The sequence below is a fragment of the Zonotrichia leucophrys genome, chromosome Z, assembly GCF_028769735.1.
Source record: "Zonotrichia leucophrys gambelii isolate GWCS_2022_RI chromosome Z, RI_Zleu_2.0, whole genome shotgun sequence".
Taxonomy (NCBI): domain Eukaryota; kingdom Metazoa; phylum Chordata; class Aves; order Passeriformes; family Passerellidae; genus Zonotrichia; species Zonotrichia leucophrys.
This window is the reverse complement of record NC_088200.1, coordinates 32,188,183-32,328,734: the sequence shown is the minus strand read 5'-3', so window position 1 is coordinate 32,328,734 and position 140,552 is coordinate 32,188,183. Positions and strand designations below refer to the sequence as shown.

The window sequence follows — 140,552 nt, the reverse complement described above, 5'->3', positions numbered from 1 at the left end:
TATTTTCAGATAACAAAGGCAAGTCAAGGATAGTAAAACTTTGCTACTGTATCTAATGTAAATATAACACAAGAATTGTGCTGTTTCAGGGAATAATTCAAATGTATGTAATGTCTCAGAGCAAGTGACCTAATGAAAGTCTGGACATTAAATCAGACTGGACACTCAGGCTTAGTAATTTTGGCAAATTTCTATTTATGTTATGTGAAGATGAGACTACAGCTCAAAATAAGTAAACTCAATGGAAGCAGCAGGGCTCTGAAATCTCTTCTACTTGCCATCCGAATTTGGCCTTGTGAAACAGCCTTTATGGTCCAGTTTGTATCTCTTCTCCTCAGCTCTTCCTAATAACCATTCACTAGCTACCTTTTAAAGATCTTGTAGCCCTATAAACTAATATTTTACATCAATTTCAGTTATTCTGTCATGTTTGTTACCTGGTTGGAAGAGGTTTTTGAAGTAATCATTACTCGACTTTGGAATTAATGTGTTATTGAAATGAACAGAAATGGATCAGATCCTGTTAAGAACTATTATCTGGACTGTTTCACTGCTGGTTAAATACCCATTTGAAAGATTTGTTTTAATAACCATATTTTCATTATTTCTTTAAATGAAAGCTTAGATCTCATGGGAAATTATGCTGTTTCCATGTAAGTGTCATTATGGCATACCACCATGACTTAATTTACTTTTGGTACATGGTAAGTACAGCATAATTCATTTTTGCATGAAAAAGCAGTTTGGATTGAATCAAATGACCAGTGGGGATTCCACGGGGGAAAGCTGAGCTCTTTTTGACCTTGTTGTTCTAAGTAACTGCCCTGAAATCAAGACTTTCTTGATGAGAATACATATTGCCAAATGCTTTTGTTGTACTTGTCCTTAATCAGTCACCAATCTTCTTTCATTAAGCTCATCAACCTACAGAATTGATGTTTTTTAAATTCATGGGTAAAATTTTCAACACGCGGAGCAAAACCTGTAATTGTTCTTGATGAACACCGTGTATTTCTGAGAATCTGGCTGTGCATTGTGACATACAAGGAGAGTAATGGGGACTTTTCTTTCTTGTTTGCCTAACTTTGAGATATTACATTATTCTTTCAAAAATGTAGAAATACTTTGAGGACCAATGATGGTGTTGCCTGGTGTTATTCCAATGACATTCACTTGAAGCATGGAGAATTTTAAGGAAAACTAGAACTGAATAAACTAGAGAATTTCAGAAAAATAGAATATGAAAATGAAATAAAATTTTAAAAAACTCAACCCCAGCCAAACAACCAAAACCCTCCAAACCAACAACAACAGAAAACCCCACCCAATCCAAAACAAACAAACCCAAATCATACATATCATTCATGTGAAAGCAAATGAAAGATTCTCTCTATGCCCCCCCTCCACATTATATTAGTGTGAAATGGTGGCCTCTCCGAAAATACTCTCCAATACTTTCCAGAATTTCCAGTTTTGTTGCTTCATTATATGCACAAGTCTCCAAACTTTACTCAGTTGAAGATTGATTGTATTTTATCCCTTTACCTATGTAGAAAGGTTGTTAATCATTATTGTGGTGTACTGATTTACTGGTGTAGGCTTCTGGATTTACCTTGGTAGTTGGCTATTGGGATGTGGAGAAATTCCTAATGAGAAAAGTGTCCTTCTGTTTGTGGTGGCAGGTGCATTCCTTGGAAACTGAGAAACATATGGATGAAGGCTCTGCCTGGCAACTTCTTTCTCTTCTAATTCCTCCTCCTCCTTTCTTCTTTGCAGATGATGGAAACAAAAGAACCCTTTCTAATAATTCTTCATTGAGCTTTGTATGATAATGAATTAAATATCCCTGTAAGAATCAAGAAACTCATACACAAGTATGTGTGTGAGTTCAGAAGAGGTAGGGTTTAGGGAGACATACTCACTAAGACCAGAGTTTCTGACTATGTATTTCAAAGGAGAAAAAAGAAAAAGCAAAGCATCTTAAGCTTGAATAGTCTTCCTTAGATTGGGAAAAGAACATAGCATATGGGAGGACCTGAAGTGATTCAGAAACATATAGCACATGCTTTTCTTCAAATTTGTTTTTAAAATCCTGAATGAGGCTGTTGTGCTGTCAGTAAAGAGCTAAAGATCTGAGAATGTATGACTATTCTCCTAAAAATATAGGACTGCATTACTGTGTAGAGGCAAAGAATCAAGTCCTTGGTTCCAATATTATTTTATGGACTTGCATTTTCTTTGTTTTGTCTTTTGTCTTTTTAACTTTGCCCTTTTGTTTCTTTGCTTTATGTTCTTCACAGTTTATGGCATATATTTTTAATTGGCCTATTCTCATCTTCTGTTTTTTATCATGTATTCTTGCATTATCCTTCCATTAAATGTTTTGTACTTATTTCTCTGGTTTTGTTTCTCACTCATTTCTCTGTTTTCCATACTTACATTTGTTTTTTCTATGTGATCAAAGAACAGTTTTGTATTTTGTTCTTTTAAATAACAAGGGAAACTATAGTTTTGAGGTTAGCACATCACACCTCCAAGTATGAGTAAAATTCAAAGCTTACCCTACACAAGCTAAAACTTATGATGAGAGAGAAAGATTTATTATACAAATGAACTTTAAAAATTACATTAAAAATTCATAAATAAACCTAGACTATACTACATTACAGGCTTATTGGACCAGAATCCTAGTCCTGTCTTTGTTCACCACAGGTAACCACAGAGGAGTGGAGATATCCAGTGAAATATATGCTATGTATATGTAGGATCTATATAATATAGGTTAATATTTGCCTATATATTATTTCTTTACCTTGTCTCTGGGGAGAGCTACAGTTAAGGGAGGAAAAAACAGTTCAAACAACAGCTACATATGTAATCAGTGGGTTACTCTTAACACAGTCTCACGTAAGTGAGGCTCAGCAGATGCCTGCTGAGAGTCCAGCTCTCAGTGTTCAGTGTTTTCCATGTTCCCCAGATGGTGGTACTGGGAATTTACTTATTAATTTAGATGGCACAAATGTGAAAGGATAGCTGCTGGAACTCAGCTGAGAATTCATTGTGATCCTGACAAGTTGAAGATACCATCTTAAAAAAAGTTGTGAAATCTTGTAAGGAAATGTTTAAGTTACTGAACTTTGGTAGAAGTTATTCATCATGGGGTAGGTAAAGCCCATGATGAATAACTTCATGGCAGGAAAAAGAGCAAATTCATATTTTGCCTGTAACCTTTTTCTATTTTACCTTCCCTTTCTATTTATAGAACACCTGCTATCGACATTTGAAAGAGAATATAGTGTTCTAAACATTGCTCATCTGTTTTGTTTATAAATATTTTCAGTTATTTTGAGGAAATGCCAAATGAAATCTTTACCAAAACATCAATTAAAAGGATGCTGCAAGTATAGATAAGCAACATGAAGAGTATGACAAATGCCCCTGGTGGGTTTGTTGTTGTTGTTGTTGTTATAGTTTTGCTTGTACACTTGCAATAGATATAAAAAGTTTGATTCCCTGAATCCACTTATTGGTTTTAGATTCCCTGAATGCACTTACTGGTTTTAGAGAGATTGGTTAAATTCATCAGCTTTCTGTGTAGCAACAGCACATGATTCCTGCAGATGTACTTCCCATTTGCTGTCTTCAGTAAGGAAATCTAAGGTGAACTTCATAGAACCTCTGGTTTGTTGGTTTATTCCAGGAGAGTGGCTTCATCTGCAGCTTTCGTAAGTTGTCTCAAACATAACCTTGTATTCTTACCTTTAATGCAGTCTGTGGTGTTTTCTGTGTCAATACAGCCTAATTACTTCACATGATGGGTAAAAAAGATACTGTTTTTGACTAGTGGTCTCTCAAAATAGCCCTTGTCACAGCAGGACAAGCATACAGTTTGTACAGTAGCAGCATCTTGGTAGCTCTTCCAGTTCTCAGGAACAATTACTTCAGGGAAGACATAAATCCAAGACCATTTGAATCTTTGTAAGATTTTTGCTTTGGCCTATAATCTTCTTTGAAATTAACAAGCAAACCATATAATGTGTGCTTTTTGCAGAAATACTATTTAATAAACAGAGTAATTAAGTCTTAGTTGTAAAATACTTTGCTTTAATTGTAGGCAGAAAGTGTTCAGATTCACAAATGAGAAGGTGTCAAATAGTAACCAACAGAACTGGCTGTTGAGAACAGCAGTGCATTAACGCAGGAAATGATAAAGCACAAGTTAGTTTATTTGGCAATGACATATATAAGTAAACCAACCTTTAGATTTGTGAAACACAAAAGTCCATGTCAATAATACTGGGACAGACTCACCAGGGAAGTGGTCACAGCATCAGGCCTGACAGTTCAAGAAGTGCTTCAACAATGCTGCCAGGCACAGGTGTGACTCTTGGGGTTTCCTGTGCAGGGCCAGGAGCTGGACTCAGTTATCCTGATGGATCCCTTCCACCTCAGCACATTGTATGGTTCTATAAATACTGGGCCACAAAGGAGCTCCATATCCTTGGATGTAGAGTTTTATAAGATCTGTATCTTGACTTCACATCTGAGCATGAATGTAGGTGGTGGGAAGCTCTAAGTACTCCTATATTCTGTACTTCTGTATTCTAGTTGCAATTAACTGTACTGTGTTAACATTATGGTCCTGGGATTCTCAGGCTTTTTTAAAGCAGTTTATATTTATTTTTAGCAGGAATTTTTGAATTAGTTTACCTGTCTGTCTTGGAATGAGATCTATACATTCTCCTAATACAACTTGACTTACTTCAGTGAACTTGGACCACAGAGGAATGTAGTCTATTATTTATGTACTTTTTTCAGTTTAATTATTAATGGAATATTACACAAGTGGTTCTATGAATTGATTAACCTTAAAAACCATAGAATCGTAGAATATCCTGAGCTGAAAGGAGCCCACAGGATCTCATAATGATCACTGAGTCCAACTCCTGACCCTACACAAAACAACCCTAAAAAACACACCTTGTGTGATAATGCCTGAGAGGCTTGCCAAATGCCTCTTAAGTTCTGGCACATTTGTTGATGTGACCATTTCCCTGAGGAGCCTGTTCTACTGCTTAAAGATCCCCTGGATGAAGAATCTTTTCCTGATATCTAACCTAAACCTCTCCTGATACAGCTTGATGACATTCCCTCAGGTCCTTTCACAGCTTCCCAGAGATAAGAGATCAGTGCCCCTCCTCTTCCCCTCAGGAGGAAGTTGTGACTGCAATGGTGTCTCCCCTCAGTCTCCTCCAGGCTGAACAGACCAAGTGTCCTCAGCCACTCCTCATCCTGCTTCCCCTCAGTGCCCTTCACCCCTCCATGCCCTCGCTGGACACTCTCCAGTGCTGTCCTTCTCACACTGCAGCACCCAAAGTGCCCCCAGCGCTGCAGGTGAGGCTGCCCCGGTGCAGAGCAGAGCAGAGCAGGACAATCCCTCCCTTGCCCGGCTGCTGATGCTGTCCCTGATGCCCCACAGGGCACGGGTGGCCCTCCTGGCTGCCAGGGCACTGCTGGCTCATGTTGAGCTTGCCCAGGGCTCCTTTCCATGGCACTGCTGTCCAGCCTCTCATTCCCAGGCTGTCTGTACATCCACGGTTGTCCCATCCCAAGTGCAGAACCTGGTCCATGTCCTTGGTAAACTTCATATGGTTTGTGTTTGCCCAGCCAACATCACATCATCAAACTGAGCCTTAAGCTCAGCTATGAAAATGAGATTCAGAAATCTTGCAATTTATGCACTTTGATTCTAAATTATTACTTTATCTGCATAATATATGAAAGTAGATAATATAAAATCAGTATCCTATCTGTTACTTGCTGACTTGTTGAGAGAATTTGTTGATAAGAGCATATGAATTATATGGCATAGGACTTATATGAATAGCATATGAATTAATAGGAGGAAATTTATTCTTGACAGTTACGCATTAAACAATTGGAGACTGTTATTTGGCCGAGTAAAAGAATACAGCTTCCAATAACATTCTGTTTTATAGATGATGGGATTTTCTATTTGAAGGTTAACATTTATAAGGATTTCTTTTTATATAATTATGTATTAGTAGCACATAATCCAATCCCTAGACCTTTATACTTTAATTGCCTATGTGGTTATTGCTCTTGAGTTTCATTGTGCATTCTTAATGTGAATAAAATATTTCTTACAAACCATTACTTTAAAAGAATCAAATTTCTCTGATATACAGCGCTCATACCATTCAGAGTCTACCACAGGTATATTCCTGTAAGACCTGTGCCTAAAACATACTGGACTAGCATGTGAAATGCTCTATACAGAGACTATATCTCTCAGAGATATTAGATAGTCTCAGAGAGGACTCTGGAGAACACAAGACAGTTTAAATTAGATCATTGGTACTCACAAAGGATGCTAAAAACCACTAAGCATTACAGTAAAACTTTGAGATTGTTAGATTGATTGTGAAGTTGTCAGCGGTCCCTGATCTTAAACCTGCAGAAGTGTTTCTGTTGTTTACCACAGGCGAGTTTGTTTTGAACCTTTAACTGGGAGAATAGTTAAGAAAATTGCTCAGGAAATGCTCGTGGGTGAGGATGGTTCCAAGAATGGATTTAAGCACCAAGCTACAATCTGTTAATTTGATGTATGTGACTATGAGCTGTTTTCATATGTTTTCGCGTTCTGTCCAAATTCTTCAGTCTTCTCTGTAGGAGTCATTAGCATAATTAGAATCCTTTTACCTTCCTTTTGAAGAGGAAGCATGAAACAAACAAACAAAAAAAAGGATGATTTTGACTTTTCAAAGCTTGTAAGTAAATCCCACATACTCTTTGCAGGTCAGAACCAATTCCCTGCATGAGAACAAATTCCCCTAGTTCATTCATCTTCCAAGTTGTCTCTTGCCATTCAATCAATCTTTCTTCCTAAGTACAATCATAGATAAAACTTTATTTTATACTCTTGGGAAAATACCTTGGGTTTATCATCTTACAACAAGTCTTCATCACTTCTACTGTCTACTATTATTACATGCAAATCCTGTATATGGGATACAAAAAGAAATGCTAGACTGGAATTCCCCCCTGCTTAGATAAACTTGAATTTGAGTGATGTATTTTGTGGCTTTGCTGGTTTTGCTAAATTTCTCAAAAGCATGGGCATAAGCTGGGTGGCTTCAGAAATGTTGGCACTAATTAAGGGCAAAACTAATGATGCTCTGTATGGTTATTCAGATTTATGGGACTAAAGAGATAGTACATATTTTTCATGTTGTATTTCTGCTGAAACTTACAAAATGAATCTATTTTTTAAAAAAATATTTCTGCAATTAAGGAATGTTTGCTGTAAATTTGTATATTGAAAATCTTATTATTCATCATCCTTTAAGTAGTCCTTTTCTCAGCTGATAGAAAACTAGATGGTCATTGATACTGTGAGATTAGGGAGCATTCTAGGAAGTTCTATAGCCAGCATCATACTAGAAGGTGCTTATGCTGATGTAGCAGTAACTGCTTCAGGTCATCATTTAAAACATTTTTAGAAATCTAAAATCTTCTGAATATATTAATATTTAACTTTAGAAATGTGTCTTAATGATTGAGTTTGGAGCAGATCTTCCAAAATATCTGAGTAAGAGCAAATCCAGAAGTCAGTGACTTTTAACACAAAAGGAAGCATTAAAATATAGTTCTATTAAAAGAAATCTCTGAAGAAATTAAGAATTTAAAATTAGCAAAAAAAAGAGAGTAAATCTTAATGTTTTATCTATCAATATGTATACTGAAAATACCAGCATGTTAACACATGAACTAATCACATAGGCTAACTGCTACTGGTTATTATTGAAGTACAACAATATATTGGTGCATTAATGAACACATAGTCTTACAATAAATAATTTAAAAATTGTTCTGTATAGGTTATAGTGTATTGGTGAGTCTTATAAGTTAAATATCTACTTTTCTGTAAGTTCAGTATGTGGGGTTTTTTGGTGTTTTTTTTGTTGGTGGTGGGGGGGTTGTTTGTTTGGTTTTGGAATTTTTTTCTTTTGTTGTGTTTTTTTTCTTGTTTTCTCTTATTTTTTTCATTTTAAAATACCACATCTAAGACAGAAATCAAGCACATTGTCTCTGTACAACAAATAGGTCAGAGTTAAGAATTACGCTAGGTAAAAGTACAGCAGTAATGTAATAAGACAAAAATCTTGGTAAAACCCTAGATCTGGTTTTGAAAGACAGATTTACACTATTTCCATTACTCAATCAAATAAGAAGCAATTTGAGAATAAATTTCCCACATTTTTATATGCTTGAACTGAATCTGCAGGACAATTGTAATTGCCAAACATGCTTGAAACCAAAATGCTACCAAACTATTTAAAAAATGAAATTATCAACAAATCTTCATATACAATATTTTTTGACGGCATTCTATCTCTAATTACCTCTTCTTCTTAGCTAATTACTTTCTCTATACCATTTTTATTGTGGAATTATGATTGAGATTTGGCTCGTCCATGTTCCCAGGTGTGCAAAATTTTACAGAATCAAACAACACACTAAAAATGACTTTTTAATAAAAAGTCATTAACTCAAGACGCTTGCCTAATTTTCTAAGGCTATTTCCTGCACACGAATATGTGTATACATATTTGTGGTATTGACTCCTATATCACTGTTAATTGAACAGCTTTTTAATACACATTGCCTCTCATTTAGGATAACCTCAAACTACAGCTGACTTTATATCTTTCAACAAGATAATGTGTTATTTAGCCAAATATTTATGGAAGAACAATCTTACTAGAAATTTCATAATTATCTGTTTTGATTTTGTACATACCCTTTGTTTAAACTGAGTGTAACCGGCCAAAGATTTTACAATGTATGTTCTTTTTGCTATCTTCACTGTTTTAGATCCCCTGCTGAGTTGTAAATCCAGTGAAGAAAAGTATTGGAAATTTTTTAAAAGGTGTTTTACAGATATTGAGCTCTTGACGGAAAGTCTGTAGAGTAATCATTCAGTCTGTTTGACCTGTGTATAATAAAATGAATTTTCTTAGATACTTAAAATATTTTCACACAGTTTGATTTAATGGTAATAATGGTATCACAAAACTTGTGTTACACTTTTGCAAAGTATGATTATTACTTCCCTATAATAAACATTTCTAACATGGGAATATAAAAATGTAGACACCTTCCATTTGGTAAACACAGATAATCAGTTACAGACTGCTGGCAAAAAAAGCTAACAGCTACGGCTTCAAATAACCTTAAAATATTGAATATTTGGTTCAAGTATGATGATTAGTCTTATTTTAAGAGCAATGTATTTTTTGCTCTGAGTCTGGCTCTTACACTATTGTTCTGAATGGTTCATTGATTTGATTTAGTCCTTTTTCCTATCCAGTATTTGTGGATGGGAAAACTTCTTAGCTTCCAGATTTCCTCAGGTAGCAGGAGTAGAATTTGAGTTCCATCCTGATGCAGAACTAGGACATAGAACAGTAGGAGACTCAATAAAGGATCAGGGACTACATTTGAAGGAGAGCAACATCTACCAACTTCTTATTAAGAAATATTAGGCTAATTTAAGTTTTGATATGTTTACTATTATTATTATTATTATTATTATTATTATTATTATTATTATTATTATTATTATTGCTTGTGAAGCAGGTAAAATATGATTGAGTGCTATATCATGACTATATATTGTATTAAATTTGATGCTTTGTCTTTTTTCTCCATCAGTTTTAAAATATGTTGATTTCCTGACGCTCCTATGTGTGCCTTTAGTTTGATAAGTATTCATCCTGCAGAAGATTAAAAAAATACATTGTTTTCAAAACTCTCCTACTTGCCTTCTAGTAAAGTTCACACACGCAAGTACTATTTTTGCATATTCAAATCAAGTATGGCTATTGTAGTCGCAGTCTCTCTATCTTATTTGCAGGTAAAATGTACATGTTCAATCTGGAAGTTACTTAAGAGGGTAGCTCCAAGCAATTTCAACTTACTTTTCAAAGGAATTAACAAAAAATATACTAAATCAAAAATTGAATGCTTTTTTTACTAATGCTTTTAGAACATTATAATTTAAAGTAATTTTCAAATAGGCATTTAAATGTGTACTTTTACACAATTGTCATATATGAGAGTGTGACTATTTCTCTAAGAGACTTGGGTTTTATGATCATCTTTTAATCATCCAGAATCGTGGGATTTTTAATAAAGCAAATAAAGCTATGTAATACAGAAAATAGAAAATATTTGGGCACCAGTCGATGGGAACTTCACACACTTTTTCAGAGTGTAGCTGAGAAAAGGCAGAAAAGATATGTGACAGCTTTTGAGTACTTGACACTCTAAGTCCACAGAGCTGCTATGTTATGAATATGGTAATAATTCCTCAGATAAAATCTGCTTCACAGGCTTTTCACAGTTGATCACTTTGGGGCAACCACTCCTGCATGCATGTAGAGATGTGTTGTGAAGAGATATGGAAATGGAGGAGATAGAAAAGACTCTTAAGGGTGTTTCAAAACCTGTTTTGAAATCATAGTCCCCTTGCAGGGGTGTGCATTAGACATACAGAGGCTTTGGGTTCAGCACATAAAGCTTTCAAGGAACAAAACCTTTCTGAAAAATTTGCCTCTTTACCCTCACAAAAAATCCGTGGCAGAAATTTTTTGCAGGATGTAGGTCTGCTGATACATCCTAGCATTGTCACATCTATCTCCATTTCTTTCTTAGCCTCTAAAAACTTTTAATAAAAATCTATAAATATCTTCAGAGAGCAAAGATTTACTGCTCTATCTCCCTCAGACACCAATGGCTGAAGTTTTATTGTACCATGATTTCCATGGTTACAAAAGTTGAAGTTAATTTAAAATAATTTTAATGCCAAAAAAGGTTTCAAAGGGAGCCATGACCTTACTGTTTCTTGAAGAATGCATCCGCCTTTGATACACATGAGATTAAGGTGGCATACATGGACTTTAAGGCCCAGGTCACTTGGGGAGGTCTAAATAATCCCACCTACAATTTTATTTTTTGCCATCATAAACACAGCTCTAAAGGCATTTCTTAGGTGGTTTTTTTAATGGTTGAATGAAGTTGTTTCTTTCCAAGCACTTTTTACTTACAAGAAGGGATTAATGTTAATTTAAGAAATTCTTTAGATGACTGCAATACTTAGAGGTGTTCTCTGTAAGAGACTTTTGCCACCTATTCATAAATCTTACAGACTTAAATACATTCTTCTTTTTTTCATACCAATAAACTGTACCTTTGTCAAGGCAAACTCCCAAGTTTGACATGCAAAAGAAAAAGCTAAAATTTAGAATTTACGTACAGGCACTTTAAGGCAATGAATGAAATCCTTTCAGTTGTCACATAAGTCATAAGTTTAGTCAAAGACAGTGATAAGGACAGTAGAACAGCATTTTATTCTGGTAAGGGCGGTAGAACAACAGCACTGCTGTGGAGAAATAGATAAAGGATGTAACTCAGGCAAACAGAACCCATTCAAAATGCAAGCAGGATGCCAGCTCAGCTCTGCGAGGCTGACAAAGAGTAAGTTGTACAAAAGCAATTATATTGTGCTTACTCAGAAGTGGGCATTGACAAACAGCCCCCTGAAAAAGACACAAGGCGTTGAAGACAGATCCCAAAGAACCATAGAAGGACTTCTGATGAGGGGTGCAACTATGTGAATAAAGTGATACAGATACATCAGGTAAGCAGGGATAGCTTATTTGTAATTTGTAATCAATGTGTATTGTAAACAGCCTTCGCCTGACACTTGGCACACGCAGTTAGAGGAAGGAACTTCTGAGTGACTAGGCTGCAGTAAAGAATCCCTGCTTTCTAATATTCAAAACTGTGTCAGAAAGTTTCTATCTGGCTGATTTCAGTATCAACAGACAAACCTTTAGTTTCAAGAAATGAGGCATTATTCCTTGTCATCTATATTTTTTAACTTAAATGAATAGTTTATATGTCATGTTCTAATACTGGCTACCTTTGTGTCTTGATCAATTTTCCCAGTACCCAAAAGAGTGTGTAAAAAGTGCTGTGTCTCACCTTGCAAATCTGCAATAATGCTTCTTATTTAGGATATTGTTTTGCTTCCTAGAAGGGAAATCCAGAATATGGTGCATGGTTTTAAAATGTACTGTACACTGTACAGAGAGACAGAGAAATCACTTAGTAGTAGAAGCAATAGCAATATTATATAGCAATATAGCAATATGTTTTAATCTCTTCCAGAACAGGATGGGGAAGTCTATATTCTACCTGACATGGTGTGATAAGTATGTGTTACATACACACTTTTGATCCAAAGAAGGGTGTGAAATCTAAGACAGCTGAAATCATTTTCACAGGTCTAAATTATGTAAGCCAAGTGGATGGTCACATGAATGGTGCTTGAAAACACCAAAAAGTCTGTCTCAAAACATTCATATGAGCTAAAATAGTCTATTTGTAATTTTGATCAAGTGATTTTTAACTGATTTCTGTAAATGTTTCAAAACTTCTTTTGGCAGTAGATGGCTTTATTTTTAGAAAGGATAAGGGAAATCAGGTCAAAGCTACAAAAGAAAACTGGAAACACTGTTAAGATTTTGCAATTGAGAACTCCAGATAATGTAATAATGAATTAATTGCTGATTAAAGTAGATGTCTCAAAGTTCAGTGGGAAAGAGAAGCTTCTCATTTTCCCTCTAAACCTTTTCTTTTGCTGTCTTCCATTAGGTTTATTGGTTGTGCCTCTTTATGTCTGTACTGCTCTGTGAATGCCTCAATCCTCATTTTTTTCTCTTTGAAAAGCTAATGAAAAAAATGTGATCTTTTTTTTCCCCCTGCTGTACCCACTCCTAGCACAAGCATCTTTTGATGGATGATAAAAGGGGCCTTCTTTTCCCTATCGATCCTCTTGCAGCAAGTCATTCTCTTCACAGCCTGGGCAAAGCTAACATAGTCCACACATTCCTTTAAATAGCTCATGAGAACAGTGGGCTGGGGCTCTCTTTCTGATACATGAGTACAGGACAAGCCACCTTAATCTCCCTCCCTGAATTCCATACTGGCTCCCTCCTTATCATCACATCATATTTAAGCTCCTTTTCCTGACAGTGAAAATTAAATTACTCTTTTTCACAATTTTCTCTCTTATTTCTTGTTGTCTTACTTTTTCAACTCACTCTCCCTCTATGAATTAATTGATCACCATATTCACTTTGCACAATACGTGTACTATTTTGAGTCTATGTATCAGCAGTTTTTGAACTTTGAAAAGCTCCTGGTCACTAAATTCTCATGTCCACCCTATGCATTAGACTCAGCATGTACAGACATCTCTGGTCAACTCACAGCATGGTATGTTAATGGTATTTCTGAAGCGCCTTCTTTCAAGATGTGCATTTGCAGTCCAAAATCTTAAAACAGGGTTGTACATACCTGGCATGTAAGAAATGCTTAGAAAAAACAGCACTAGTAGTTAAAGTGAAGATTAACTTTTAGTTAAAACTCATAGAATGATAGAATGGAATGGTTTGAGCTGGAAGGAACCTTAAAGATCATCTTGTTCCAACCCCCTGCCATGGGCAGGGACACCTTCCATTGGACCAAGTTGCTCAAAGCTCCGTCCAACCTAGTCTTGAACACTTCCAGGGATGGGGCATCCCCAGTTTCTTTGGGCAATGTGATCCTGCGCCTCACCACCTCTAGAGTACTCTTTCCCCATTTAAAACCATTATCCCTTGTCCTGTCACAACAGGCCCTACTTAACAGTTTGTCACCATTCTTTTTTAGATGGTCCTACTGAAAAGCCCCAGTAAGATGTCCCTGGAGTTTCCTCTTCTCCAGGCTGAACAGCCCAGCTATCTCAGTCTTTCCTCATAGGAGAGATGCTCCATCCCTCTGATCGTCTTGGTGCCCTCCTCTGGACTCCCTCCAGCAGGTCCCTGTCCCTCCTGTGCTGTGCCCCCAGAGCTGATGCAGCCCTGCAGGTGGGGTCTCAGCAGAGCAGAGCAGAGCAGAGGGGCAGAATCCCCTCCCTGCCCTGCTGCCCACCCTGCTCTGGATGCAGCCCAGGACACGTGTGGCTCTCTGGGCTGGCAGTGCCCATGGCTGGGGCATGTCCAGCCTCTCAGCCACCAGCACCCCCCAGCCCTTCTGGGCAGGGCTGCTCTTGATTCCACTCATCTCACAATATTTTTCCTTATGACAATTTAAAATCTGCAGGGTTTTAATTTGATATACTCTGGTTTTGATAGTACTATAATTATACCTTCTGCTAACACACACCAACTATAAAAAGACCTAGTAAGCACATTCATATATACTAGTGCATTAATTAAATATGAAGACATTTTAAATAGACAGTGGTTTTAGCTGCATATATTTAATTTTTAAAGGATTTCACAGAAAGTAGCCTCATCACGTTGTTGCTTTTGGAACACTGGAAAGTTTTGTGTAAGATGTAAAAAAATAGTTGTTTAGGAGCTGAGTTAATAAAGGATCATGATTTAAAAAAGCTTAAGGAATCCATATACTCAGATCTTCTAGTTTTTCAACACAGATGACAACAGTAGTCTGATGACTTGGGGAAACAGTCTCTAGAATGTGAAAGGCATATCCAAGAGCCGCATTTGTCTCTCTTTCCCTTCTCTCATATATTCCTGACTAAAGCATTTAACTTACAGAATAAATTTCAGTGAAACTGAAACTTAGAAACTCCATCTTCTGTACTTAATAAAGAACTTAAATTCAGATAGTATTATTGCAGCTGAAAGGAACCCTGAAAGATCATAAAGTCTGACAAATACAGAACCTTTCTTTCATTTGACAATGAAAGAAAGTGGTGTTTCTCCCTGACATTCCTATATGTTTATCTAGTGCTTAGAGCATTTGCTGTGGACAAGGAAAGATTGAAGGAGGACAAGTTTGACCCATTTTCCTGAAGCACTCTGACCACTAAACTGCAGAAAAAGATTATTGTTATCTGTGATTAACACAGGCATTATTATTCATCACAGACAATGCTATTCTAAGGGCAGTTAGGTGTCAAGGATCTTTGGAAAGTATAAACATAATTTATTTTATATTACTGTTCATTCCTCTGAGTAAACAAAAAATATTTGGGTGAGTGCAGACACTCAATATCCACTTTTAAAACAGTCACTCAGAGCCTATTCTGGCAGACCATGGGCAGTTTGCCTTGTCACCTGACCATGCTGCCTGCCATCTGTGTGATTCCTAATGCCAAGTGGTACAGCACACAGCCAGCTATGCTGGCTCCAGTCCACATGAGGATTCCTGCACCAAAAGGTGGGAAAAGCAGAGCAATTTCAGGTACAGCATGGCTGCTGCAGCAGCACATAAAATGGCCTAGTGAGAGAGTAGATCTGTCTGTCATGGTAGGTTAAAAAGAAGAGGCTGGTGGACAATGCTCATTTCTGAATCAGGACTTCATCCTTATCACTTTGGAAGACTCTCTTCTAGGACTTGATATTTTCTCTTTTAAGTCCTTGATTTTGTACTTTTACTGTGACTTGTTTACTGTGCAGTCATTCAACCCACTGCTTTGCCTTTCAGGAAGAAAATTACCCACAGTTTTTGTTGCATTTTGAAGATTTAAAAAAATTTAGCACTATTACTACATTTTAATTAATTTTACTACATTTTAATTAATACTCCCCGATAATGTTACCTGTCCATTTTTAATGTTTAAAACCCAAATAATTTCAATAAAATTAAAAATATAATTTTTGTATTAATTCTATGTAACAACTGTAATGTTTTTCTGACATAATGCTGATTATGGTAGTGTTTTTCAAAGAGACAGTCCAGAGTCTTTACTGAAGTCCTTTTAAATAAAAAAGTATGACTGCTATGATCTCATTTCTGATTACTGATGATGCCAACTGACAATGGAAACATTTCTTGAATTTGTGTAATAATTCTTGAATTGCTTTACTTGTATTTGTAAAAAAACTGAGAAGTGAAATAAACTCAACTTTCTTTTCAGTTGGTGCAAAAGCCAGAAACCCTGTTTTCTAAATAACATTGTGATTTATATTTTACTGCCTGAAGCAATTTGCTCTCTGCTCTATTTAAGGGTTTAGACATTCTCTCCTTTTCTTGATGAGGGTACTTAGCTAAGCAGTATGTGGAAGCTAGTAGGAATCTTCCAGAAATGTCCTTCCAGCCAGTGGGTCACAGGCATTCCTGAAAGGTTTTTAATGTTAAACTTCTTGTAAAGCAGTAAATGCTACCCCCGGGGTAGGGGTGTGTTGTGGGTTTTTTTTTAAAGTAGATAAAGAATTTAGTTAGTATCTAACTAAATCATGCATATATAGTTAGTATCTAACTAGTCATGCATATATAATTTGGCTGCCCTTTGATTTAAATTATGGTAATAAGATAATTTCGTTATTGTTGCCAAAAAATTTGTTAACCTGTTATATTAACTCTGTAATATTTGTATTTATATATTCCCCGGTGTTTGTAAGAGTGCCTTTAACTTGAGAAGCCCCAAGTGATTTGCACATTGAACATTCTACTAGATTCTGCATGAAAATAAAGATTAAAAATAATGACAATCAGACCTGCAAATTACTCTGAAAATAAAACAATTCAGGAATACCAGGGAAAGAGAAAGGTATCTTCATTTATGCTATTGTTACCATTATACTAGATTCCTCTCTTAAGCAGAATTAGAGATAAAATAGTAGTACGGCTTGACAGTTTAATACCATTATGTAATTTTTGTAGTTTAGAATTTAAATCATAACCTACATGACAAATAAAAATTAATTTGTGAGGCTTGATTCCCAGGTGAGTGTAAAGAAAACTATCAGATGATTTTGTAGGTCTTGAAATTGCTGTTCATGTGAAATTGGAGTATATGCATTGGAAAAATCTGTGACCATAGAGCTGTTTTATGAATGTATATGTTCTTTTAATTCCCAAGTTTTAAAAAAGATAAAAGGTGGAATCCAATTCTATAAGATGGAACCAGAGAGGGTCATAATTTGACTGTAACATTAACTTCTTACACACATTCTCTGCTTGATAAAATGTAAAAGAAAATTAGCATATTCTTCCTCCCCTGAAATTTAATTCAAATTATTTTAGAACTAGTTTAACTTCTGACAGCTGAAATGCATACATTAGCCATGTAGAGCCATCTGCAAGGCAAACACATTCTTACCTCATACGTTTCTAATTGGAACGTGTTGTCTTGCAGGCATCATTTGATGCCATGCTCTGACTGGTAATGAATTCTGGAATCATGCATCTCCCCAAGGATTTATACTGTATGGATTAAGGACAGTTTTTTGAGAATTTCAGTTATTTTCACACTTCAGTTGTAAGTGTAAACAGAATTTCTTGGGTAGCAGCCTGATTATATGAAGAGTTACTATCCCTGAAACCAGGGGTTACTTTAGGTAGATAGGTATTATATAGGATTTTTTTAAGTATTACACTTCCATTTTAATTTATCAGGATGGTCAGCTAAGTTTTTCGGTCAATATCTGATATCCTTCACTTTATACAGGTAATACTGTAAAGCTACATGAGACTTCTTGTCTCTACAGTCTGAATTTCATTCTCAGGCTCAGAAACAGTGGAATATTTTACATGATTAGCATTTTAATGCTATTTTTTTGAATGACAGAGTAAAAAGGATTTGAAATAATTAATTTTTAATGTTTTCATCAGTATCAAATGACTTATCATAATCCTTTTATTGGTGGCATTTACAGTCTCTGCTTCATTGTCTTGTTTGAGGATAAAATATTGCATATGGAGCATTTTTAAGTTATTGCTGATTACATTTTAATGATTTAATGGAAATGTGGAAATACTTCAGCTAAATGTTGAAAATGTTTGATGAAACATGAAATAGATTATTCATAAGTGAAATGGTATCTACTGAAAAGTCAGAATATAATTAGTGCATTTTTCTCATCCTAAAACCAAAGTACAAATTTAAATAAGCCATCACTAATACAGTAACATAATGATTTTTATCGCTTGTATATCATCAATCTAGAAATCCTGGGAGCAAATTTATTTAATTTGTAAATTAGTATTGAGATTTCAAGGGCATGAAGCTGAAGGAGTCTTTCATTACATTGTAAAGTAGAGTGGACAATAAAAAATGTGGCTGAGGGATGGCAGCATTACTGTTGAGTAATACAGAGTAATATTCTGTAGTATTGAGTTCCAGAATATTTTTTAAACTCAAAAACTAGTTAGCTAAGTGCACACAGGACAGTGACTGCTGCTACAATATTACAGGAAGTGCTAACAGGTAGATTTTAAATTTCGAACAGTCCTGTGGGGCCTTTTCAGTAGCATTTCCATATACCACGAACAATCCTGAATGAAGTAGCATATTTCCTGACCAAGGACCAATGTGTAAAGAGCCCTTAAGAAGATCAGGTCTAGGCAGCCTGAGCCAAGACCTTGAGGGGTTTCATCTCCTCAGACACAACGAGCAGACAGGCTCATAAGCCACTCTTCTGCTCCTACCAGCCTCAAACAGAACTGAGGGAACAGTCAGTTGTTTTCTAGGCAGTGGTCAGTAAAATAATCTTGTGTTATTAGTACTGATCTTGAGTTTTCTAAGCCAGGCTGAAGGGCATTTATCCTGGCACTGCTACCCAGTACTGACATCCACTACCTCCCTGGAAGCAGCTGCTTTGCTGTCCTTTGCTTATCTGCTATTTTACACATTCATGGTTGTTTTCTTGCAAGAACCAACCATACTCTGGCTCCTGGCATCTTTTTTACAGGGACACAGAAGTTTCTTTGAAAACATCCTGAGGTTTTATTTATATCTAGTACCACAAGGTGTTTTGTTCCTCTTCGTCCTGCATATATATTTTCCTTCCATTTATATATGCCACAACTTTCATTAAAAGCTGTGGAATAAGTCAGGTTAAGATTCCCACCTGGCTGTAAGTTCAGAATTTTGAGAGAGTGGTATGTCATGCCTTAGCAAAACAAACTGATTGAAATAGAAGAGCAGCCCCAGAGGACAGAAAGCAATGAAAAATAACAGTACACAATCTTGCCTTCTTTGGATAGATTCCAGCAGTCATAGGTGAACCTATATACCTTAAGAAACCTGGGATTATTGGGGAATCTTTTAACGGAGCAGAAAAGGAAAATCAGTGTGTGTTGTCAGATGCCCTGTATTGCTCCTGAGGACTTGTTATAGGACACCTGCTCGGTTGAGGACCCCAAAGTGCCAGGGGAGACTAAAAAGTGCCCTGGACAGCACTCAAAGGACAAGGAAATCCATTTGGTCTCCTACATAACTCTGCTCAGATGAGAATCTTTCCTTGAGAAGCAAGCCCTGAGTTTTTTTTCCTCCAGTGTCAGTCTGATGACTTGTCCAGAAGCGTTCCTCTGATCAAATTTGTCGGCTTAGTCAGGACATTTTCTGCAGTGTTCATCAGAGATGAAGTTTGTCATGTAGGATTTGTCTGCAAAATAATTTTAGTAAAACCTCCTGGAAAAAATGTGGGATTATACATACCCTTGGTCTTCTCTTAGGAACTTTTTTTAACAATAAAAAACCTGTAAAAATTATGATCAAGTGAAAAGTTGAATGTCCTCAATTATACATTATTACATTTTATGATTAAACTTCCACAGTGTAATGGTCTAGAGTACTTTCAAATAGGTCTACGTTTTAGTGCCTCATCAGAAATGTAGAAACATTTCAACCAAAGAAGATGTTTGGTACAAAATTAAATAATTATTATATAAGTTATTTTTAACTATGTAATTTTACTAAGCTATTATAGACAGTATTTTTTTTTCCAGTGTTATATCACAGCAACAAAGATTTAAGACTCTGGAGGTTCAGTTTAGTTTCAGTCATAGAGTAATCAAATATAAATAAACATAAAATTTGAACTTGCTTTCATGAGAAATTCTGAAAACTCCAGAAATGCTATCAAAATACGTTTTACAGTAATACAAAAAGTTTGTAAGACACAAATCCAGTTGCAGGTGTATATGAGAAACCGTACTCTACAGTGATGACTCTCATTGATTCTGCTGGGGTCCAGATCACTGCTGAAATCCATCATAAACACATTTATTTAAGGCTTTAGATCCCAATATTTGAAATCCTAAAGAATCCATTTTGAAGAAATGTGATCTTCAATTCTGCATCAGGTCACTTTAAAAGGAAGGTGTCATATTGGGAATGACAAATTGAGGCAGACAAAATAGGAGGTACTGTTTGAAATCTGAATTCAAACCCTTTCCTGTAAAAAATTAGATTTTAGACTTGAACATTTAAATAATAAGTTTAGATATAAAGTTGGCATATCAATTTCTGACACTAGGATTACTAATATGGAAATAATATAACTAAACCTTCTGTGATTCTTTCCTTAGTGCTCTTATAAGTACTGCAGAGAACTGCAACAACCACAGATTTCAATCAGTAAAAAGAAAAATAACTTTTGAAAGATTGAACTGGTTACCAAAGAGAGACTGGTCGTATTGAATCAAGATAACACTGAAAGAAGAGAAAATTGTAATTAATTCTAGATGGATATGTACAGAAAAGTACAGAAATGAATAACAACGTGGGCCAAGTTTTTCTAGCATTATACTGTTTTTGTTTTTAAGGGAAAACATGATGTTCTCCTCAGACATTTCTGTTTTATTTACCCCTTATTCAGAATTCCTTTATTCTAGTCCTCAACCAGTCAATTCTTGTGTGATGACTTCACAGAATTACCCATATGAGAGAGACTTCATTCTCTTAATAATTTCCGTGGTCCTTTGCTGGCATCTCACTAATAATCTGTATTCCCTTTGTACAGGGCAGCCCTGAGCTGGACAGAGCCCCCACAGAGATGGACCCACCAGTGCTGAGCCAAGTGGCAGGACCATCTTCTGCGACACCATTAGCCTTCTTGACACAAGGATGCACTGCTGGCTCATATTCAATTTGAAGTCTACCAGAACTCTCAGGTTTTCTGGGAGTGCAGAGCTGCTTTCCAGCTGGGTTACCTCCTGCATGTACCAAGGCATGGGGGAGCTGTTCCCAGGTGCAGGACTGCTCTTGTTGAACAGCATGATGTTCTGGTCAGTCCATTTCTCCAGCCAGTCTAAGTTCCACTGGACAGCAGCACAACCCTCCGGTGTACTATCCACTTCTTCCTATTTTGTCCTCTGCAGCTTGCCGAGGGTATGCTCTGGCCCAGAATCCAGGTCACTATTGAAGATGATGAACAGGATAGGATGCAGGTTTGTTCTCTGGGATACACCACTAGCTACCTGCCTTCAGGTAGACTTTGTGCCACTAATCACAGCACTATGAGCTTGCTCTTCAAGCCAGTTTTAAATCCACCTCACAGTTTGTTAAGGATACTATTACTGACAGAAGCCTTGGCCTGAACTAAGGTGCAAATGGGACCATATGGATTTTATTTAACAATAAATGGATTTTATTTAACAATAAAATGAGAGGGAGAGGGAGAGGGAGAGGGAGAGGGAGAGGGAGAGGGAGAGGGAGAGAGAGAGAGCAAGAAGAAACAAGAGAGAGCAGAAGATAGTCACCACCCATAGATCCAGAGGTGTCCTTTTAATCCTTCTTAACCCAGGGTTCTTGGTGGTAGGGTTCTGAGGTAATTCAAAGCTTTTCACTATTTATACATTTTTGTAAGCAAAGGAACTAATGGTCATTGGTTACATAGTTCTCTTATTCTATTGGCTAAAGGATTCCCTCACTTCTAGTGCTAATACTGAGTCTCATGCTCAGTCTTCCTCTGGGTTGTGAGTTGGTGGCTGCAATCTCTGCCTGCCAGAATTACCTTTTACCCAGCCTGAGCTGACTTCAGCACAGTTGGTGAGTTGACTTTCCTCTTGGCCCATAGATTCAGCCATTATCACTGATACATTCTTCTCCCCAGCTTTGTTTACTACCCCCTAGGCCTGAGATAACACTCAGACAACATCTTTATCTTGTCTCATGTATTCCTCATGGTGTCTTAATTCACAGTTCAAGTTTCAGGTATGCACAGAGGCATGGTGGTTGCAGATGCCAGTTGTCCCATAACCTGCTGATCAGGATCTTTGTTTGGCCAGCGATAAGCACACGAGCAGCAGATTCTTTACACACTTTGTCACTGTGAATTTTTGTCTGATTACCCAGGATGTGCTAGCTAGATCTTCCAGGCTTGGAGTTGGGCCGTTCTGTCACTCCATTCTGTGCTTATCTCATGGAAAAGTCTTTCTGTGGTAACTGTGTTTGAGACAGAAAACGGTGATCTTTAAGTCCTTATACTAGTACTGTCTGCCTTAGAACTTTCTGGTAATAAAAGGCATCTCTAAGGATAGCTTGGTGTCTTGGTCCATATCCAGAGCAATCCAAAGCATCTTTCCTCATAGCCTCTGCCTGGGTATGGGGCTGAACACCAGCAGATGCTCTTGATATCCTATCTTTCTTTTCTGCTCATCTGTGACCTAGAATTCCCCAGAGGAGAGTGTGCATCTCATAGTTATAATGTTGTCAGGATAGCAAAGAACAAAAGATCCTGAAAACACACCCAAAAAGCAACACTACACACCCTGAAGACAGTTACTTGTCAGATGACAGCTACAATAGATAATCTTACTCCCAGACTTTCATGTTATCAGCAATAATTTTCTCTAAAAACGACAAAACACACTGGTTCTTCCTTCTTTTCCATCTCAGTATCACTAAGTGAAGCAGTTGACATGTGATAAAAACACGAGGTGTATATGCAGAATACTGGGAGAAGCTTCACTGGGATCTGAGTTTCTGTAGGCAGGCACAAGCCATGAAAGGCTCTGTTGTGCTTCACAGCAGCTGCTCCCTGAGCAGCTATGTTTTGGGATTTTTTTTTAGAATTGTCTTATGAGAGAAGCAAGATGACTGGACCTTTGGCATGTAGGGGAGCTACAAACATACCCACTGGTTGACAAAAAACTCACACACTTCTGAGTAGGCATGAAGGTCCTTTTCCAGTAAATGTGATATCTAAGTCTTGTCCTGGGTTTCTGCTGTCTTCAACTGCTAAATGGTCTTGACTAACAGAGCCAGTACGGAGAATTCTTCATTATCAGCATATGTTAAGAACCAGACCATGCCCCCAGATGATTTCTGACAAAAGATGCCTGGAAAGTAATGAAACAAATAAAAGGCTGCTAATATAAAAAAACTTAATCCCAGTAGTGAAAAAATCAGCAAAACTTTGCTGCTCCCCAAACAGAAACAAAAGGGATGTCATAGAATACAATGAATAAAAAAAAATAATTCCACCAAGCAAAATCTAGTGAAATGACTGCAAAATATTAAGAACAACCCAAATTTTATTGTAAACATTTTAATACTACGATAGTTACAAATACACACTTGCTTATCAGGATCAATTGAACCAGAAAATAGCCTACAAAGGGCCTGCTCTTGCTCGAAGAGATATTGACAGGATTTTACAGCAGACTTCAAGGAAAACCAAATTTAAGCTTTTAAATGGTTTCTGCATTTTTACAGAAGTATGTATCTCAAAAAATCCCGATATATGACAAAAAATGTGCATCTCCACTCTATACCTCTTCGGTGTTTTCCTCCTATGGAGGATTGATCTCTCAGAGTTGGAGTAGCCTTCATAATGTACATTTTAAATAATTTAAGAATAATCTTCCTGTGGAATTAATAACAATCCATATAAAATGAAACAATATTGCTCAAGAAACTGTTTAGGCCTTGAAGAAAGGTAGAGTTAAACAATTAGAAATGTCCTGCAAAACTGTGAGTCCTACTAACTTTAGAAAAATGTCTCTCTCAGTCATCAATTCTTGTTGAAAATGTACAAAAGAAGCCAATATTAAATTGTATTTTTACTCTTCTTTGTTGCCCTTTTTCAAATAAAACCATGGTAACATGCTATTAAAAATGATGTAACTTTTTCTTATATAACTAGTTAGCTTCTATATTACATTTATTATGTCTTACTATATTTTTGAATATTTACTGAAGGATATTGCTTTACCAGACAGCCTTGTTAAAATTTTAAATAATATTATTACTGGAATTTTAGACTATATCACTTAAAGTAATTTTTCATGACATTTTTTTATTTTAGGTTTTTTGAGATCAAAATGTAGAAGCAATTTTTTTTTTTTAACAGGGAGTTGGTCTCTCCCTTTTCTGACATATGAGCTGTAATTTCAGAAATTTAGAGAGGCAAACAAAAATTGCAGTTAGAATGGCAGTCCTGGCATATATGAGAGAACTGTTTAAATTTGTGGATAATATTTTAGCATACACACCCACACATCTGCATGTAGCCAAATAGGAGCGTATGACTTATACCCCCTAGTTTTTAAAATACTTCCACCAAATGTTTTATTCCAGCCTTAAAGCTTTAGCAAGATTATGCTTAATGTCATTAATAATAGAGCCAGTCACTTTTAGGAAGAGACAAAGTAACTGGATCTGGATTATTCTTATTACAAAAATGTATTTTTGGCAGAGCCACAAGTATGTGGTGATGGGGAATTTCAGTTCTTACATCTCTTTAAATTTGCATATATTTAAAAAGACAACAGATTATTTAGTCTAATCAGTGTAGTTTTTGTAATTTTTAGTTCTGCTCATGTGTTCTTGAAAAGATTGTTTTATGCAGCCTGTTAGAAATGAAATATTTGTAGTTGATTTACTGCTGATTTTCAGATTAAGTGAAAGTTTCTTTTCCTGATCTCTTCATAGCCTGTAAGAGGCTGACCATACTGGAGCTGCTCCAGTAAAGGAATATAAGATCATTCTTAATAAAACTCTGATTTCATTCCATCACATTTGGCAGATGGCATCTTCCACAACATATTTCTCCTTGTTCTCTGCTAGAACAGGGGAGTACACCACCTACTGAAAAACCACAGGTCTCCCACACAAATTCTGATACTAGAGGGACAATATACCTACACTCACATGCTTTTCTAGATGAAAGTACAGTGTACTTTGAAGAGTCATGCCACTAGAAATAAAAACTTCCTTGTACCTCCCTGAAAAGTAAAGCCCTAAACTACTGTGTGCCATTCTTCAGAACCTGATTCCCACATTCATTTCTAGTACCTTGTACTATAATTTAATAGATGCTCTTCCACTTAAAAATACTGTGTAAATAGCAAGTCTGGAATTATTGTTAAACTGGTTGCAGTTTAGTACTGTAACTCATCAATTTTTATTTAGAGTAACTACAAAGTGCTTCAGAATAGTTTCACAAGAAAGGTGCAAATAAATACTGTGCCCTCTTATGTCCGGTCCCATGAGACATAAAGTCCTGGAGAGCCCACATTTAAAAGTATCCTCAATTTTTACAGCAATTTAATAATGATACTGATTTCTTATACTGGAGAATGCTTCTGTCTCCAGTGTTTATTTGGGTCAGTGTCTAACAGCATCATAGCCAACAGGCCTGCTGCTTGCCCGCCATTAGTCTTGCTGGATCCAAACACACTTATCTGAATGGGTAAAAAAGGTATGGTGCTACAGTGGGAATCTGCACAAAAATGGTCCTCTTACTGTGCAGAACTTGTGGTTATTAGCTGATTCCTTTTGATTAATATTTGCAGAAAAGATGAACTGGCAGCACACTGCAGTGTAATTTTTCTTTTTGGTTAATAGGCTCAAAATATCACAGTGGAATGCTGACAGGTCTATCAGTTGTCAAAATTTTCCAGGATTTGGATCATGGCACTGAAATAGCTCTGATGAATGTCTGCACAATGCATGGTACAGCACTTCTCCTGCTCCCAAAGGATCTGAGTAAAAATGGAAGCATCTTTATTGCTTTTATGTATGAGGAATTGATGCATCAATGAGTGAGTGAAGTGTGTCAACACAGAGTGAAACCCCTAAATGACTCTATAGATTACATTCTTTTGTAGTACACAGACTTCCCCTAAAACTGGGAGTACTTCTACAGAGTAATCACTTTATAAATTAGGGGTAAATACTTTCCCCATCAAAATTTCCAAAAGGCAAAACTCCCACTGAATGAAGTATGATGTGGATTTCACATTACATTTGTAACCAAACTCAAGTACTTTGTCACATATAGGAGAAGTAACAAACAGCTGTACAGCATGCTTGATGCAGTCTATTCCAATTCTGAATGATAAAAATGCAGTATCAAATATTTTAACCTTTTTTCAATATTTTTCTATTCACAATTTTTCTGTTCCCATGACTCTCATTTTCCTTAACTGTTATTTCTACAGCCTAAAGAGGGAAAAAGAAATAACAAAGGAAACAGAAAACAATAAATCCTATTATCCAGTTGACTGAATAAATGTATATGACCACCAAGTCCATATCAAACCGCCATCCACGGCTATCATCCTCGAAGTCCATGAAGTCCATCCTGTGAGCAGCATGTGGGAAATGCCTCCTGGTCACAGTATTTGAGCGCCTTCGGAAACCTGCTGAAAAACAGACAAGGAGATAAAAATCTTTTTAAAAAGAACCAGATTGACTAGCAAAAAAAGTTAACACTCCTTCCTCCAGTTATCAAAAAGACAAATAGAAGCAGGAAATCTCACACCTCACTGCTAAGTTTCATCACTTTGTTGGACAAGAAGCTATCTTTGGAATTGATTTTGAAGGATTTAAGAAGTAACACTGTGTTCCTTAAAAAGTAACTCTGTGTTCCACGTCTAGAAAATAATATGTTTGTTTGTTTGTATATGGATTTCTCTACCATAATAAAGCAATGATATCTGCTTAAGTTATCCAGATTTATGAGCACCTCTCTTTTGGTGCCTTCTTTCACTGAGTTTGACTTAGTGATGTAGAAGTGAAAGGCTCCATATACTGTAATGAATCTCTTCAGTAATTGGTTAAAATGGGTTCCCTAAGATGGGTTCTACTCATCTGAATTCTTTGGTAACCAAAAATATCCAGATCTGTACCCACATAGTTCAACAGTTGATACACATTTGAATTCCTTTTTACTAGAATCTGAGATTATCTTTCAAAGATAAAATAAATAAATCCTCTAAATGAATTGTGCTTGCTTTAATATAATGCTCATTATGTTTAATATCATGCATGCCAGGTGAAAATTCAATTTTTAAATCACTGTTTCTACGCTGATAACACCTCAAAAATATATAGGCAGGTGCAAACAAGTCAAGTGGAAGTAAAAATCCTGTGTCTCCAAGACGGCCTGAGCGTGGGGTCCTGCCAAAAGGTCTGTCCTCTTCATTGTCCCCCAGACTTCTCCAAGAAGCGAGAGAGGTGCTGTGGGAGCAGACCTCTTCCTATGTCAGGACATGAGTTTGGAGAAGAGTCTGTGCAGCTGTGTCAAACAGTAGGCTGTGGCACAAAAAAGAGCCTGGGAGCTGGGTTGCAAAGGCAGAAAATCTGTCCGATTCTGATAAAGGACTGTTGTACTCTGGACTTTTCCTCTGTTTTCATGGAATGAGAAATTTTAATGATGCATTCTGTATTCTTTAATAATTTCTGACAGAAAAATACCTTTTGTATTTCCAGCTAGAGTGTAAACCACATTTCTTAACCATCTGCAGATAAAAGCTGAGAGCTGTAGACCTCCTCAAAAACTGAACAGCAACATAGAGTAGGGGTTTGAATTATGAAACAGAAGACCTGAGGGAGCACCAAACATCTTTTAATGTATTTTTCTACTACTTAAAAAAAATCCTATCATACATGATTTCAATCCCCAAACAATATAGTCCCCAAATAATTAATGTATGGGCATGTATTTGTGCAAAAAATAGATTTTATTTAACTTTCTTGTATATGCCTGTGTTGCTACACTCTGAACAAGAACTTCTACTGAAGTCACATGAATATGCATGCACAGTGCTGGCAGAGTCTGGCAGACTGTTAGTAGGAACCTGTTACTAGATAACAAAAACAATGTTTTGTGCAAATCACACTTTTATATGCACCAAAGTGTGCAAACCAAAAAGGTTTTCAGTAAGCATCAGTAGGCACATCTGTTGCACTTTGCAACCTTCTATAAAGTACTAGCAAAGCACTAAATAGAACTACAAAAAAATGAAAATATCCTCTCAATTTTATAAGTTGACCTACTTTTTAAAACTAGAAAATAGAAGGTACAAGATAGAAAATTTTACTCTAAAAATGTTCCCAAATGAATAATATGGAAGCTACAATAACCATTTACATTAAAAGTGCTCGCATAAAATGAAATTATGTATGAACAAGTGTTCTGAGGTTATCAGATATACCAAAGTACATAATTTTGGCACAGTCTCTTCTTTCTGCATGGATGAGAAGAGCTATTGAAAGACTGTGAGAAAAAATGTAATATAGACTGAGACCTTCCCATATGTGCCCTTGCAGCACCTGGCAGCTTAGTGAGCTACATCTTTGGAAGTTGTTTCCAGAACAATGTGTTAAAACAGCACTGCACGTGTCTCTGCATGCTTGTGAACCAGATCTCACACTGACTCCATTTACTGTACTTTATGTCCCTTGGTGGAGCAGTTTTGGAGTAAATAAATTGTTTTCCTTTCAGGTAAAACTAGAAACAGAAGATGAGCTCTTAGAGCTCAGAAGTGTTCCAGTAATGTGCTTCAACCACTAATGGGAATTTAGCCCTTGGGACTACAAGTTGCTTCACATGCAAACGTGGACATCTGACCTCACAGCATCAATTTTTGTGTTATATCTGATATAATTGCTAATGCAAGAATGCCTCTGAGAGACAGGGAATAATCTTTTCTACAACATCTTTATGCCATTCATAATTTTACAGATCTCTAGTATCTGTTTTCTCTAATATGCTTTCCAAACAAAAGAACTTTTGGATTTTCTTTGTATGGAAAAAGCTTCAAAACTTCAGACTATCCTTTCCACATTATGCTTCACCCTCCTTTATTTTTCTCTGAGATGATGTAATCTAAAATTATGTGCAAAATTTGAGTTGTGGGATCACCACAAATCCAGACAATGACAAAACATTTTGTTATTATTCCCACTTACCTTTTTATTGTGGCTGTGCATGAAATGTTTTCAAAAAATTAATCCCAGTATTATCCAAATGTCTTTTTTTAAATGGCAATAGCTGATTTACAGCACACTACAGTGAATATTATGCATTATGGAGATGACTAATGCCTCTGTGTACACCTGACTGTCCTCATAGTGAAAGTGTTTTCCTTGCAATCTGAACACTTTATATGCCTTAATTCTCATCCACTTGCCACGGAACACTGTGAACAGGTGGTCTGTCCTCTTGGTGGTCTCCTTAGAGGTATGATAAGGCTGACTGAAGATCCTCCCCAAAGCCTACCCTCTCCCTGACTGAAGAAGCCAGTTCTTTCAGCCTCTCCCTCTGGGTCAGGTTCTCCAGGCCTCTGAGCATCCCAGCCAAACCTGGGTCGCTCTGCCAAACCTGCTCCAGTCTACTGCTGTCGTCCCTGTACAAGGGAGGAAGGCAAACCTGCAGGATTTTAGATGTGGTGTGTTGGGCAGTAGGGGATAAGAGCTTCGTCCACAGTTTTTCATATATCCTACTCCTGTTCACAAAGCCCAGGATGCTGCTGCCTTTCTTCACTGCCAGGGCATACTTCCAGCTCACCCACAGCTTGCTCTCCACCAGGATGCCCAGGCTTTTTCCAGAGATCTGTCCTCAGGCTTTCAGTGCACAACCTGTCTCTGCCAAGGGCTCTTCCTTCCCAGGTGCCGGTCTCAGCATTTGTCCTTTTTGAATTTCAGAGTCCTTCCAGAACATTTCTACAGCTTGTCAATGTATCTCTGAATGGTAGCCCTGTGTTGAGTCTATCAATCTGTCCTTAACTTTGCTGTTCTCTGCAGGCCTGATGAAAATGTGTTCTGTTGCTATCTCCAGGTCACGGATCAAAAGAACTGTTAGTTGTCAAGTTCAAATTTACTGTCTTTAGTGAAGTGAATAATTTAATATCACTATAAATTCTACCAGCTGTATATGTATCACTTTACACAGACCACTGTGTCATTCTGACAAGGTCTCAGTTTGAGTTGCTATGTGCTCTTTTACACTGTATTTTCCACCTCCTACTTGGGTCGGTTTTTCTTTTTGAGGTGCCTGGCAAAAGGGTCTTTGTCTGATGCAGCACCTGCATTTCTCCAACTTCTTATCCTGTCTGAATAGCAGCCCCACCACTGAGTCTTCCAATTTGTTGTCATCTGCAGACTTGATGAGAGCATGGAGGAAAAGAACAAAAATTTCCAAGTATTCTATAATTTTTCAAGTATACAGGTGTTTTTATGTTGCTTTCATGCTTTGACAAACAAGGTATCATCCCAAACTTCTTGCATAAATGCCAGCTTTCTCCCATAAGCACATCAAGAGGCATTATATTCTGATTAGGCTAACATAATAGCTAAATTGCAAGATTTTCTAGTTAAGATGAGCTGTGAGGTTTGTATTTCCAAGAAAGAAAAATCATATTTTGCTAGAAAGGTTTATGAGAGAGCAGCACTTATTCCGTGTGAATGACTGCAAGCATGTCCCATTAACTTCTCATCTCATGCCCCAAGCTTTCAGTCTCAAGCTCTCCATTGAAATTCAAGTTCCCAAAATATCCAGTTCCTTCCCCAAACTAAGGCCCTTTAATGAAACCACCATCCTTCTCAGATCCAGAGATCCACTTCTTCTGCATGAAAAGCTTGAACCTTACCACACTCTTGCCTCATTATTTCATCTCCACACACCTGTTGTCTCAGAAGTCTTTTTATCTAGAGAGAGTCATATCAAATTACAAACTTTTCTTTCTCCAGGATGCACAACAGAACCTTCAGCTTTCCTATGTTAAAACTTCTACTATCATCTTCCAAGGCCTTTTCCACAGCAAAATCATATTTCCAAACCTCCCTCACTATCCTGCTCTTACTTTCCTCTCACTTTCTCTCTGCTTTCCTTGCATATTTCACTCCTCTTGCCCTTCTAATATTATCTGTGGTCTCTTGCTGGCTGCCAGCACCTTATACCCATGACTTACATGACAGCTTAAACATCTCTCCTTTTCTTTTCCATCCCCAAAATCCACGTCCTACTTTTTGACAGCTGTTGGGCTCTAAAAACCTGGATGTAAAATGTACTTAAGGTACATTTGTACCTTAGTACCAAATGTACTTTCCTTTCCTGAAACCATTTTTACTTTCACTATGTTGTCTGTCTTACCAGTTATAGACTTTTGCTGGGCTTTTGGTTTAAGTGTTAAATTCTATTGCAGTCTCAGAGAGGGAAGTTGTGTTTAAGCAGTAATTTGTGCCTGCTTAAAATGTTATTTATTGAACTCACTGTGCATATGATATACTGATGGCCTCTGCACATGAATAAATCAGTTGCATGCAGGCAATTTAGTGAGAAACACACAGATATTGCTTTTTAAAGGTGTCAAAGACCCCTATCTGAAAGAGTCTAGATAAGCAATCAGTTACTGTGAAAATCTGAATATGCCATGCCCTGAAGCCTTTCATATGGGACACAAGACTTGATTCCATAAGGGACACTCCTTTCCATAAGGCAGAGCTGGGAACCACTGTTACAGCTAGATGTCTGCTTTGTGACTTTCATAAGGCATTTAATACAAAAAGAAGAACAACATGCTACAGACAAAACTATGTAGAAATCCCAAACTGTGGAAGTGTCACTGATGTACATGTCATTTGTCAAAACAAAAGGCTTGCAAAAACGTCAGTCCTACAGAATAAAGCACCAGACAAACAATGCTTCTTGCTGTCGGGTATTAGCAAAACTACTGGGATTTATATCTAAGAATAATCTTCCCTCTCTTAAAACTTTATAAATCCTTTGTGGATCTGAGAAGAGAATACAACAAAATGAACCAGAAATATACAAAATGGAAAGGATAAAAAACTCCAACCAAAACAATGAATAGAGGTTCCAATGGCAATAACAGTTCTTAAAAATATTTATTTCATACAGCTCTAACTTCCCATATTATTTTCAAAATGATAAGTTTTCAAAATTTTAAGTACAATTTTTTTGGTAGCTAATCTCAGAGTTTTTCTTCAGAGGTGTGTAAATAAAATGAATGCAGAATTTAAAGTTATTGATTACAAATCAATACATAAAAGCCATACTTGAATTCGGCATTTCTTTGGATCATTCATGGCCAATACCTTAAATTAACATCTCTCAGGCCTTTAGGACAGTGACAATTTTTCATTTGGACTTCTTCCTCTGTGAAATACTGTAAATTGCATTCCATCACAATTACAATTATTTTCACTTGACAAATTTGGTGGTTTTACTCTAGAGTGGAAATAAATATAAGATCTTCTTCCATTCAAATACAGCTTGTCAGATTTCAGTGAGAATTATTTATAAGTGAAGTTTTTCCCACATTCCTACTATTAGTTTGAATTCTAAGAAAAAAATGCAGCATCACTTTACCAGTTAACAGTGATGTTCAGAATACTAAGCAAATAAAGAGATAAAAAGTTAGAAGACAGTTACCTCTTGCTATTTTATAGATAAAAAATTCAGCTTTTACAAACTAAAATATGAACCCATGAAGTTAGCTTATATATTGTGAAAAATAAGCAGATTGTGAGAAAAGAAAATGAGTAAGTTTGAAAATTAATGCCAAAAGCCATAAAGCCACATTAAATGCATGCATACACATTTTACATTGGCTATCCTGCATAACTAAATATCTCACTCTTTATTAAATAAGAAATCTATTTACCAATTTTATGAAAATTATTCAATAGCTACTGTGTCCAGTCCCTCTCAGAAACTCAAAGAAAAAGTAGAACTCATAATTTCTCTCTTGGGCTGTTTATTTTCCTGAAAATAACGGAATCAAGAAACGAGAGGACTGTGGGAGGGCATAATGACCTTAGAAAACATGCTCAGCCTGTGATTATTATCACAGAAAACATAATCATCTGTGATTATTCTATAATTATCAATACTCACAAATAGAAGCCACTTGGCTAGCTCAACTGCTAGGATACGTACTAAAATGGGAGTAATTAATTCACATATCTCAGTGTAAAAGTCACTTGACTTTGGGAGACTTGAAGAAATTTTGGAAGATATTCAGGATGCAGATCTTTTTTTTTTTTTAAGTAACTAGGTGAATTACCCGTTTGTTTTTTCTTTCTTCCCCCAAATCATAACACAAAAAGTACCAAACAGTCAGAATATTATGTAACAGTTGAGGAATGATATCAAGGAATGAAGCTGCATGGTCTCATGCATGTCACAGAGATCCAAATGCATAGGTTGCGCACATTCTAGACCATAAAATGTGTTACTTTGATTTTAAAGGTAAGACTTGTACATGTATATTGATGACATACAAATTACAGTTATGGTAATTTTAATACATTTGCCTTCAGGAGAGGGAGTTGTAATGACTTTTGTTCACATTTGTTTGTAAATAAATTGTATCTTAACAGTGAATTTAACTTGTGGACAATTTCTCTTTTTTCCAAGACCATGCAGACAATAAAAACCAGGGAATTTCAAACAGCAACTTAAGGTTGTTTCTGCTTCTGTGGTTATGTGCATCAATAATCTATATGAAAAAATAATTTAAAAAAGTATTCTGAATATTCTAATTCAATGAGATTTCATCTTATTTTTAATCTACTTTCTGCTTCTCTACCATTCTATCTAATCTCTTACTCATCATCAACATCATTCATCTCTCTCCTGCTGTTCCTACATTTTACCACTGAATGTTTCTGTACATCATGTTGTATTTGTATTTGTCATCTTCCCAGATGACCAAATACTGTATTTCAGCTGCCAGCAACTCTTCCTAAGTTATCATCACAAAAGCCTTCCCCTGTTTGTGTCATATTGCTGTAATGGCATTGGCTACCTCTAGCTTCATTCTTCCCTCTCTAAGTACTTACATCCCTTTAGGCTCTGTTTGTACAGACTGCTACCTCACAATATATAGAGAGGCAAACACTATCGATATTGATAGGTAGACTTATTATATAATAAGAGATGACTGAATAAGTACAGAATAGCATTAAAAAAATATGTCATATTGTTTCTTGTCTTTGATGCAAATGCTACTTGACATGATGCTTAATTCTCTCTAGATTCTTATTTTGTAACCTGCATGATTGCTGTATTTTTTTCTAAGCGTAATATTTAATACTAATGATGATTTAACAAAATACTTTGCAGAGTTTTGTAACTACTGTTAAAATCGTTTCAGTGCTTAAGGCTTTAATGTTTTAATCCAGTGTCATTGATAACAGTAGATAATAGTAATGCAAATACTCTCTTTAAAATAAATTAATGAATTGTCCCTACTTCTCCTAAGACAGGGGCAGTGTGATGGCAAAAATCAGAAGGAATACCGGTAATAGGCATGCCTCACCACACCCCTCTGTAAGACATGGCTCTGTGCATTTGCACAAAACATTCAGTTCATCTGCAAATCTGGCAACACAAGTCCCATAATTTCTCTGGAGAAACTGGTGAATTACCTTTCTTGGACCCATGCATCTGTCTTTAAAAAAGGCATGTTCAGTTTTAGCTATTGTCAATACTCAAAATTTCTATTTCCCATCTGAGCAAATAAAAGAAATGTTCCTCCGGATAATGAAAAAATTCAAAGTACAAGATTGTATCTTTAGAAAGCTGGCACAGTTTTTCTGAACTGAAAGTTTTCTGATGATGACAGTACTTAACCAGTTTTTAGGAAGTTAGCCAAGACTTCACAGAATGAGCTGTCTAAAAAGCCTTCATAGTTGTTCAACATAAAATTAAAAATAAATTTTCACAAAGCAGATTTATTAAAAAGTTAACTAGAAAGAAGTCATTTGAAATAAAAAAAAAAATGCTTATGAACTGTTAAAAATTCCTTTCTTTAGTCCTTTTTTAGTTGTGCAATGGTTTTTATCTCTGATTTTTCCTGATGCAATTTCAAGCATTCAATTTTATCTACTCAGTAAGTACATTCACCAAAGCTCCTGAATCTGCTCTGTTGTTTGCAAATCTCTGGCTTCTTTAAGAAGGTATGGCTAGTCTGGCTCTAGACTAATTAAAATATTATCACATTTTAGTGTTTATTATTCTCATTCATCACCTTGAGTTCTTTCATGCTTCTTCTTTTGTCCTTCATCAAATCAAAATGTCAGCTTTTGTTTTCACATTAAAGGATCTCCACAACTCTGTATTGCCTAAAAAATGTTGCCTATCTTTTTACAATTATGTTGTGCAAGCACCACATTCTTCCAAAAATCTTGTCAGGTTTCTGTCCAATAAATACTCCACGATCAAAGTGAATTTTTGCTTATGTCCAGCTTTGGAATGGGTACAGAGTTATCTGTCACTGGTACAGGTGTATGAAGTAGTAATCACAGCATATTAGGCAGGAAAAACACTGTATGTGGCTGTCCTTCTTTCTTCCCTATCCGCTCATTGACAGCGATGAAGGCAACTGATACATCTACCATCTATTAGCAACCAAAAATTATTATGTAGCAAACAGAGTTTCTGTGAGGTATCAAATAAACGGACTGAACACCAGGCAAACTTAACTTTTAATTTAAGATGTATTTAGACCAGCAGAGTTGAAACTCTCTAATGGTTACATGAGTACAAACTGCTCTCTAGGTCATGCATTTCAGCGCTGGGGAAGAATACACAACATAAAATTTATTAAACATAATAGTTAACAGCTACAGCTAACAGTAACAGTATAGCTAACAGCTAATTAAGAATATAATATAATCATTTTTTCCCTATTCCCTATTCTTCTTGGGTAGCTGGCAAGGATTATTCTCCACTTCCACTAAAACACATAAAAAATACTTGCTATTTCCTGTCACTGGTGAAGAAAAAAGGCATCTTTCCTTTCACTTATTCATAGAGACCAATCTGAACCTGAACTAATCACAGCAGAACTTTACACAAAACATAAATATTAAAATCAAGAGATATTTTATGCTCTAAACAAATTCTGTAATGAAAGACTACCACTTAAAAAAATTAGTAATTTAAAGTTTATCCAACGTGATTAAACAAAGATTATATATTGTTTTCAGTAGTCTCTAGAAAGCAAATAGTAAATATTTATGTGATCTTATTTAATAAATAAATAAAATAGAACCCTTCTATGATGGCTTAAATAAAATCATAATGAAAGGCACTATTTTATCAAACTGCAGAACATCTTATAAAAAAGGCATACTGAGTAGTCTAAAGGTCTTCCTACCCTATCATTCTTTTCCTGACAAGTCAGACTATGAGGAAATGGTCAGGATTGAAAAAAAGTAAGCACAAGGCAAGCATATTGCAACACTTTTCCCTCTCAGTCCCAGGGACTTGCATTTCCATGATCTCTGCAGACAAATGTGGTACCTTTGAGTTTAACAGGAACAAGAATCTGTCATTATTTGAACCCATGCTTTGGGGTAATGATAATTTTATTTAATGTCTCTTAGTTCTTTTGCAAAGTTCCAGTTCTTTTATTATGAGACAGTGAATAACAGCAGCATACATACACTTCTGTCATGCCTTTCATGATCTTAATTACCGCAATCATCCCCCCTCTTTTAGTAATCTGTTTCTTTGTGTGAAGTATTCTAGTCTATTTACATAATCCTCATCAGGAAACAATTTAAAACTGACTTTCTCTTTTATCTTTTCTGTACCCTTCCTGCTAGCTACCTTGTTTTGTGATGAAAAGAAAACAATGTAAACATTGCTGAAGAACACTAGGTTCCAAGACAGTCTCCTGCCACTGATTGCACTTGGTTTTAATTTTTATTATCCCAAATATTTCATACTGTAAGCAAATCTTACATCTTCATATCTTGTAAAAAATACACTGGATAATACAAGCTGTAATTTAGACCCATACAGGATCCATATGATATATCTTCAGTGAGAAAAAATAATAATATATTTGTATTCTTTGTTTGGCTGGCTGTTAATGCTTCAAAGGACTTTCCCTCTTATCCTGAACACAGCTATATTTTATCAAGCATCTTTAGAAAAGGACCTTAAAAGTTTTTAGGAATTGTAAGCTGCAGAGTGAAAACCCTGACACCCCTACAAGTTAATTTGGGTGTCTCTGGTGCAGCTGTGGGCCATGGCTCCATAGGAGGTCCAAGATGCTCTTACCTTGTCTCACTGACCAGCATGAACACTTGGCTGCCTAAGCAGAACTAAAGATGCCAATCTAACATCCATTCAGGGACATGTCAAATGGGGAAAGGCTACAGTATACCTTTTTGCCATGGCCATTCTAGCACAACCCTTGGTGTTGCATAATTACAGCTACCCATATTCCTGCCACACCAGGAATATTGGTAGCCTACAGTACCATGGTTAAATGGAAACAAGCAATCCTGATGACACGTACAAATTAGACAGAATTTGATTCCCTCCAGTGCATTGATGAACCAGTAGAGACAAATCAGCAACCATAATTTCTGAGTAGTAAATTACTTTCCTACACAGGCTAGTGCTGGAGGCACTCTTTAGGACTGGAACATCCTTTTCAATGAGAATGTGGCTCTGAAGGAGTCTCTAAAGAACAGCCTCTGCAAAACAGATTAAAATATAAACAAGGCTGATACCATTATTATATTGATACCATATTTTGTTCTAGCACTGTTGGCAAAGTAACAGGGAATGAAGTGGCAGCCATGAAGCTGAAATTTAAAACTTCTCTGTAGCAAAGACCTTTTAATTTTAAAACTTCCCTTCCATTTTCTTTTCCTTTCAGATTGACTTCTACTTGGCAAGATGCAGAAGGAGAAGCATAAAGGCTATTTAGTGCATAGCCACTCCATGGGACCCAAGGGGGACTCTGGAATCAAGAAATCAATTTACCAGCAGGAGCTGACAGAACTTGTGGGCAAGGAAAACGGGTACAAGAGTTAGGGCCCAAGTGCTGACAAATCAGTAAAATGACAAAGTGGCCATCAGTGGAGCTGACCTAAGACACTCAACCAGCAGGTTTGGATTCTGTCTTTTCTGTATTAGTGTACTATAAGCCTAGCAGACACTGAGACAACACTTTCCAGTGAAGTGTGTCTTTTTTAGGCAGAAAATTCACTTTATGTGAAGACTGCAGATCGCAAATGCATTTTGTGACAAATAGACGTATGCAAATTAACTTTTTGTGATTTGACAAGCCCTACTGAGGAATCTTGTGAAGACAGGCAGAGAGAGCTGGGCCCATTTAGTCTAGAGAGGAGAAGGCTGAGAGGGAAGATCAATAACATATATAAATATCCCAAAAGTGGGTTTCAAGAGGATGCTGCCCGACTGTTCAGTGCTTTCCAGAGACTGGGAAAAGAGCAATGGCCATGAACTAAAACACAAGAAGTTCCACCTCAACATGAGGAAGAACTTTGTGTTGAAGGTGGCAGAACACTGAAACAGGCTGCCCAGGGAGGTACAGCCTCCCTCTCCACAGATATTCAAAACCCAGCTGGATGAGTTCCTGAGTCATGCGCTCTAGGTGACCCTGATGGGATGGATTAGAAGAACTTGAGAAGAATAGTCCAAAATAAGGATTATTCTGGGAGCCTTCTGCCAGCATTGCTCTTTATAGCTAAAATGAAACGCTGCACCTTCTATTTTCAGTAACACCTGTCTTGTTTCTTCTCAGTAGATCACAGTTATCTGAACTTGAAAACTAGTATCACTTTATTTGGTTATTTTAAACAAGGAAGATTTAACTTAAAACTTGTACATTTTTTGTTTCCAACATCCTGCCTTTTTTGCCTATCAAATTGAAATCACGATAAGAAGAATCTTGAATCAAGAAAGTAAATTTTAGTATTGTACCCCTATTTTAAAGACAGAGATACAAAGAAATTTACCTACTGATTAAAAGCTTTCTCTAAAGGAAATGGTTCACCATTTTCTCTAGAGAATGATTACATAAAAGGTCATAGCAGATGTGACCTACTGAAGTGATGGTAATGGTTTTAGTAGGCTTGGAAAACACTCTATTGCAATCCTGATGCAGAAGTCAATATTTTTATTAAGTACCTAAAGACATGAGATTAGGAAAGAATCTGCACAGATTTCATTGTATACAACACTGGAGGAATGTTTTCTAGATTAAACATTTGAAAAGATAGAAACAAACATTCTATTTTTAACTAGACTTTCCATTTAATTGCCAAGTTTTATATAAAACATCAGCAACATTAACAGATGGAGGGGATTCCTATTAGACTAGGAATAATTATGATTCCAAATACTAACCAAAGGCTGTAACTCAGAGGTTCTATAATCCCCCTCTGCAGCTCTGAGCACCTACTTCTACTTTTCTTGAGTCATCTCTACAACCTTATTCCACAGGCAGGCAGCCAGCATCTATCTACAATGCAATCATCATTACCCTGACTACTTTATCCTTTATCTCTGCAATGTATTTCTACCTCAGATTTATGCAAAAGCTTTAGAAATAACACTTTTAGGCACAGTGTACTAAATGTCTCAGTCATTTTTAATTTCTGCACTTGATTACACCAAAGTCAATGTCAAATTAAGTATCATATTTGCAATTTAAATTATTCTAATCTCTTATTTTAGCTCACATTTCTGTATCAAATTACTGTTGGGGACCTACCCTTTGTTGGTGAACTTTCTGTGACTGTACAGCTCTTACAGAATGCAATTCCACTTTAATGGCATACAAAGGCCACACTTAAGTTATTCAATTATGATATATGATAATAAGATCCAATTGAGTGTGCTTGCTATTTAACTTTTCTGTTCAAACTACACTATTTATCTGTTATAAAATCTATTTAAGAAAATTATTAATTGAGATGTTATTTCTATTGTGAAATTGCAATTTTTTGAAGTTGTCAGTACTCAAAAGAATAACTAATATAGTATCTTTTTTTATCTCATATGAAACAGAAGATATTTTATGGAATTTAAAATTAGTTTTTTAACTTTTCCATGTATTAAAAATCTGAATCGGAAAAGAAGAATTGCTTTCCTTCATGAACAGCATTTTCATTTCATCATTAACTTATCCTTGACCAAACACCATATAGACAGCAATACCATAAGCAATGTTTATGAAACAAGTTGAACAAGGGAATTCTGTTGATTACTTCATTGGAAAAACATACAGTGCAATACAAGGGCAAACTAATCTGGAGCAATTTTCATCGGTGTAAAGCTCAAAAGTGCTGCAGTGCTGAGGTTTCTTTCTTTTTGTATAAGAACTGAAAAGTTAGGGTTGTTTGTATTATTAAAGATAATTCTACATTCCCTGTGGAAAATCTCATATGAAAGAAAACTCACATGTAGATTACCAAATATAATTGGCTACGTGAATAAGTTCAGGAAAAAAAGTAAGGACAAAGAAGTGCTTGATTTTATCTAGCAGTCCTGCAATGTTCATTAAGTCAAAATTAGTAAACCTGATAAATTTTGTATATAATCTAAACTTCCTAACAGTAACATTTGTCTTCTCATATCCCAATCTAGTTCTGAGGTCTGATTTTATTTAGCATATCTAATGAGTGATTTACTGGCTAAGGTATACTATTTTTACATCTGTGGTATTAAAATGATATTGTGGAAGAGGTTTTGTCACAATGAAAGCTGGAATAATATGAAAAGAGCTTCCAGATACTCCATGAACACTGGACCTGCTGGATATGAAAGTGAAAGAGCATATGCATTCCTAACATGGCTAGAGAATTTCTTCTTTGCCAATGCAGTATTGTACTGCAGTATTTGACAGTGCACTCCTATACAGAGGTGGTTATTTTCATGTTCAAATTTGCAAAATTTCATTGCTTTCTGAGCACTGTAATGACATCCCTTTTCACTCCAGTCACTCTACTCATGTACCCACCCTATTCCTCTTCCCATTCTTTATATTTGATTTCTGAAATTATAACATCTTATTAGGCTATTAGGTTTTAATTAAAAGAAAATTAATCTAAGTACCCTCTTTATCCCTTCAGATCTCAGTGGTATCAGGGTTTCCCTTTGCAATGAAATCTAATATGGTGTCAGAAGACTTTTGCTGCCACTATTCTCAGCATTTTATGCCTGTTAAGTTTGAGCAGTGTCCTGAGCCAGCGAACAAAACCAGTTATGGAAACCAAATATAGAACTTTAGGTGTTGCCAAGTACAATTTAGATATAAGCCCAAATAAACAGTCCAGGAAGAAAATACTATATACTTGCATTTTGAAAGCACACAAACCTGCGGTAGTTTTTATTGAAATAAAAAGTCAGAAGAGAGACAAGGCAGCAATCCTCTTATTGAGAAATGCAAAGACAAAGTTTCAGACAGCTTTGTGGGTTGTGTGTCTCATTAACTAGATTTAACCATGTTCCCATTTAGTGTGGGACCTTTAGGCTATACTTTGGAGACACATAATTCCAGCTCTCAAAATTATCTTTGGCAAATTTTTAGGTGTAACAATACTGAAACTTTATGATGTCTCCAGATCTTTCTTTTATTTCTACTTATTTATGCTTTGTACAATTCTTAGCATTGAGAAAGATATTTATGAAAGGCATAATTTGTGTAAGACTACAAAACATAAAGGAACTATGTCACATGCATAATATACATTAAAATATACCAATAAGCCCAGCATTAACACTCCTACTCTATTAACTCCTGTTAGAGAAAGTAAATACTCGTCCTCATTGTCCTGCCAACAGTTTTTTCTCTGAGTAATACCAAAGATAATCTATGAGTTCTCAAATTTCTCAAGCCTGCTATTTTTTATGGCCAAGAACATTTCTTGATATTATCAGTATCAAATTATGACATTACTTGACATGATTTTATAAGTGGAGTTCCAGAATTTATCAAATGTCACCTTTACAAAGGTCTGGGTAGACTTATACAAGGAATATAAAATGCAACTCCTTTTTTTTTCCACATACTTTTAGACGCCATCTGCTCCTGCAAACAGGAAAAGCATATCTGCTAGCTAGCATTATGAAAAATGTATACAAGTAACTACAAGTAAATTTACATGAGGCCTGCTGAAGAAAGGCCATTAGACTGAAAGCAGGGAAATATGGGTAAACAGTGAATCCTGCATTTAGATGGTCTAACTTAAATTTGTTCAGTTCATGATCAGTTAATCCTGAAAATGTTTAGTGTTAAAGTAGCAACAAAAGCCTAAGTTTTCTTCATGCAATAAAGAGAAAATGAAATTAAAACACCCATATCCATTACTGTATTTTGTATGCATAATATATGGAATAATATATATCATTCAAAATTTTTATTTGACTTCTTTTATAAAAGTCTGATTCTTCTGATTTTTTTTAGACATTTTTATTTACCACACTCAGAACTAGCAACTTTTGTCCTAGAGTAATTTTTTTTATTCTACTATGCAGACAGACATTTTTCTAAGAAAGAAGCTATATAAAAACTATCCTGACAATGTGTACAGAATTAAAGATTCAAAAATAAATTAAAAGGTACAACCACAATTGTCTTTTTACAGTTTGCAGTTTATCTTCAGATTCAGAGCAGTGTTTATGAATCACCCATGAGAATTACACTCATCTCTACTTCAAGAATCACCTGTCTGTTTGCCGATGGCACGTATTAATCAGAGTCTTATTTTCAAATATTACACTTGAGTTTGAATGACATTTAGGCAAAAATTAAAAATCTTACCTTCAAAAACTCTGAATGCTTTCTTGCAGCTTGGTAGAGGCCATTTAGCAGAATTGGATTTTTGAAAATTTTCCTTTAAATTCAAATATTCCACAGGGAAAAAAGATCTGGTAGAGTTATTCAGATCTACAATAATTAAGGGGAAAGAATACATAGATCAATGCTCTAAATAAAGCATAATAATAATTTGCATAAATTTACACAAAATAAAAAATGCCATATCTACTGTGTAATTCTTCTGATTATAACACCTATTTTTTAAAAATCACATTTATGCAACCATTTCCATACACAGCGAGAGCAAGTTGTAAACATGCTGCTTCTTTGGAAAAAAAAATTAGAAAAGATTATGTCATTATGATAATTTCTGGCAAAATTATGCATTTAAGAAATCAAGCTATTTAACTTACAAAACTATTATGATCTCTCTTAATAAAAATTATATCCATAAAAATGACTGTGGTATTAATTCTCAGCTTTTTGTTTAACATCACCATTCAGTAATAGTCAGTAATGCAAAGAAAGGGGAAGAACCTGAAATTATTTTTAGATTTTAAAAAGTACTTTGGATTAACAGGAAGTTAATAATGTTAATTAATTAATCCTGTTAATTAATTATTTTATAAGTTTTTAAAAAAACATTTGTAGGATGATTCATGATACATTGCAGGAGTTTGCATTATGCACTAATCTCAAGAAATCAACATCTTCTCAGTGTATAATTTGGGGAAATACCTACATGGTTGCAACTTAAAACTGCCAAACTAAGATATTCATAGCAATGCAATGGAAAACTAAAAACAACAGTATTTTCCTAACATAGAATTGATCAACTGATAACAAACAGGGTTGCTAAGCTAGTAGTTAACAAGAAAAACTTCAACCCCCTGCTCATCAATTTGTGCCTCCAAACCAAGATGGCTCCAGATAAATATTAATAGTAGCTGGTACCATAATTCTTTCTGTACCTTCAAAGTAAGAAAAGACATTCACAGGATTTTTGAGAAGGCTTTTTTTATTACTTCATGTGGTCCAATCTAATGGAACATGCTTTTCCAATAATAAATATTTTATGAAAGAATAAAATCTTTTTCTCTGGCAAATTTAAGAAAGCTAAGACATTAACAGATTTGAAGTAAAAACCCCAGGCTAGTTTGATTCTAAAAATTATACTTTATTTCACCATGTCACAATGCAGGTGGCATGGAGCTACACAATACATGAAGAGCACAGAATCTTCAAATCCTCCCTCTCGTTATGTGAAAATAGAGCTACTGCACATATAAACTGCTGTCACTGAAGGAAAAAGGGCCTTTTCTCTCCAAAATGTAAAATGAACAAATTGTGTATTTTTCACTACTGTATTTAAATTTTTATGAAAGAGCTTTATATGCTACTGAACATATTTGGATTAAGTACTATTGAGATTCAGTCTTTTCATGAGATTCTGCTTGCTTCTCACAGCACAGAGAACATTTTATTTTCCTGCTACAGACCACAGAAATCAACACAGTTCTTTCAATTTTATTCAAATTTAAATACTGAAACCTCTGGTGAGGCATCTAATTCCTGTTTCTCAGAAAAAACAGTGGTGACAAGTCTTACTGGCTTCTAGAAGCCTGCTTGGCTGGGCTTTCAATGAAAGATCCCCTCAGGCTGGCCAGGTCACCTGTCCCTCTACAGGTACATGACCCTCTTTCCCTGCCATGTGCCTGGACCTCCCTTGCACAACCACTACCCTCAATCTGTATTTCTCCAAAGCGGGGGATTTATTGCACATGTGTGTCAGATCTGGCCCTTCTTGCAAACAACATAAATTAAATTTTTATTAATGGAAGTGCAGAAGATCACTCCCTGTAAGTGAAGCATTTAAAAGATGCTTCTTTTAAGTTAAGTTACTTGATGGAATCAGCTCAAGAGCTGTTTTCTTAGGTGTATCCTGGGCACATTGTCATCTGATCAGATGTGAGTTTATTGTGATGGGAGAAGGGCTTCTAAGAAAGCCTTTAAGAAAGATGGGAACACATAGTAAACACCATAGAACAACCTATCTGGACTGGAACTCATGCTTAAGGGATCCTGTAAAAAAGGCTCAGCTGACCAAGGCAACTGGCCAGAGGAATTGCCTTTGTGAGTCAAATATGGCTTTGTAGCTCTCAGTTAAACACTGATTTTCTCCATAATTGATGGATAATTGATCTCTTAGCCCTTTTTTGACACGTTACATGCATCCTTCTGTTGCAGTTATGTTCAGTCGGCAAAACTGTACAAGCTAAAGAGTGAACTTCTGAGTATATCCTTAAATTCTTTTTTTTTGACAAATCTTTGTAAAATATATGCACTCACACATATTTTACAAAAGGAAAGCTGCAGAGAGCATCGAAAATAAATTAATGAGGGACATAAAACATCCCAGCTGCAGCATTAGAGAAGTATGTAAAGACTACAAGCAACTTTGCTTTGTTACCTGCACAAACCTATAGTAGCAGTGACTTAAGCATAAGTTTTTAAAGGCTTAATAACTCTTCTGAGTGGAAAAAAATACCAAATTACTATGCTTTACATTGCTCTGGCACCATTCATCTTCTTAATGTGCTGGTTTTACTAATTCCTCTGAGGATACAATATCATCATCAACACCCCTTAGTTAATTTAAAAGTTGTTAGGTATGTTATACACTGGAATATTTCAAAATATTTTTCTTAGTATATACAATAAAACAAAGCTAAATTACTGTACCTATTTTTAAATATCTTGCTAAGTCAAGCACATATTGCTATATACTGAATGGCAATATACAAATAGCTGCAGATTTCTCTCATCTGAAGTAGTTAATACAAAACATATTATATACTGTTATGGCCCACTATTTATAGTAGACTATATTTACAAATCTATGATACCTTATGTTCTCCTTAGGCACATAATTCTTCTTCCTCAAAAGAGCTACATACGTATTTAATATTTTAAGAGTGGGTAAGGTTGAATGGGATGTCTTGAGAACAGCTAGTCCAACCTGCTCTGGCAGGGTCAGCTGCACAGGGGCCCAGAACCAGCTGGGTTTTGACGGGTGTTCAGCAGCCTCTCTGACCAGACTGCTTGACATTCTCACACGAAAAAAAAGCTCTTTCTTGTGTTCAGATGGGATCTGTTCTGTTTGAATTCATACCGAATGCCTTTTGTGCTGGCAGTGAGCACCACTCAAAAGAATCTGGCTCCTTCCTCTTCACTCCCTCCCACCAGGCATTTTTACACATTGTATGTTAGATACTCAAAGGCTACAAATAATCCTAGTAATATTTCACTTAGAAAACTGTAACATGTTGAAAAGTTTTGCAAATACATTTTAGAAAGCATCTTTATTCTACTTTTGTGCTCTCCCAGTGGTAATTTTCTGCAGCAAATCTGCTAAATTGTTTTTTTAAAATTTAAATAGCCCTAGAAAAACCTAACTATCTATCAGTGAAACACACTTCATCTGTACATCAAATTGAAGGGAGCATCAAACATTAGGAAAATGAAATGAGAACAGCTTGAAATCTCTATACAGCAGACAGGCAGGGGTTGAGAGTGCTCAGGCTGCAGCTTTCCACCCATTTTCTCTGCTGCAGTGCATCAGTGCAGATATAGCCAGTCTCTAACCCTGGCAACCAGCAGCTGCTCAGCGAATCACCTTGAGGCAATAGGTTCACCTGAAAAATGCTTCCTTCCCATCCAAATGAGTTCTTTATCCCAGTCAGTTCCTCAAACTGACCTGCCATCAAATCATACAAAGTTAGGTCTGTTCAAAAGCAGAGTCTGTGGACAACCAGAAATAGAAGTGGGCAGCTCTGCTGATCAATGTGAAACCATACTTCAGTCTGCATCCCTAACCTGCCATCATCACAGCACTCACAACAGCTTAGCAAGATCTCAGCTCTGCAAGATCTCTGTAGCGTCTAAAATGAAACAAACACTCCTGCATGGCTGAGTCATTTCCATTACTTTGTGAACTGTCTATGCACAGTTTTAAGTGCTGTAAATGACCTGACTCCAGATACATGGTGCAATTTTATCAATGGCACTTGAATCCACCATATAAGCTTTGGACATAAAAGACTGACTCACGCTGTTCCAGATATTCTAGCTGCAGAACTACTTACCCTCTTCTATTTCTATACCCAATCTGACACCAAACACCCTACCCACCATATTTTCCAACTGTTAAGAGTTAGGAACACTAGAGATGAGGGTATAGGAGGCTAGGACAGGAGAATTTAAGAAGATGATCAAGGGTTGAAGAAGATGATCTCCAAGCCTTTAATTGTCTCTAAATTTAATGTCGTAAATGAAAAGAGCATTCTTTTGTGTGCGCCATGAAGTGAGCAATTTTGAAAATACTTTTCCATTAGGATAGTTTGAGAAATATTTATTATGTTTTGAGCTTGTTATTATTCAGGAAGAAGAAACAAAAGAATTCTACTAGAAAAGAAAGCAATCAGAATCTCATTTCTAAAATAAAAAGTTTAAAAGTACATGTCCTGAATAGCTACTTGACATTGAAGAGAACCTGCATGGAATGTTATTAGGAGATGTTAAATGGAAAGAAAATCTCACAGTGGATTAACATTACCAAAATTTGCTCTGAATGCATACAGGAAGGAAAAGTACAAATAATTTTTTTTTGTAAAAAATAAAAAAGTGCAAAATCTTTCATTTCTATACCTGTTTGGAAAAAAACTCTGGCAATTGTAGTGCGACACAGTGGACATGGAGTGCTGGTTGGATTGTCTTTGGCAAGCATCCTTAAACAAGGTTCACAAAAGATATGGTGGCATGGATAGCACATGTAAGGGTTGAAATAAACATCCAGACACACAGCACAGAGATAGCTTTCTTTATCTCCTCTGAGTTCCTGCTCATCATCTGTATGCAGGTTATCATTTGCAGGCTGCAAGAAGAAAAAGAGAACATATTTTCACATTCAGCTCATAACTATTTTTGATAAACCAATTGTCCAGAAGATCATTTTCAGTAATGGTTAAGAAGATTAATATCACACACGTGATATTCTTAAATTTAATACAGGTTAATACTTTTAAAAAGATGATGAAACATAAAACAGGAATATCAGAAAAAGTCCTCTGTGGGAAAGACGAAAAATCACAAGGCAGTAAAAGAAGGAAGTAACAAAACCAAAACGGCTAAGTAAAACTCTATTATGATCAGATTTCTTCTTTTAAAATTAATTTTTACAGTTTATATGTATCTGCATTACAAAAAGGCAGAAACATAGAATGGTATGGCTTGAATGGGACCTTAAAGATCATCTAGTTCCTACCTTCCTGCCATGTGCTAGATACCTTTCTTGAGACTAGGCTGATCAGAGTTCCACCCAACCGGGCCTTGGCACATCTGTAACTTCTCTGGTCAATCTGTAACTTCTCTGGTCAAACTGTTACAGTGCCTCACCACCCTCAAAATAAATTTTTTTTACTTAGTATCAAATCTGAACTTACCCTACTGCAGACTGAAGTCATGTCTCCTTGTTCTATCACTGCATATCCTTGTAAATATTCTCTCTCCATCCTTTACGCTCCCTTCAGGCACTAAATGGCCACAATTACATCACCCTTGAGCCTTCTCTTTTCCAACCAAATACTGAACAAACAAAACCACACTTTGAACAAACCAAATACTCAGTCTCCATTCCTCTAATTATTTTGGCAGCCTCGTCGGAACCTGCTCCAGCAGTTCCATGTCCTTCCTTGCTGTGCTCCCAGAGCTGATGCAGTCCTGCAGGTGGGGTCTCAGCAGAGCAGAGCAGAGGGGCAGAATCCCCTCCCTGCCCTGCTGCCCACCCTGCTCTGGATGCAGCCCAGGACACGTGTGGCTCTCTGGGCTGGCAGTGCCCATGGCTGGGGCATGTCCAGCCTCTCAGCCACCAGCACTCCCCAGCCCTTCTGAGCAGGGCTGCTCTTGATTCCTTCATGCCTCAGCTTGATATCATGACTTGCTCCAACCAGTGCACATTTCACTTGGTCTTACTAAACCTCAAGAGATTGCTGTGCACCCACTTTTTGAGTTTGTGCATGCTCCTCTGGATGGCATCCCATCCTTCAGGCGTGAAAATACCTTTGCTGTGCCAAGAAAGGCAAAAAAAAAACCTCTAAAAATAAACTGTGAATGGTTCTGCCTTTGAAAATTAATTTGTGAATGTTTATGTTTGTAATTGAATAATTACTTAATGTTCCAGCAAGAATGAGTTCAAAACAAGCCACAACTTTATTACTACAAAGCTCAGTATAAACCTTAGAGTAGAAAGTATAGGAACTCTTATCTTCTTTGGTAACTGCTTGCTTTTGTCAGCACATGTGCTCCAAATTTCCTTGCACTGCTATATTTGTAGGAAGACATAGCTGGACTTCCCAAATGGTGCTCATCCTATGTGAATGTAACAACTGGGGTGCATTGCCATGTTCTGGCTTTGCTCCTGTAAAATGACTAAACCTTCCCAAGTAATCTGAAGATCTGTTATTTATGGCACCTGGGTTTTTGGCTATCAGGATTTAGGAATTCTGCACTCTTCAATTTAGTGCTCCCACTGAGATTCTCCAAACCATGTGCCACTCAACTCGTTTCCCCTCCCCTCTGTGGAGGGCTGGAGAGGAGAATGGGAGGCACAAAAGGTGAAGATCACTGACTGAGATAAGAACAAAAACTGGGAATGGCAGTGAGATAAGAATATGAACAGTAACAGTAACAATACTAAAGGCATATATATGTAAGTATAAGGAAAACCACAGTTATTGTTCACTGTGGAAACCCCTGACATAAATACCCCACTGCTCCCTCTGGCTCAGAACCAGTGCCACCTGACTGCCCCCTCCAGCTTGGAACCGATGTTATCCAACCCTCCCTCCAGCTCAGAACCTGCACCACACTTACTCAACTGGAAGGAAGCCCTTCTCTTTGGAAGAGACTCTCTTTCCCCGACCCCAGCAATGACACAAGGTAGAATAGAATAATCCTTGAAGAGCTTAGCCATGCCCTCTCCTGACTACTGCAAAAGTTAACTCTATGGAATGAGGATATTGGGTTAAAGAAGCAACCAATCTTTTATTCATTATGGGAGACACTCAGAAGACATTTACTATGCTCTGCCTCTTCTATGCATCTTCTTTGTTTCTGTTTCTGGTTTTCTCTTTCACAGATCACAGAACCCAATATACTGCAATAACCAAGAGATCCACCATGATAAGCCAAGATAGGAGCGTATCAAGACACTGCTGAGCGTCAAAACTCTTCTCTCATCCCCCTTACTCCAAAGTCCCAATCCTTGCCTCCCCTGTGCAGCTGTGGTGAGAAGTGATAGAGAAGCTTTGGTGGCTGCCCGGAGTCCAGCCAGGGTCAATCCAACACACTATGCATTACAGAGGCCTGCTCCATTTGGACACTCATAGGCCATGACAGACCACTACTGCCTGACACTGGTACCAAAAGTTAATGACAATTGTTAATATTGGGGTTATGTAGATATGGAAATCTATAGATGTTTCAGAGAAGATTACATTTATGGCTTATTACACTTATGGCTTATACTTATGGTTTGGATTGCTGTGTTTCTCATTATTCCCAAAGACTATCTCTCTCTACAGGAATTACTGAACTCTGCAAATAGTGAGTAAATCCTTAACAGTATGCAATACAATACTGTGGATCGCATTAAAAATACAGAAAAATTCAGCCAGGATTTATCTGTTCTGGACAAACATTGTCCTGTCGTTCTACTTTAGCCTTTGCATTGCACTTTCCAGGATATTATGTGGCAAGAGCGCTTGTAAATTCTGAGCTGCTGTGCCAAAACCACATTGCACTGTGTCCAATCACAACATCTTGTACAACCATTATTGTCAGTAAATGTTTCTCTTACCTTAGAACTTAGTCTAAGAACTGTCAACAACAGTTTCTATTACCTTAGAACTTACTGCTCCAGCTTGATTTTCTCCACTTGACAGGGCTGAAGAAAACTTCGGTGTGTACTGAAATTTACAACAGGAGCAACTAGGATGTACTGATAAGCAGGAAGCACAAGTCTGGCTGCACTAACAGCCGCAGAAACTAGATACAGACAGGAACAGCTTGACACCATTACTTCCAGCTCCATGCTGTAGGAAAGGTTCTTAAGACAACATTAAATACTAGAGTATTACAACTATCAGTAAAACTGTTTAACTCAGACTGTCTCTACACTTACAGCACAGAAAACCCACACCAGAACAGAATGGCAAAGGGTAAAAGAATTTATTACAGCTAAGTAATTTTAGAATGAAGGAAGCTTCATTATACCATTTCTTTGGGAAAAAAAGTGGCAAATAATTTCGCAGAGAAAGTGAGGAAAGTAATCTCAGGTAATTACATGACTGATGACTTCCGCAGAAAGCAGGAAACACTAATACATTGTGAAAGCCCCCTCCAATGCTGCCACATTGGGAGGTCAGAATTAAGTGTTTGAACTCAATCTTAAATGTCTTTTCCAACCTAAGTGACCCTATGATCCTATGCAATGTCAAAAACATAATTAAAATCTAGAACAAAAACAATATACAGAAAGCTTTTGCTAACTGGTTTTGATGAGAAGTGTTTGGAAAGAAAATACACCTTGTGTCTAGAGAAGCTGACTGCAAGATAAATGTATTTAAAATGGCAATTAGGTAACTAAGAAGCTAGAGGCAAAACTTCTGAGGACTCACAAGTAACAGCTGGTTCTGAGACAGATTTGCAATAATGGTAAGATGCATGGACAGAGGTATCTAGAACCAATTGCAACTATCAAAAGTTGCAATTTGATCAAAAGATCAAAATTATTCTAATGTGCAAACAAGATATAATTAGGGGTAATTTTCTTAGTGGAAGAGATGTCTTTTCTACAGCTTTGTGCCCCTTTTCAAAAGATCTATATAGGCACATGGCATTATTCAGAACTGCAAAGCTAAAACCCGAGTAACTTCCTTGTGCAAGAACCTAATGCACAAAAATTTAAAAAGTCGTTATTTTTTTAGTTTGCAATTAAGTGGTGCCTATATATATTACTAGAGCCAGGGCTTTAGTGTATGCAAACTTAACAAGCGTAAACCAGGTTGGTTTTCTTACAGGATTATAGTACGAACAAAATTAAGAAAGTACATGTAAACATCAAGGACAGTGAAAGACTGTCAAATAATAACAGAAAAGGCTGGAAAGCAAAACTACTGCTCCTGAGAAATAAAGGAAAGGTAAGAGCCTTTCATCTTCCCACACTGATTGGGAGCTGCTAATGTGGCCTTGATAGTAATCCCTATATAGGGGGACATCTACAGTGGGACATCTGAAAGATATTAGTGAAAGAGAGGAATCAACTTCTGCTTGAGAAGCCTATAAAGCATGTTAAGGAACAAGGAGTCCGATACAGCAGTGGTTGAGAAGGGGCATGAAGCTATGAAATATGGATATTGGAGCTTGTGAGAAGTCTCTGCTACTGGACTACAGGAAAGTAGTTGATTCAGTTTCACATTCAGAAAGAATACATGCATCACTGGATATCTAATGCAACACATTATCTAATGTGCGGTTTACCTGCAATCATATGAAAGACACAGACCAAGTGGTCATACACACAAGAAAAGATTTTGTATGAAAGCTATCAGTAAAAGGAAGTTTAGAGTAAAACCTGGAAGCATGATCAAACAGTGGCAAAACCAAATAAGGCACATATGTCAATTGACAAAGTTGCCCTATTGTGAAAAAAACCCCAACCTACAAAACCATTCATTTTCAAATGACCTACTCAGAATGCCTTGTTATCTCAAAAATGTCCACAGTTGAAAGGAATGATGACTGAGGGAAAATCAGTTATATATTTCACATTATTATCTTGCAAAGAAAACTGCCTCTAGAATGATTTTTAGCTCTAAACCAGACTTGAACTCTTCAATTATAATGCAGAATTGGAATCATACACCTCAGGTCTGAAAAAGTGAGAAAGAATGAATATTGATACTGTTTAATACAAAAACAGAAGAAAAGAAATAAATGCTTCTTGGTTGTTGCTGGACAAAAATATCAGTAGCTTCACATTGTCCCATAACAGCTTTAGAATCTCTTAGACAATTGCAAACAGAACTGGTACAAGACTTATTACATCAGGTACATTGCTTCCTGAAAATGTCTTAAAATTGATGGGTATATTGGACACAGGGACTGAAATGACTGTCGTTGTTATGAGAAAATTTTTAAATTCAAACGGAATTTAACTAGACTTATTTCTGTAGAATAAATTAGTGACTTCTAATGGCATTTCAAAAGTAAACTCAGAAAAAAAATAAATCTAATATTAAAATGCAGAAAAATCCTAATCAAAAATGTTGCTAGCTATATTAGCAGAATTTCTTCCACATCAGGCTATAAGGTATGCCAGGGTTTGTATGCCTTTGAACACTGTTTCAGTTGACAGGTATAATGAATACAAAAGGACATATTTTCTGGTGTCTGGCAGAACTAAGCTTGAAACATAAAAATCATAATAGGGTAGAGAGATCAATGCCCATGGCCTAAACATCTTTACAAATCAATAACTGAGTCTAAATTCCCCACACTTTAAATTTCTCACCATACAACATTCCAGAAAAGCTCAAAGGCAAGCCAAAAACTTCAAAGCAGAGCCAAGCTGCCCAAGCAGCTCCGAGGAGCCATCTATTGCAATGTTCTCCATTCAGAATCACAGAACCACAGGATGAGTCAGGTAGGGAGGGACCACAGTGGTTCATTTCAACCAACTCCAGCAGGGAGTAGGATTGTGTCCAGACAGTTTTTGGGTGTCTCCAGTGAAGGAGACTCACAACCTCTCCGGATAATCTGCTCCAGTGCTTGCTCCCCTGCACAGTGAAGAAATTCCTCCTCATGCTCAGGTGAAATTTCTTGTGCATCAGTTCCTGGCCATAGCTCTTTTTCCCATTACTTAGCACCTCATAGAAGAGCCTGGATCCATCCCATTGACACCCTCCTGTCAGACACCAGTGTACATTGATAAGGCTCCCTCTCAGTCATCTCTTTGAGGCTGAACAGGACCAGTTCCCCAGCCCTTCCTTACAAGAGAGATGCTCCAGCTCTTCAATCATCTTTGTAACCCTCTACTGGACTCACTCCAGGAGCTCCATGTCTCTGCTGTCCTGAGGAGCCCAGAACCGGACACAGCACTCCAGGTGAGGCCTCACCAGGGCTGAGAAAAGGGGCTGGATCACCTTTCATGACCTGCTGGCAATGTTTCCCTAATGCACCCAGAACAGTCTTGGGCACTGCACTGCTGGCTCATTCAGACTCTCTCAGCTGCATTTGGGATTGATAAATTACTCTAGGGGAAAAAACGGGAAGATATTTTGTTCATTATTTTTCTAGAGAAATTTCTTTCTAGAGCTGAGAAGCTAACAGTGGTATTTTTTAATTTATGTTTTATTTTGGTTGTATTTTAGTTGTAGGTGGTTTTTTTTTGTGAGTGCAGAGGTTGTTTGGGTTTTTTGGTTTGGTTGTTTGTTTTTTATTCAGCCTCATTTAGAAGTTGCCTTAGGCACAGGCACTGGAGTTGTTCATCAAGGACAAGTACAGGTTGGATGGAGTAGTGGGTGATCCAGTCTAGTGAGTGGCACCTCTGTCCATGGAAAAGGGCTGGAAGTAGATTCCAATGCAAAGCATGCTATGATCTTGAGTGCATTGTAGACCAAGGCTTCTAAGACAACTACTGAGAAGACACATATACTAGAGCACTTTAAGAAAGAAAAGAATTATAGAATGCCTGAGACATAGCAAGTTAACCAATTTGGTTCAATGAGAAATTTTTACTTTGTCAGGAGACAAAGACTTATTTTGTTGAAGAAGTGGGAAAAGACCTCAGAAAAAACAAACAAAGGGGAAGAAAATTATCTAGTAACTTTTCTTTTCATTTGTGTCCATACCTCATCCAAAAAAAATGACTATTTTAATTTATTGCTGATTCATATTGTTTTAATCAAGTTGAAACAGGCCACACAAAAGTGAATGTATCTTGTGCTAGGCACTGTACATAAGTATTATGCACTTATCCCCTTTCTTTCCAAGCATCTTATATTATATACTTCAGTTTCTTATTATGACAGATTTGAAATTTTTAAAGCATTTTTTATTATGCAATTTGGTTAATCTCTGCAGTTCCTTCTATGGAGTACCAGCCTTTAGGCTTTTGAAATACACATCTAAACTGGCAGCTCTACATATTATTACGCTTTTAGAAATTTCTCTAAGAAGAATTGTATTTAAGGAACATCTCTAAACACAGCTTTTATGAAAATATCTTGAAGATCCCTGCAACTAATTTATAGGTTTATAATAAGGTTTTATTCCTATTAAAATAATTCAATTATAAAGAATAATTGAGAGATGGGCCACTGGAATAAATATTACTCAAAATTCTTGTACCACAATCATATAAACACCTTAATATTTATAATCACCCTTAGCTAGTATATAAGAAATTAGTACCATGTTACAAGCTTATCTTTGTTTTCATTTTGCATTTCATAAAACACATACATAGTTTATATAGCATGTAAAAAGACAATGTCAGCTTTATAGTTAAGTAGCCCATGAAGCTTGCCACCAGAAATAAACATCCAGGCACAGCTGTTAGTGTCACTAGATCTAAGAATAAAGCAAATATTAACAATTATTAATCTTTATTGTAACCATTATTTCAAACAAAGAGAAGGAAAATTCATTCCCAGAGGCCTGCAGAAATTTCTGTGAATCTCACAGAACCTTGATACTATGCCTCAATCATAGATAAAAGGATCTGTTGGCCTTGTGGCATGAATTGCAGAGAAAACTTTTTTTTAACAACTTCTTTTCTTTTTTTAAAGATGTTGTATGTTTTACAAATACATTAGAGCTGGAAGGTCAAATTAGAGTCCTAAAGAAGTAAAAAATTGATTGGCTTTTGTTAGTTAGAGCAAAACAGTTGCTATCTACACTTGAAGTCCAACTCTCTAGTACAGTGAGTGCAACTCTCCTCTAGTACAAACTTGTAGCTGTTCTGGTTCCTGGTAAAAAGATATAGTCCTGTCAGTTTACATACAAATGAGATGAAGAATCAGAAAATATTTTGGCTTTAGATTAATTTTTTACCTGCAGAACCAGATTTTGTTTTCTTTTTTTTTCAATTTTAGCAAAAAGATTTAGAGCACTGAAATAACAGACAAGGGCTTATTTTTTAATTATTTCTCTAGGATTTGTGTGAAAGTATACATTATTGCTTTTAGGGAAAATGCTCATAACAAAATGTCTGTAAAAGCATATCTTGAACAGTGCTGCTACATTTTGGCATCTTTGCATAAGTATAGTACTGGAAAGAATGCATTTGAAATGCTTCTGGTCATTTAGTATAAATTAAAGGCAAATTACAGCAATGCACGACATGATCTGAGGTAACAGCATACAACCAACACTTAATGAAGAATACCAACTCTTACCATTTACATATGTCTCTCCCCCAGCACTATACAGCAGAAAGTGGAGTAGGCAACATTGAAGAGAGCTGGTCAGATGTGGAGGTCGGCTGCTGTTCTGAACAATGTTTATTAACTGTTTATAACTCAACGCCATTCCATTTGTGGAACACTGTTTTCCAAAATAAGAAAAATGTACAGATTTTTAGTTTCTTACCAGTCTTACTGCTCCTGGCATTTGCCTGCTCCAAGGTAAGGTTCTTTATATTCATAAAGTCTACAGCAAGTACAAAGATTTGTCTGCTAGCAATTAGCAGAAGATCAACATAATGAGAATTACACAGTTTTTGGCTGCTACTTACTATTTGGGACAGAAAGATGAGTTTGCTGAACTGAACTCTCAGTAAAAACTTTTTCAAAAATGTCTTCAAATGATTTTCAAACTAATTCCTCAGTTTTATTATGTAGCCATTACCATCCTTTCAGTCATCAGTTGTGGGGGTTACATGATCACTCCGGTTTTATTAATACAATAATAACATGTTTCAAACATAGGTTGGAAAAAGTCCAAAGGACTGGGGTAGAAGTCACAAAATTCTTCCCTTTTATTCATCAGATAGAAGAGATTTTAGTTAGGATTCATAACAACTGCGACCAAAGGAAGTATTCAACCCATATAAATTGACTCTCTTATTTTTATTCACCAGGATGTGCATTATGGTACAACCACCTCTGACCCTTCTTTTGGACACCTGTGGAAGGTGATATCCTTCTTTCTGGGGGTGGGCGACCATTGTGTGCCTTAGATTGAGCTCACCGTTCACCCCAAAATCATGAGTTCTGAATCTGCAAGCATCTTCTGTTTCCACAACTGAGGTATAGCTTGTGAGATATCACATTAAAAAAAAGATTCACTTAGTGAGATGAATTGCTTTAAAATAAGTTGCCCTAAAATTAGGAACCTAAAGCTATATTTAGACAATTAAAGGACTGTCCCAGTTTTCAAAGAGTTTCCTTATCTGGCTGGAGCAATTGGGTGATCATCTTCCTTCGAACAATCAGGCCACCTATTTAAAGTGTGTTGACTAAGTTTTTAAAAATCAATTTAAATACTGATTACTTAAATAGACTCCATCACTAAACAGTGTTTAGAGTACAGCATTCAACTGTTCTGAAGGAAAATTAAGATAAACAAAGGGTTTAAAAAAATTATATATATGAGAAACTTAGGTAAAGGTTATCAGATTGCATCACTGTTGCTTTTTTTAATATCTACTAACACGACTGTGGAATAATCTTAGATTCATTAGAATCAAGTAATTTAATTCACTTCTTACGCAGTTCAATATGACTTGGAAAAATTAATATACAGTTTTCCCTTAAAATGCAAACAAACAAATCCCCAAAATATACAAGTATCTCTTTCTACTTAGGAAAAAAATAATGAAAATTATATTAGATTTTCCATTAATACAAATTTAAAAGAAGTAAAAGCCTGTTTGATTTCTTACAGAAGCTGTATTGCCTTTCTGGAGATTTTCTCAATGTTGTAAAAAACATTTTCAAAAGTAAAAAATTATTTAAGGTTAAGAGCCATCAACAAGACCTTTATCTCCATTTTCATAACATAATTATCTGACTCAGTAAAACTTATAGTTTGTAATCCTTCTGTAGTAGATATTGCAATGCTAAATTAAAACAATAAAAAACCAAAATACAAAAGTGTTTCAGATGTTCTCATGCAGCAATAGAAAAAAATTATGTCCCCTTTGTTTCTTCTTTTCAAGCTAACCTTGGAGACTGACACTGAAATTTTATCCTGAGCTATGGAAGAAAATAATCCAGGTGGACCTGCAGTAACAAAGTACACCCCAAATGTTGTATATATTGTTTTTTTCTGACAAATAATATCTAGATGTTCAGTTTGATTAATCCTTGTCTCCTCAACTCTTAATCTTTATGATACTTCATCAGAAATATTATTGTAAACTGTGGCTCTGTATCGGCAGCAATAAGCAATACATTCTTTCCTTATTATTTTATTTGGTCATATTCAAAGTCATCCAAATAGTGCAAAAGCTTATTTCCCTCAAATGTAACTGTTAGATGCCACAATATGAAAGTGCTAAACATTGATGGATTCAAAGGGGTCAGCTGTCAGTATTCTGGCACCTGTATAAATTCACTTTCCAGATACTTAAATTAAGCTGCTGTTATCTTTTCTGTCTGATAAACAGAGCAGAAAATATTGCTAATTTTTTATTTCATAGAACAAGTGAACAATTTTGTATGCATGCATCTTTCTGTAATTATTAGTAATTTCATATACACCTCTATAAACACTTCATCTCATGAAGAGCAAATTACATTTCCTGAACACCTATTGAACCACTGTCACTTTATTTTATGCAAGACATAAATTTTCTCTGTTGTAGAAGCAAGATATTGCACCCTATTTCATTTTCAGATGTTATTTACAAAGACAGTGAGGCCATTTTAAATTCTAGGGCGCCATCCTTTCTCATGAGCCTTCCTACAAAAGCCTTGAGGGGTCTGAACAATTGACCTCTAAAGATTTCAATGTTTTCTCTTTGCAACAGTTTAATAATGCAGATTTTTCTTCTAATGAAGGATCCCACAAAGTCTTTCAGAAACTGATTATGAAAATCCACTCTCCCAGACCAAAAAAAATTGGAGTCTGTAAAGCTTTTCTTTGGAATTGCAGGATGCTGAAACAGAAAACCAAACTGAACATCTACTATTTCACATTTCTCTGCCTGGATTAAAAAATTTAGGATACAACTACAAATGTTGTTGCAATACACCAACAGAAAACTGAATCTAAGTAGCTGCTACTTACCTTTCAACAACATTACCACAAAATATGATTTGCTTTAGATGAAGGCAAAATTCTTGTTTGAGGGCTAAAACTTTTCAAAAAGTAGACCAGAAAAAAACCCATAAGTATAATCACTTTCATAACCATCATCATAAGCATGGTCATCTTCTCATGTCTAAAATGAATAGTTTTGTATTTAACTTAGCACTGGCAAACCTTATCTAAAAAGCTTAACAGCTCATGCAAAAACTTGCTATTTACATTCATTAAAATTCTCAAAATACATGGATTTACTAAAGTGAATGCTCTGCCCTAATACTTCACATATTTGACCGAACTTAGATATATGACATAATGAATACTTGGATCTGGCTATGATAGCCAACATGCAAAATAATTAATCATCGAAATACAAGGCATCTCAAAAATTTCACTGCTGACATCCTAAAAATACTTGCAAGACTGACACCAAGAAGATATAAAAGAGTTTGGAAATTTGTAGAAATACAAAGAAACTAGAACACACAACTTACAATGTTTTCATGTGAAGAACAGTTCAAAATATATACAAGAAAAAAAAGACCAGGAAAAGTTATTTCAGACTTATTGTTCTACATGGTGTAAAATAAACTGCAATTTATTTTTGTGGCAAAGTACTGTACTATAGTTTGATACTAGATTATCTATCCCTTTTCTGAAAAATCCAAGAGATGCCCACTGCCATTAACATCTTAAGTAAAGATTGTTTCATTTTTAATTATCCATAGTGACATTAGGCAAAGACATTACATACTTTGCATCTAGTATAACAGTGAGGGGAAAAATGGAGTTACTATAAAAATAATCCTAGTAGACTGAGGTAGAGGACAGAGCTCACCCAACAGACTCCCTCAAATTTCTATGACTCTCTAGTAAGGTCTTAGAAACTTTTTGATGTTAGCTAATAATTTTCATCTCCTTAATGTGGGCAGCATGCTATGTCCTAGTTTAGCAGGACAGAGAAAGTATTTTCTAATGAGGAAACGTAATAGTCAAAGACAAAAGACCCAATACAGTGAAGCACACAAAGCAAACCAATGCCCTTTAATTTGATTGTGCTGGGTTGGTTGCCTCCTTAATTTAAGTTTGTAGCTGACAAACTGTGAGCATTTTTAGATGTATTATTTATGTCAGTTCTTCAGGCAAAAGCAGGGCACGATTGGAGCAGCAAAGCTCACTTTTACACTGTTCAAAAGCCTGCCAATCTTACAAAGAATAAAACTTGTTAATCTACAAACTTTTCGTTTTATGACTTTCACAGTGCACTCCACGCAAGGGTAGCCCTTAATTTTGGATCTTAAAGGACACAAGCTAAAGCCTTTAAGCAGAAGATGTAACATAAAGCCTTTATGAAGGTTACAACCAGCACAAATTCTTAGAGTGCATGACAAATTCCAATCTTCTAGCACCTAACATTCTGCTGCTAAAAAGAAGTTTTAGTACTCAGATAAACCTTCAAAAGTAATAAAATTTAACTGACAGAGACAACCTGAAAGAAAAACTCAGCGATGCGAGCTCTGTCCTGCTTAAGCATAACTTCTTAGTTATGAAGTCCATCAACGTCAACTTTAGTCATTTAACCATGATCATTTAGTGGATACATGATGCATGAAACAGACTAAGGAACTGGAGGGGCTGCTGGGAAGACAATGCAGAGAAAAGCTGGAAGGTGTGTCAAAAAACTAACCAAATGCAGAAATAAAAAAATTTCCTCATACATAGTATAAAGATATATGGCATAGATGTCCGTCTGTGCTTTGTATTTGTGGCCAAAATAGTGCTGGTAGCACACCTGTGTTTTGGCTATTGCTTCATTCCTTGGAATGCTTCCTTTCCTGTTACAAACAGGCTGAGACTGGGCTTGAGGTTGGGAGTTGATAGAGTCAAGACAGGTGACCCATACCACCGAGTGTGATGTTCAGAGAGTTGAGGAGGAAGGGGTGAATGTTTGTGGTTGTATTTCTCTGTGCAAGCATTAATTACATGTGCTGAATCCCTGATTCCTAGGAAGCAGACGGACATCTAACTGCTGATAAAAACAGTGAATAGACTCTTTTTGCTCTGCTTGCACACAGAGCTTTTACCTTGCCTGGTAAATTCTCACTATCTTGATCTGTGAGTGTTGTCACCTTCCTTCCATGTGCCCCCACAAGAACGGACTCCCTATTTGCCTTTGCAAGAGAGATGAGTGAGCAAGGGGCTGGCTGGCTGGGTGTTTGGCTGCTGGCTGGGGTCAGCATATAGCTGCTCTGAAGGAACTGAACAGATATAAGTGTTTAATTATTCTTCCAAGGACTGTATCTTGACAGGAATAAAGAGGCATACATAAATAATTTTATCAAAAAACAAACAAAAAAATTTCTCCCAAACCAACAAACAAAACAAAACAAACAAACTAGTCACTTGTTCCATAATGATGGATGATAATTGCACAATAAAAATAAGAAACCATTATAGTACTATGTTAAATGATGTACACAAGTTTTTAATAGTTCTTCAGCCTTCAATCACATTTCATTCACATTGCTCCTTGGATTACTGTATGTAAACTTTGAGATTCAACAGTTATTTTTTCAATGCCAGAAGAGACCAATTCATATTAAGTGCTTTAAAACATTATGTAAAAAGTTCTTGTCAAAAGCCCAAACCAATTCCATAATATAATAAAACCCAGTGAAATCTTACTTCTATGATTTTTATAAAATCCATTATCATAAGCCCCTCAAACTAAGAGGGAAGAGATCAATGACAGATAACATTGGAAAGGAGATTGTGAACTTGTCCCTAGGTCTGCATTATATACCTGCTCTCACTAGATCAATCTATGTTCTTCCTGGCACCAAATCTATTCACTAAGATACTCCTGAGATTGCAAAGATAACACAGCAACACAGAATCTGATAAATTAATGCCAAAATATGATGCCTGCCTTGTCTCTGGGTGTTGTAGATTTTCAATGATTGGTGACTTTCTGAAGCCTAAATGTGGTACAAACAAAAATTTAAATCAAATAGTGCAAACAATACATCACTGCCTTGGTAGTAATGACACTTTGAAAAGAAAGGACCACAGACATCGTCCTTGACAAAGATTATGACTTTGTTCTCATTTTTCCCAGGAAGAGCATTTAATTTTCTGTGCTTACAACAAAAGCACATAATCTGACAATCTAGATGATAAAGTTCTCTAGGTCTGTATTTCAAAAGGACAATCTTGCAGAAGTTTAAAATGTATACACACTAACATCAAACAGATGATAGCACCTCATTTTTTTCTTTACACTCATTTACAGAGCAAATACCATAATTTAGCTCTCTACTTGTATCAAACAAAGTTACTCTATAGTGGAAAAATATTTTATAATGGAAAAAGTTACTTTATAATGGAAAAAATAATCTCAAATATTATTTTATAAAATGTGTAGCTGTACACATAGTAAAAATCGTCATATGGCTATCTGATATAGCTCCTTGTTCTAGAGCTGCAATTCTTTCAAGAATTCAAAGGTTAACAAGATTCTTAGAAGAACTATGACTCATTTCAGTTAAAAATTACAACAATTTTTACAAGGCATAAAAATCCAAGAAAACTCTTTACAGAACACAAGCTCTCCAAGTTTGAATATAGCTGTTTTAACTTCAGTTTTCAGTACAGCAGAACAAATGTATGTTACCATCAGAAACTATCCTTATAGGGAGCTACTGTCTGTGCTGTTAGACAGTTAAGTGTGAATTTGTTTTACCCAATTGACAAAGGTTATTTGCCAATTAAAGCTTTAAATAAAATTGCTTATTCCAAAGATATTTGCAATAGTAACCCAGCAAACAATTAATCTCTTGGAACTTGAAATCTATTGCCTGAATCAGAGACTTTTAAACACTTCTGATAATATTTATTTTTAGGTTTTGATTATACTGGTTTTGAGCATCCTGATTTACGAATATCTAAATTAGATATTCATTTAAAACTTTCAAATACAGATAACAGCTCAGTGAAAGCATATACTGTAATTTATAGCATAATCAATGAAAAACTATTTTACCTGTAAAATGAAACTAAATTAATAATTCAGACTGCTCCATATTACCAAAATCAATGTAGTATCATTCCTGCATCTGAGAAAAATACTACATAAAATTACGATCTCCAAGACTGGAGATGGTTTGTGGTTTGCACCAGGGATATACCTATATACATACATATATACAAATGAAAATTCTTTCAATTGGGTAAGATGATCATTCAATCAATGTCTGGGCTTTTCATCATTTTCGTCTCTTGAAATACCCCAGGATTCCTAGTGCTTCGATGAAGTACCTACACTGTACTCAACAGTCTCAAAGAAAATACTGCCTGGAAAATGCGGCATGCTTACTTTTGCATCAGTTCAAACTAAAATTTAAATTGGCATACCCTGGTCTTAAAGCCTCACCACAGCATGTCATTGGTTTCACACCAGTCTCTGAAAACTTTCTCCAGCTGTAATCTCACTGAGCTAACTAGTGGTCTTCAGAGCAGAGCCACTCAGTTGATCAGAGGGCTGGAGCACCTCTCCTTTGAGGAGAGTCTCAGAAAGCTGGAGTTGTTCAGCCTGGAGATGAGAAGGTTCCAGGGAGACCTCATGGCACCTTCCAGAACCTGAGGGGACCCTACAAGAAAGATGGGGAGGGACTTTTTACAAGAGCATACTGTGACAGGATGAGGAGGAATGGCTATAAAACAAAAGAGGGTCGATTTAAACCAGATATTTGGCAGAAATTGTTTACTGTGGGGAAGTGAGGCACAGGTTGCCCAGAAAAGCTGTAGCTGACCCATCCCTGGAAGTGTTCAAGGCCAAGTTGGATAGGGTTCTGAGCAACCTGGTCTAATGGAAAGTGCCCTGCCAATGGCAGTGAAACAGATGGCTTTTAAGGTCTTTTCTAAACCAAACCATTCTGATTCTATGATTTCCAGAACATACTGTCTTTTTCAGAGAATATTTTTAATTTTCCAAAATTCTGATATGACACTAAAAATTTTCTACAGAGATAAAATTAAAATGCAACTGACTCTTCAAGCCTTGAAGTTCTCTGAAAAATGGCTGGGCAATTTTTCTGCTATCAAATGTTAAAAATACAGTCAGTTCTGTAATTTCAATTCAGTTTTAAAAAAGCTTGTAGAGAGTAGTTAATTCTATAGTTCTACAGTTAATATGCTTATGATGTACAATCATGTCCACTCAAACCAAATTTAGTACAAAGCAAGGAGCCAAAAACAAGAGTGAAAAACTGTCTTTCCTAGAATAAACTGAGGACTAAGTTCAGTCTTAGGGTTCAGACTTTGGTTACCCAACACTATCAGCATAAAGGTCACTCAGGCACAACTGCTAGGTAGGATGCTCCTTTTCATTGCTCTTGCATCATTAAGTAGAAATTAAAATTTATGCCCTCTAACTATTTTAGTATCTTAGGAAACACTGGATTCACCAGATCCATGGTTTGTATTGTACTTTTGCTGTGTTACCATACCCATTTTTAAACCCAAAAATAACCTCATTGCCTTGTGAAAAGAGGGCAATTGCATCACTAGATGAGCAGGCTGTTCTTAGTGCCTAAGAAGTGCTCTCTAAAGTGTTAACTGTTAAATACTTTTCACTACAGAAGTGGAACACACAGCTGGAACTAGGGGTTCAGAAGTGTTCTTTTGTAAATGAAAAAATAAATACCTGTATTAATATCTTTTATAAATTCCCTTCATAAATGGTACTGCGCAGGTGCTTAAACTGATCTTAATTAAATTGGAAACAACACGGTTTTGCACAAGACTGGTTCTCCCTATCCCAGCTCTCCCCCCATCCCTACTCACCACCTCCCAGATATTTTACGTTTTCTTATATAACATAGGAGGAAATTTACTTTCATAGTTTTTTTAAATTTTGAAATAATATTTTAGACTCTGTTGCAGAAAAAGTAGTCCTTCCCAACACTACCCCCACCCAGTAATCCCTAATAGTTCCGCAGCAGTATAGAAATGCTATAGAGGCAAAATACAAACTTCCTGACCATGCAGCAAAGCAATGTATCATGGTATATGCCATATGATTTAAGCATAGATTGTTAAATACATTAAATATGTGAAGTTAGAAAAATCTCAAAAGCAGATACAAAAGTCCACCTTCAAAATTTAGAGAGACAGAAGCTGGATCACTTTCACATTCACATTATAAAGGGTTTCAATACACAATGGTAATACTCTAGCCCTCAACTTAATTCTGTTCACAGCAAATCAGTCCTGGATAATGTCTCACACACTTCCACTGAGAATAATTACATTTTTATAGCCATCATAAGAAACATCCAGCAAGTGAAGATGATTAGCTGATGGGAAATAGTATGACTACAAACAACCACGACTTTAACACAAGAATATTTCCTATCAAGATTGTTAGACTATGGAACAAAAATCAAAAGTGTAAGCCATATTTTCATGTTCTAGCTTAGCTGATCTACCAGCTAGCATTTGTTTACTTCCAATCACACCATTCCAGCTATAGTACTATGCTGGCTGCAGCAAACTAGTAAACCCAACAGGATCTGATGTGGCAGAAGAAGCAATAGAGAAATATTTAATTTTAGGTTTTTTCCTCTCTGAACCCAGACAACATGGGTCAGATGAGACAAGAGAGGCAGCCAGTTCCGGCCGGAATTGTATGTGGGTTCCTTTTCATCCACTTTAACTTGAAACTAACACCTACGTTGCCTACTCACACTATCATTTAAACTAAAAAAGCCATCAGATACTGGCGTGTTTCAGCTCTGTCATGTGCTTCTGATTGTGTTGGTATTTTGAACAAAGAACTGTGCAAGTTTCCCAGAATATAATTCATAAAACTAAATTGCAACAGCGTATCAGCAGGACAGTGAGTCATATACCTTTCATTGATGTTCATGCTTGACAAAAACAAAGCATAATTCCTGGAAATTTCTGGTTCAGTCACAAACACCCTGTGCCCGTCCACCATTCTGACAGCTTCATGTTGTTCCGACAGTCTAAAAAAAACACTAGTAGGAGCCCCATAGAATGGAACATGATGTAGCATAATACAATAACATACCTTTTATTTTTTCTTGTGCCAAAAATCTAGCTTGGTTAGCAAGTTGTCAAAAGGACTACTCTGTAAAGTAACAGGGACTTTGAACTCTTAGTGAGCTTCCAAAACAATGCGTCATGGAAGATGCATCTTACACCAACAGGCTCCAAATCAGTAAAGATGAGCTACTGGCATTGATAAGAAGTTTGCACTTAAGCACAGATTTTTGGTGGAACAAAATTTAAACAAAGCACTGCTTTGTTTCTGAATAAATTTGACACTAACCACAAAAATTTTTATAAACATAAATATTCTACACTAAATTAGGGGGGTTGTGTCCTTAGAAAAATTCCCTAGATCAGGCGAAAAAACAGGCGAAGTTCTTGTACAACTATGGAATGGTTTCACTTTGGTTTTTACTAGTATGTCTTAACTTCTTTCTTTAAAAGTAAAAAGATAGAGCTAAATGAAAAAAAGACACTCTCCATCCTGTGTTCCATATACACCCACAGGTTTCTGTCTATTTCTTCAGCTTCAACATAAGTGCAAATTGATGGGCACCACCCTGTTTTCTACTTAGATTTCACTGGTGCAAGTAGTCATAGCCTCCAGTGAGTTTGCTCTCTTTCACTCCATTCCCCTTTTATTTTTTTATAGTCTAGCTTCACAACAAAGCACAGTAGAAGCAGGGAAGGTACATGCATTTGCACTCAAGCTCCACTACCTTTTGCTGTTCCTCTGCCTTCAGCTGCAGTTCCATGTATCATAGCAGGAAAGCTAAAGAAAGAGACAGGAGACAGCGAAAGAAAAAAACCTGAATTTATTTCTTAGGCTAAGTAGTCTCACCCTTGGATTCTAAAGGTACAGTCTGCCAGTGAACTTCCAATCAGTTCTGCCTGTGCCAGGTCTTTTCCCTCTCCATACATAAAGGAACTGCTTACAAACTAGAATGGGACACAAAGGAGAGCAGACAGTGATGTGAGGGACATTTGGGTCATAATTCACTAGCTGAGGGGTTTTGCTGCAGAGTTTCTATACCTATGGCACTAAAATGCAACAGTTCACATTCCATACACCATGTATATGCTTGGAAAATACTGACAAAGTTTCTTATGGTATCCATTTTGAGGTATAAGAATTTTCTTCCACTATTCACAAAATCCCATTTTCGGCCTGTTTTTCCGGAAGAATTATTTGAACAATTGAATGCTACATACGATAAATGATAATAAAAAGCACACTGCATACAAAAGTACAGCAAGTCTGTTCCCACAGCACATGCACAACCATATTTGAAAAATGACAAAAGATTGATGGAAGACAAGTGGAAAAATACCCAAAGGTATTTTAAAGTTCAAATAAGAAATTGAAGATAAAGTGCTGAGAAAACACATGAGAATTCAAAAAAGCAGCTGCAGTGGTCTGAAGTCTTTTGATATGGTGTCATGTATAGCATATGGAAGGACAAGAAAGGCAAACTGCTGCCAAGAACGCAGGTAGAATATTAGGCAGAGAAACTTAGGACAGATAAACAGATACTGTGAATCTCATTTAATCAGATCACTGGATGTATTGAGATTCAAAATGCCAAATGAAATCTGTCAAGAATTGACATGAGAAGCAAGGGAACAATGTATTTCTGTAGATGTAACTGATGAAATAGTGATATAGATAAAGAGAAACAGAGAATCATATAATGTTGTGCTAGAGACAATAAGATGTTCACTGCTGCTTCCCCTAACAGGTTTTACATTAGTTCAATCTAGAGAAAAAACAGAGAACAACTGGGAGCACATCTTAGCACTGTGGCTGAGCAACTAAATTCTACTGTATCTTTCCATTATAAAGTAAGATTATATTATACTAATAGTGGCTCAAGGTAAGCCAACGATATCCTCAAAACATTCTGTCCCCACTGTGTTGGGTCACATACTGTGCTTTCCACATTTATCCCAAAAATTCAGTACTGTGCACACATTTGAATTAAAACAGTTTCCATGCACTAATCAATGTTACATTCATGCTTAAGGTAAAGGGAATTGGGTTACTTTTAGAACAAAAGGAATCCAAAACACATATATTCCCATGGTGGTAAATACCGTTCTAAATGTGGATTCTATAGATTAACAGATTTCAATCCAGAAAGATTAATCTAGTAGTAATTCTAATACATTATTTATATCCTCATTAAACAGCTTTTAGAAACCAGATCAGTCTGTTGTGCTGTGCTGCAAATGGAAAGAGCAGCATATTGTCACAGCAACTGCAAAAATGTTCTGCCTTTCAGTTTAGAGGTTCCCTGATGAAGAGAATTGATTATCTATCAGAATTCTCTCTGTTCAGCAGTTTTTTTAATGCATAAACCCAAAATTCAGTTTGCCAATACACCAAAAACAGTACTCCTCTTTACCATAACATAATTGACACAATCAATTCTGTCTGGATTTTGGACTCACCTCAAAAGGACTACTCAATAACACAAGCCATGTCATTATGCAGCCAAGAGGAACTACCGGGTGTGCTCATGTCTACCCTTAAAAAAATCTCTTCCCATTATTTTTCTACAGCCTAGTCTGTCCTGTAGAAAGTGATATGGAACACCAAACCCACTAAATGGGTTTTTCTGGAAAAATGCAAATTATAAAAACCATATGCAATTGCCCACAAGCAATGCTGTCTTTTTCACTTTGCTATTCTAGAATCCTATTTTCCAATACTGTCAATAAAACAAACAAGAAATTCTCTAAACCACATATTTGATATGCATCAGAGTAGAGGAATAAAAGCAAATTAATCTAACTGAAGAAGAGCAGGTCCCATGCAGGAGGACATGTTCCTTCTGGATGTGCCAGTGCTGACTGGTCTGCTGCACTGCGGCTTGATGTCTACAGATTTTTGCCTTATGACTCGTATCTTTCCCTATTACAAAGCTCCTGTACAGCATTTTACATAGAGCATTTAGGAGTCTACCACGTAAATTGAATTTCCTAAAATTTCCTAAATATTAGCAGTTATCTGAATAAAACTTACCAAATGATAAATTGTAGCTAGAATGAAAAAAGAGGTCAGAAAACATTGAGGAAATACACAAAAAGGAAGATTGTAAATTTTTTTCCATACAAATGATCAGCCCACAGTTTATAGTTTTTATACAGAAAAATGACTGGCACACAGTTTTTACCTTCCAAGAATCAAAAGTGTAATGTTTCATGCTATTCATGCATGTTTGTTGGTTTTTTAACAAACATTTTGCTACAACCAATTGGAGCAGAGTCAGAATGCTCCACAGTCATCTATTCTTTCCAATTCAGGGAGCCTACTCAATGTAACACTCCACAGTGCCTGGTTGCATTCATTATTTAATGTATTTTAGTTCCTTCACCATGTGCAACCTTTTTGATGTTTTAATGAATGTTATTTCCTCTGTTTCTTAATAATTAAATAATTTCCATTACTTATTTTCTTAATCTGTAAATTGCTTGGCTTCAAAACTAGTATGACAAGAAAAACAGTGGGATAAGCAAACAGATGGAGATTTTTTTCTAGTAAAGAGCATTTCAGAGTTGCACCATAATTCTAGCTCTCCTCTTCCTGAGACATACTAATTTTAATCTGAAAATGGAAACTGAGATATTCTAGATTACATCTACTTTTGATTTTCTAATTTGACTTTTTAAAAAGTCCCTAAAATTCTTGTTTCTTACACATTTTTGTTGTGTTTGTGTGTGTGTGTGTGTGTTTGCTTTTGGTTTTGTTTGGTAAATTTTTTTTGGTTAGTCATTTCACCAATTTCTATACATCTTTTACCAAAACATCATTTAAAATTTTTGCATTTATGGAAGAAAGTGAAAATCATCTCTCTTCACCAGTTGCTTCCTCTCAGTTTCCCTTAGGTAAAATCCCATTTTAGTTCCCAAGCTGCTAGCTAATTATTTTCAATTTGTTTCAAAATCTGTATTAGCAGTGCACTTTAGCAAAAAGTCTAAATCCAAAGCAAAACTCAAAATAGCTTTTAAAAGCTATTGAACAAAATACAAATGAAAGAAATAATGCCATTATATTAGAGAGAAGCATCAAATTATTGATTTAGTTGAGTGTTCATAATGTCAAATATTTATTTGATTGTACATAATTCTACTAATCATACAAGATTGATTAGTCTAAGTACTGCAATCTCTCCTCACGCTCTACACAGAAGAAAATCAGATATACATGACATGAAAATAAGACATCTTCAACTTTTTGACCTACAAATATTCGGATTTGATTAACATTTTGTCAAAGTTGAAGATTGTTTTTATAAAGACTATAGGGAGAAAACCTCATCCAATGAATAAGTTTCTTCAGACTAGTAGTATTTTCAAAAAGGTAAGATCTTTAATGAATCAGGACATTTACTTTCCTCATTTTCAATATGTGCAAATGTTTTCTTGCTCATACTCCAATCTCTGCCCTTTAGAAACAATGCATCCTATGTCCTAATGCTCAAATGAAGGGTAAAATAGAAACTGGATTACAAATACTAATAAAGGGAAGTGACAAATTTCTAGCATTCTCAGATAAAGCACATATACTCTTGAATGCAAATTAAAAGAGAAACAAACCCCCCATACATTCTATCCCACATAACTCTAAGTTGTAATAAATGTGAAGCATGTTTAGCTAAATCATCTATAAAGGAAATCATTCCCTTCCGATGTGTAATCATTATAATTTAGGTGTTGATATAGAACATTGGCAAATCACAAATCATTATAATTTAGGTGTTTATATAAAGCATTAGATGATCATGTGATATCAGAAAAAGCAGTGTTTCAAATAAAATCTTGGCAACGTCTAGCTTTAGAAAATAACATCACAGCTTTACAGACATAAGGGTGTTACATCATAGCATAGGAAACTTTTGTTTTATCTAAATTTTTGGCACAAACTTGTTTTTTGGACGTTACAAAGACATTCTCATGCCCAAAAGACTGCCAGCTTCTTTAGCTGTAAAAGTAGGTGCTATCTGTCCTTATTTCTGAATTATTTCCTTAATTCTGAAATGCTGTTACCATACAATACCTCTTCAGTATTTTGCAGTACTATATATTACTTTCACTAATTTGTTACTTTAACTTTGCCATTTCCTACTAGAATCACTGATTGCTTATCAACTGCAGAAACAGTTGGTATGAAATCTGACCTGTTCTATTAGCATGATGTCTTTTGGATGTGTACAATGACTTTTACTCAGTGATTGCCTGCATAATGAAAGAAATGTGAAGAAAAAAAAATATTTTTAGATAGCATTATTTTCTACCATAAGAGATGATGATGAAAAGAAAAATGCTTTGGAGTTGAATACCATTAAAGTTAATGAGACGTTGTGGATTAATAACATTCATAGACACATTGACTGCTATAAAGCATGAAGAAATGGCTGTGGTTTCCTTATCCCCGGAAGTGTTCAGGGCCAAGCTGGATGTGATTTGAGCAAAGTGGTCCACTGGAAGGAAGACAGAGGGGCAGAGGGATGAAAATGAGATTATTTTTAAGATCGCTTCTGATCAAAACCATCCTATAATTCTGATTCTGTGAAATAGTAGCAAGCTTTAATTCTCTCAGATCTTAGGAATTTTTTTCTTTAAAAAAATTAAAAAAAAAATTGGAGAACCAAGTCCTGCACTTGAATTTCCATACAAGCCACCTTTAATTTACTTCAGTTATATGTATTCAGAGAGTTTAATACCCTGAAAACTAATCAGAAATACAAAACCTACTCAAACTCTTAGTCACTGAGAATGAGTCAGTAGCAATTCATAGAAAGGAAGAACTAGGAGCACAAAATTTGGGTTTTTTTTTGTAAAATTCTTTTCTTACTGTGTATTTGATGTTGTTCTTCTGGTTATACACAGTAAAAATCGTGATATGAAAGCACTCTTGTATTATTGTTCCTAGTATTGTTGAACTTTGATTTTCATCTGCCACAAAGCATCTTATGTAACTGTAATTTATTGTGCTCTTCACTCTATCTATGTAATAAGAATTCCTGCTGAAATTATAGGATTCACCTAACTGCACAATACTGCAACCTACCTCTGTGAACAGGTCATTATCTTTCTCAGCTGAGAGACTGCAAATTTCATAAATTCTTATGATCTAAGTTGTCTGTACGCTTCTAGAGAAACTAAAATAATAGATTCTAGACCTTACAGTTCATAAAAGAAAAAAGCATACAGTACTTCTATGGTTCTAGGCTGATCATCAGTATTTTCTTGGAATAGCAATCAATAGGGCCTTGGAACAGCAGCAAAGATTCTGTGATAATCTATTGAAAAAACACACTGGTGTTTGGTTGTTGTTGGGTTTTCGTTTTTTTTTTTTTTTTTGCGGGCAGCAATAAAATATGTAATTAATTTCAATGGGCTATTTCTTTCTTTTTTTTGTTTTCATTCAGCAAGATACAGTGCCTGTGAGGATGGATTAGGATCTTATTTGTGGCATGGGACATCACCCCAGCCATTGACGTTTTGGGTTGTACCACTATGAGTATATGATTGCTTAAGGCAGAGGTGGCTGCACTTGCAGACTTTCTGTGTCTCTCTTCAGAAAAACTACAGATTACTAAGGATGCAAGAAAAGTACAAATAAATCAGTGAATACTATTGTATCTTAGCATTCTGAACACCAGTGCTGGCCTGGCACAGCAAGTAGCAGATGATCCCCTCTGTCTTGTGTAAAATGGGCACACAATGCGTAACAGTTCTTGAATTCCACTCTGCTGGGATCATTCTATATATCCTGAAAGCGTTTTATAGACAAGCAGATTAATAAACTTGTATTTCATTTAAATTAAGGAATAAATTCACAGCACAGCCAGCTATTTTGGCCTTCATTACAGCTACTATGACAGTGCATCTACACTATATTCTAGTCTAAATAATCTAGCTTCAAGATGATCATAAAATATACGAAAATACATACAGACAATCATGATATATTGTTTCTCTCCAGTATCATCCTGAGCAATTTTCTCTCCTTCCCAACACAAGTGTTGCTTACAACACAACTCATAACCGAATGCAAGCAAAAGTTCCTCCTGCAAATTTGCAAAACTATCTATTCCACTTATTATTAACTTATTATCTTCTACAAGCTGTGTAGAAGACATGTCAAAGAGTAGAAGAAGTCAGGTCAGAAAATACCCTTAAAAGCTGTAATCACAAATATAGGCATAAAAAGACTGCAGCTAAAAGTAATTAAAACTCTAAAACCTTGACATTTAAGTGCTTGAGACAGGAGATTCATGTGCACCTCAGAAAACAGTAGCTGCTACATGCTATTTTACTCAGATACAACTTCCATACATACTACAACTGCAGTTTTACAAAGGTATGCCGGGCATTTGGGCATGAATCCATCATCCCTAATACCTTCTTCTTAATCCAGTTCTAATCAGTGACAGAATGAATGTGCTAATAACCAAGGTCATGTAGCAACAATAGTTACAACCAGAGCAAAAGCAAAGAGAAACTTTGGGTCAGCAGCAACCCATGCCTGAAATTTATTGCCTCCTTTATTCAGGAAGTTTAAAAAGACACTACTTCATGCACCCACATAGCCCTGTAAGAGCAACCACTAGCTCAGCACTGACCTTGAAAGCCATCAGGGCTGAGGCTAGACACACTTGCTGTGGCTGACTCCCCTGGCCCTGCTGGCTGCTTAGCTTTACTTTGTTTAGCTGTGACAGCAATTTCTCTAATTGACCAGATGTCTGCAGTTAATTTGTTTTACTTTTTTTATCTTTTCATGATACAATAAGTAACAGCAGTTGTTCCATGTATGCTTTTAGCCCCCACAGCAGCCAGCTGAGAGATCCATATGCACTCTGAGAACAAATCTTGTTATAAGCATCATCACAGAAAGAGTGAACGAAATCCAAGTACATAAATGCGTAACTAGATACATGAAAGATTTACAGTTGCAATAAAAACATGACTGTGCAAGAAAAAGAACTGTAAACTATTGTGCTCATTAACAAGAGACTTACATAGATGAATAACATTGGTCACAAGCTAAACCTTGAAAGTCTAGCACTTTCACTACAAGACTCTCAAATGCTAGAAGGCATCAGCATGAACTTGAAAACTCAAGGTTGTAGGGCAAGATAACAACACCTGACAGTGTGGATAAACGACACTATATCTCACCCACCTATTTGTCCAGAGTTTAGATTATCACTGGGAGCATGAAAAGCAAACCGACTTTTTGGAAACTGACCGCTAGCCATCTCTGTCGGATAAAACACTGATGTTTTCAAAAAGATACAAAAGAACCAGTGAAGTGTCATTAAGAAAAGTAGCAAGACTGCAAGTATTTCCCCCTACAAATTAGGATCCCTTCCAAGAGGATACTGCAGTTTTGAAGCTGATTACAGAGCTCTATGTAAAATGATTTTGAGAAAAAATGCAATGTATCTGGAGAAATCACAAATCATATTTTTCTGAGGTCTTCCTGAAAACTAATACAAGCTTCCTCATTAGCAAACAATGTAAACATATAAGATAAACACAAAATGGAATTCATAGAAGAAGTACTTCATCTGCTTAGCTACAGCAACTATAACAAGAATCATTACTAATATTGGCAACTCCTAGACTTAAGCAGCTATTATCATACCATAACAATTTACATAATTAACACATTCTAACCATATATAATCATATCCTAACAGAAGTCTAAAAATCCCCCATGAACACAGATGTGCACACACACATTAAAAATGCAAGCATCCCCTGCACAGGCATGAAGAGCCATCCTTTGCAGGAACAGAGAGAGGAAGCTTGGGTCCCTCTGCTGTTAGCTAGCTAGTTCAGTCCTGCTCCTATGCCTCAGAACCTGCATTACTGCAAGCCTCTGGAAGAAGTGCAGGTCAGTAGCTCACAGAACGTTCCTGTGTTCAATTTAATAACAGAGTGCATTCTGCTGCCACATAATGTTTATGGCTGCACTTTGCTTTTCTGCAAGATAGAAGAAAACCTTTCACAGATACTTATCTTATTACAAAATAAAGCAGCCCTTGCATTTACAAAGAAATTCCAAAATCTGAACAGATTTGTTATCTTAGACTGCTCTCCAGAAAATTAAAGATAAAAGTGATATGCTCAGTACTTTTGTTACATCTTTGAAAATATTTACCTCACTGCCGGGTTCGGCTGCATTAAAGTAATTTTTAAAAAAGTACTTAAATTATATACTTCTCACTGCCATTTATTAAAACTCTTTCACTCCATCCAACCAGAGGTTTATGGTTTTTTCTTCGTGAAGTTTTACGGATTGCTTGAACACACAGGGTGTGTTAGAAATCATGGTTACAAAGTATCACAGATCAGCTTTCTGTTGGAAGTACCAGAGTGACAAAATCCACATTTTTACAAGGAGGATTGCAGAAACACCAAAAAATCCCAAAAAAGATGAAAAGTAAAACTTGCTAAAAAAAGGACAGCAGATTGACATGAGAGGCAAGCAGCCATGAAATGGAGTGCGTGGCAGAGGACCATTACGACATGTCAGGCTGTACAGAGGATGTGACTTTCTAGAATAACATTCTCCTGGGAAGACACCTCAGCACTGGGAAACACAGCTGCACTAGCCACATGCGCAGCTTGACACAGTCTAAGAAGTAGACACATTTAAACATTCCATGCCATGACTGCAACCTCTCACCAAGGATAAAATAATCAACTCAAACCAAAGTATCTTCTTCTGAAAGCTACTACTTGAAAGCAATCACTTAGTTTACACACTAATTTTGAAAATTTTGTATTTTGTAAACTATGCTTACTGATGAGAACTAACATTACAAACCGTATACAATTTTCTATATAATATTGTAAGAGACTTAAAGATCAAAATTGCCTCAAATACTCTTAAGATCACCAAAGGAGTTTGCTCATTCTGGCAAACCAACACCACAAGGCAACTGCTCACTGGTTACCACCCTGACCCCTGCCACCCACCCTGCCACTGTTGGATATGCCTTTGTGACTTCCTGGAAATTTGGACAGTAAGTTAAGTCACATGGCAGGAACTAGAGATAAGATAAAGATGGTAATATTGTCCGATTATCTCAGACTAGGAAGAGGTAAACAAGCTGGGGGAACACTGATAATGAACACAAAGCATCCACAAGGAAAGCCAGCTCAGCATCTGAGCTGACAGTCAGCTCTGACTGGGCTCAGCTCAGAAGGAAGAGGCCATGGCCCACTGACTCAAAAGAAGAGGAAAACTGAGCATGGGACCACTCAGCATTGGAAACAAGCAGATCATTTAACAAAGAGAATGGCAGAACTGTGTATGCAATGAGCAGTGATTCCTTTGTTAGCTAAAATGTACAAATGGGGAGAAATTTTGAGTGACCTTGGACCCTCACTACTGAGAAGCCCAGAAGAGGACCAGTGGGATGATGTCTGGAACCACGGTTGATGATACCTTTTAACTTAATCTGTGTCTCTCACTCTTTTTCACTCCTCTCCTCTCTTCTTCTATTTCTTTCTATCTCTTTCTACCTCCCACTTACTGTTAGATGAAGTTCATACTATTGCCTTCAGCATTTGGTCTCGTTTGCACCTTAATTTGGGCAGAGGCTTTTCTCAGATAATGGGATCTTAACATTATTTTGTCATAGTTGGCAGGATACTGTGATCTGAATTGTCTTTGACAATAGTACAGTTCCCTCTAGGGGGGGTTGTGTGGTTCCTTCCCTGGGAACACTTGGAAACTTTGCCACAGCTTTCCTCTGAGGAAGGTTACATGTTTTCTCCTGTGGGAACTTTTGAAAAAATGGCTGTCCAGGGTAGTCAGTGCAAAAAAAGTATTTTTGTATCCTTCCTTGAAAAATTTGTTAGTTTCCCTCCTACATGACAGGTGGGTTTACACAAGAAAATTAACCTATTGGTTCCTCATAATGAACTATTGGTTATTCAAAAATAGGAAGATGAAATAATTGTATCCTTATGAGATTTGGTGAAAGAATAGCACTTTCAGTTAAATAAGGAAAATGAAAAAAGAATGCAAGTAGAGGAATTGCTAGCTGTCAAGCATGATGATGCCCAAATGCTTCAGGCAGAACTTTAGAATACGAATGAGAAAGAGGGAGAATGTTAGGGGAATAATTGCAGGATGCAGAACCTCTATCATGTTCTGAAACATGATCTTGTAACTCATTATTTTGTTCAGTGGAGGAGTTGGGAGACAGTGCATCAGTCTGTGGCTCTGCAAAAGAGCAAAATGTAACATTAACACGGACATCTGATGACAAGGCAGTAGTGTGTTGATACTTAATTAAAATTGAAACCCCAAATGACTGCCAGGATCAGCAAAGAGCTACTGAAATGGTGCCTTATGTATCTACTAAGATATCAAAGCCTGGTCATACATCAGGCAAGGCTGAAATCCAATAATATTAATTTATTAGGATACTGGAAATCTGGGTATACTTTCAGGATGGCAAAGAGGTAAAATCATTGGAGTAAACAGAGCCAGTGTTATCTGCCAAACTGATAAGGTTAATTCATGGCTCCTGGATGAGAAACTGAAGTCTGCTAATCTTAACCCTAAAAGAAATCTGGGCTAAGCCATTAAAGCACTCACTAATTCACAAATTCAACACTTCCCGAAATTTTGCAAGCAGTCTTATTTCCTCCAGATGTGAAATAAATTAGAGGAATGCCCCATGAAAAGATGAAGGAAGCAACAAGAGGAGTGCACCAAACACTTCATGAAACAGAAGTTAAAATTCTAAGGGGTAATCTGCCAGGAAGTTTGTGCTGCTTTCTTCTCCTAGGAGTGCTAGCATTCCCTGCCCACACTGAAGATCAAAAGAACCAGCTCAGAGAGGGTGAATCAGTGGATTTACATGAGAAAGTTCACAGAAGCCAGCTAAGAAGATACAATAATGACTTTTCTTTTAGGGCCTTTATCCTCCCCGGTAGACACAGGACCTCTGAATCAACACTGGACGGATTTTTCATCCTCCCAATAATCTGTCTGTAGTAGGCTGAATTTTCACTTTTCTTTTTATAGGAACCTGCCAACATATGAGACCAAGCTGCATGAAACCAATGAAGCTTTTAATTGCCACCATAATTGCTTGTAGTATCAACTTATTAACGTTTGTGATTTGTTTGTGTTTTCATTGTGAATGAACCTGTTGGGAGACCATGTATTAGTCAAACCATTTTATGTGTTGTTAGTTTGATGTTTTGCCAAGCTTATTTTGTCTTTTACTGGAAAAAAATGGTGTGGGAAGACCTTTTACTTTTGTCTCATAAATGTATAATTTTGTCTAGATCAAATTTAGCCTGGGAGTTGGCATAAGAATTTATGTATATTTGGAATCATACAAATACATATTAACCAGTTCTACCTCAAAAGGCTTTAGATTTAGGATGATTTGGCTACATTTTTCAGAGATATTAATGAGTGAGCTGAATAATCCTAACAAAACAAATGTTCCATGTGAAATAGAACATTTCCTTTTTAGACCAGAATGACAGACAGCCATGGACCAAAAAAGGGGCATGAGTATAACACAAAAAGGCTGTTTACCAGATCTTAAGCAACTTTACTTGTGACCAGTTTTGGAACAAAATATGTTATCAATCATGAGACATTCCAAATCAAATCAGAGATTTATATTCCCTGGTGAACATGTCTGATGTACACTGACTTTTCACAGTGTGTCCTAACAGAGTATTTTAACTTCACCTAATTTATTTTATTTATGCTAATCAATTTAGTTACATTAGTGCATTCTGCACCACATGCGCTTCTCAGTTGTGGGTGCAATTTACTCAGGCAGCAACGAGGGCCTTTTGCACCCTGAAATAAAAATTAAAGAAAACAAAAACCCAAAAAATCCCAACCAAACCCCAAAGAAAACAAAAACCCAAAAAAACCCCAACCCAAAAAAACCCCAACCAAACCCAAAAAACCCCAACATAGAATTACTCCGCTGGACAGGAACATTGCCTATAAAATTCTTTCAACTACAGTGGATATTGTTGAAAGAGTACACTCTGAAGTGTTTATCTAAAAAAATTTGAAGTATGTAAGCACACTTTTTCAACAAATCCATTCACACTTATTCCCAGTGTGTAACTGTGTAATCAGCTGTACTAAGCGACCTGAAAATCTACTTCAGAGCAGGCTAACTGACCCATCTTAACTCATAATGTATGTATCTATTGGGGATACTGGCCTATGGGACTTAAAAATCAAGATGCTCTCTGTAATTCTATGGCTAATGTTGGCCTACATCCAACAGACACAGCATTGCAGAATCCATCACATCCACCACCAATTAAACAACACTCAGATCCTTGTGTATCACTGGTAGGGACAGTGCCTAATCAGAATTGGGTTAATAAGTGGAATTGGATTTGTATTTTTAACAATTTGCACAGCTATTGTACATGGTATGATTACTTGTGTTGTTGCTTCTGCCCTGTAAGAAAATACAGGGCCTGTATTTTCTTGTAGGGCCCTCTATCTCTGTCACCCCCACAGACAACCCATGAACTGAGGAAGAGGCCCTGGAACCCAGTGTTTGAGCCACAGGGTGGTGTAAGAAAAGCCAGCTCAGCAACTGCGCTGACAGTCAGCTCTGACTGGGCTCAGCTCAGAAGGAAGAGGCCATGGCCCACTGACACAAAAGAAGAGGAAAACTGAGCATGGGACCACTCAGCATTGGAAACAAGCAGATCATTTAACCAAGAGAATGGCAGAACTGTGTATGCAATGAGCAGTGATTCCTTTGTTAGCTAAAATGTACAATGGGGAGAAGTTTTGAGTGACCTTGGACCCTCACTACTGAAAAGACCAGAAGAGGACCAGTGGGATGATGTCTGGAACCATGGCTCGTGATATCTTTTTACTTAATCTGTCTCTCACACTCTTTTTCACTCCTCTTCTCTCTTCTTCTATTTCTTTCTATCTCTTTCTACCTCCCGCTTACTGTTAGATGAAGTTCATATTATTGCCTTCAGCATTTGGTCTCGTTTGCACCTTAATTTGGCTAGATGCATCTCTCCAATAATCAGATCTTAACAAATGTAACTAAAATAATGTTGGAATAGGTTAAGCATGCCTTAACAAGAAAAATTCTGAAAGTATCTTTCTTGCTTAGCTATCAAAAATTCAAACAATCTGTTCAATGTCTTATTCTTGAAAGTAACATCTAAAGATTAAAGTGTCTGGAGACACCGTAGGTGACATGATAAAATTGAAAAATGTCCATTGTGCTTGTGCATCATCATTTCACTTACCAAAAAAATGGGATCTGGAATTTTTAAAGCCATTTTAAGGATCTGGACCGCTAAGAATCTTTATAGGCTTATTAGAAAACAAGTATTCAATATTAAGACATCCACATTCTCAGCTTGATAGATGCATTTTACGAGAACACATTTTCAAAAGGTCTCAATAGCAGTTTAAGTCTTAAAGCAAAACAAAAAGCCTTCCTAAAGAAGAAAGAATATATGCACACCATACCGAAAAGACTCATAATATTTCCAAGACCCATTACGTTTTCAAGCTGGTTCTCACATCTAATTGAGAGAGACACCTTCTAAGTATCTCTCTTAAATCTTGAATTCACAATGACAAATCTATCCAAAAGAGGAATAATTGCTTGAGTAGATACCACTTCTCTGATTAGTTAGTAAGGTTGCTCTTGCTTACCACACAGTTTTTTTGCAGGAAATTTATGATGAGAAATTTTTATATAAAGGCATATTTATCATTAGTCATTCTACTAAATTTGAGAGCAAACCAAAACTGTGTTAGTCATTTCATGACTGGCTTTACTTCCCAGCCTTCCACCAAAAATTGTGACTGCCTATTACCTTTAATTCTGTTCTGCTTTATATGCCTTAAAAAAGGAAACCATTACTGTCCAATTGATAAGAATATGTAACAGTTTGTGTAAGATTTGCAGATAAAAAATTTATCTGCAAATATTATTACTGTTACTTAAAATATTAGTTCTATTAAGGACTAATATTTTAAATAACAGTAATCAACACTTTACTCATAGAAAAATATTTTTATGGAATAGTAATAATAATAATAATAATAATATACAAGAAATAATGAAGGTATTTAAAACATACTTAACTATAAAGTTAACTCAAAATACCATTAACTTAAAGTTAGAAAATTCTGTCATGGTAGGGTTCCTCATTTAGAAGATTCAAACTTTTAGTTTTTCTTTAATCCCACAGATTAAATTTCACTGTGTTTTTTCCCACTTCAAATTAATATTACATCACAAAACAATAAGAAGGCCAGTGAAAACCCATCATGTTTTGATTTTGCCCAGAAAGAAAACCTGATATGACAGAATTAGAAAAAAACTACATATAGGAAGGGCTCACACATCTTTGCTTGCCTGATACCTGACTGCAGGTCAGGTAGGAACCGTAGACAGTTCCACATTAAGCCAGTATTAAAAGAGAACATGAAAAAAAAAATGAATTATTTCTAAAAGCAAGTCAAACTATACCAAAAAAGTAGCATAATTAATTTTAAACACTTACTTGCTTCAGTAGACATTGTTCTCGGCTTTGTTTTCTCCTCAGGCTTTTTGACTTGTTTCTTTCTCTTTTACTCAGCTTTTGGTTGAAGGAGATACTCGTAGGCTGCACAAGACCACCAGGTGTGATGTACTGTTTGTCTTCTACAGCCCTTGCAGGCGAGGAAAGATGCATCACAAATGGTGACCCATCAGCAATGACAGTACCAGAAGATTGTCCAGTAACTTCAAAGTCACACTCACTTTCAGTGTCTCTGTGTAGTAATGTGGTAACAGAAGTAACTTGAAATTGTTTTTGTAGTATCTCAGCCCTGGAACTATAAAGATCCTGAAAAGAACTACCACCTTTTCTACTGGCCTCTAATTGCAAGCTCCCTTGTACATAAGCAGGTGCATTTTCACTTTGGCCGTGGTAAAGTGGTCCCATGCCGCAAGTTTCATATAACACAGGTGACAAAACAAGTCTTTCTCTGATATTTAAATCCAAGCTACATGATCTGTGAAAAGGTTTTACAGTGCATGAATCTTTGATAGGATAGGAAGAAGGAAGATTTCTTTTTTGATTTAATGTTTTTAAGGGAAGTTTTTTACTTTCTATCTCATATCTAGGAGCTCTTAATTCTAGACAAAGTGCTTCTGTTAATCTTCCAGCACCATTATTACTTCCAGCTGTGTATGAAAGCCCTTGATTTATGATTTTCAAAGTTGCAGTTACCACTTCATGGCAGGTATCCTTGTTAAAACCAGACTGAATTTTGAGAAGCAAATGTTTCTCTGATGATTTTGACAATTTAACAGAGAAAGGTGGCTGATCCTCAGTCCAAGTTTTGAAGAAATGTATATTTACTAACTGTCCACAGGAACATTCTTTGTTGCAAACAAAGTTAAAGCCACCTAAGCAGGCCTCACAGAATGGACAGTGCAGTTTTCCAATTGTCCACTGTGCCTATTGACAAAAAGAGAAAAAAATAAAGCACACAACATGTTCACTGAAAATAAATGAGCAAGAAATAATTACTGAAGTTATTTTCTCCTTTAGTAAGAGGATTTTCTTCTTGTTTTTCAAATAGAATAAAAGATACTTCACAGCAGAAAGCAAATTCACTATAAATAATGTTCTGGTCAAAGCTTGGCTTGCTGCAGGGATAACAAATTCTAAGAAAACTACAACACACATTGTAAAATGTACAAGCTTTAAAATATGTTTAGAATTTGTCCACAGATAGAATAACGCTGCAATACTAATGAAAACATTAGATCTTTAAAGTAGTGAAATCAATTTCCCAAATTAATCTGGAATTGGCAAGCACAGCTTCTCAGCTGAGTGTTCTGAGCACTTATACATTTCTTGCATACTAAGTATGGTGAAAGAAGATTTCTTACAAAAAGAATATAGCTTTTCACTTTGATTAACCCACAACAGCTTAAAATGGTATTTGTATTCTGGTGTATGTAGCATTACAACATAATCTCTGTGCAGAAACCATGACAAATCCTTAATACTCTATATATAGGGAGACAGTTATTTTCATTATTTATAAATTCTTTTCAACCCTGAAGTCACTTTTTCAAAAGAAAATACATACCAAAAATCTATAAATGCCTCCATATTAATACAACTATTATTCCTCCTATATATTTAGACAACCATTAGTATTTTCAGCAATTATATTCATTTGTCAGCAGTACTGTTGAGGACTAAAGTTATGCAAGTGTTTGTAGGATCAAAGCCCAGATGAGAAACGACATTATCAACTCCAGCCACACTTAACTGACTTGAGTGTCTAAAGAACTATGAGTACAGAAGGTGCACAACATTTCCAGTTTAAGTATTGCTTTCAGTTGCAAATGCCCTTCAAGGTGATTTGGACAGCTATGTCCACAACTGATGCTCTTCCCATTCAAAAATACAGAAAATGTCAGAAAGACCAATTTAGCAGTTTCAGAAAAACACTCCAGCAACTTGTGTGGAAAAAGTTATTTTCAAAAAGAATAGTTTACACATAATCACAGGCTTTCAAATTCTTGAGAATTCTGCAAACATTCACAATGGCTCTCAGTTTAATAGGACTGACCGATGTGTACACAGGCCATTCCCAAAGAAGAGTTAAGCTTCTTCAGAGATTTACTCTTAAGTCTCCCACAGTCCATTTCCCAGATGGCAGGGGCTAGACACTAAAATTAAGAGAAAAACACTTTCTCGTGACTTTATTGAGTCTTTTTGGGATGGAATAGCATCCAATCTTCAAATGGAGAGACAAAGTGATTCACAGAAGGCCAGAAGCCTGCAAAGAATTGACATGCAAGACACAGGAGGAAAAAGGACACCTCCATGCCCCATGTGCAAAGAGACTGAGAGATAGGTATAGTACCAAGGAGCCTGGGACTGATTTAGCATGAGTTTGGCAATGGAGTGTGGAAGCACTGACTCAGTAAAAGAAGTAACAGCCTACTAGTGGAGGAGGTGGTAAGGGGAAAATCAACAAGATCTGAAAGAGTGCTGAGGGTACATACATTTAGTGATGGACTGCATATGGAGGGAAAATGGAAATGGTTAGAGAAAGAAACCAAAGCAGTAAGTGATGGGTAACAGAAAATCCAGGTCAATAAAGGTCACTAGCAGCACTAGCTACATATTTATAATTATTGAAGATTAACTGTACTAATACGTACATGAAATCCAAGAAGATTGGTTAAGAACAGGGACAGATGGCAAAAAAGAACCGGCTGGGAAGCAGTGGGTTTTTACAGCCTGCAAATAGACTTTGCACTTATGCAGAATGATTTAGCCTTTGATTCAGGAGTCATACAGGAGAAAATAACACATGATCACAAAATTATTCAGAGCTCAGGAGGATCTGGAGGTAAGTCAGAATTGTTTAACACCCTGCATTCCCCCGCACTTACCCATAAAAACACAGGATCTTGCCAGAGGAGACAAAGTGAATGAGGCAAGAGTTCCAAGGATATTAAGTGACACAGCGAACACAAAAATTTCAAAGGTGTACACAGAGAATTGCATTGTTGGACTTTTTCACCAGAGGAGAATTGCTCCTCTGCATCCTTAAGCAAATGTGCCAAGCATTCAATGGGTTTTATATTTCCTTGGTCCTCAATTTGACCCTCCAGGTTTTCAAATAATAATTTAAAAGCTAAAAGTGAAAAGAATAATACTACTATCAATATTGAATTCAATTATACTGAAATAATTTAAGAGGCAAAAAAACCTCTAAAAAACTGCCTTATTATTAAAGATTCATGGTTAGGCGATATTGTAAAGTGACTCATACTATAACTCAACTCATGAACTGTAATTTTCAAACATACCTCTAAGATTAGTGTTTCTGAACATAACTATTATAACACAAAAATGTTTAATTCATTGAAGTAGAGGATATCACTAATTTTAAAAAGTTTAATTAATGTTTAACAGAAAAATCCCACATAGAGGAATACAAAGAAGGAAGATTAAGGTTTTCTAAATTTCTGTATGCTTAGTTCTACAGTGATAACAATTTTTTTCTCTTTGTGCATTATTTTCATTATAGGCTTGCTTAGGGCAGAAATTACTTAAAATACAGCAAAATTTTACACTGAAGTCTAAGGAGAAGTCTAAGGAATGCAAATAAAATTTACTTATCAAAATCAAAGATTCATAAAAGAAAATCAGTGAGGCAAAAAAACCCACTGCTTCTGCTTATTGGTATCTATGCCACAACATTAACTTCTAGATCATCAACAACTTAGAGAAAATACCAACTGAAGCAGTCAGTATAACAGGAAATTTATGAGATGGTTTGTAATTTACAAATGGGCAGCTAAAACTCAAAAGCAGTGACACTGGCTGGTCATCAGACCTTTGAATTTGCAGAAAAGTATCTACTTTATATTCATATGACATATAAGAGCACATTAAGTATAAAAGACTTCAGTATAAAACACATCATATTCCAAAAACTGATCTCTTAACAAATCTGGAGTCCACTTTTATGGGAAAACATGCTTCCTGTTTTCCCTGTCAACCTATACATCAAGATATGATGCTCAAAACAAAGAAAATCCCAAAGCCCAGGTAATAAATATAATATTAAGCAATGACAAACATGCAGAGAGGCCCATGACAGTTATTTGGACAGCCATAAATATATTCATCTGTTAAAGAGTAGGAAACAGAATTTATCAGTTGTAGCACTTCTGCATATATTAAAAAGCAAAACAAAATTAAACAATATTTTAGAGAGGAAAAAGACGGTAATGGTAAATGGTAACCACAGACGTTCCTGAGAAGAATTCCCTCAGTTACAAGGTCTCTGTAACATACATGGACCTTGCCAGAATAGTGTCCTTGAAATTGTCCCCCTTATTATTTTACATGCTGAATAATGAAGATGCAAGAAAAAAAAATCTACTACCTTTTCAATCACACATTTCACCCACTCTGGAATGGCTTCTAAGCTCACATGCCATACATTGCAAGAATTCTGAGCAGCCGCTGAAGGTTGTGATATCTGTTAATGAAACAATTACATTGTTACTCAAAATTTATGCAAGCTTTCTTTTCTTTGAATATAGCCAGAAGACAGTTCCCCAAAACCGGTAAACATTAAGAAATAAAAAATCTCAAATATGATGTGCTTCTTTAAGCTAAAAATCAGATAGATATTGTCAGGAATTATCTATTTCTGAATCTAAAAATATTGGGCAAACTCCTGTGGAAAAGCAGGCGTCTGGAGGTGGTTTTGTTTTTTTTAAAAGAACAGAAAGTATGCCTTCCAAGAATATCTGGAAATTGATTTTAGAATCACTGTGAGCTGGCAAAATTTTTCAGTAAAGACAGAAAAATATAAGTTATAATTTATATAAAGACTGTGATCAGCAATGCACAAATGCAATGAGTAGAATTAATTTTCTGGTTTTTTTTAGAATAACTAACAGAGTAACCAGGTAGTCTTATCAACTTTCGAGTTTTTACAGCAATAACATGATCAAATGAAGAGAAAAGAAATCTAAAAACCTGTAGCATTTCACTAATTGATACTAAAATAAAAACAATTGCCTAACTAAATAAGTGTTACAGGGATGACTAAAATTATAAGGAAACTGGTGAGAAAGTCTTAAAATCAGCTGCTAAAATTTATGAATAAGGAAAGTTGTCAACGCCCATGTTATTAAAGTCATTGAAATAAAAATTTTATTCTGCTTAGAATTAGAAGTGGGGCTATAGATAGAAGATAGAAGCTTTTAAAACTTTTCCAAGTATTGACAGAAGACAGATCCATTTATTATGCCTATGCTAGCTTTTTGTCCTATCTGTGAAGATCATCTGCACTTCAATGTGCATTTAATTATTAGTGTTTAGACTGTGGTCTTCAACATTTGTTTTAAAATTTGTTCCGCATTTTTCTTCATTCATTATTCAGTTATGTCTCTGTGTGAAGGTCTAAAAATCATCTGTGAAAACACGCTGAAAACATTAGTCTTCTCATCCTAATACTGTCTTTCCCTTCCAACCTCTTTAGATATAGGATTAAATTACACTTTTTAATTTGCTATCTACATAAACGGAGGAGACACTACCTCAGCCATGCAATGATGGGTGGATCTCCACTCACAACTAAAAGCTCCACCATAGCGAACTTGGATAAAGATATCTTTTTATTTTAACTACATTTTTTTCCATGGAAGGAGTTGGAATTTCCACATTCCCCCCAGAAAAATCACTTCAAACCATGCATAAAAGAGCCATCAAATATAAAGTGAGAAAACTATTCTAAAACTTCAAGCTCTGTAAGCAGAGTGATTAAAATGGGTTTTATTGATAATACTATCATGATCTTAAAAACTAACTTTGTTTCTACATCCATTGATTGTACCCCTCTCTAGTGTGCAAAAGAATGTTATTGCATTACTAACACATTAATAAAAAACATCACCACCTTCTCTTCTATTTGCTTTTTAACTTTGATTCAAGAGGCTGAAAGCCTTTTTGGCACATTTGGAAAGACCCTAGCTCTTTATGATTAGTAGCTGCCATTATAAAACAGTAGGAAATACTTCGTCACAGTTTTATTTTGTGTAATAATCCTTCTGTTTATTTTAATAAAAACAATATAAATTACTGAGCAGGGTATAACCCTGCTCAGCGCAGACTAATCTTCTGAGCTATTTTTGTGCACAGACTACGGCCCATATTTAAAAAATGAAGAGCAAAATATCCCTGATGTAGGGATGTTTTACACACCGTTAACTACCAGAGGGGGAATTAGAACCAGTGTTTAAAATACACCTTATACACAAAGAGTTGTCCATTAGGAGATATTAAAAAAAAGACTGCTTTAAAACCATCAAAACCAAACCCCATTTTTATATTAGAAATGGTAGTGCTCTATATAAGCTAGTAGCCAAGTGTCATGAGCACCAGCCTGCATATGGCAGAACATGAAGGTGATCACTGCCTACTTGGCTTCACTAAAATTATTTCCTCCACTACTCTCTACAGAAATGTCTCTTCTTTACTACATATGAGAGATTAAGTACAAAGTGAGGCTAAGTCTAATACTTCTTCATTGAAAATAAATGGCACCAGAAGAACTTACAAACTCCCTCAGAAGAAGCTATACTTACTTGGGATGTTTTTTTCTCACTACATTTTGCAAGAAAAACAGAATTTTCTATATATTTTCTACATCTCCAGCAATAGAGAACACCAGCCTCTTGGTTGTTCATTATGTCAGCTTGGGATTTTGCAGCTCTGTATGTTGACCTGTAAAGACCACAAAGCATACAATTTGGTCACCCATTGAAACACCAGTTTTCTCTTGAGACCTTGAAGTCCATAAATACTCTCACCACTGTAGTGGAGACCAATACTCTACTTACAAACACACTCTGATCTTACATAGCATGCCATCTAGATGTTTTTAATAGTAACATGAAACAGCTGGTTTTATTTCCAGGTTGCAAAAAGAACTAAGTAGCAACAACAAAAGACAACTAAAACCAAAATAAAATAAAACAAAACTGAACAATCAACCAAACAAAAATCTTGTCCAATATTTGGACAAAAGATAAGAGAACTGGACATATTCCAGTTTTTATGGAATACATACACACATATAATGCCAGATAAAAATAATGAATGCCAACATAAAACTATAGATGACTGATTCCATTCTCAACATGCCCCTGGAGGCTTGCTCCCTTAAATTATTTTGTGTGCAAGGATGAACACTACTGGAGTAACCATGTTTCAAGGACTACATTAAGACACCAGAAGGACAAGACAAATATTCTATTTTTCTCTTTTTGGGTCTTGCTGCATCCTGATTGTCTCTCTGGTCTTCTCTAGCTTCTTCCAAAATCTTCCCCTTTTGTCAAGTTTTCTCCTAGGACCCTCCAACTTTTCCTTCAAAGTACTTCTGTTTTGATGCCCTTGTGCTAGCCACATGAAAAAAAAATAAGAAAATCTTTTTCATCTACATAGCAACTCAAGCCCTGTAGTAGAGTTAGGCCTACTCCAAGTGCTGAAGTGCACAGGACTCATTGATGGGCATGCTGGACTATAAAACTAAAAATCAGTGTAAAAAGTTTCAGAGTCCAAACATCTAATTTTGCAACTATTTTAACATTTAAATTTTTTCAGTTTTCACTAACTAAAGAAACTTTGAGGCCTTCATTAAAGGCTGTCTGAAGAGCAGTTTGCCTTATTGAAAACATACAAACTTTTGCATTTTTCCCATTTCTACCTTTCCTTTTTCTGCCTTGTTTTCTGATTTAATTAAAGACAATGAAACACACAGAGAGGTTACTCATTAGCGTTTATTTACATCTGAGGTCTTCATTCAGCACATTTTTTGCTTTTCTACAAAAGTAAAGGTCTGAAATATAATCTGACAAGGACAAGCAGAAACATGTATATATATAGTAGACTCTGAGTTTATGCAGTTTTTAACAATCAGATGGATCCACTCTCAGCTTAAGAAGTGAAATTAAGGTAAACATTAAATATTTCCTTGCAATATCACAATTAAAATGAATTTTTATTAAGGGTCTACTAACAAATCTTAGGACAGACAAGCAAAGGATCATGCAAGAGACAATTACATAAAAGCTAAGAACTTATATTAGCAACCTGTCTTGTTCCTGACAAAATTTGAATGATTCAAAGACTTCGACTTAAGCAGAACTTCAGTTTTTACTTAAGTAAAACTTAGTTTTTACTAACCTACCTTTGTCAGTGCTGCCACTTTCTGTATCAAACACATTTCAGAATGTAACATATAAAATAATGAACTTGTCTATGAATGATTTTTTTTTAAGTAAATTCATTCTCTGAAAATTTTTAGAAGTACTTTGTATCCCTTTGCTGCTATAATACTAGGCACCACAGGGTATTGAGAGAATGATTATCAGTCATGAATTTCTTTATATCACTCAAACACTTTAAAGCTGTTCTAATTAATTTAACCTCCACAAATTCATAATACACTTCTAGAATGAATCCAATTTTACAACAGTTCAGTGTGAGCATCAAATCTAAGATCAGTCAGGATGGACTGAAAGATATTTTGCATGCAGCTACTTCACACATTCTTTTAGGTACAGCCATATCCTTATCTATCCAAATATCTTCTTGATATGAGGTGATACATACTTGCATCACTTTTTATGCAGTATTTTTTTTTATCCAAATGATATATTTAAGTCTCTATATACATTCTGTTCCCCTTAGAGAACAGGATGTCTTGCTATCTTTTGAACAGCTGCTTCATTTGAAGCTGATGACTGGAGCAGGGCAAAAACCACTTCGGGATAGACTCTCAATAATCAGATAAAAGACTGATGAGCACCTGCTCTATTTAAAAGCCAAGGTTCAAGTCATGCAAACAAAGGCTCTCTAAGGATCTCACTGGCATTTGAACTGATGTAAACATCCTCCTTCTCTATAACATCTTCCAAGATTTACTGCAAAATAAAATGTCTTTTAATTATTTATTTTGTTTAGTTAGTTATACCCTTTGAGAGGTTCTTCTTAGTTCAGCATATAGCTTTTATTTAAAATTACACTTACATAAGAGAAATGAGTGCATAGTATAAGTGTAATGAAACACACAGCATGGTTGTATTTTATTGTGTTTTGTGTAAGCAAGAGTGCTGATAGTGAACTACATGGAAAAAATCCAAGTCAAGTGGATACTTTTTAAAATATTACGATACAGCAGGCTGAAGTGTTCTTCTGGCCTAGGAGTATTTAAAAAGTAAGCAGGTGTATTAAAAATCTGGTTGTCTTTTGCAGACCCCACAAAGGAGAGAAGAAACTCTACAGATGCATGTCAACACACTGCAGAAGTTTCTACACACATCATGTTTCTCATTTACGGCATTAATATGCACTTTTATTTTGTTTTGCACGTAAGTTCAAATGAATGCATACAACCATGGAATTTTGAAGGTTTTTTGTTTAGTTAAATGCAGTTTAACCATAGTGTCTTAGTGTCCTTCAGCAAAAAGTGTCTACATAAAAAGTTTTTCACTTGGAACTCCAAAAATAGTGTCAGGCCCTGAGTGGGCCTTTTTATCTCAGTACTAGGTCACGTGTGGCTGCACTGCTTTCAGGTCAGTTGCTTTGCGTGAGCTCACGCTTGCCTCCCAAGTAGCATGCAGACATCTCAGAGCATTTAAAAGCCTATATTTTTCCATGGCGACTGTCTGATGACCTTCAAACTCTTTTTTATTATTTAGTCCCAGTAAAACTAATAGCAGAGTCCTAAGACTTCCTTTCCAAGTCAGTCTCGATACCCTTTCTTGGAACTCATTGGTCTAATCTTCTCTATCTTAGAGACCTTTGATGAAGATTTTACACCCTTCCCAAACTACTTCATTGTCTTCTTATCTTCTATTATTAACTTTTTCCCAAATACTTACATGGAATTTTCTTCTAACTTCCCTTATTTGCTGTGAATACAGAGAACAAAATTGCTCCTTTTGTGCAGAACATTTTAAAACTTTAAACACTTATTAGATATTAGCTTCAATCTTGTCTTTGAACTAAATAAATATTTCTCTTTTTCCTCAGAGATAATGCTTTCTTGATCTCCAACTGCCACTGCTATTTTGTGAACTCCTTCAAAAGGGTCAGCTATTCTTGCTGAATTCAAGTTCTGGACACAGAACTCACTGCAGTTTTACCAGCTGAGAAGACTAGACAAATTACAAAAATTATCTAAATCATCTAAATTTCTTATAAAGTTCCAATTGTATAATATATTACATTTTGCTCATTCTGTCTTCAAACTGATTGCTAAAAAACATGAAGTAGGACTCCTATTAAAAATTCTTGTATATTCACAGTGAAGAATGAAACCAAATCCCCTAAATTTCTGTTGAAATCCGGCCTAGAACTTCAACTTGCCCTTCATTCACAAATATATAAAAATGAGAAAATAAGTGTAGCAACACAAGTGGTTATCAATGCCTTTTCTTCAAAGATCACCTATGACCCCTTCGGAGCATTGCAGCCATTAAAATTACAATAATATTTACACCATAGTAAGAAACTAGGTCACTGAAACTTCAGCAACAGTTATTGACAGTCTTAAAAAAAATTAGATGAGAGTCAGCTTTGTAGGAAGATGATAGAGAAAAGCTAAATGAGCTGTCCTAGCCAACAAGAGTCCATATCCCAAGTTCCTGTTACCAGAAAAGGAGGAACTGTTACTTTACCAGACAGAGAGACAAACATGGGTGGCCAGCATGATACTTTTGTATCATGTAACCCATGTAATAAACCGAAGTTAAAAAAAAAAAAAAAAGTTGCTTGAAACAAATTTCTGGACTTGCTTAATCCCCTGCTGCAGGCTGCCTAAATCAACAGGTCGTCCAGACACAGCTGGATATGGAGGGTGTAAATGGCATTGACAGGGAACAGACCTGGCGGGTCACTGGAAGATCACGGATCGGCGTGTGACCTCGTTTTTCCAAGAGATCCCAGAGTCAGAGCTGCCTGTTTCATGCTCTTACACATCCTGGCACTAGTTGTTGCACAAAGTAAAGACCGAAACAAGCAGGAACAGGGTGCCGCTGTCCCAGCACATCGCGGGACACCAGGCTCTCACTGCCGCTGCCCCCCGACACCCCGAACCCGCCCAGGCCTGACCGGCTGCCCCGCCGAGTTAACCCCGGGAGCGAAGGCACGGGGCTGCCCCTCAGGCGGGCGCCGGGCTCACCCCGGGGCGGACAGCCCGGCCGCTCCCCCGGCTGCGGGCGGCTGTCGGCACCGCCGCGCTCACCCGCGTCCCCCGCGCCCCCGGCCCGGGCCCGCCTCGGCCCCACGGGCGGCTGCGGCGCCTCCCGCCGCCCCGGCCCCGCTCAGCTCACCGGGCCGCGCCGTGCGAGGCTGCGAGGAGGAGGCGACGGCACTGGAGCGACCGGGCGGGCGGGGAAGGGGCTGCGCAGCAGCAGCTGCTCCCGCGAACGGGAAGAGACGGGAGACAAACGGCGGCGGAAAGCGCTCCGGCAGCGCGGCCCCTGCCCTCGGGAGGCACACGGCGGCAGCCCGGGCCGCCCTGGCGGCTGCTGCGGCCGGCGGGGGGCCCTCGTCGGCGGCGGGGCCAGCCCTGCTGCCGCGGGGACGGAGGCAATGCCCGCGCCAGCCTGCGCCGAGCCCTGAGGCCGGCACGTCCTCTCGTCTCCTGACTGGCAGAGATGGAGCGGGGTGGGGTCAGCGCCGGCGGCCAGCAGCGACCAGGGAGAAGAGAGGCGGAGAGAATTAAGGCTAAGGGAATGAACGACAACTTTTCAGTGGCCACTGGGGAAGAAACTGCATTCCCTCAGGCCGGAGGAATCAACCCAAACCCAGAGGTGATAATCTCATAGAGCGAGGCCAGGGACACCGCAGGGACGGGCGAGCGTCCGCCAGCCGTCACCTGCAAGGCTGGGTGTCCTCAGAGTCCCCGGCTGCCCTAATGTACAGCCAGAGAAGGGAGGAAGCGTTAAATGACACGGGGCGAGGGAGTGAAGAACACTTATGAATAGGTGTAGGAAATTGCTGCACATCAGGTGGGGCTCCATGGAAGGAAGGGCGGCACGGCGGCCTCAGGTCTGTGAGCGTGTGTGCCCAGAGAACCGAGCGGGCCGCTTCCATCCCTGCGGCGTCCCTTGCACCTCAGCGGGGATTTGGTCTCTTGCGGTGACACTGTGCCTTGACCGGGAGCTGATACGTGCTGACAATATGCTCATGAGGCTAATGACAATCTTCAAACACGAGAATGGAACAATTTTAAAGCAATGTGAGAGTAAGAAAGGCTGGAAGATTGCTGACGAACATTAAATGAGAGTCTGTTCACTTTGCCTGTGGATGTGATTTGGAAAAATCAAACCTTCATTTCAGGCTTTTTCCTATATTTATGATATATAATTTCTGTGACCTTTCTTATATTTCAATATACAGTCCCTGCAGGTCAAGACAAAATTATATTATTAGGTAGCTGTAACATCTGGGCTCTCATGGAGACCAAAGTGCGCTGCAAAGGTTACAAAGTACACAAAGATTACAACCTGAGATGTTGTGGTAGTCGCTACTTTTTCTTAGTGGAGACCCAGTAAAGAACATCACAAGTAGGATGCTCCCAATAATTAAATTATGTTTTATTCTGCCATGTGCAGTACAGTAACTGTAGAAGAAATGGACTATTATTTTCAAATAATTTATAGTGTGCTACAGTATGCTCAAATTTTGACTAAAATGACTATTAGAAAAAGCAATATTTATCAGTCATAAAGAACTGCACTTTAAAACGCAACTTTTAGCAAACTTAATTGATAAAACTATAGAGCAACACATGAAATAAATGAATGAAAGAAATAAAATGCAGAATAAAAGAATGAGTTCAAGACATTTCAGGCCTTAACTTATGGTATAGAATAATGTTGAAAATATTAGGAGAGAGATATTTTAATTTTTTTCATCTCATTTGTTTCATTTTAAGTAGGATGTAGTGTTGGACTACTTGAATTTAATGGAATCCCACATTAAAAGATAAAAAGAAATAGTCATGAAGGTGGCTCTGGGGTTAAGAGGTGAAAAGGACCATATGGCTTACATCACAGCAACAGCAAATGGAATGAGGAAGAATGAAACTTTGCTGCTGGCTACAAGACTATATTCAGAGCCATTCAGCTGTACTGTGTGGGTAACTGTATTGATTATCTTATAGATAGTGTTTGTCTATCACAGAGCAGCTGGGCGGTGGAATACTAGAGAGGATGAATTTTGCTGTGGCTTTAGGACTCATGACAGGCTGATGCAGTAGTTAATTTGAAGGCAGGCTATATATGAAATGCCTTTTGCTAGGATAGCCCCTTAAGTCTATGGTGGGAGTTGAAGGACCAGTGCACAGTAAGTCAGCAGCCAGAGAGCATCTTTGCTGTTGTGAGACATTGATTGTGTCTCAGGAGGACTGCATTGAAGGCCTGTGCAATGAGCCATTGTGCACTGAAGCACCCTGCAGGGCTGTAGTGACTGCTGCATACACAGTGGCACGTTCTGTTTTCATGTCATGACAATGGAGAGTGTATCCAGCTCACAGGTACTCTATGGGAACCTCTAACAAGTGGTCATGTATTCCAATAATCACACCAGGAACATGTCATTTCCATTCCAGTTGTGTTGATATAACTGCCTAGAGGGAGGGATGACCTAATTGTCATTCCTGTAGAGTTTCTTTCTTTACCAAAATACTTCATTACAAGAAGTTAAGTTTTCTGCAGCTATTCAGTAGTGCACTAATGACCATCCAAAGCATTAACCCAGTCTGTAATCCCTGGTTTTTCAACCCATTAGAGTGCTCCATTATGTGGTCGTCTCCAAGACCTGCATATCAATTATTTGGTCACGTGTTCTGGAAGATGGTCAGAAAGGGAGCATTAGGAGAAAATAATGAAGAAATTGAAATTATTGAGTAGAACTTTTGGGACTTGACATTGAGCATAGAAGGAAAATCATCTTTGCCATTACCTGCTGTTTTATTTTTTTTGTTTTGTTTTGTTTGGGTTTTTGTTTATTGTTTGGGGTTTGTTTGTTTGTCCCCCTCTACCCTTTTACTTTTCTTTTCTAAGCAGCTTGCATATTTGAACAGCATTGTATTGTATCAGGAGAAGCACAATGAGCAACCATGGCCTCTTTCACCCTTCACTATTGGATTAACTGTTGGATGAATTTTGTTAACACTAGTCACTACAATAGCCATCAAGCATAAGTGTTGCAGACATCTTTTCACGAAAATTCTTTCTTAGGATTTTTTCCTGCTGAGAAGCTGAGAGGTTTCAGCAACAAATTATAAACAATGGTTATCTGCTGCTGTGGAATGCAACAGGTGCATCTGTGATTGGCCCGTCTTGGATGTTTGCAATTAATGGCCAACCACAGCCCAGTTAGCTTGGACTCTGTCTGAGACACAGACCCTTGTTATTCATTCCTTTCCTTTCTATTCTTAGCTTAGCTAGCCTTCCAGAGATGAAACTTTTCCTTCTATTCTTTAGTAGTTATAATGTAACATATATATCATAAAATAATAAATCAAGCCTTCTGAACATGGGGTCATCATTCTCGTCTCTTCCCTCATCCAAGAACCCCTGTGACCACTGCCACACATAACATTTTTACTGTATGGAGATTATATTTTTGTGTATTTTTATCCTATTGAGAATACAGCCTGACTTTCAATTCAGCACACTGCTGAAAAGCTTTTCCTATTACAAGGTAAATTGTAAGAAAATGACATTTCATACTTTTTTTCTTGAGGATAATGGTTTGTAATTGATTTGCAAATCTTGTCGTACTCCTATAAGAAATGTAAAATCTATGCAGAATATCCATCAATTAACAAAACATTTGCTTTGATTTGCTTTTGCTTCTTTTGGAAAAATAATCAAATCCATCTAAAATTGTGATGATAAGCTGGAATATAGTTAGGCAAAACATTTTTAAGTCCCATAGGACTACTAATAAAGTAATTTTTAATATAGTTTTCTTATATAGTTAATATAGTTTTCTCTGCTTATTCCCTGGTATGGAATCCAGAGCTGTGTTAAATCTAGGGATCCTTTCTGTGTTTCACAATCCTGGTGGTCAAGGAATCCTGCTGTCTTGAGAGAGGACAAAAGAAAACATAAAAACCATATACTGCTAATATAGTAAGTAACTGAACTTTGTTGCTTATCAGCTGTTGAAAGCTAGTTCCTAGAAGGGAAACTACTTATACAGAAAAGATGTTTATCCCACATTTCCCTTGACCTGGAAGAACATACTAGTTATCCAGCTGAAAATAAAAGCACTGGGGTTTTTTTTCTCCATGTGGTGGCATGGTTTCAAAGAATTCATGTTCTGTGGGAATATACAGGATGGAGAAAAACGCCTGTGCCTAAAGAATTGTAGAGCTTACATCAGAAAGGGAATGTCTGGGATCTTCAAGGAAGAACTTGAGTGTTTTTCACTAAATAGACATGAAATTGCACTAACCACCCTTTGAAGGGGGTTTTGTACTATGTGATATTTAGTCTGTGTAAGTAATACCATTAAGCCAATCATTGTAAATTTTCATCGAGGCTTTTGATTAAGTTGGTTCAGCTTAGTTTTTAGTGAAGAAAAACAAAGTATTAAGTGCTTGACTTGTAAAGTGAGCTTACATAAGCAAAAGAAATTCAGCCGATCTGAACTGCTCAGGAATTTGGGGAAGATATCTGAAACTGAAGTTATATTTCTTTAAAAACCCAAGAATTTCTATCCCAGCAAGGATAATACTTCCAGGAATAATGTTAGAATGAAATGGATTGTTACTTGAAGCAGCATTTTCAACAGACTTTCAACAAATAGAAAAGAACAGAAAGGAATCAAAAAATACTGATCAGCAGATGACATTTTTTGAGAATGTGGAATAGTAATTAAAGCTGCTAAAATTGAAGCTGGATTAGAACTTGTAAAAAATGTTACTTTATAACCTTGGCTGTCACAGAGCTGGAAAATGAATGAGATTCAGGTGAATAATATATAAGTTTATGCACTTTGAGATTGCTGGCAGGAATTTCTGCTATCAGGTGGTGACTCATCAATTGGAAGAAATAAAGAGGTTAAGTAATGGAGTATATTAATTGATCACAGGATGCCTGTGCATTGACTGTGTGATGTAGTGCTGGAAAAACTAATTCTGTCCTGGCATTTCCAGTACATGCAGGTGAATACCAATGGTCTGGCAATTTTTAATTTGAAATAATACGGGTAGTGATGATAATAATAAATTTTTTCAAAAGTTAATTTCGGCACAAAGAAAAATACTAAGTTGATAAAAAATGTATAGAGCCTGCTTTAAAGGAAAACAGAAATTGGTTTGTTTACTCAGTTCAGCAAAACAAATGCTGCGCAAAGTTTTTCTTGAGAGGTCATCACTGAGGAAATAAAATATTATTGCAGCCTTTTATAACTTAGGAAATGTATACCAAAAAAAACCCCACCCAAAATTATTTGATCAATAAGAAATTTAGTTGTTGAAAAGTTGTAGTTGTACTACCAGGGAGATAAATGGAAAATCTTCATAAGAAAAATATTGGAGAAAAAAGCCACCAACTAAGTTTTCCAAAGTTGGTGGTGGCACTTTTATTTTTAATTTTATGGCTTTTTGTGAAAATAAGATTATCCTTGGTAATTTGGTACCTCATGACTCTGTCTTTGTGTTCTTAGGCCTGATTTCACTTCCCATGAGAGGCACTGCCTTGTCAGTGCTTAGTACATATAAAAAGATAATATTTCCTAAGTAGTGTAAAAACATCTTTTATATCCTTCAGAGGGAATATAAAAGAATTCAGGGTTTTTTCAATATTGCTGTCATTCAAACGTTCTGAACAGCTCTGCACAGTAATTTCTATTTGGTGAAGTTTAATCTTTCATAACACTGCAGCATCATCCTCTGTTTTACCATTGTCTAAATTACATCTTTGTAAATATATTTTTATTGCAGCATTATATGAAGCAGTTTGAAATGCATTACTTTTCTAGAATTATCAGTTTAACTTTTCAATAGGAATGGGTAGAAAAGAGTGAAATTTTCCTTCGGTCATTAGTCCTAATATCTACATGTACCAGGCTTGTTCTTAGGCTGAGATACAAAGAAATTACTGTAGAATGGTTTGGATTGAAAAAGACCTAAGAGATCATCTGGTTCCAAACCCTCTGCCATGGGCAGGGGCTTCTCCCGTGAGACCAAGTATCTCAAAGCCCTGTCCTTCCTGGCATTGAGCACTCCCAGGGGTGGGGCATCCACAAAGTGTCTGGGCAACCTGTCCCAGTGTCTGAAAACGCTCACTGTGAATAATATCTTCCTAATATCTAATCTAAACCTGCCCTCTTTCAGTTTAAAACTGTTATCCTTGTCCAGTTGCGACTTGTTCTTGTAAAAAGTTCCTCTCTGGCTCTCTTGCAGGCTGCCCACTTTAGGCACTGTAAGATGCTAACAAGTCTTTCTGGAGCCCTCTGTTCCTCAGGCTGAACAGCCCCAACTCTCTCAGCCTTTTTTTATAGCTGAGTCACTCCAGCAGTCTGATCACCTTGGGTCTGAACTCATTCCAACAGAACATCTTTCCTGTGCTGTGCCCCCAAAGCTGATGCAGCCCTGCAGGGGGGGTCTCAGCAGAGCAGAGCAGAGCAGAGGGGCAGAATCCCCTCCCTGCCCTGCTGCCCACCCTGCTCTGGATGCAGCCCAGGACACGTGTGGCTCTCTGGGCTGGCAGTGCCAATGGCTGGAGCATGTCCAGCTTCTTTCCTGGTTACTATCCTCTTAAACTGAAAATTGCTTTGAGTTTATCTTTTAAGTAGAGTTTGTCTTTTATGTATGCCTAATGTATATAATCTTATTCCTTACAAATATTGAATAGAGAGTAAGTAGAGAGAATTATTAATTTGGCTGACTGCTGAAGAAAAAATGTAACCTGTTCTTGATTTTAGAAGACACTCCAACTTAAATAATCACTTTATCCTTGAGAATAGATCAAAATATTATTTTCATATTACCTGTTTGAGTGGATATATACTGATATATACTGTGAACAAAGTATTTTTGTAGAAATAATGATTTCCACATATTTTTATCTTGTATTAAATATTTTTTTTATTTTCTTTTAATGACATTCTGAACTTTATTCTCTGAACATGCTGGAATTTAGCAAATAAAAATATTGGTACATACTAAATCAATGGATAATCAATTAATCTCTAAATTACTCTGTAATTAGCTTGCTAATGTACGTATTCTAGTTTCAGTTACATAATTATGAAAAAATTACTTGTCTTACACTCAGTAGACAATATCCTCATTCAGATACCAATTTTAGTTGAGGACATGAAGAATTTTGAGATAATTTCTAGCTTTACTTTTTTGAAAATTATTTCTGTTTCAGTTTCTGAGTTGAGAATTTTGGTCTAACAAATTCTATATTGCACTCGCTATTTGCAGTTTGATGGCACAACAAAACCAAAATGGAGATCTTTGAAGCTTTCTAACAAGAGACTGTGTTCAAATACTCTTTTGTTGTAGTTGAAAGAACCTCCTACAGTCATTTTGCATATTATTGTCATTATTACTGAGAAATGATGCCTAGGAATTCTCCTGACAGATCTCACAGAGATCCAAAATTCTTATAATAGAGTTATCAAAAAACCGTAATATAATATGATGCTACAGTAAATACTGTTTTCACTTTAGGTTTTTATCTCTTACCAGATTCTACATAATTGTTTCCTCACTGCTTTTGCCATGGAAGACCTTTTCCAATCCTTGAATGTAGGCTCTGGTTTTATCCCCACAAACAGGCCTCTTAAAGTAACCATTTCAATTACCAAAACTAAGTACTGATAAGCTGAAAGGAAGCTCTCTGCTTTACCTATGATTCTTGCAGAGTCAATGAAGAGTGACATTCCTTAAAATGTTCTCTGTTCCAGCACTGAGAATACTTCCACAGCTCTCAGTAAGAGCAACCAACCATGTAGCCATGACTCTGAACTCCACGTCATAGTAGTACTGCCACAAACTAACATTGCAGTTGATTTTATTCCCTTTGGCATGGTTTAGTCACACTCTCACTTCAGGCTTAAGCCATAGGACAAATGCTTAAGGAAAAAGCTATGTCCCCACAGTCTCTAGGCTTAAATATTTTAAAAGTCTTGTAGTTTATATTATGGGCATTATAAACTGCAGACAACTTAGGAGCTGCTTAAACCTCGTCTTCTGAGTCTCATTTTCAATTTTAATGCAAGGCTTGAATGAGATACCCACACAATGTCTTCAGTCCTACTTAAAAATCTCTCTTGTTTATGATATTGGAAGATATGACATGGTTCTCTAAAGCAGCTCTTAGAAGCCAGGTTTTGTACCTGAGGGCATCTCATACAACTCTTAAGAGTTTATTTACTGGCAGCTGAATATTCCATTGAAGTGTATCTGAGGTGCCTAAAAAGTAACTGTTCTTATTTGTCTAAATATTTCAGTTTTTAAGGGTGACTGGGACAACAAAAGCAGAGAATGCCTTTTTTGGGCATCAGTTTCCAGTAGTGAACACCTCTGCAAAGTGAGATATGTGCTTCTGCTGAATTCAGGGCATTTTCTGTGTAAACTATGCCTTTGTTTTTGGGCTTCCAAATAGGACTTGGTGATTTCCATAGATGGAGCTTGGAGCTGTCCATATGGGGACTGCTTGAGAAGTACTTGGGCCATGGGGAGCTAGTTAAGTATCCTTCTTGAGGAACCTGGGCTCTTCTTCCTCTCAAGTATCCTTCTTAAGGGACCTGGGGTCTTCTTCCTCTCCTCTGTGGAGCAGTGAATTTAGATGGTCTTCTCCATTCTGCAGTGTGTTGTGGTGCTGGCCAAGGGGAGCAGCTCCTTGTTCTTGGGTTTCTCTGCCCTGTTGCAAGACACAAACATGGTTGTGAAGACTGGGTGGACCTGCCCATCTGCTCAATAGAACCTTACTTAATAAAATCTTGCTTATGTTGCTCCCTGCTTTACCAGTCCTGCCTGGGATGCATTGTGTGGTGGACAATGAGGAAAACAGAATTTCCTCCTTTTCAGGCAGGCTGTAAACACCAACATTTTGTCAATGGACTCAATTCTTGGAGATGGCTCAACAGCACCCTCAGATCCATCAGTTTTCAGCCACCAGGATCACCAGGTGCTGTGGGGCAAGAACCCAGGACTTACATGGGTGTCTTTCAGCCTGATGTCTCTGCAGACATTTTCTAGAACTGCTCAGACATCCTTGTGGCCCTGCTGCCCTGGCTAAAACAGTTGCTGTATGGGGCCACTGGTGGATGTGGCTTTGGCCATGTAAATGGCAAAAGAGTATATCGGTGGTGCTGGGTGAGGAGACCTTGGTCTGGAAGTTCCAGCCCTTTCTACAAAAACAGGCAGTCATTTTTGTGTCAACATTGCTGGAGGCAAGTGCCCCACAAAGAGGAGGGCCAGTGGCCCCCAGAAGACCTCCAGGAGGTCATACCTTTGGCAACACTCGGGCAGTGAAACCAGTGACAGGTCAGTCCTGGGAAAACGTGCTGGCCCCTAAGAGGACCTGAAGGCACTTGTAAAAGAATATAAAACTATGGAAACTGCAGGAAAAGCCTTGGTGTCCCATTAAAATAGTGTAGCTGGTATTGCTATCTCTTCCTGTGAAGTCTTTTCCTCTTTTTCTGAGTGCTGTGCACACCTTTCCCCTCATGTGTCTGCAGCTGCCTGAGATGGATGGGGCCTGTCTGGTGGGATGGGATACAGCCATGTACTCCTTTGCCAGGACAGGGAGGCCTTCAGGTCCAACCTATGCCTCATTGCTCATGAGCCCAGACCTGGCCTCCTCTGTGCCTCACTCCGTGCTGACATCTTGAAGCTCTTCTCCAGCCTTTTCTGTTCACTGAAATTTTGATATGGTTGCACTCAGTACTTCCTTCTGCACAGAAGCACAACTTTGTGCTGCTCTTTGGGCAGAGCTGTCCCTGTAATCTGATGAGGTGAGCAGGACTACAGTAGAAGCACCATGGCTGCCTGGTTGCAAGGCAACCAGGTGAAGCCCATCTCCAGGCTGGCCAGACCACATCCTGGAAGAACTTGCCTCAGCAGTCTGTCTGTGAGGTCTTGAGCAGAGTGCCGAGCCTGTATCGTGCTGCTGGCAGTGGCTGCGGACTAATCCTCTGTTATGGGGCTCAAAGGTGGGGGTGCAGGATCTCCCTTTCCACCCTAGGCATGTGGAAGGCAGGCAGGATGGGGCTCGGATCAGAGCCACAATCCCATTTTCTTTCATCTCCTGGGCAGAGGACAGGAGTGACTTAAATGAAGCTGTTCCTCACGGATGCTCTGGATTTAGCAAAGATGCTCTTCACTGTAAACCTCTTCCCAGCATAATCTGGGTGTCTTGCAAGCAGTCTGGGGAAATTTGTGTGGAACTCTGCTGTGGAAGCTCTTTGCGGTGTGTGAAAAGAGAGCTTTTCTAGCCAGGAACCTGGCAAGAGCTTCTGAACATATGGGAGATCATAGCATCTGCAATCAGTCTGTACTGTGTTCTCATCTCTCCAGTCCTTGCAAGTGTTTGTGTGGCCTTTTACGGGGAGAGACCTGCTGTTTCCATCTTGTTTTTCAAAATCAATACTTGCACCCAGAAATGCTTGGGAACTTGCTCTGACCTGACGATGGAAAAACCACACAGCTCACAGAAGCCTAGGTACTTGATCTGTACTATCCTGGGGTCTGTCCCTTATGTCAGCCCCCAAAAGCCAAATTTCTATCCTGTCTGCCTTCTCATCAGAAGTGAGAACACAGGGACACTCTCCCCCTCACTGGAGCTACTGACTGTTGCATCATTTTTGAAAGATGGTGTCAAAAATCCACCTTTAGATCAGTGGGGGAGGAAGACTTGTTTTTAAATGTGGCCAGGTATGTCCATGAGGACCTATTAATAAGAACTCTTTCCTGAGTTTCTTATACGCAGAGAAAATTCCAGCAATCGCGGAGATCATACAGGACTTCTAATGCAGATTAGTATGACAGGTAATTTCCCTCTTTTGTACATATGAAAAACATGCTCATTAATTTTATCATGAAACTTATTAAGCTGAAACTACGAACTTTGCTTAGTGTCAAAATTTTTAACAAGGCACAGAAAAAATATCTGCTGTTAATAGTGGGGGGGAAATCTGCAGATAAAAACATTCTAGGGAAGATAGTGAAAATGTTCTTCTGTAAGACAACAGTTGTCTGCAGTTAAGTTTTATTTTCATCTGCTTTCACTCCCCTGACTGCTACTTGCTTTGCCAAACCCAGACTTTAAAATAGACTAAGGAATCTGAAGTTAGGCAGTCTCATTTTAGTCCAATAGATTTGGCTGCATGCATCATACATTTCATTCTGTGATAAATAAGCTTTCCCGTCATGTCTCAGGACACAGATATTGTTGAATGAGCCCAAAATACATAGTAGTTAGTCACAACATTTTATACACAAGACTTTCCAAATATGAGAAAAATATCAGGATTTATCCTGAGCTGGTAGGTGATGAGTATTTGACACATATCAGAAGAATCTCAAAATATATGGGACAGAAAAGCTGTAGCAGACTGAACTTCAAGAAACTTTTTCCTGTCTTTCCTCATCTGTTTGAAACTTGGCCTAGTTATCATGACTGCCATAAAATAAATAGATTAAAAAACTGAAAGGATGAAAAAATAGAAAAGAAGGAAAAGGCAAAGGAAGATGAGAAGAAGGAAGTGAAGGAAAAATGAAAAATAAAACTATTCATAAAATCTCTTTATGTGGTAGTATGTTCTCACATCCTGGCATATAAAATACTTTTGATGTGTTTTGTAGATGAAAAAAGAAGAATTGTTGAACTTTGAAATATGGGAATTGCTCCAAAGAAGTTAACTTTGGTACAAGACAAATGTCCAGACACTAGCATCCCTAACTAATTATTGTATTTCTCTAGTTTTAATAACAGGGACATGCTCCTTATTAAAATAAAAATAGTGTTGACTTTCAAATCCATATTTTCTACTGGGAAAAATAATTTGAACTCTAGACCCTTTATGACAAATCTGTATCTTTAAAAGAGATTGTTCTTTTTAGAATGATCACCCAAACATCTTACTGATGTCTACCATGGAAAAACAAAAGCATCAGTAAAATATGTGTTAACACATCCACTAACAGTAGACAAGGAGAAAATTGAGGTACTTAACAGACTTTTTGCCTCAGCCTTCTCTGAAATCCTCTCTTTTCACATCTCTAAAGTGGGTGGAACTCAAGGCAGCACCTGCAGGAGCAAAGTCATACCTGCTGTAAGAGAAGGGCAAGTTTGAGACCACCTGAGGAAATTGAACATACTTGAGTCCATGGGACCTAATGAGGTACATCCTAGAATCTTGAGGGAGTTGGCCAATGGAGTTGGCCAATCTCTCTCTGTGGTACTTGAGAATTCATGGCAGCCAGGTGATGTCCTGGGTGTGTGGACAAAAGGAAAACATGGAATCCATTTTTTAAAAGGATGAAAGGAGCTACCAATCTGTCAGCATCACTTCTGTGTCTGGGAAGATGATAACACATCCTTCTGGAAGCTGTGCTAAGGCACATGGACAACAGGGATGGTTGTGGACAGCAGTGGTTTGAGACTTTGCATCATGAAGAGCAAGTCCTGCCTGATCAACCCACTGGCTTTCTATGATAGAGTAGATAAGAGAAGCTGTCATTTATCTGGGCTTCTGTAGAGCCTTTGGCAGGGTACCCCACATCATCCTTGTCTCCAAGTTGGATTTGATGGGTGGACAGTGGTTAAGGGGTTGGCTGGATGGCTGCATCCAGAGGGTAAGGGTGAAGAGTTCACCTTACAGAGATCAGTGGGGACTGATGTCCCCCAGGGGTCCATACTGTGACCAGGACAGAGAGAGCAAGTGTACCCTCAGCTAATTTGCAGATGACACCAAGCTGAGTGGTGTGACTGGCACACCTGAGTGATGGAAAGTCATCCAGAGGGGCTGGGATGAGATTGAGAAGTGGCCCCACAAGAGCATATGAGTCTGTTATGTTAGACAGATAAAGTGCCCCCAGAAATATCTGAGTTCATAAATACCTGCCACAAATAATAGGTGGGAAACTGAATCTGTTCACAGAATCACAAAGCTGCAGAATGAATGGCTGGGGTTGGAAGGGATCTCTGGATGTCATCTAGTCTAATGCCCTGTTAAAGCAGGTGAACCTAAAAATGCTGCGTAGTATTGCATTCAGTGAGATTTTGAATATTTCTGGGGAGGGAGACTCCGTGGTCTCCCTAAGCAATCTCCACTACTCTGTCACCCTCCCAGTAAAGAATCAGAGAATCACAGGATGGCCTGGGTTGGAGGTGACCTTAGAGATCTAATTCCAAGCCTCCTGCTGTGGGCAGGGATACCTTTCACCAGCCCAGGTTGCTCAGAGCACCATCCAACCAGACCTTAAACTTCCAGGGATGGGGCAGCCACATATCCTCTGAGCAATCTGTTTCAGTTTCTCATCATCCTCACAGTAAACAATTTTTTCATTATATCTAATCTAAACCTACTCTCTTTCAATTTGAAACCACTGATGTGCCAAAGAGTCACATTCCCCACCTTTGTAATGTTTGTAGAGGATATTCTTGTAGGGTGTAGAGTGTATTATTGTATTTAGTACGCCGGGAGAACAGCTGGAGAAATTTGTGAACTGGAGTTCTCCCTCCTAGGTGCATGCTTGCCCTAAAGTTTTCTCTTTCTGAGTGTGGGTAGCACATCTGACACTGCTTTGGATGCTTCTGAATGATACTGAGGCATAGGCACCTCCTGAAGCAACCTGTCTGTGCTGAGGCCTTGCATCACTGACCAAAAGAACTCAAGATGCTATTTCTGCATCAAATAGATTTTATTGTCTGAGTCATGTCCATAACCATGTTCACACATCTTCTAAGCTGGGAAATTAGATGTATGCTTTGGCATATTTTTAACATTACAATTTTGAAATACAAATGTCAGGAAAATTGAATTGAATTCAGCTATTCATATTCTTCACAGAAGCTGGATTGTCAATGACTGTCAGCAGTACAGCCTTGATGTAAGTTGATGATCCTGCACAGTTAGGATCCTGCACTGCTCAGGTTACATGCATTTCTCACCTTGCCTTGCAAAAAGCAAAGGCTTGGAGTAGCCACAGAATCACAGAATGGCTTGGGCTGGAAGGGCTTACAATGATCATCTAGTTCCATCCCCTTACCATGGACACGGATACTTCCCACTAGACCAGGCTGATCAGAGACTCTTCCAGCCCTGTCCTGAGCACTTCCAGGGATGAGACATGTACAACTTCTCTGCGTGACTGGTTCCAGTGTCTCATCACCCTCACAGAAGAAAATTTTTTCCTAATAGCCTAAATTCTTAAGCCATTCTCTTTTCACTTTAAAGCCATTACCTCTTGTCCTATCACTACTTGCCCATGCAAAAAGTCCCTCTCCTGCTTTCTTGTAGGCCCCTCTAAGCTCTAGGAGTCTGCTGTCCAGTGTAGGTATGTGCATTTGGGTTTTTTAAAATTTTCCATGTTTCACCTAATTGCATTTTTTAGGCACTTCCGATACCTGCTTAGATTCTGTGTGTTTTTTGCAGTATCTATTTTAAAACATTTGTTCCATTTGCATATATATCTCTCATTTTGGCAAGGTGCTAATATCCTTTTGTTCTGTTTTTTACCTACCATTTTCTTATTTCCATTCAATTTTTAGTTTTTCTTTTAATTTGTCAGTGCTTTTTCATTTCATTTATTTACAAAGTATCTTTTCTTTCCATCAGACTTCTCTCTTCCTCTCTTATTTCTGAGCCAAGCAGAAACGTGTAGACTGTATCTTTTGCTGATTACAGGAATACATACGAGATGACTACTGGCTGTGGTTTCAGCGGGCCACCAACACATGGGGAAATGTAAACCCTCAGCTGAGATCCATTTGATAGACGCTGCATTGAGATTGCAATAAGAGCAAGAAGCTCGAATATCCAGTAGAGGGAGTGATTTCCTCAGCTAATGTCGCTCTGCTCGGCGTGCCTTGACTCCAGCCTCAAGGACAGAGCATCAGCGTGTCGGCAGAGGCGTGAGAGTAGAACTTGTAAGATGTGCTGCAAAAAGAGAGAGCTAAAACACAGCATGCAAACTACCAAAACGAAAGAAAAAAGAACTATCTTGAAATGGCTGTAATTTATATCTAACTGGTAAAAGAGTTTGAAGAATTTAGAAGAGGAGATTCAAAAATAATGATCAGCTGGCATGGTGGTCTTACCCCAGTGGACAACTAAGTACTGCTCAGCTGCTTGCTTGCTCACTCCTCGATCCCCATTCCCCTGGTGGGGAGGAAAATCAGAATAAAAGAAAAGGAAATTCATATTAGGACATAAGAACAGCTTAATAATTGAAACAAAATAAAATATTATTATGCTACAACTACTACTACAAGTACTGCTGCTGCTACTACTATTCCTACTACTACTACTAATAATAATCATCATGATGAAAAGGAGAGAGAGAGAGAGAGAGAGAGAGGAATAAAAGCCAAGAGAAGCAAGCGACCCACAATACAATTGCTTACGAGCTGCTGAGCAATGCCCAGCCCAGCCCCCAGCAGCATCAGCCCCTCCTGGCCAGCTCCCTGCAATTTACATCCTGGACACGCTGCTCTGTGTGTGGAACATCCCTCTGGCTGTTCGGGTCGCTGTCCCCGCCGTGCTCCCTCCCAGAGCCCTGTGCACGTGGTCCCTGGACACTGAAGGGCCTTGGCTAAGGGTGGGCGCTGCTCAGCAGCAGCTGGAGCACCAGTGTGCTGCCAGCCTTCGTCTCATGCTGGCTCCAAACACTGAACCAGTGACTAAGAAGAAAATCGTTCTATGCCAGCCAAACCACAGCTAACTAGAAGTGTGAAGTATTGTGCAAGAAATATTTTTAATTAGTGGTGGTGATCCTTGTCTTCATGACTGCCACAAATCAAATATTGATAAAGTGATATTAAGTCTGTGAAAGGGAAATTTATTTAATTACTGGAAAATGTAATTCATCATACCAGTTCAGTAAAGTGTAAACTGAAATGCTACCTCTTTTTGTTGGAATACTTATTGGTTAACAAAAAATTTTACCACTAACTATGATAATTATGTAAATAAATTATAAAAAAACCCCAACATATAAAAACTGATGTTTGTAAAGAGAAATTAATTTACTGGTAGTGGCTGAAATTTTTTCAGTTTGTACTGACCAAGTCGCAAGGCAAGAATCTCTGAGTGTTTTGCATAATGCTTGTTATTAATAGCTCCAAAGATTTTCCTGAGGTAACTTCCTGGGAATGAATGGAAAAGTCAAATTGACTTATCTGTGAGTTGTCAACATTTTGAAAGCAGTCATTGATCTCTAGATGTAATTAGCATTAAGAAAGGTGTTGACTATACTGAAGTATTTAGCTATTGCTATCTCTCAGTTTTGACTGGAAGCAGACAAGGGTGAATAGAGATGAGACAGAAGAAGTGAACTAACCTGAAAAGCAACCCAGCAATTAAATTGACCCAAAGCAGCTTTTGATTATGTTTGATATCCTTCCTCCCTTCCATAATTTACTGAAATTAATTTTAAATTCTCTAAAAAATAAGGCTGCTGGGCAACAATCCTTTAGTACCTCTAGATTGGAAAAAAACCCCTTGTATTGGAAACTTGGTTATAATGAGCTAAAAAAATTATTCAAACTGTTTTGCAGAGGTAAGTTTCAAGATTCAAAAATAGTCAATGTTAGAAAAAATACAAATTTGTTAATGATTCAAATAACGTTTTAATGTATGGATTGCCAATGTTCTAGGAAACCATTTTAGATCAAAACACAAGGTAAAAATAAATTATAGAACAGTGTGTCCATTTTCACAAAAAGCATAAGGCAGCAATGTTTGTTAACAATAGGGAATGCTAAGTCACAACTTAAAACACACCTAGCTGATTTCTGGTTTCATATTTCTATAATATGTATAGATTGATTGAAACTTGGGCAAAGTAAGGAGGCTTAGTCTTCTTGATCTTTAGGTTCTGGCAAATGCCAAAGTAATACTTACCTACAGTGTTGTCAGTGGGATGGGTAGTAAAAAGATATTTTATTTGGTTGGAGAATGGATTACATTGTTTTAATTTTCTCAATTTACGAAACCCTTGTTATAAAGTGTGCACAACTGTTACTCATTTATTATTTGGAAATACTTCTAGAATTCAACACAAAGCAGATGGAACCCCCAGCAAATTTATCTGAAAATTATAAACATTGCCTACTTACTCGCTATGTTTTTGTTCAGCACCTGCCACCACAGAACATAGCATGGCTTTGATCTTTAGGAGCTACATTAAGGATATCTGGTATTAAAATTCAAAGGAAGAATTCAGAAGCATCTTGCTCACCATAATTATTTGCAAAATATTGTGGTAATTTCACAGCAGCCAGAGCTGAGGCAGGGAGGCAGATTGTGCTTCATTCCACATCAAGACAGAATGTTTCTCAAAAATCTCATCTGGAACTGTGAACCATCAGTGAGTAATACAGGTATTGTCATCTAATAAAACAGAAACATGATATCAACTGATGAACACCTGTGACTTATTTTCACAGTCTGTTGCAGTCTGAAAATAATAAGGCTTGGAATTAGTGGTTTGATAACATTAGCCAAATTTGTATTCTCCTCAGAAAGCAAGGTGATACTAGATAATGTTTTCCTTAATTTCTTCTTTTGACTAGAATACCTATAATCTAGATCTAAACAGAAAATCAAAACTTAAAAAAATAAGGGAAATTGAAGTTTTTAGCAGTGAAAAACAATAAAACTGAAGTACTAAGAGATGACAAATACTGTACGCACTGGAACTCTCAAAAGTATGTGATGATTACTGTGAAGATTTCTGCATTATACCATTGGGTCTGGACAATATGTAACATTCACAAGAGCAAACTGAAATACTGACAGAATGATAACTGGTGGGTGATCCACTAGCTATTTTTGACTCTACCTTCTGTAATTATTTTTATATAGAATTAAGGAAAGCAATTTTGTGATTTTTTTTTCCTAGTATAAATATGGGGTTTAAAAGATCTAGTATGATATTAACATGTGAAGGAATGTTTCTGACAGAGTGAGTGTTTGGAAGTGTTTTGGCAGCAGGTGTCATTCTTAGGATATTTTTTATATTTGAGAGAGTTCCTTTTTTTTAGGGGAGAGGGGGAACAGGTTTCTGAGGGAGGTTTTCATAGCTTATCTTAGGCTAAATGATATGATCAGAAAAAAAACTAAGCAGTGTTTCAGAAGGCTGCTCTTCTCTAAAAATAGATATAAACAGACTGAGGAAAGCATCCCAATATCATGATGGCTAAGGTAAATGGCTTAGGTGCATATGAGGACAAGATCAAGACAGAGACTTTATTCAGACATGTATCTATACTTCATCTTCATCCACAGGAATATTTTGACAAACTGCATGAATTTGCACTGATTTTTGATCCTCAAAAATTGTCTCCTGCAGTGTCACCAGAAGGTTAATTAAGTTTTTGATAATTGTGTAATGAAGTATCTTTTTAAATTGTGACATATATCATAACATTTTAATCATATATGTTAACACCCATCATTGTCTCACCATCAAACTGTCTCCAAAATATCCTCCAAAATACAGAGTGCACTGGCATTATGGCATTGTTTATATTCTAGGGATACTTTTTCCAAGGAAAATAGTGTATGCTGGAGCAGACTGCTATTGCAAATTGGCTGGCCTGCCAACCCCCCCCCCCCCAATCCCAGAAACTAATAACATATCATTTATTAAATACTTGTGGCAGGCTTCAAGGGATAGCAGAATCTAATGAAAAAACCAGGAAAATCCAGTGTTTATAATAAGGTCTTCCCAAGTGCAACAAGTACTAGTAAAAATTGGTGTTTTCAGTAGTGTTATTTCCCTATTAGAACTTTCTGAAGGGCTTTTCATGCTCTGTCAAGCATTGTTCTAAATAGTTACCTAAGGTGTATTTAGTGGGTTTTGTTAGATTTTCTGTAGTCATCATTTATATTTGGTATATTTAGCTGTCCGCTCAATACCAGTAGTATTTACCTCAAGAAGAACTTGTAGTAGCTTTAAAAGAAGATGGGTGCTTTGGCTTCATTTGTATCATGCACCCATAGAATCAGTATAAAGTTTGGAAAAGACATCCAAGATCGTTAAGTCCAACTTCCAACTGACACCACCATCAAACAAATGATAGCACCAAGTGCTATGTGGGGACTCCACTGCTTTCCTGGGCAGACCAGTTCAATACTTGACAAACCTTTCAGTGAAGAAATTATTCCTGAAAAGATACCGACTTTTACGTGAATTTAAAATATTTAGTGCCCATGGGCACACTGTTAGTAGGAGTATCATGTAGTAGCAATATGTTTGCAAAGTACAGTAATTGTGTAGTTTCTATAAAGTCTAAGCGAGCAATGTTTAGGAAGTTAAGTCCAATAATGAGAAACACTCAAAGAAATACTCAATGTGTGAATTATGGTAAACAAATATTAGCACATATAGATAACAGTTAAGCAAAACTCTTGCATGTCCGTGAAAAGAAGTGATATGGGTTAGCAGTCCTTTACAAAAAGTCACTTGTGTCCTCTTGTAGATCAGGCAGTATCTTTCAGGAATACATACTGCTCTGGTCATTCTGAGGTTCTTTCCATAGGCTCTTAAAGGTTATGACCTGCTCTAAACTGTAGAGGAATAGCAAATCTGGCCTGAAAATCAAGAACTGTCCACTGAAAGCCACATTAAGTTAAGAACCAGTATTTGCCAGGGTAAATTAATTTTCTGCTGAGCTATGTGACTGCGGCTAGGCTGTCAAAGGTTTCTGAGCTAGTTTCTTTAAAGTCCTTGTGATGATTGCTAGCACTTGTGCTGAATGAGGATGAAGGAAAAAAAACTAAAGGTGGATGCCCCTTTTCTTCCACAAAAGTAAGCCAAGTGGCTACCAGGAAGGGTGATGGCTTTTATGGCTCATCTTAAAGCACTTCATAGCCCAAAACAAGTAGCACCACCACCATCATTGTTTTCTAAGGGCTAGATACTGGTCATCCTTTTCCTCATTTTGAAGATATACAGGAGAACACTGAGCCATAAGTTGTTAAATAGAGCTCTTCTTAAAATTCTAAAATTGATATGGAGATTGCAGAGCTCTTCTAGGCTATTTTTATTTCAAGAGGATTTCTGACTTTCAGTGAGATATTCCAATTCTTTTTGTTAATCTGAAACCCAATAAAAGGCCCTTACTTCTTCATAGATATAAAGGTATATTTGCCTGTGTCTTTGGCGGAATGAATTTGCCTTTTGGCTGCTCCTCCCTCACCTGTAGAAGTCAACTACCTGAATGAAGAACAGCACAGACAAGAAGAGGATGAAGGCATTGAGAAAGAGTAGAAGTAATAATACTGCAACTTGGAATGAAGAAGCACAGAGGAGATGCTTGTCTTACAGTGCACCCAAGAAGGCTTCTTGAAGTTGCCAGCTGTCTTATGGATTTGAGTGTGTAGCTAAATGCTGATATTAATGCTAATTAATGCTAATTTAACATCAATATTCTTAAAAGCTTACGGTTGCCTTTCCCCACTTCTTTGGAGACTTCAGATCCCAGGTCACAGCATATTAAAGACTAGAAAACTAAATCAATTTGATAATTTCTTTAATAGCATTTTGACTTTTAGTTGGATACCATCTTCAGGTTAGGAATGAGTGCACTGCTTAATGCTCTTTTGGAACTTGTCTTGGATTCATTACACTGAGACCTAAACCTTCTTGCATTCCAGTAGAGTAGTATCAGTAATCAAAACAGAAGGACGGTAAAATTGAAGAAGCACATATGGCAACAAATCCCCTGAAAAGAAAACAGGCTATAGCATGAATCTACCATCTGCTCTAAGATTTACAGTCTCCCTTTTTGTTTACTGGATGGCAAACAGATTACCCACCCTATTAATCTATGACAAAAAGAATTTTTCTGCTGTCTTGTTATAAAATTAACTGGGCTGAAATTTGCCTCATACCTAGGCTTGGTCACCCGAGCTTCCTCAGTGGATAGAAGAGGTTTAACATGTTAATTCTAGACAACAGTCTCCCTTCCCACAATGAAAGGTGTTACTCAAAAGTCATTGTAACAGCTAGTGCTTCCTTAAATCATGGTGAAAGGGAAAGTTGGCAAAAGTATCCAGCAATAAGGCAAATCAGCTGTAAACACACATTTACAATTTAGAAAATGCAAGAATGAGAGCACACTGATGTCTTGTTTAGGTTATACTTCACCTTGCTGTGGCTATTTTTTGAAACCGAGATCATGGCGCAGTACAGTCCTTTTGTCCTGGGTGTTGCTCAGCAACATAATGTGATGGCTTCTACATATAGAATATTTATATAATATTCATATAGTATAATATCTATATAATATTTACCTCTGTGCAAAAAGAGACCATTCAGTGCTTTGTTCTTTCCAAACCCTCAGTTAAAATTCCTTATTTTTGAGGTAGGTTCATGCAGCAGAGCATGAAGACCAGAAGGAAGCTATTTTCCACCTCTTCAGATGTGGTTGCTACTTACTTGCCTTTCACAGACTCCTGTTCCTTGTGCATGGGCTTGCTGCCAGAATTATTGAAAACATGTGGAACAATCTCAGTGCTATAGAAGAAATCTGATCAGCACATCCAAAGCTTAACTATTCTATTTCTACCCTCTGTTAACTCTCATAGTTCACCAGGGGACAGGAGTCCCCAGCCCTGGGCAAAAACACCAGTGTAACATCCACGTTTCCACTACTTCTGGAGCTGGTAATTGTATTCTTAGTGAGACATAACACCCTGAAGGTCTGATGATTTGTCATCCCCCCCCCGAGAATGTCCTTTCAGATTAATTTTTCTCATCTGAATATAACATAATTAACAGTATTGGTATTTCAAGTGTCTACATTTGACTCCACATATAAGACCTCAGACATAAATGAGCCATTTGAAGTCATTTCTCACAACTTTTGTTCCCCATCACTGATCTGCATTCTCATTTGGATCACACAGACATTTCAAGCCCAGAATCACAGCTGCATATAGAGGAAATAGAATCTGAAAGGCCTGATCTGCAAGACTGCTAAGCACACAAAATTTAAGGAAGTCCTGATAGAAATCTTTGAAATTCAGAAAACATTGAGAAGTTTCTCATCTTCAGTTAAAAAACCAAAAGAAAACAAGAAAAAGAAGGAACAGGAAAAAAACCTCCAACAAACAACAGGAAAGAGGAAGTGAGAAAGTTTAGGTACTAGGTAGAATTTTAAGATATACTAAAAAGGCACAGATAGACCATTGATCTGTTTGGTTGAACTGAATTTTCATAACATTTGACATTTATCTTTCTTACAGTATTTTCTCAGTGAAAGCATCATAAGTAAGATTATTTTATTTCTTTTTCTGTCTCATTGAAAGCTTCTGCTCAAAAGCTCATTAGTTCTACTTTTTCCTGGTTTGAGAATTCTTAGACTGATATGAAAATAGGAGATGGCCTAGAAGGTGGATGGGAATAAAAAAAAAAATCATTCTGAGTTTATCCTTTTCATCTTTAAGATACTTTTCCTTCTAAATGCAGCTTTAGCAGTAATACCTCAAATACTTTAAACTTTTAGATAAGCAGCAAGGGCATGGATCATAAAGACATACTTAAGTCAGTTAAAAGTTGAACTTTTTAAATATCAGCCCTTTTCTTTTGCTTAGAATACATTTGGGAATTCAGAATGTTTCAGACCAGGCTTTTTTCCCCTTGTTTCTTCCATAAATTTTGAGGAAACTCTGGAGAACTGTTACTGAATCAGAGACTGCCTGGTTCTCTGGCACTCTGCACAAATGTGAATAGGAGTGTTGGGGAAAAAATCCTCACAATACTTTTTACCTTGTAGCTACTAGTATTCTTGCACAGAAACTGTGTGGAATTGCTCATACAAGGATGCAATTATACCTATCAATTTCTTGTAGCTAAAAACAAAAACCATCTTACTTTCATTGATACCTACCTAACACATGCCTTGGTCTTAGTGTTTGATATTACAGGAAGAAAGTGTAGCCATTACTCTTCATACACAGAGACATTGGCATCATTGTCTAGATTATGTAATAATTATAATAACTGAATAAACCACCTCAAACAGTTCTAAGGGACATAAGAACATCACTGTTATGATTTGTCTTTTTGAAACCATCTAGTAAATTGAACTGTGCTGGGGAGCGCTCCTGAGAGCTGAAATTCAATTGTACATGCTGTGAAATTTTTGTTGTGGTTCTGTTGGGGTTTAACAGCAGTCAGCAATCAAAGAACCACACAGCCACCTGCTCACTTCCCCACCAGCAGGATCTGGGATAGAATCAGAAGAGTAAAAGCTGAAAAACTTGTGGGCAGAGGTAAAGGCAGCTTAATAGGAAAAGCAAAAGTCATGCACACAAACAAAGCAAAACACAGGAATTAATTCACTGCTTCCCATGGGCAGGCAGGGCAGGCAGCATGCCCAGGAGTGCAGGACCCTATCATATGTAACATTGACTTGGGAAGACAAACACCATGTCTCTAAACATCTCCCCACTTCCTCCTTTTTTCTCCCCGCTTTGTATACTGAGCCTGATGTCACATGGTCTGGAATATCCCTTTGGTCAGTTGGGGTCACCTGTCCTGGCTGTGTCTCCTCCCAGTGTCCCAGGCATCCTCAGCTGTGTGGCAACTTTCTAGAAAAAGCAGAAAGGGGCTTGGTGCTGAAAAAGAACTGTTCAGTGATTAAAAAAATCCTATATTCTTAACTGCTCAGCACAGATCTAAAACACATCCCCATGCAATCACTATGAAGAAAACTAACTCTACCCTAGCCAAAGCCAGCACAAGTCACTAGTTTACCTTTGTCCCACATGAGATTGCACTGTTCCAAATAATTCCAAGCTCAGTTTGTGATATATTATGGATCATTTCCACTAGTCAGTTTGCACGCCCCCAAGCAGCTTTATAGGCTAAAATTATTTAGGAGTGTGGAAATAAGCTGTTCTCTCCTAGCTGGAGTCAGCAACTGCAACCCAGGCACATTTAACTAAACTTGCAGTATCTTAAATGTCTCAAGAGAGACGACATGATTTTTTTCATTGGCATAAGGAAGGGCTAGTAACAATCTCACTTTGTAAGGCTCACTTATTCCCCCTTTCAGAGTAGCCAGCCAGAATGACCTTGTCTCCTTGATGTCTGGCTGAGCATCTTAACACCAGCTGATACATAAGTCTTATCTCCTTCCCGCAAATATCAACTAGAAGTGATATTTAATTTTAAAAACTCTTTGCTTGCTAAGGCACAAGAAATCTGTTACCAGCTCTTAGTCATAAAATTTACTAGTCTGAAAGTAGTGATCCTGCCTCCTAAATTGCATCCATGAGTGCCTTTTCTCATTCAAACTAGGCAGAAAACACCAACCTAAAACTGAAAATGTGTACTAAAAATAACAGACAATATAGTTTATTGCAGGAAAGTTCATTAGGTCTTATAAGAGAGAAATCCCAAAGACATAAACCAGGCAAGGTACAAACTAAGTTTCTGAATATCACTTTAAAACAGGTTCCTGTCTGTTCTGTGTGTACCCATCCAATTTAGGCCAGCTATTGAAGATGATCAAACTGCAAGCTACTCTGACGTAAGGGACTCTGGGGAGATAAATTAGTTTTATTTAGAAACAATTGCTAATTCAATGATGTAGCTGAATGAAAATAATTGACTTATATTCTCAAGGGAGATTTCCTACATGCTTAAATATAAAGGTATCAAAGAAATTCTTAAGCACATAGAAGGCAAGAGATTTACAAGTTAATCACACCTGCCAAAGACAAATAGGTTCTGCAAAAGTCCAAGACAAGTAGTCAAACATTTCTTGTCATCACCAACAATAGTAAAGGAATTCTTTTTTTAAGACACCTGTCTAATTTTGTAATTGCTAGTTCTTAAGGCACTCTTTATCCCTTTTCCTGATGCCTTCTTACATCCTGGAGCAGCCTCATCCTTCCTTCTGAATAGCACAGTATTCTATTTGTCATATACTACATTTGTGGTGTTGCAGCTTCTAGCTAAAAAAATCAAAGAGCCAAATACTGAAGGTACAGAATCAAGAGTGGCTAGAACTTTACTGCCATAAATGTGGGAAGATCTGGGACTATTTCTCAACAGCATTTCTTTGTCTTGTCTGGAAAACTATTTTGAAGACTTCAGTAATTTCAAGGATTATCTGTTTACAGATATCAGTTTCAAAATTTTTTTCCTTCCCTCTAAAGATAATTAATCAAAATATAGACAAAACTGCAATGGGGATTGCATATTAGTGTGGTGTCTATTCATTAACAATATCTGTATCTGCCTTTAATCTATGTAGCATTTGTTTTTAAGTTGAGTGTGTTTCCATCATTTCACCTTATAATTAAAGTCATGTTAGAATTGCATAGGGATGAGGTATTAGGAAGTCTTTTGAAATACAATTACTTCTTTTGGATTTGACAGAAAGGGAGGTAAAAATATTGCAATATGACTGCAAGTCATATATTCCACAAATAATAAACACCTCAGAAGAAGTATACAGCCACTTATGCAACTGCTTTTGCAATCCCTCCTCAGTTTTATCTTTTCATCATTCTCAGACTAATGTACCCTGAAGAAAAGCTAGAAGCAAAAGTAGTTGGACTCACAGAAAGAAAAGATTTGGAGCATAAGAAGAGCTCTTTTGATCCTTCTCCTCATGCAAAGTATGCTGTGTAGCTCTGGAGAGATGAGCAGGAAACTGACTGATCACCAGTAGTTCAAGCCATTAGTAAGAAATATTAGAGTCTCCAGATTAGGAACTTTCAGTACGGACATAAGGAAAAGACAATGGGTGAGGAGAGGAGATGCAGGATGTAGTCAGTACACAGTCACAAATGTTATTCTCTTTATATGGCCATGTGTATTATGAATTGCAATAAAGTGACTGGCAAGTTTGTCTCACTGAATGATTTTCACTGAACTCTTGACATATTTGAGTTTCATCATTATGGCTTATTTATTACTGAAATCTGTGGGAGTCAGACTTTATATATGATCTAAGAATTCTAATGAATACAAACGTAAACATCATTCCTTGTTTTTTAAATGGGAAAGCACAACTATTCAGAATCCTACTAATTGTTGAGTCCACTCTTATATAGAGCAGGAACTGTATTATATTGATGACTCACTTGAATTTGAGCTATGGCTTTGTATATGAACTCTCATATTTTTATTTTTTAATTTCTGATTTTTAAAATGGGCCCTTCAAGTAATTAAATCGAAGCACTGCATTATGGCCACAAAACAAGCGAGCACTAAAGATCCAAGAAAAACATTCTTATGACACGTTTTGGAACAAGATACACCAGATTTTGTATTGCAGCCTTGGCTTGGAACAATCTATTTTACCTAACAACTCATTTGAAGGTCAAATTTACTAGGCAAATCATAGGTGAAAAAGAAACTTCTTCCCACCGCTTTGCTTACAGTCACAGTGGCATTGAAGTATTCCTTTTGTTGTTACATTTAAGAAAGTATCTGTGAGGACCAGAGTTCAAACTTTTCAAACATTGCATAGGTGCTGCTGATATCTGACAAAGTAACTGTGAAGGACATAGAAAAACAATGTAGAATGAAACAAATAATTTGAAGAACAATCTCAAGGTGATGTAACTAGCTAAAAATGGTAACTATCCAAAATGAAATATGGTTTGAGAAAAAGAAATTGTCAATAGTTTTTCTGCGTAGAAGAGCAAATTATGAAGTTTCTCTGTATCTATTATAAATCATTTTCTAATAGGAAAAGCAAGAGATAGTTGCTACATGGTTGAACATGTTCTGATTTCTTTTCTTCAACCCCATCTGTTGGACTTTTGCTCCTTTTCCTGCTTCTTCAGTTTTCACCTGGTCTCCTGGTAAAGACCTGTAGACAATAAAATAGACAGCCCTTTGGACTTTGTACATTATTTATTTATTCTAGTTGAGCCTAAGAATTTGATATCACATGGTTTCTTCTATTTCATACTATATTAATATCAAGTGTCTGTAGTTATGGTAAATACAAGGATACTATTAATATTTACTATGATTTATTATCATGAAATTATATTAGAAGATTATAATGTCATAGAGTCTTAGAGTCATAGAATATCTTGAGTTGGAAAGGACCTCCAAGAATCATTGAGTCCAACTCCTAGCCCTGCACAGAACATCCCAAGGATCACACAGTCAGCATGTGCCTAAGAACATTTTTAAGTGCTCCTTGGACTGTGACAGGCTTGGTGCTGTGACTGCTTCCCTGAGGAGCCTGTTCCAGTGCCCAGCCATCCTTCAGGGGAAAAAAAATTTACTAAAAATTTACTAATATCCAACCGAGGCATCCCAACACTGCCTCATGCAGCTCCCTTTGGTTGTATCAGTATTCACCAGAGAGAAATCAGGGCCTGCTTGCTCTGGTCCTCGTGAGGAAGCTGTAGACTGTGATGAGGCACCCCATCGCTTTGCTCCAGGCTGAACACACCAAGCTGTCTTGCTCTTCAGTCTGCCCTCAAGGCCCTTCACCACCTTCTTTGCCCTCCCGTGGACACTCTTCATTAGCTTTATGTCCTCCTTCTACTGAGGCACCCAAAGTTACAGATGGTGCTCAAGGTCAGTCTCCAGTACCAGCGCAGAGCAGAGTGGGAAAATCACCATCATCAACTCTGCAGCAATGCTGTGCTCGGCGTACCCTAGAGATCTTCCACATGTGGGAGAGCATGTACCAATAGATTTGTCTGGCTGGCTGGACTATATGCTTGCATACATATTTGAATTTTCTCTTTGTGCCTACCCCTTCAAACTATTGCGGTTTGAGCCAATTCTTAGCTCAAATCGCAGCAACATTGATTCTTCCAGTTACAGAAATCCTTCATTTTGCCCTTGTGTGCTGAACAGCAGACAGCCTTTACAAACTGTGATCCTCATGGGTTTTCCTCATATGCAAAATGTTGCAGTAGGGCAAACTAAAGTTTACATGGAGCAGTTCAAAGGCTTAAGGAAGAAATTGAGATAATTATTATTTGACTGAATTCAGTTGAGTCTATGAGTTACTCATGCAAAAAAGATGTAGACAAATATTCAACTAATTTAAGTGTCTCTACATTAATGGTCTTTTTGTAGGTTAGTACCACCAAGCTACAAAATACAAGACCAGTATGTAAAAAATGTGAAAATGCTCATCTTCAGAGGCTCAGAAAATGGAAGTCCAGTAAATATGTTTTGTACTTTGGCTTTAGAAATCCAGTCTTGTTAGGGCTAATTAGCAGAAGTACACAGAGGTAAAACGCTTTCCAAAGAAAAATGTTGTCCTTAATTCTGCAGTTTAGTTAGTATTAAGACATCCCTGTGCTCATATAATAGGCTGCACTCAAGAAACCATATAAATCACATCTTATCTTTACACTTACAGAGTCTGCTTCCCTGTTGTCCTGGATTTTGGCCAGGACTAAGCTAAAATTTTGCACTAGCCATGAGGAGGAAGAGACTGGAGCTGTGTGAGCATGTCTAGGTTGTTATTCTATACCACCTCATATCACCCCCAAGCTCAGAAGAAAGGGATTTCTTGCACAGGCACAGAGGGTCCATCCATCATGGTTCACTGTCTCAGGGTGGTGCTGCATTGGATCAGTTGATGAGGGTTTTTTGCTTGTAAGTCACCCTCTTTTTGTACACGTTTCAGTATTGTTTCTGTTCCTGTTTGTTTACTTGTCCAGTTGCTGTTTCCAGTAAATTGTTCTTATCTCTACCCATTATTTCTGCCTTTTTTTCCTCTCACTAGAGAAGCAGGGGAGTAAGCAAGCAGCCCCTGGTTTGGGAGAGTCTTGCTTTGTCGGGGGGGACTCAGCTGGGGAGTGCCATTCCCAAACCATGACACATATTTTTAACAGTTCAGTGTCTTAACCAATTGATTGTGAATGGGACTTTCCAGGATAAAAAAGGAAAAAGGAAATATTTAAGTAGAACAAAGTAGAGACATGAAATCTCTAAAAATTTGCCCAGGGAAGGTGTGTTAGTGCTGCTGTCAACAGCCTATCATGGGCTTTTGTTCTCAAGTATTCTTGGCCCCTGAGTTTCATCATCTTTATCTAGCTATTAAGACAAAGATGTCCTTAATTCCCCACTATCTGTTCACTGGTCTAAAACAGAAAAACCTCTTTTCTAGTACATGTGAAGCCTGAAGTATAAGAAAATATTACAGTAATAGAGTTCTTTTATTTCACAGTGTTATGGAAGACAGTGACCTTTCTGCTAGGATTTATTAGTATTCAACTGTCAAGGACTAATTTCTGTTTTTAAAATTTTTATATCAAGTTAACTTATCCTAATGTCAGATACTATTCACTTTTTATTTAATAACATTTATAAGGGGAAATATCAACAGAACTTAAAGAGAAAATGATTGAGCTTTTATTAGTCACTCAAAAATATACCAATATTTGAATAAAATCATTTTGAAGGCATGTATTTCTAGAGTATAAATCATATCTTGTTTGAGCAAAAATTTCTGAAATCTGATTTTCTAATTTCTTCCTTGTTTTCTTCACTTTTACATTCCATAGCACTTTCCCAGGGAGTTGCTCTTACTCCAAACAACTCCTGGTATCCTGAATTGTAACAGATGTCTGCATATTGAAAACTGTTTTGTATTATGATCTAACAATCTGTTGGGTTTAGAAGACTGTGCAACTCTACCCAAGCTTGGTACCAAGGTTGGATTTTTGTTTATTTTTTCCTTAAGGCAAAGCACAAAACTTTGTGGGTTTTTTTAAACATCATGGACTCTACATTTTCTTACTTGTGTAAAAAGTCAAGTTAAAGATACAAAAAACCACCTCACTTCATAAAGATCTGTGCTACATTGTATTTGTTAATGGGTTTTATGGCCAAGAAAATGAACCAATATCTTTGGGAGAAGAATTTGATTGAGATTTTTTCAAATGATAGTTATCTAAAGGTGACTGGACTTTAAAGGTAGCAACACTGGAGTAAATGCTTAGTACAGAATCATCAGGGAAAAGTTCCAACAGTTAGAGGGAAGTCAAAAGACCTGTTTTCAAAGGACAACCTAATTTTGCTCTTTAATTTTATGACTCTATGCCAGTGAACCGCATAGGAGAAATCACTCTGGATAAAATAGAGGTGAAGAAAACATCAATATATATCAGCCATGAATTTTGATCAAATAAAGGACAGATGTGCAGGATCACATTTCTGTTAATGCATAAGAGAATTCTGTATTAATGCAAAAGTTCACTCATCTGTGATCTAAAGAGAATAAAATTTTATACTGTGGATACAGATAAAAGTGTAAAAATATTCAATATTTTCATCACTAGGGCTATAACTAAGCCATTTTTTGAGAAGAAAGCAATTGTTTTCACTGATGTGAACTGTGTTAAAAAAAAAGAGGAAACTGCTTATTATAATAATGTCATTTTAATGTTTGTTTTCTATTTTTTAACTGTGTAAATGTTAGAGACATTTGCCATGTTTTCTGCTTTTCTGTGCTTTGGGAAAATATTTCCTGCATATATTTCACTTTGATCTCTGTCCATCTTCATTCAAAACCTTGCACTGCTATGTACTGGTGAATAAAAATATACTTATTAACATTTGCTCATGGTACAGAATCCACCTCACCCAGTGGCAAACATTCAGAAGAAAATATCTTGACTAAAGGGAAAATAGACCATAAAGTTCTGATGGGAAGAGCACATGAAAAATATTAGCACGCAGGCATTCACTTGCTTCTCACAGATAGTACTGAAAGTTCTATTCCTAGAAGATTATGCCACAAATATGCCTGTGTAGGTCACTGCGGAAAACTGGCAAGTATGTTTGGGATTTCAATGTCAGTGTCCAGGTTTAGAGCAAATTTGGGGAAGAATCCCCCCAAAGGAGCTCCGGTGGGAAAAGCAGATCCAATCGGCCCCTCCCCCCAACTGGTCCGGGAGGGAAGAAAAATACCTCCTTGGAGAAAGGTGGAAAAAAACCCCTGTTTATTAAACAATAAGACCAAAACAGTATCAAAACAATGAGACCCCTTGCCACTCTAAAAGAGATGACAAACTGAGAAAACCCCGGGTTCAAGCAGCAGCTCACTCAGTCTCTGATCAGTCTCTCAGTGCTGGAATTGTCGCAGGCCAGGGCCGGCCCAGTGGGCCACAGCTGCAGCTGCCGGTGCTCTCCTGGGTGTTCAGTCCAGAGCAGTTCCAAGAGGTCCAAAGGAAAGGGAAAAAAAAAACAGTCCAGGGAACTTCTTTGCCCCAGCTAGCTAACACTAACTAAAAAGCAAAAGAAAAGCTCTCTGTCCCGCTGTCTGTCCGCAGACAACACAGTCAGGAGCAGGAATGTGGAGGAGTGAGTGCAGTGTCTGAAAACAAACTGCGCGCTTCTTCTCTCTCCCCCTTCACTCTCTGTAACACTCTTAAAGGTACAAAACTTATTATTATTCAACATAAACAGAATGAGACGATTGGGGATAAAAGCATCATATAGTCAACCCAGGACAGTCAGTTACATTTTTTGAGTTATAATTGTGTTAAACTGACCATACAAGTGGTAAATGTCATCATCAAAGACACAGGCAAAGAATGAGAGAACAGAGCAACCCAGGGGAGAAGGGGAAAACATTTCCCACAGATTAAATAGGTTAGTTGTAACTGGTTTGATTAATCGTGGAATTAGCGCCTGTGATAACAAGATGATTTTTTTTTTTTCTGACAGGATCAGAACAGCTGCTAAGGAGAAGATACACATGATGGCATCTCCAGGAATTACTTAAACCAGCAAAAGTCCCCAAACACCCTCTTTAGGTACTGGAAGGGAAGCATAACTGTTCAATGGGAGTGTGTATGATATGCAAGATTCATACTTACTCTTTTCATAAAGATATGCCAGAATTTGCAGATTCTTTCTGAATTTAAACCTGGCAAACACTAATAACAAGGGACAATAACAACATCCTCCCTCATGCCATTGTATTGCCGTTTGGATTACCAGGGGCATGTGAGAATAGGCTCTGGGAAAATGTTAATAACACAAGTGGAGATCTGTGAATGGATAAGTCCTGCCAGACATCTGGGCACAACACACACAAGGGAACTGACGACAATCCACCTGTGGCACCAGTGTGGCCTTTGGGATCCTGCTTATGGAAACACGGTGGTTGCCCTGTTTTAGAGAATGTCGCAATGTGTTACAGATCTACATGCTGAGAAGGAAAGAGGCACAACTTAAGGGATTTCTCCTTCCCTGTTAATGAGATTGATTTGTAACAAGCATGAGGATTGCTGATGGAAAGAGTTTTACTTTAATGTTGTGTGTCTGGCTGTGTAGTTGCCGTGTCTCTGGCTGCATAAAGTCTGTATAGTTCTGAGAAGCTGTACCTGCCTTACTTTTTCTGGTATCCTGTTCAGCCAGAAAAAGATAAAGAAACAATGAGATTAACACAGCTTTGGTGTTTCATATAGTGGGTTTATTTCACTTACATTTCAATCTTGACTAATTATTTTAGTGATTTCATGCAGGTACAGTAGAAACTGATCTATCATTAAATATGAGTTCCACTGCAGAGACTATTATACAATGGCTGAATAAATCTATGTTAAAGAATAGACCCTATCTCCCATGTGATGCATGGCTTGCAGCTGTATATTATTTCTATAATCATTAAATACTGCAAAGAGGTTTCTAAAAGACTAGATGCCTCTGAAAGATATTACTGACAGCTTTTAAGTGTTACACAGCAAGAGTGATTCACCACCTTTAGGCAGACAGAAATGACAAACTCTGAGTGTCATTTTTCTATTCTCATTTAAGAAATGTGAAATAGAAACTTCTTTATTGCTACATTTTATATAAAGATTAGGTCCTTAACAGAGTAAGTCGCTATTATCATGCATAATATGGTATGCATCAAAGCAGAGGAAGCATAAAATACTTCATCTGATATTTGCAGCATTTTAGCACTTGCTATGTATTATTGTAAAGTGGAGAATTTTATAGATAATAAAGGATGAAATCATCCACAAGGAGAGAAATACGTTCGGTGCAGTACAGACTTATGTGTATGAGTTTTTAAAGATTATATACTTCTGTAATATCTGAGCACAAGTCTGTCTGTTCTGCCCTGTTACACTGGGCATGTATGACTTAAATGGAATAAAGACAAAACACTAAGTCATAAAAACTTGTTCTTTCAGCACTAGGAGAACCCAGAAGTACTTAGAGACAGGAAATGTTTTAAGTTTTCACCACCTGGCCTACACTGGAGGTGTGGTAAAACCTGGGTGCTGCTAATGCTCAAATTAGTCTTGAAGAAGACGTGGAAGGATGGATTTTTGAACAAATCTGCTGCTGAGCAAAGTTCTAAACTAACGGCTGCATTGAGCTGAAATTTGAAGTAGTCCTGAGCAACTCGCCTCATTTGCATCCCTTTAAGACATCACAGATGATGTCACAGCAAGATCAAACACCTTCCTGACCTAACCTTCCAGCCTAGCTCCTTGACAGCAGGTCAGGAGGTTTTAATTTAGCCTGCCAAATTAGTTAGAATATTACCTCTGTGAAATACCACACCAGAGCATCTTGTCTACCAATCATGTGAGTGTTCCCCCAATATATAGCAGAATACATAAGTAGCCCACAAACTACAGAACTATTACCTTTTGGCTTGAATCATCTGTGTTTTCTTGAGATAAGGGATGACATAATTTCTTCTCTAAGTCTTTTTATGCAAGACATGATCCTGAACAAATCTGGTATTGTTCTGAATTTGTGTCTGGAGTAATTTCTAGGAGAAACAAATAAATAATTAGGAAACAACTAACTAGGAAACAACTGTTTGCTAGTAGGAGGTGTTTGCTAATAATGCATTATATCAGAGAATCAATTGGAATAACCATGTTATTGAAAAAACGACAATTCTTTAGGGAAGAGGAATTACTATATAGCAAGTAGAAGCTGTTTACACTCACATATATATGGCCCATGTGAAATGGCAATCCAGTGGCGAAACACTGTACCCTTCTCAACTGTAGCTCTCAGTCTGGGAAGTCATTCCAGTATTGCATAAATCTGTCTAGAGCATGCTTCTGTTCAAGATTTTAGTTAAAGGCCTGCAGGGTGGAAAACAAAACATATTGAGGAAGTCTGCAGATATTTCTGGAATACTGAAGGTTTTAAATGTTTTTGAGGGAACAGAGTAGGACTGGCATTCAGAGTGCTCTTATTATAATAGGGTTGAAACTGCAAAGGACATTCCTGTGATTCCTTTTGTGAATCCCATAAAATAAAAAGGAAATAATACCAGCTTTATTTATATAGATTATATTGTTAAAGGTTAGTTTTTCTTTAAATTAAAGGCATGAGTATATAGACACTAGGGAATAATGTCTTAATTAGCAGTCAGTCATCTGTGCAGAATTGAGTAACACTGGTATTCACTGCACTAAATCCCACAATAAGACAAAGATGTCTATGTATTTCTTGAGGAATATCTGAGTAAGATTCTCATTGTTAATTGTGCAACTGATGTGATTAAAAACTGTTTTAACTTAAAAAAGCAAACAAAACAAACCAGGCTGGATAGATGAAATAAGATGTAGTGTCCATTTAGGAACAAGCAATCAAGCACAATCACATATCACATGAGCAGAGAATTACAGAATCACAGAATATACTGAGTGGGAAGGGACCCATCAGGATCATTGAGAGCAACTCCTGGTCCTGCATATATAAAATATGTGGGGGAAAAGCGCAAAACTGATTCTGAGGGGAGATACTATTGGAATGTGATGGGAGGTGAACAGAAGGGATAGAGCCTATTATTACAAGATGACAGTGAAAAAGCAAATTTGAAAGAACAGCTAATGTCCTATTCTGCACAACAGGCCATATTGTTACTGCTAGGGAGAGGATACATAAACTCACCATCAGGCTGTCTAAACTGTCAGGCTGTCTAAATAATTCTCCAATTAATACAAATGGAGAATAATTTCATCACAGCAAAACAAGATATTCCTGATATCTATTTTTCCTTTGTGGATTTTCTCTGTGGAAAAGGGCTTCTGAAATCAACTGTGAACTTTTTCCCAACTGTGTTTGGTATTGCAGACTCCTTTTGTGCTCCCCCAGTGCAGCTGCATTAGTTTTTTTGTTGGAAATGTGTAGTGGAGGTTCAGGCATGTCTGACCACCTACCATTTGGTGTGAAATGGAGGAATACAGTCTGCAGTGGTGTTCCATGAGGTGTGACTCCAAAACTTTTCATTAGAATAAACAAGGATAGGGGGATCCCTTTAACATTTCTATTGGTAATTTTTTTTGTGTGTGTATCTTTTCTGAGCTGAAGGGGCAAGATATTGGGGGAACCTATTGTAAGACATTACATTAGTAGAATCCTCAGTCCATTTTTCCTGTGAGGGCTGTAAAGAGAGTGATTTGAGACAAGGAAAGCTGTGTGGACAAAAACCTTCCTTCATCATTGTGCTAGACTGCTCCTTTGTGAATAATGTGAACAACAGTTATCAGAAAGATTACAGAATTCTTTATTATATGGTACAAAGAATCTGCTATTTGAATTCATGCTAAGAAAGGGTAAAAGAGTGGAACAGAACATTGTCCTGCTTACACCATCCCTAAGTCAGAGAAAGATTCCAGTTTAATGTGCCCAATCTACACTTGAGTAGAAAAAGTAGTGGATAATTGAAGTATATGTATGTGTATATAGAAGAAAAGGTGGAAATTTATATCAGATGTCAGAATTAAAATAATAGTCAGATACTTGTAGCACATCTCTAATGACTGATGTTTTAAAGTGTATCACTCTAGAGTGAGACCATAGCTTCATAGTCATCAATACTAAGAAACCACATTATTGAATCACTCATTTATAGGAAATTGATTCAAATCAAGCATGAAGTTTATGGCTGTGTTTATATTGCTTTAGCTAAAGCACACTGTGAAGTTCATGACAGTTTTTGAGCCAAAAGCCAGACAAGGGAGGTTAAATAATACTTGCTTTATGGTACAAAGGCAGCCCATCAAAAGATGTAGAAATATCTCCAGCTACCAATAGTTTGTGCTGGTTCACTGCTTTGTGTCATGTGATGGTACTGATTTTGATCTAGTACTGGGAGCTCTAAAGTCAGACTCAGTGTGTCATGAAAATGTGGACTAATGGCTTAGTTGCAGTTATTTTCACAAGTACATCCTAACTGGTAAAAAAAGTCCTCCTTTCATGTGTCATGGTTTAACCCACACTTGAGTACCCCACAGCTGCTTGCTCACTCCCCTGCTGCCTGCCTCTCCTCCAGTGGGGAGGAAAATGGAAAAGAAAAGTAAAATTTATGTGTTGAGAAAAGAACAATTTGATAATTTAAGAGAAGAAAAATACTATTATTACAATAATATTAGTGATAATGATAATGATAATGATAATGACAATGACAATGATAATGATAATGAAATGATAATAGTAATGACTGTTGTGAAAGAGAGAGAGAGAGGGAGACTGAGAGAGAGGAATAAAACTCAAGAGAAATAAGTGACAGACAATACGAGGTCTTGCCCTCTGCTGACCACTTCCTAGCCCATTCCCCATCCTCCTAACCACCTTCCCTCAATTTATGTCCTAGGCATGATGTGCTATGTTATGGAGCACCCCTTTGACCAGTTTGGACCAGGTTTCCTGGCCATGGTCCCTCCCAGTCCTTGTGAACCTGCTTGTTTACAGAGAATGAGAAACTGAGGAGTCCTTGATATAGGGTAAGCCCAAAGTAACAACTACTAAAATATCAGTTTGTTATCAACATTATTCTTATGCTGAATGAAGCACTGTGCCAGTTAGTAGGAAGAAAATGATCTCTACTCCAGCCAAAATCAGGACAGGATGCATGTTCTTATTTCTACATTGCAGATTGTCACCACTCACTTTTGGCATTGCCAGAATGCACGAGCAGGGCTGCATCCTGGGCCGTGGGAATTGAGTGTACCCCAAAATATTATTCCTTGTTTACTCCTTTTTAGACTGGGAAATTTCAGTGTTTCAGTGATTAAATCTGCAGATTCCACCAAGCTGTGCAAAACCAAATGAGGTGTGAGGTAGGAATGAGTAGCCACAGACGCAAGTAGCATATCATGCACAATAAAACCAAGAAGCTCTTCTGGCCAAAACAAGGTTTATTGTGGGAGTGGTGCAAACTCATATATGACAACTACTAAAATTACCATGGAAAGAAGAAGGGAAGGGGCAGAGTAACATACTACTCATTGACTGCAGCCAGACCCTTGTCTTTGCGCTGAGTCTACCAGTTCTCAAATTGCCTGAAGTGGCCAGTACTCTGCAGATGGCCCCAAAACCTCTGCAGAGCAAATTAGTTACTGGACCCTTAATCTCAGGGTTTTGGTTGTTTTTTTTTTTTTTTTTTTTTTTTTTTTTTTAATATTCAGAGAAGTTTGTGTATGAAATATGCATTTATCATATTCAGCTAGAGTGAATATATTTTACAAGACAATATATATTCACAGTCTGGGAGAGGTATTATTAAGGCTAAAAATACACTAAATACAGATTTTCCTTGAAAAGAAAGGTGGTTTTGAATGTTTTTATTTTTAAAATTGGTGAGTACTTTAATGATCCAACAATAAACCAGGGGACACAGTTGAATGCTTATGGAACAGATGTAGAAATACCTCCAAACCTGCTGGTGAATATGAGTCTTTATGGGAATGTATAGTGAAACAATTTACCACAAAATTTTAAAAGCCTTTTCAAAGGCTTTTCAAAACTGGGAGAGATGATTATTCTAAAAGTTACTATAATCCTTCAATTTGCCTGCTGTGGAATAGTCTACAGCTAAGCATTCTTTGTCTATATAAAAAAATAATTTACAAGTGTAATTGCTGTAAATTAGAACCTGAAGCTGAAATGAGACTAATTAAAACTGGATGTTGATGATGGGCTGTAACAAAATAGGTATGAAATATTGAAACAAACTATCAAAGTTTTGGGCTTTTTTTAATGATCAATGCCTACAAATCAAAATTATTTGGATAAGTGTTGGGGTAATTGGCAGAAACAGAACAGCCTGTGCCATGTAAAAGACCAGGCTAAATTATCAGAATTTCCTTCAGGATTTGTTGCTATAAATTTCTGGGAAAAGTTGGGGTTTTTTTCGCTACTGCTAGACCTTAACTTACACTAGCTGAGGATTCTGCACAATCAGACATTGCACATTTTCTCATTTTATGAACATTGCTAATTTCAGTAATATCCCATTGCAGCTATCCTGTGCCAAGGCTGCAGCCTAGTTTAGTGCCAATGTGAAACAAAATGAACAGAAGAAAATCTGGGTGTGCAAGTGAAGCAGATAAAAAGTATTTAGAGCTATATGAATTTGTATCTGTTTAGATAAAGGAGCAATCCCTCTTCTCCCAGAGTCTGGGTAGTTCATCACAGAAAATACTTGAATTGTGCAACTGTAGGTATTCAGGTTTGTATTTAGATTGGGCATCGAGTTACAAATTTGCAGAATTCACAGAATGACTAGGTTGGAAAAGACCTTCAAGATCAACAAGTCCAACCCATGCCCTGACACCTCAGCTAAACCACAGCACTAAATGCCACATCCAATCTTTTTTAAACACATCCAGGGATGGTGACTCCACCATCTCCCAGGGCAGACCATTCCAGTACTTTATCACCCTTTCCATAAAAACTTTCTCCTAATATTCAACCTATATTTCCCTTGGTGCAGCTTAAGACTGTGTCCTCTGGTTCTGTCAGATTTTGCCTGGACAAAGAGACCAACCCGCACCTGACTACAACCACCTTTCAGGGAGTTTTAGAGAGTGTTAAGGTGCCCCCTGAGTCTCCTTTTCTCCAGGCTAAACACCCCCAGCTCCCTCAGTTGTTCCTCACAGGGTTTGTGTTCCCAGCCCCTCACCAGCCTCGTTGCCCCCTCTGGACCTGCTCGGGTGTCTCAAGGTCCTTCCCAAACTGAGGGCCCAGAGCTGGACACAGCACTCAAGGTGTAGCAATACTGTAGCAATACACCTGAATTAGCACTTCTTCCCAACTGCTATAGCAGAAGCTAAAACATGCCCATGCACTGGAATCTACTTTTCCTGGAATGCTTTCATTCTCTGGTCATTTGCACTTCCAGTCTATTCCTGTGCCTCTGTAGTGTCACTAAAACACATAATATTGTATCAACTCCCACCTTCTGGGTGCTAAGAGTTTTTTAGCACAGCTGTGGGCCTTTTCACACATCTCATTTCGTTTCCCAAGAGTATTCCAGTTTAACTGACTGGAAGAGTGTGAGTTACCTGCCTCAGTTTGTACTGAATGTGGTTATGGAACTAGGTGCTGTCAATGGCTGATGATTCCCAAACTGCTTAAATTATAAATAGAAACCAATAACTGAAGTAGTAATTAAATACAATAAAATGCCTACTTGTTCTGCTACTGCTTTCTTTCCATTAGAGAAACACTTTTAGTTGTACTCAGTATTAGCCTAATTTCTTCCCCTGATGTCCATGAAATTCCCAGCCATAAATATTAATCAATTACAAAAATATGTGTTTTACTTCACATCAACTGTGACCCCACATCTCAGAATGATAAATAGTGGATATGTGTAGCTAAAAATCGATGAGACATATTTCTGTCCATTTTCTCACCATTTGTCAAAATCAGCCTGGCTTCCTGAGGGGAGATGATCCTGGAGATACACAAACACGTGAACTGACTGTCCCTTGGTCCTAGCACATAGCCAGATTCTGCACTGTTTGACCTCTATGCCTACAGAATGAGAAGCTTACTGAGTATGAGCAGAAGGATTTCTGGAGCAGAGCTGGTCTTCTGTTTTTGACTCACAAGCTCCAATATTTTGACTCACAGGCTCCAATATATAACATATATGCAGGTATACTGTATTACATAAAATCATTTGATCATTTCCTTTTAAAGGAAGGATTGTTCTTAAAATTATGACTTTCTTTGATGGTAGATTATATTCATTTCAGCTAATAATTTTTATTGTACTTCTTTCAACTATAGCTGTAAAATACACATAGCATAAACCCTTGACCAGGGTATTAAAAGTTCAGTTACCAATAATGTAGTGACAAAGTTATCCCCAGCTTAATTCTGTTATGCTCACAGACGTACTTGCATAAGAGATTAATATCCTACCAGCTTTAATTTGCTCATTCATTTATTTTGTATTTCCACTTTGTGTATATGAGAAGCATTTGGCAGTTTCCCAGCTAAACAGTGAGTTTTAGCAGCTCAAGTCAGCCGGGACACTTCTTTCATTAGTGTGCTGATGAATTGATTTTTGTACATTGTGAAAATGGTTCTTGATTCTTCTACTGTCTTTGTGAAATTGACTACCCAAAGTCTGTACCCAATTCGTTAGGTTCCCCTTTAAATATTTACTAACCTATATTCTCCCAGTCCCATACACACTAATACCAAATATAGCTTTTACTTCATCAACAGAAAAATCCCCCTTCTCAGCCCCAAACAAACAAGTTGTCCATAGAGAATATGACATAAACCAAGCTTATTTGATATTTAGATCTATTTAAATGTATTTCACTGGTACTGCAGTGCTTGATCACTTCTGTTAAGATAGAAGCCGTTTGTGTAAGTTCCCAAATCAATTTCAACTAATTTCAGTGTTTTCAGGGGCACGTGAGGGTATTGGCAGCATCTCTGGCAATTCTTTGTACCTCATTGTAGCCCAGGCAGCAGCTGAGGCCTGGTTTAATTTTAGGATTACTAACCTGAACTGAAATGATGACTAAGAGAGAGTAAACTCTATAGGAAGATTACAAAATTCTATAAGTCAAGCTCAAACCTGAAGTGTTTCATCCTGGAACTTCTGAGGATTAAGCATTACATATTCCAAGGCTTCTGAACTTTTCCTAATAACTGATTGCTAATCACAGGTGTCTGAAAGGAAAAACTAAAGATGCCTGTCTGGACTACCACAGTGTGTTGTTTCATCCCAGCCACTGTATATGCAAATATGCATATACATATTTAAGGCATTCTCACCTACCTTTGTTTCAAGACTCATGTTTAAGTAACTCCCTATTGTATCTATATCACCATTAAATGTGTTGATCTGATTTAGAGATTTGACTGATTTATGTGCTTTTCTAAGGCAGAAACACCACTGAATCAGTGAAGAGTTCTGATCTGTAACATCAAGCAGGCTGTGTGATTTCATTCACTAGCACTGATAAATGTAAATGCTTGCAGTTTCAACACTTTTATAAGTATTTTGCTGAATCAGGAGTTATCACTCATCATTCAAATAATCTCTGGTCCCTGGAATCACTATATGTTAAAGGATGTGTTTTGCTACTCTAATTAAGGGCTTCAAACTCTTCAAAAAAAGGCTTGCCAAAAGCAGAACATCTACCATTCCACTTCAATCTCCACATTATACCTTTCTGAAGAGGATTGGCATAGCTTTTGCTTCTTCTATGCTCTTTTTCATAGCTATTAGCTGAATTCTAAATGGAATTCTCAGAATTTGGATTGCCTTCCTGCAGCTGAGATGTATTTAAAAATTAATTAAGCTGGCAGCTTTTATTTGCCAGGTTAAATACATTTAAGCACATTTTCATTCAATTTCAAAAGATGGAGTTCCTTTCTGACAGCTTGTTACCTAATGCATTCCACCAGACAAGTGTCTTTCCAGCAAATAAAATATATTTTATCCTACTAAGGATATGCATTGGTCTAACTTCCAGTGTTCCTGTTTGAAATCTTGCCTGTCTTTGACTTAGAGAGTGCTGCTCACAATCTGTATTTGATGCAGAATTTTAACCTAGTGGGAGTGTGTGAGAACTTTGAATTTCAATGGAACTAGGATTTTATTTACAAGTTTCATACTCTTATCTATTAGATTATTTTTTGTCCTTTTCTGGTTTCTTTCTCTGACTTACAGACATTTTGTGTCATATGTGGTGTCTACAGTGAGATCTACATTTTCATATGCAATTGTATGCTGGCAACTGTTTGACATGGTGACATATGATGTCTTTGCAGAAGAAAACAGCTCTGCTTTGTTTTTCTGGGCAACAAGTAGGACATTAACTCTTAGCTATAGAAACCTTGATGGCAGAGCGGGCAGGCTTTGCTTCATTACTGTTGTACACTTTAAAATGCTGAATACTTCCCAGCATTTAAAGCACAATGCAGAAAAACACTTTCATAGATAGTGATTTGTAAATTACACAAGACTTTGCTTAGAAAAAGAAACAGCAATGACAGAACTTTAGGACAGTGGTCTTTAGAGTGGTGTGTGCACCCCAGGGTATGCACAAGAAAGTCTGTTGGAGTGTGGGAAGAGAATATTTCTTGTACCATTAACAAATAAAATAGTACTTTAAACTCCCTTTATTTTATTTTTATCCTATCTCTTTTATTTTATATTTTATGTCCATTTTATACAGCTATAGGCTGCACCTTGATATTTTTTGAAAAACACAAACCCTACTACACTTAGCATCCAGTGAACAGATCAAAAGGTTGTGACCACATGGCCGCACTCAGGACATTTAGTCCAATTTAGTCCAATTTAGTCCAATTTAGTCCAAATAAGGATTCTGTTGTGGAGAAAAAGAAGATATAACTTGTAGATATCCAAAACTTCTGGTCTCTTACACAAATCATGGTTTACCATCTAAAATCACAAGTGTAGAGACAAGTGTGTATCCTGGACCTTTAAAATCAGGCCATTACCATGACAAATCCAGAGAAAGATGTTAAATTACCACAACTGATCTGCCAGGAAGAAAATACCTGTCTAGTTTGGTTTATTCAAAATTTTTGGGAAAACTCCACCCTAGTGCAGAAATGCTGATTGCAATGACTGTGAGATGTGGATCTGTTGGAGCCAGTCCAGAGAAATCCAGAGTTGAACAGAGGGCTGGAATGTTTCTCCTGTGAAGACAGTCTGAGGCAACTGGGATTGTTCAGCCTGGAGAAGAGAAGGCTCTGGTGGGACCTTGTAGCACCTTCCAGTACTGAAAAGAGAGATGGAAAGGGGCACTTTAGAAATGTGCAAGGAGTGATAGAATAAAGGGGAGTGGCTTTAAGCTAACAGAGGGTAGCTTTAAATTAGATATTAGGAAGAAATTAATTACCAAAAGTGTGGTGAGGCACTGGAACAAGTTGCTTGTAGAAGTTGTGAATGTCCATCTCTTAGAAGTGCTGGAGGTCAAGCTGGATAAGACTCTGAGCAGCCTTGTCTACAGAAGGTGATCCTGCTTGTGAATAACTCTTGCTGTGGACTAATAAATCTTTATTTATTTACAGAAATTAAAATACTTTTGATCAAGAGAAAATTAGAGGGAGAAATTCTGGCTCTGTCCTTGTTTTATTATTCTTATCCATTTAAGAAATGAGGAATAAGTTAGTGTCACCTAGAAATGATAAACATTAAAATAAAATATTGAAAAAAAGCCTGTCCTCACTTAAGCCAATGAAATGATATTAGTTGCAAAATTCTCTTGTTTTTAAAATGATCAGAGCTTAACCTATTGCTCTGTCTGAATTTTGAATATTTTTGGGGGAGTTGGCTTACCTATATATACATCAGAGGGACATACCCATGCATGCAGAACCATATGTTTTATGAGTATTACATGTGTGATTAAAATGCTTTGCAAAACCAGCATACTCAACTCCCTCTGGCTGAAATAAGCACCAGTTGAGAACAGAAGAAAATGATTTGTTGTTTGATGGAGGCTCTTATTCCAAGAATCCATTTATTAATTGATTACCTCAGTCTTTATTTTAATGTAGTTCTGTAGAAAAATTGTATTGAGAAGCTCTCCATATATACTTGGTAAACCTGTTGCTCTTGTAGCTGTAGAACTTCCACTAAAATCAGTGGTGGTTTCCCTGAAGCACAAATTGCTTTAAGTAAGGACTGACTATATTCCTGCTATGGTCATTCTGTGAGCATCACCCTATGAGGAATCGTAAGATCCACCTCAGGTATGAAGGAAAACAGTAATCTAATACAGAATAATTAAACTAATAAAGATTTGCTTTCAGTGAACCTGAACAGAAGGCAAATAAAAAAATGAAAAAATAAGGTAGAAAAATAGCATGTACATACCATAACCAGAACTTATTTTTGAGGTGGCCTTCATTGCAATGGTCCCCAAAACAGCAGGCAAACAGATTTGTATATAGGTCATAACAATTATAGAGTGAGCATTGGTTAAAACACCATCAGAATGAAGTGACAAACATTACAGTAAAAACTGGTATATGCCCTAACAGAGGTGATCCTGTGGATGAATAGTGGTGCATTCAGGATTACAGGCATCACAGAGAAATAAACCATGATTTGAAACAGTTTGCAGTTGGTCTTGGATATATGCACTGGATTTTATTAGTCTTGGATTTATGCATTTTTAAAGGAATGTGCTTTAAAAGAATGACACATTTGCACTCAGTGTGTTGCATCTGATAGTCTCCTTCATTGCATCTCATTAAGAAAGGTAGAAAATGCTTAATTAGTTGAAAAAGACACAACTATTATTGTGGAAGAGAGTAATCAAGAAACAATTCAACAACAATTTTTTCAGTCTACCTTCTTTCTTCCATTCAACTGACTTAAACATGGCACATTGTATTATGTACAGCATCCAAGACCTTCATCCTACACTCACGGCCCTTCTTCAACAGCAGTGAGTGCTACAATGTAGTCTGTGTCCATGTGACTGAGGATATTGAATTTTAGCTGCCACAGACTCCATCCAATCTTACTGTGTTCTCAGGTTTGCTATAATTTGATTTAACTATCCTGATTTACAGTAGTTAGGAAACCAAGCTCACATCTCTTAAAAGTTAGATTTATTCCACTGTTTTTAATCCAGGAACATTTTTCTAAACTTTTTAATTTTAATACTGATATGAATTTCCATGTGCCCTCTCAATTAAAAATATGGGCAGTGCTACTACTTATTGAAAAGGCTTGAAATAAATTTCTATACCTAACCACCAAAAAGATGGTGGTGAAAAGATGGGTGCAAGTGAAACCAAATACTGTACAGAAATAAAAGTTTGCTCCAAACTACCTTCACTGACTAAGGTAGATCAAGGAAAGAGAAAAGTTATTTATAGAACTAGTTACTGACAATGAATTTGTTACTGGAAACAGTAACTAAATTACCTCCTCAGGTGAATATTTCACATTTATCAAAGTGGAACCTCTCTGGAAAAAGAACTTTACAGGCTTTTTTCTAATGGGACAATGTTTGAAGAATCACAACAGAGAAATATGAGACAGATAAAATAGAGATATAGAACTTTTTTTAGGCTTTTCTTAGTGTACAAATAGAAGGCTTGCTATTAAAAATGTAAAAACTCTTTTATAATCCTTTATACAATATACAATTAAACTATTCAAACTTTACCAAATGCTAAATAAGGACCAAGAGCAAAATATCCTTTATTTTTCAACCTGATGTCTTAATGACCTTAATTACATTAAGGTAAAAAATGTATAGAAAAATATATAAACAGATTACATCTTGTTTTTGAGTATTAATCATTAACTGTAGGGGACTGCAAAATCTCTCAAAATTTCTCCAGTAGGTATATCGTGCATAATTGCCCAGTGGGAGCTTATGCCTTCCTGTTGAACTCCAATTTGTGGTCACTCAACCATCATTTGTCTCGAGGAGTGGAGCTTCTTCCCACTGCAGTAATTTCTATACAACCAACTTGATTTTTTGCATTCAAGTACTGGGGAGAGACACAAGTGGTGTTTGGATCCCAGAAGACATAAAGAAAGGATTTCTGGTGATAGAAAGGAAGGATAGGCATTTATCACTTTTTGAACCTTATTTACTTACCTATCACTTAATGAATGGCCAGGTAAAATCATAGAAGCATAGAATCATCAAGGCTGGAAGAGACCTTTAAGATCTATCATGTCCAGTGGTCTGCTCAGCACCACCACTGTTATCTCTAAATCACTAAAGCATACTGCCCAGCAGCAGATCCAGATGCCTCTTAAACAACTCCAGGGATGGTGACTCCACTCTCTCCCTGGGAAACTTACTCCAATGCCTGACCACCCTAATAGCGAAAAAATGTTTTCTAATATCTAATCTGAATCTCTCCTGTCTCAGCTTAATGACATTTCTTCTAGACCTCTCACTGCAGCAATGTAGAAGAGACCTGGATATACCTTCCTTTCAAGGAATTCTAGAGAGCAGTGAGGTCCCCTCCTGCACTCCTGTCCTCTTCCTGAGACCAAACAAACCCAGCTCCCAGACAAACCCACAGATTCAGCAAATGACGGTGACACTCCTTGAGTCTCCTTTTGTCAACCATGTATTTATAGCAACCATTTTTATTTTTAAGTGTAACAGCCAAATCAAGTTGTAATTGGACCTTGTCCCTTCTAATCTTTTTCCTAGATGACCTCATAACATCCTTGTAGTTGTCCCAAGTCACCTGACCTTCCTTCTAGAGTCAAGAGATTCTCTTTTTTTCTCACGTTTCTGCCTAAGCTCTCTACTTAATCAGGCTGCACTTTTTCCCTGGTAACTTGTCGTCCTACACCTTGAGACAGACTGCTCCTGAATATTTCACAATTCCTTTTTAAAATACATTAGCTTTCCTGAACCCCTTTTCCTTCCAGGACTGACTCCCATGGGACTCTGTCAATCAATCTCCTAAACAGGCCAAAGTCTGCCCACCAGAAATCCAAAGAGGAAGGTGCTCCTCTTTCCTACAGCCAATAATGAAACCTCCAACATTTCTGGTGCTCTGAGCACTGAGCAACACATCACCCATCTGTCCTCTCTTCAAAAACAACAGGTCCAGCAGAGCACCTCCTTGAGTAAACTCATTTTCCAGTTGTATAAGGAGGTTCTCTTCCACACGCTCCAGGAACCTCCTGGATGCTTCCTCTCTGCTGTGCTGTATTTCCAGCAGATACGTGCCAAGCTGACGCCCCCCACGTGTACAAGGGCTGGGGACTGTTCTGGCAGTGTCTTGCAGAGCTCCCCAAGTGCCCATTCTCCCCAGCTGGCTGGTCTGTAACAGACTCCTGGCACACCTGCACCCTGCTGACCTTCCCCAGCCTTCACCCTGAGGCTCTCAGCTGTCATCTTCATCCTCACCAAATTCAATACAAACAAAGCACTCCCTAACACACAGTGTTATCCCACCACTTCCCTCGCTTCACCTGTCTCTTCTAAAGAGTTTATGGCCATTCACTTCATCACTCCAGTCATGAGAGTCATCCCACTATGTTTCCACGGTAGAAATCACCACAGAGGAGGATGCAGCCACACTCTAAAACATGAATCTCTAAATGAACATACAAGACTTGCATGAGTAAGAGAATTGGTAATTATTTTTTCTTGCAGTCCTCTGTTGTGTGTTTAGAGCCATATTAACCTGAATGATATTGCAGGCACAAAGAGTCACAGATTACATCTTCTGCAGTGCTTGTCTCTGTCACTGTCCTGCCATAAATACAAATAAATACAAGCAAATTTATCCCCATGGTGGCAATGTTAATCTGACATTAAGAAAAACAAAAACAATATCTGCATTTACGCAGGAACATTTTTTGTTTGAAAAACCTTAA

At 37.1% G+C, this 140,552-nt stretch overlaps 1 protein-coding gene across 2 annotated transcripts; it reads right to left on the bottom strand.

The window, feature by feature from the left end:
- Positions 1-23,359: 23,359 nt before the first annotated feature.
- Positions 23,360-93,203, bottom strand: RNF180 (ring finger protein 180). 2 transcript variants are annotated; one of them, XM_064736535.1, is made up of 7 exons: positions 93,072-93,203; positions 88,320-88,458; positions 86,108-86,203; positions 81,700-82,641; positions 47,386-47,611; positions 42,682-42,807; positions 23,360-26,481 (listed from the first exon to the last, which is right to left on the bottom strand). In XM_064736535.1, exons 2-7 carry the CDS (start codon positions 88,419-88,421, stop codon positions 26,279-26,281), a joined length of 1,695 nt encoding a protein of 564 aa, XP_064592605.1. In that variant the 5' UTR covers positions 88,422-88,458; positions 93,072-93,203; the 3' UTR covers positions 23,360-26,278. The 2 variants fall into 2 exon arrangements, with proteins under 2 accessions (XP_064592605.1, XP_064592604.1); XM_064736534.1 differs by having other exon boundaries at positions 23,360-26,478.
- Between the last annotated feature and the right edge of the window lie 47,349 nt (positions 93,204-140,552).

Bases quoted from the DNA above. Each gene is read 5' to 3' on its own strand.
- RNF180 (XM_064736535.1), bottom strand. From the start codon at position 88,421: ATGAACAACCAAGAGGCTGGTGTTCTCTATTGCTGGAGATGTAGAAAA. The intron at 42,808-47,385 runs GTATAGAAATGA...TAATTATTGTAG, and splicing joins CAGAGTTTTTTTCCAAACAG to ATCTGAATAACTCTACCAGA. The intron at 26,482-42,681 runs GTAAGATTTTTA...TCTGTTTTTCAG, and splicing joins AGCATTCAGAGTTTTTGAAG to CAGGTTTCCGAAGGCGCTCA.